Source organism: Neoarius graeffei, chromosome 1 (genome assembly GCF_027579695.1).
Source record: "Neoarius graeffei isolate fNeoGra1 chromosome 1, fNeoGra1.pri, whole genome shotgun sequence".
Taxonomy (NCBI): Eukaryota; Metazoa; Chordata; class Actinopteri; order Siluriformes; family Ariidae; genus Neoarius; species Neoarius graeffei.
This window is the reverse complement of record NC_083569.1, coordinates 97,434,715-97,578,893: the sequence shown is the minus strand read 5'-3', so window position 1 is coordinate 97,578,893 and position 144,179 is coordinate 97,434,715. Positions and strand designations below refer to the sequence as shown.

Below are 144,179 nucleotides of genomic sequence, written 5' to 3'. Positions count from 1 at the left end.
TCGAGTGTAGACACAAAGCCTACTACGCCTGAATCTCAGAGAAGTTCCTACCATCCTGGTTGAGACCTTTCGATCGTGGGAAAACCGTTCCCCGTTGTGTATCACATTAGGACACCCCGACCTAATCAAACGCTCTCATATCGATGGGTCCATAATAATCGAAGCAAACTTTTTGAACAGTCCTCACTCCAAAAGGGGGGTGGATGATAGCTAGGCCCATCCTGTCTACTTAGCTTGTATGCATCACTTATCTTTAAGCGTATACTAACACTCCCAATCATATTTATCAACCCAATAAAAAAAAAAAAATCCTTCTGTATGTTACAGAATGGACTCCCTCGGAATCCTGTGCATCCTCCTCACCCTACAACTGAGTCAGTCAAGTGAGGTGGTGGAGCCTGGCCCCCCAGCTGGCATCATCCTGCAGGAGGCTCCTGGGCTCCTTCTTACAAACTGTCGCATCCACACTCAACGAGTATACGCCCGACTAGACCCATGGGCCGTATACCGCAAACACTTCAGGTCACGGATACCTTCGAGTGACGATAACGGACCAAATGGCGAGATATCTAATGTAGTTGTACACGCTAAACGCACCACTACCCACATGCTATGACAGTTACAAAAATTCATAGTCACCGAGGAAGAACTGGGTGGTAAAACACGTCAGAAAAGGTTCCTCGGGGGTTTAATTATCGGTGCATCTGCCATTGGATCCTTGTTTTCTATTGGTCTCTCTGCAGCCAACACAGTCAGTTTGACTATGCTAAAAAAAGAAGTTAGCATTCTGCAAAAGGAAATGCCAGAGATCCGAGAGAAACTGCTTATCCAACAAGACAAGCTGCAGGGCTTAGGCAAATCCCTGCAGGGAACTATACTAACCGTTAACATGCATACTGATCTAATCTATAACACTATGCAGACTGTAGACAAATTGGCTGAAAGAATCAAGAACGAGATCAAATATGTCAGAGAAATAAGGGATTTAATGCAAGACCTGCTTAGAGAAGTAGGTGACTCAATCAGTTCCCTGAGTAGTGGCAAGGTCCCATCGTATCTCACACCCCTTAGCTTGGTGGAGAATATACTACAATCCACTACTACTACTAGAGACGTGCATTCCTCGCAAATACACCTGGCATATAGTCTCGGTAGTGCTATCCCCATTTTTGTGAGTCCACAAGATTTTGAGATAGGTTTCATACTAAATCTACCCATCATTGAGAGAAACAACATATATAGACTCAAGTCTGTCCTCAGTGTAGGTTTCTGGAAGGACAATGTCCGTATACACATACAAACACCACCCATGGTAGCATACCATGACGACAACCCCTCTGTCTATTTTATTCCCAACCTAGAGATGTGCACCTCCACTAAAGACATCCACTGGGTCTGCCCAAGCAACCCATTTATTAGAGACACTATGGATCGCCTGTGCGGTCTGAGGGTGAAAGCGCCTGAACAAAAGTGTGCAGGTCAAATATCCGCAAAGGACGAGGATATGGAAACTAGAGTAGAGAGAGCTGGTAGTCAGTGGGTTGTTAACACTCCAAAAAGTGAAATCTTGATGTCATACAACCAGCACCACACAGCCACAAGAATGAAAATCCCAAACCAAACCGTGTTCCTTAGTGTATCACAGGGAGCCACCATTCACATAGGTGACATCACCCTACACCATCTTAGTACTGACAGGTACGATTCGGAGATTGAGATGATAGACGCCTTCGAAGGTTATGATCTTGAGATAAGTAACACCCTCCAACAGCAATTGCTGGTTGAAGGGACCAAAACAGTGAAATTTAGTGTAGATCAGAATGGAATTTCGACCATAGTCTCCCAAAACCGGGTCAGAGGGTCACTTGACCTCGAATCTGCCCTAAGTCTGATTGTTTTGGGACTTCTTCTCTGTGGCTGGGTCTTTTCTGCTGGTATCGCATGCATGCTACACAAACGAATAGCGACGCTATACGCCAAGCTGGATAAAGGGGTCTGCATTCCTGACAGCTTCGGCCATAGTAGCGCACGCTTTCTGGCCAAACCACCTGTTGCCATTACTGTGCCAGAAGATTAGGTTAACCCCTAACCACTAACACTTCTTTTCTCTACTCCACTTCCTCTCTTTCCTTGTTTTATTATTTTCTTTGAGTAGGAAATGAAGTACATATGTAGTGTTCACTGAAATGAAGTATACAGTTGAAACCGTATATTTACATACACTTTAGGAAAAGACACAATCTTTTTTTTTCTCATAGTCAGACATGAAATCAGACATTCACTTTAACTTTTTCATGTCTGTCTGAATATTTAAAATTATTTCAATGTACTTAATGCCAAATTAATCAGAGAAGGAGTTTTTTATTCAATATTTTAATTGCTTTTATCAAATCAGAAGTTTACATACACTGCAGTTTGTGTGCCTTTAAACAATGTAGGAATGCCCAGATGATGATGTCATGTCTTTGGAAGCTTCTGATAGGTTAATTGGCAACATTTGAATTAATTGGAGACACACCTGAGACACACACCTGTGATTGTATTTTAAGGAACACCTCAAACACAGTGCTTCCTTGTACACAACATGGGTAAATCTAAAGAAATTGATCAAGATCTCAGACTAAGAATGGTTAACTTACACAAGTCTGGCTCATCTTTGGGGGAAATTTCAAGAAGCCTGAAGGTGCCACGGTCTTCAGTTCAAACCATTATACGAAAGTATAAACAATGTGGGAATGTCGAGCCATCATACCGCACAGGAAGGAGACGGATTCTGAGTCCCAGAGATGAGCGGGTTCTGGTCAGTGCTGTGCGTAAGAACCCAAGAATGAATGCAAAGGACCTCATGAAGATGATGACTGAAGCTGGTAAGAGTGTGTCACTGTCCATGGTGAAACGTGTTCGGCACCAACATGGGCTGAAAGGCCACTCTGCCAGGAGAAAGCCATTACTCCAACACAAACATAAACAGGCCAGATTACAGTTTGCAAATGAACACAGGGGAAAGGATCTCAATTTTTGGAGACATGCCTTGTGGTTGGATGAAATTAAAATTGAGCTGTTTGGCCATAATCAACAACGATATGTTTGGAGAAAAAAAGGAGACGCTTACAATCCTAACAATACCATACCAACAGTGAAACATGGCAGAGGCAGCATCATGTTGTGGGGTTGTTTTGCTGCAGGAGGTACTGGTGCACTTCACAAAATCAATGGAGTAATGAAGAAGGAACAGTATGTGGAGATACTGAACCAACACCTGAAAGCATCTGCCAGGAAGTTAAAGCTTGGCCGCAAATGGGTCTTCCAAATGGACAATGACCCGAAGCACACCGCCAAACTGGTCAAAAAATGGCTTGATGACAACAAAGTCAATGTTTTGGAGTGGCCATCACAAAGCCCCGACCTCAACCCTATTGAGCATTTGTGGGCAGAGCTGAAACGACATGTGCATGCAAAGCAGCCAAAAAATATGGCCCAGTTATACCAGTTCTGTCAAGAGGAATGGGCCAAAATTCCTGTCAAGTATTGTGCAAAGCTTGTTGAAGGTTATCCAAAACGTTTGACCCAAGTCAGACAGTTTAAGGGCAATTGTACCAAGTACTGATGAAGTGTATGTAAACTTCTGATTTGATAAAAGCAATTAAAATATTGAATAAAAAACTCCTTCTCTGATTAATTTCGCATTAAGTAAATTGAAATAATTTTAAATATTCAGACAGACATGAAAAAGTTAAAGTGAATGTCTGATTTCATGTCTGACTATGAGAAAAAAAAAGATTGTGTCTTTTCCTAAAGTGTATGTAAATATACGGTTTCAACTGTATATATGTAGCCTGCACGGAAATGAAGTATATATGTAGTCTTCACTGGAAAAATATGTAACGTTCACTGTTTGAACTTTGGGGTAACCCTAATCTAGTTAGATAGTGATTATCTGCCCAAGTGCCTATGGTGATTGTATGCTCAAATGCCTCTACCTCCAACTGTCTCACTGGAACTCACAAGTTTACACAGTCTTCACAGGACACCATGAACTATGCAGAACAAGTCTACCTCAAGGACTATGGACATGGCGATGATACGGTATGGTGCTCTCAGTGCTATGACTCTGTCATACCCCTGAGACCAAAAGGGGGAATGTAGGTATCATGCGCCATCTTGTGTCTAAGAACTACAACTCCCAGCCAACGTCCGCGTTGACTACGTCACGCCTGGGCGGGAGCATGTGCATCATTCCTCAGGTTTCACATAAGAGACTTGGAAAACTCCATTTTTCCTTTGTCTCTAAGTCTGATCCCGAGCGGAATGGACCTAAGAAGAGACACTCACCATCAGACGTCTAAACAGCGCGTTTCCTTCTTTAATCTGCTCCTGATCAAAGTAGATATCGGAAACACGTGATCATCAACTCAAGCGAGTTATTAAACCGGTTTTTGCAAGTATTATTTTCTTTTAAAAGCGTACGCAACGGCAAGTGAAAGCAATTTTATTTTTGCTTAGAAAAGTGGCTGGCCCCCCCTTTTCTCTTCTTAAATCCGCGCGCGTGGCACTGCTGAAAAGACTTTCGTCATCATCCACGAAGATCTTCAAAGCAATCTCTCTCTCCCTCACCGAAGACTTCCGACCTCAGGAAGCGCGCGCAACTTCCTCGAGCTTCCAACTTCAGACAGAAGACGAACTTCCTTTGCAGTAAGAAGGCATTGGGTAGAAGTTTAAGTCTTAGGAATTAGTTATTCACTTAATGTGAAGGTATATGAAGTTAAATGAAGTGTATACACTGAATTTTGGTTCTCTATCATTTGTTTGTTGATTTAAAATTGGTTAATCCATAAGTTTGTGCATGTCTCTCTCTCTCTCTTATTCTTTTACTAATATCCTCAATCTCCTTAACACACATTTTGACCTTATTAAGATTTCAGGGGGTTTGATAATGTTATGAGTGTGGAATTTCTTTGTTACTTAGAAAACACGTGCTCACTAAATCATGAGGATTCCCCTCCTCCAAGATTGCAGATAAGACACCCTGGCTCGTCCTTGCATGGACACATTCCAACTTCAAGAGAGATCCAAGGTGTCTCTCTCTCTCCCTTCCCACACACACACACACACACACATACCAAGATTGCAGATAACAAAATTCCTGTGTCTCACATAGCTCACAAGCTAAAACTGCTTATACACACACACCACACACACACACACTGTTTACAGAAGATTTCAATTCTGCTGCTATTAAATTGTTCAATTTTTCTTTTTATTAAAATATTTATTATCTTTGTTATAATAAACTCCATTATTATTGAAATTGTGTGGTGTCTATCTGCTGTTCTAATACTTTGAAGTGGCCCAATCACAAAGAATTCAAAGGTGTAGACAATTTTATGTAATATGGTAAGTGATCAATAATGATATACCATAATTTAGCTGTTTGGTAATTTAACCAGGATTAATGGTATGATTCACTAAATGATTTACTGATTCGATTCACTGAATGATTCACATCAAACGATTCAAATGAGACTGATTCTATGGTATGATTCAATTCAAATGAGTCAAATTAAATGATTCAATAGGATTGATTCATTTTAATTATTAACCTTCAAATTTAATGAGACTGATTTCATGTAATTATTAAATATTGATCACTTATCCAATCCTAAATACACAAAATCATTAATTACACCTACACAGAGGAATAAAATTGATGAGCCACACCATGAAGCTATGGGAAAGGGTATTGGAGGCGAGATTGAGAAGAGAGGTAGCAATCTGTGAACAGCAGTATGGGTTTATGCCAAGGAAGAGCACGTCGGATACAATTTTTGCTTTAAGAATGTTAATGGAGAAGTACAGAGAAGGCCAGAGAAAGCTACATTGTGTGTTTGTAGACCTGGAGAAGGCATACGATAGAGTGCTGAGAGATGAGTTATGGTATTGTATGAGAAAGAGTGGAGTGAATGAGAAGTATATCAGAGTGGTGCAAGACATGTATGAGAACAGTGAAACAGCAGTGAGGTGTGCAGTCGGAACAACTGAATGGTTCAAGGTGAAGGTGGGACTCCATCAAGGATCTGCTTTGAGCCCTTTTTTGTTTGCCATAGTGATGGATAGCTTGATGGATGAAGTGAGGCAAGAGTCACCATGGAACATGATGTTTGCGGATGATATTGTGATATGTGGTGAAAGTAGAAAGGAGGTTGAGTTGGGTTTGGAGAGATGGAGGTATGCATTGGAATGAAGAGGAATGAAGGTGAGCAGTAGCAAGACAGAATACATGTGCATCAATGAGAATGGGGATGAGAGTGTAGTGAAGATGCAAGGAGTAGATGTAAAGAAAGTTGGTGAATTCAAGTACCTGGGGTCAACTGTGCAGGAAAATGGGGGCTGCAATAGTGAGGTGAGAGAGTGCAGGAAGGGTGGAGCAGTTGGAGAAGGATTTTGGGAGTCATTTGTGATAGGAAAGTCCCAGCAAAAGTGAAAGGTAAGATGTATAAGACAGTAGTGAAACCAGCTGTGATGTATGGATTGGAGACTGTACCCTTAATGAAGAAACAGGAGACAAAGTTGGAGGTGGCGGAGTTGAGGATGTTAAGGTTTGCGATGGGAGTGACAAGGTTGGACAGGATAAGGAACAAGCACATCAGAGGGACAGCACATGTGGAGAGCTTGGGAATTAAGCTAAGAGAGAGGAGACTGAGATGGTATGGACACATCCTGAGAAGAGATGCAGAGCATGTGGGAAGGAAAATGTTGAGGATGGAGCTGCCAGGCAAACGAAAACGAGGAAGGCCAAAGAGGAGATACATGGATGTGATGAGAGAGGACATGAAAGTGGCAGACATGGTAGAGAAGGATGCGGAAGACAGGGAGCAATGGAAACGAAAGATCCGCTGTGGTGACCCCTAATCAGGAGCAGCCAAAAGAAGAAGAAGAAGATACTCATCAGGAGCTCCAGTTTTAGGCAATGCCTAAATATCATTATTACTAAAAAGGTAATCCCCTTGCTTGGGATCACCACCTTAATGTGGTAGGGTGGTTTGCATGTCCCAGTGACCCCTAGAGCTATGTCAGCTGGAGCTCCATGCTCCTGGCAGGGCCACCCATGCCGTATTGGTCAAAGGGTGATTCCCCCCTGGCTGCCTTGTCATAGTAAAGGCTAAGAAGTAAACCTGAAAAAATCTGGAGTGGAGCCCCTAAGGCGGTTGGACAATGTACTGCATCCCCTTCTGACAACTCCTGCAGCCGAGCTGGTACCAAACTCTATTGGTTCACCCTTTCCTTTGGATTATATCAGCAACACCAAGAGGGGAATCTTGACATGTGGGCAGCCCAAGATTTCCATAAAATTGCCCAGGCAACGTAGCACACATGGAGAGGACACTCCATCGATGTCGCAAGATAGCAGCAAAACACAAGATGTGGCAGTTACTGGTGATAAGCTTCTATCCAACTGGTGTAGGAACAAAGCACCAGGGGTCACTTCTGACAGTGGGAGAGATCATCGCATCTCATTGAACAGCTACTGCCTGCCTCAAGCTGGGCAGTCCCCAGCCAGTCAAGTGCTGTTCCGCCACAGCCTGCCTGCTCCACTGGGTGCATGGGGCTTAGAACAACTCTTGACAAGCAGGCTGCAAATCCGCACCAGACAACAATGAAAGATATAAGAAGACTCCAGCTCTTCACTTCACAAGCTGAAATGTTCATACTATGTCCCAGAAGCTGGCTGAAGACATTCAGCACATAAATGATGCACACAAGCCTGCTGTCATCGACAGGGAGCTAGCACGACTGAACATCAACATGGTGTGCCTGCAAGAAACCCACCTCCCCGATAGCGGTTCCATCAGAGAGTCCAGCTACACCTTCTTTTGGCAAGGTCTGCCACCAGATTAGCCAAGGCATCATGGTGTTGGCTTCACTGTGAACAACCCATTTACTGCCTCTACTGAAAGTCCATCCGGTGGTACAGAGAGAATCCTCACACTTTGCATGTCCACATTGTCAGCAGGGCTTTCAACCAGAATTTTTTTTCCTATTGGTTCGTTCCGAACAGAAACGGAATTTTAACGTTTCCGGTTCCACCATTAAATAGACGTTCCCGAACCGGTTAGAACAAAAAAATTTCATTCCCGGAACGGTTAATGACGTTCCCTGTCAGCTGTTTAACAAATGGCTATAAAATTATGTCTCTGTCTCATCCAGCTTAAGCCAAATGTAGGCTAATTCTATTACAACCTTCATTAAATAAGACAAGAAATAATTCAAAACAATTATTATTTCAAATGTTGGCGATTTGGATTCTCAGTATGTCTTCCCATCTACACAAACAGAAAAAGTGCCAAAAATGAAAGATAATTCATTTAGTGTGTTACCAAAGGCTAGTCAGGCCCTATAGAGGGCTACCGCATGACGTCACCGCGCCGCGAGATTTTGTTAGGCGCCATATTGGAAGACCAAGTACACATCTATGCAAGTACATACATACATAAAACAAACTACACCTGAAATGTAGCCAGGGCCAGTTCTGCCCTAATCTGGACCCGGGTGCAACGTCGCGCAAACCCCCCCCCCCCCAAAAAAAAAACAGTCTAAATCAGGACAACCATCACATAACTATAAACATTTTATATCAACTATTTTAACTAAATGGGCTATAATAAATAAGCCTGCAGGCAGCCACGGCGGGCTGCCTCAGAAAAGCAACCATTCAATGACAACTGAAAGCCTGCAGCCACGGCGGGCTGCCTCAGAAAAGTAACCATTTGTCCTACCTTAAAACTCGTTTTGCATTTTCTGCCTCCTTTTTTGTATTTTCGACCCTCCGTTTATTTTCTTTCCTTTTCTGAAAACCCGATTTGTGTCCAGGCATTTTGTTCTGCTACCAACGAACTAACTCGTCAGGTCTCGTCTCTCGAGCCCGCGATGATTCCCGTGGGAAGGGCAACAACTGATACATTTTTACAAACAGCCAATAGGGAGGTTGCAACGTTCAGGCTCTTCTTTGCTCAGACACTCAGTAATTCACTTATTATCACATGGAGACGTGATAGTAGTCCACCTTCCCGCTCTCTCCATTCAGTCAGCGACCGTCACACAGGAAGTGAACCCCAGCAGGTCATAGAAACTTGCGCAGGAGAAGAATGACTTTTATTTGTAGGCTACGGAAACTTTGAGAAACGAAATAAAAACCGGTATTAACTGGTTACCATTATTTTTAATAAGCATTTCTGTTCCGGAACATAAAAAATAATAAAGTTTCTGGTTTCGTTTCTGTTCCATGTGAAATAGAAAAAGTTCCCGGTTTTCGTTTTCGTTCCTTGAACCGGTTCAAAGCCCTGATTGTCAGGCCCTGTAACCATCATCAGTGCTTATGCGCCGACCCTCTACTCAACTCCAGAGGCCAAAGATCAGTTTTATGAAGCAATAGATGCTGCCATACCCAGAATACCCACTGCTGAAAGCCTGTTTCTCCTAGGCGACTTCAATGCCGGGGTGGGAGTTGACAGTCAATCGTGGCCTGTGTGCTTAGGTGTCCATGGCATTGGCAAGATGAATGAAAATGGGCAGCGATTACTTGAACTGTGCTCCTTCCATAGCCTGTGTCACCAACACATATTTCAAGTGCAAGGAGATCCACAAGGCTTCCTGGTGCCATCCCTGGTCCCGCCATTGGCACCAGCTAGACCTTGTCATCACTAGGCAGTACGACCTATGCAGTGTCCTCCTCACCTGCACTTATCACAGCAGCGATTGCAACACAGACCATTTCCTTGTTGCCAGCAAAGTGAAGTTGAGGCCAAAGAAGAGCCATCATATAAAAATCAAGGGCCTAGCTCACATCAACACTTGCTGCACCGACGATCCCATGAAAAACCAGAAGTTCATAGATTCTTTCAACATGACATGGAGAACACCATGGTCAGCGATGTTGCTGTTGATTCTAAGTGGTCCAAGCTCTGTGATGCCATCTATAGCTCGGCTCTTACAGCATATGGGCAAAAGGAGTGCAGAAATGCGGACTGGTATGCAGCTTCTTGGCAAGTCATGCAACCAGTAACTGAAGCGAAAAGGAAGTCACTGCTGGCCTATAAACAAAACCCCTGCCCCACCACATGTGATGCTCTCAGGGCTGCACGGAGTGTTGCACAGCAGATTGCACGCCACTGCGCAAATGACTACTGGCTTAGGTTGTGTTGTAAAATTGAGACAGCAGCTGCAAACAGGAATGTACAAGGGCATCAAAGCAGCAACAGGTCCTACACCTGCTAACCCCCCCCAGTCTAAAACGGGGAATATTATCACAGACCCACGCAAGTAACTTCAACGTTGGGTTGAGCACTACCTTGAACTGTACAGCACACATAATGTGGTCACTGATTCCGCCCTATCTTCCCTACCAAACTTCACCATCATGGAGGAGCTTGACCAACTGTCAACTATGGATGAGCTCAGTAAAGCTATCTCACTACCAGGAAGGCTGATGGCATTCCAGCTGAAGTACTGAAGTCTGGTATGCCGACCCTATTGCCATACCTCTACGAGCTGCTATGTTTTTGCTGGGAGGAGGGCTGCATCCCACAAGACATGCATGAGTCACTTCTTGTCACCCTGTACAAGAACAAAGGTGACTGCAGCGACTACAACAGCTTCCACAGAATCTCACTCCTTGTCATCATCAGGAAAGTATTTGCTTCTGTCATCTTGGGATGCCTGCAATCTTGCTATGCATGTCTATCCAGAGTCACAATGAGAAATTAGAGGTGGTAGATCTACAGTGGATATGATCTCATGACACCAGCTTCAGGAGAAGTGCTGGGAACAGCAGCAGTCTCTCTACATCGCCTTCATTGACCTTATGAAGGCCTTCGATCTAGTCAGTAGAAGTGGTCTTTTTGCAATCCTCAAGAAAATCAGCTGTTCCCCGAAACTTTACAACATGGTTACATCTTTCCACGATGGCATGCGAAGCACAGTCCGATTCAATGGAGCAACTTCTGATTCATTCCCAGTGAGCAGCAGAGTAAAGCAGGGCTGCGTTCTGGCACCAACTCTCTATGGGATATTCTTCTCCAAGCTCCTCGATTTCACATTTGGTTACTGTGGCAAGGGCGTCTATCTCCGCAACAGAACAGATGGTAGGCTTTTTAACCTTGCCAGGCTCCATGCTAAGATGAAAGTTAAGGAGATCCTCATTCATGAGCTGTTGTTTGCTGACAACCCGGCACTGTTGTCTCACACTGAGGCTGGCCTCCAATGACTGGTCGATCGCTTCTCCTATGCCTGTAAACTAGAGATCGGGCAAATGATTAGTATCAAGAAGACTAACATTCTTGTGCAGGGTGCTGACTCCCCTCCAGCCATTGTCATTGATGACAGCTATATAGAGGCAGTTGAGAGCTTTACATATCTGGGTTCAATGATCACTAGTTCCCTCTCCTTGGATGCTGAAGTCGGTGCAAGAATCAATAAAGCTGCAGGTGTCATGGCAAGACTGTACAAGAGAGTTTGGTTCAACTGCCAGTTATCTTCAAACATCAAACTTCGCATGTACCAAGCCTGTCTTCTTTCCACTCTACTGTATGGCAGCGAGTCTTGGGCACCATATGCCAGACAAGAAAAATGGCTTAACAGCTTCCATCTCTGCTGCCTCAGGTGCATCCAGAACATCTCTTGGCAGGAAAGACTGACCAACATGGAGGTCCTTGAACGTGCTGGCATTCCAAGCATCCATACTCTGCTGATCCAAAGGCATCTCAGGTGGCTACGACACATGCACCGTATGGACTCAGGGTGCATTCCCAAGGATATCTTGTATGGGGAATTGCACTAAGGGTCTCATCCTGTTGGAAGATCTCCCTTCCACTTCAAAGATGTGTGCAAAAGGGACCTAAAATTGGCGGGTATCAACCCTAACACATGGGAGAACATCGCGGCCTCATGAGAGTCTTCGAGGGCTTGTGTGAGAAATGGTTTGCAGAAAGTTGAAAGGGACAGGAACAAGCATCTCGAAGTGGCAGTCTCTCGCGCATCTGGCAGAAATTCAGATGGAGCTCTTGAGGATGTTACTCTCGCTTTATGATCGGTGAAAAGAGCCGATTGTAAAGCGAGAGTAACATTCTCAAGCACTCCATCTGAATTTGTTTGTGCCAGATGTGTGAGAGACTGCCACTCCAGAGTCATCCTATTCAACCACTCTAGAAAGTGTAACAGCACCTAGTGCTACACCATCATCTTCTAAGACAAACGGATGTCTATAAAATGGTAATATTTGAATACATAGCATCACACGCTGTTTGCGCACATTTGACAATAATACTTGTTATGGAATCATATATGTCTTGTTTTGGTTGACGACGTGCATCAGCATCGCAGACTTGGGTTTGATTGGCTATTAATTTTCTGCAGCTGCAATAATCAAAATTGGCATCCTGGACAATTTTTTTGAGTCATATCCAGTGATGTAATTGTTATGCCCAAATTCTGAATGTTTAATTACCTAATTAACATACATTATGCAATTATCAAAATTACCCTTATGAAAGGAAAAACAGGTATCCGAGTACCCTCACCCAGACCAGAGATACCGGGGCCCCACCCTGGAGCCAGGCCTGGGGGAGGGGTTTGTCAGTGAACGCCTGGTGGCTGCGCCTATGTCTGTGGGGCCTGGCCAGGCCCAGCCAGAATGAGCAACATGGAACCACTCTCCTGTGGACCCACCACCTGCAGGAGGTGTCGTAAGGGTCTGGTGCATTGTGGATTGGGTGGCAGCCAAAGGCAGAGGCTCTGGTGTACTGATCCCTGGCTGACAAATCTGGCTTTTGGGACATGGACTGTCACTTCTCTGGTGGGAAAGGAGCCTGAGTTTGTGCGTGAGGTTGAGCGGTACCGACTAGATATAGTTGGGCTCACCTCAATGCATAGCTTGGGCTCTGGAACCAATTTCCTGGAGAGGGGTTGGACTCTCTTCTATACTGGAGCTGCCAAGGGTGAGCAGTGCTGGGCAGGGGTGGGGCTATTGGTAACCCCCAGTTTGGTGCGCTAACATCGTAGTTCTCCCCAGTGAATGAGAGGGTCATTTCCCTGCACCTTCGGGTCGGGAAATGGACTCTGACTGTCATTTGCACTTATGCGCCAAATGGTAGTTCAGAGTACCCGGCTTTCTTGGAGTCCTTGAGTGGGGTGCTAGACAGTGCACCATGAGGGGACTCCATTGTTTTACTGAGGGACTTCAACGCTTACGTGGGCAATGACAGTGAGACCTGGAGGGGTGTGATTGGGAGGAATGGCCTGCCCGATCTGAACCCGAGTGGTGTTCAGTTGTTGGACTTCTGTGCTATGCACAGTTTGGCCATAATGAACACCATGTTTGAGCATAAGGGTGTCCATAAGTGCACTTGGTATGAGGACACCCTAGGCCATAGATCGATGATTGACTTTGTAATCGTTTCATCTGATCTATGACTGTATGTCTTGGACACTCAGGTGAAGAGAGGAGCAGAGCTGTCAACTGATCACTGGGGTGGTGAGCTGGATCAGATGGTGGGGTGGAGGCTGGACAGACCCAAATGTGTAGTGAGGGTACAGTATGCTGGGAACATCTGGTGGAGGCTCCCATTCGTCGGATCTTCAACTGCCACATCCGGCAGAGCTTCAACTGCATGCTGGGGGAGGATGGGGATATTGAGTCCGAGTGGACCATGTTCCGCACCTCCATTGCTGAGGTGGCCATGCAGCACTGCGGCTGCAAGGTTGTTGGTGCCTGTCGTGGTGGTAATCCCCGAACCTGGTGGTGGACACCTACGGTGAGGGGATCCATCAAGCTGAAGAAGGAGTCCTATCTGGCTTGGTTAGCTTCTGGGTCTCCAGAGGCAGCTGACAGCTGACAGGCTAAGTGGAACGTGGCTCTGGTGGTCACTGAAGCAAAAACTCAGGTGTGGGAGGAGTTCGGTGAGGCCATGGAAAGTGACTTTCAGTCAGCCTCGAAGAGATTCTGGCAAACCATCCGGCAGCTCAGGAAGGGGAAGTAGTGCTCTATCCCTACTGTTTACAGTGAGGATGGAGTGCTGTTGACCTCAACTGGGGACATCTTCTGATGGTGGAAGGAATACTTTGAGGATCTCCTCAATCCCACTTTCATGTTGTCCGAGGAGGACACAGAGTCTGAGGGTGCTTGGGAGGACTCACCTATCACAGGGTCTGAGGTTGCCGAGGTGGTTAAAAAGCTCCTCAGTGGCCAGGCTCCAGGGGTGGATGAGATTTGTCCTGAGTTCCTGAAGGCACTGGATGTTGTTGGGCTGTCTTGGCTGACACGCCTCTTCAACCTTGTGTGGAGGTTGGGGACAGTGCCTCTGGATTGGCAAACTGGGGTGGTGGTCCCCCTTTTTAAAAAGGGGGACCGGAGAGTGTGTTCCAACTATAGGGGGATCACACTTCTCAGCTTCCCTGGGAAAGCGTATGCTGGGGTGCTGGAGAGGAAAGTCCGGTTGATAGTTGAACCTCAGATTCAGGAGGAACAATGTGGTTTTCATCCTGGTCATGGAACACTGGACCAGCTTTTTACCCTTGCAAGGGTACTGGAGGGTGCATGGGAGTTTGCCCAACCAGTCTACATGTGTTTTGTGGACCTGGAGAAGGCTTATGACCATGTCCCTCATGGTGCCCTGTCGGAGGTGCTTCGGGAGTATGGGGTTCAGGGCCCACTACTGCAGGCCATTCAGTCCCAGTATGACCAGAACAGGAGTTTGGTTCGCATTGCCGGCAGTAAGTCGGACTTGTTCCCGGTAAGGCAAGGCAAGGCAAGTTTATTTATGTAGCACATTTCATACACAGTGGCAGTTCAATGTGCTTTACAGAAATAAAAGCAAAACAGTAAACAATAGAAAATAAAATTGCATAAAATAAATGGGGAAGAAGAGAAAAATAATAATAAAAATTAAACAATAGTAGAAATAAAATAATAAAATGAAGTAAAAGTTCAGTAAAAAAACCCCCAAAAAACAGCAGAATAAAATAGAACAAAAGTTAAGTAAAGTTTAAAATATGCAGAGACTGTAAAAGTTAAGTAAACTTTAAAACATGTAAAGATGACAATATTAATCAGTTAGCAGAAAGCATCTGAAAACAACTTGGTCTGTAGTCTAGATTTGAAGCTGCCAACAGCAAGAGCATTTTTGATGTCCTCTGGGAGTTGGTTCCATAGCTGTACTGCATAGTAGCTAAAAGCTGCTTCACCACACTTTAACAACAGGTTTTACCAGTAAATTTTGCTGCTGCAATCTGGTAGATCTGATTGGGTTAGGCCGCTGCAACATATCAGAGAGGTAATTGGGCCCTGTACCATTTAGAGATTTGTACACCAGCAGCAATACTTTAAAGTTAATTCTGTAGCTTACTGGAAGCCAGTGAAGGGACCTTAGAATTGGAGTAATGTGCTCTGTTCTTTTTGTTCGTGTGAGAACCCTAGCCGCTGCATTTTGAACCAGCTGAAGTCGTTTGATGGTCTTTTTTGGCAGGCCTGTGAAAAGGCCATTGCAGTAATCAACCCTACTAGAGATGAAGGCATGTATAAGTTTTTCCAGATCATTTTTTGACATAAGTCCTCTTAGTTTGGAAATGTTTTTTAGGTGATAAAATGCCGATTTAGTGATTGCTTTCACGTGACTGTCAAAGTTTAGCTCGCAGTCAATGAAAACACCAAGATTCTTAACCATATCTTTTGTTTTAATCCCCTTTGTGTCAAGAATCCCGGTGCATGTGGGATTCTGCCAGGGCTGCCCTTTGTCACCAGTTCTGTTCATAACTTTTATGGACAGGATTTCTAGGTGCAGCCAAGGGGCAGAGGGTGTCTGGTTTGGTGGCAGCAGGATCACGTCTCTGCTTTTTGCAGATGATGTGGTCCTGTTGGTTTCATCAATCTGTGACTTACAGCATGCGCTGGGATGGTTTGCAGCTGAGTGTGAAGCGGCTGGGATGAGGATCAGCACCTCCAAGTCCATGGCCATGGCGTTCAGCCGGAAACAGGTGGAGTGCCTACTCCGGGTCAGGGGGGAGTTGCTACCTAAAGTGGAGGAGTTTAAGTATCTCGGGGTTTTGTTTACAAGTGAGGGTAAGGGGGAGCGAGAGTTGGACAGATGGATCGGGGTAGCGTCAGCAGTGATGCAGACGCTAAACTGGTCTGTTGCCATGAAAAGAGAGCTGAGCCAAAAGGCAAAGCTCTCAATTTATGGTCCATCTTTGTTCCCACTCTCATCTATGGTCACGAGCTATGGGTAGTGACCAAAAGAACGAGATTGTGGATACAAGTAGTAGAAATGTGTTTTCTCCGCAGGGTGGCTGGGCTTTCCCTTAGAGACAGGGTGAGAAGCTCTGTCATTCGGGAGGGACTCAGAGTAGAACTGCTGCTCCTTTACATTGAAAGGAGTCAGTTGAGGTGGTTCGGGCACCTTGTTAGGATGCCCCCTGGACGCCTCCCAAGGGAGCTTTTCTGGGCATGCCCCACTGAAAGGAGACTCTGGGGCAGACCCAGGACATTCTGGAGAGATTACATCTCTCAGCTGGCCTGGGAACACCTCAGAATTCCCCCGGAAGAGCTGGTGGAGGTGGCCGGGGAGAGGGAAGTCTGGGCTGCTCTGCTTAGGCTGCTACTCCCACAACCCGGATCTGGATAAGTGGTAAAAGATGGATGGATGTGCAATTATCTATAATATCTATAATTATCATATCACCGGTATGAGGAAAAATAACTAATTTGTCCTTGTTATCCATCTATATTGGGAAGTCTTAGTCAGGCTTAAACAGAAAACAACTATCTCCATTTGCTTCTCTTTTCTTTTGCTTTCTGCAGTCTTTCCCATTTTACATTTGCTTTTTGTGTTTTTGCAGTATTCAAGCTGTGTTACTTCCACCTCCAGTGATGTAATGTGCATTCCTTCTATTGTACATTATTTTGCCCTCTGCTATCTAAACAATGCAATTATATCTTGGAAAAATTAAGATATTACACAGCCTAATAATAATAATAATAATAATAATAATAATAATAATAATAATAATCACAGTTCATTATTTATTTCGATGATTTGAATTGTCATAAATTTGGTCTGTTGGTCACATTTCTAAATAATAAAGATATTCGGAATCTACTAATAATTATATATTAATAAATTTTTACCCATGCAAAGATGTTAGAAATGATGCATGCTGACTATATCCCCAGTTGTATCTTGTGCACATTTTTTAATGAGGGCTTTTTTAACGAGGGCAGTTGAATTGTGAACTTTTAAATTGGTGCATGGATGTGAATTGATGAATCTTACCATCCATACTCTGTAGGGACAGGGGTGCACACATATTATTTACATTCTTGAAATGTACACAAAAAGATTTCCTTACTTTCCAAAGTACATTTCTTTTGTTTACTGAGTTCACTTACTGCATTCCATCATTTATTTCTCTACATCTGCTTATATGGAGGCAAACAAATAGCTGTTTGAAAATGTTCCCGCATATTTGGCTTTGTTTTCGAATTTAAAAACAGCACAGGAAACTTGTTAGCTAACTACAGAGGCTCCAACTTGGGAAATTGCAAAGAGGGAGATTCTCCCTCTCTGCGAGTAGCTCAGAGTGAGACAAGTTTGAGCGCTGTAGGCGTGAAGGCGAGTTATATACAACCCCAATTCCAAAAAAGTTGGGACAAAGTACAAATTGTAAATAAAAACGGAATGCAATAATTTACAAATCTCAAAAACTGATATTGTATTCACAATAGAACATAGACAACATATCAAATGTCGAAAGTGAGGCATTTTGAAATTTCATGCCAAATATTGGCTCATTTGAAATTTCATGACAGCAACACATCTCAAAAAAGTTGGGACAGGGGCAATAAGAGGCTGGAAAAGCTAAAGGTACAAAAAAAAGGAACAGCTGGAGGACCAAATTGCAACTCATTACAGTAGGTTAATTGACAATAGGTCATTAACATGACTGGGTATAAAAAGAGCATCTTGGAGTGGCAGCGGCTCTCAGAAGTAAAGATGGGAAGAGGATCACCAATCCCCCTAATTCTGCGCCGACAAATAGTGGAGCAATATCAGAAAGGAGTTTGACAGTGTAAAATTGCAAAGAGTTTGAACATATCATCATCTACAGTGCATAATATCATCAAAAGATTCAGAGAATCTGGAAGAATCTCTGTGTGTAAGGGTCAAGGCTGGAAAACCATACTGCGTGCCCGTGATCTTCGGGCCCTTAGACGGCACTGCATCACATACAGGCATGCTTCTGTATTGGAAATCACAATATGGGCTCAGGAATATTTCCAGAGAACATTATTTGTGAACACAATTCACCATGCCATCCGCCGTTGCCAGCTAAAACTCTATAGTTCAAAGAAGAAGCCATATCTAAACACGATCCAGAAGCGCAGACGTCTTCTCTGGGCCAAGGCTCATTTAAAATGGACTGTGGCAAAGTGGAAAACTGTTCTGTGGTCAGACAAATCAAAATTTGAAGTTCTTTATGGAAATCAGGGACGCTGTGTCATTCGGACTAAAGAGGAGAAGGACGACCCAAGTTGTTATCAGTGCTTAGTTCAGAAGCCTGCATCTCTGATGGTATGGGGTTGCATTAGTGCATGTGGCATGGGCAGCTTACACATCTGGAAAGACACCATCAATGCTGAAAGGTATATCCAGGTTCTAGAGCAACATATGCTCCCATTCAGACGACGTCTCTTTCAGGGAAGACCTTGCATTTTCCAACATGACAATGCCAAACCACATACTGCATCAATTACAGCATCATGGCTGTGTAGAAGCAGGGTCCGGGTACTGAACTGGCCAGCCTGCAGTCCAGATCTTTCACCCATAGAAAACATTTGGCGCATCATAAAACGGAAGATACGACAGAAAAGACCTAAGACAGTTGAGCAACTAGAATCCTACATGAGACAAGAATGGGTTAACATTCCTATCCCTAAACTTGAGCAACTTGTCTCCTCAGTCCCCAGACGTTTACAGACGGTTGTAAAGAGAAAAGGGATTGTCTCACAGTGGTAAACATGGCCTTGTCCCAACTTTTTTGAGATGTGTTGTTGTCATGAAATTTAAAATCACCTAATTTTTCACTTTAAATGATACATTTTCTCAGTTTAAACATTTGATATGTCATCTATGTTCAATTCTGAATAAAATATGGAATTTTGAAACTTCCACATCATTGCATTCTGTTTTTATTTACAATTTGTACTTTGTCCCAACTTTTTTGGAATCGGGGTTGTATATTAAATGTGTGTGTGTATATATATAATGATGTGTATATATGAATGATTCACCACATTTCGTGTCATTTCGTGTCAATTAAATCTTATTAATAGTAACAGATCTAGATAAATGCAGTGACTATAGACCAAACTTTAATATGCCTAAAGTCAATGTTAATGTCAATAATGACTGTTATAAATTGCCAGTGGTAGACCCTCTGATGATAATGTTCTTCTAATAATATTCTATTTCTAAGTTAGTAAAAGTCAGACAAATAAAAGTCAGACAAGTTCGTTAGAATCTAATGTCTGGTCTGGTGATCTAACCTTGTCAGATATAGAGTCGTCTTGCTGCCGTACAAAATAGTCCGCCATTCGTCCCTGGCGACCATCGCGACGGGCGATCCAAACTTTATCTTGGTGATTTTCTGATATTTTTTCTTCGTAGTTTAGCTTTTGCCATTTCCACCAACGGAACGTCGTTTCATTATCTCATTCAAGTGAACATAAAGTTAAAGACGAGCAGGTGAGAAATGCAGACCCAAAAAAACAAAAAATGGTTGAGTGTTGCAGGTTTTCTCATTCTCTCACGCGTATCATTAATAGCGCCATCTGTATGCTTTATCGGTAACTGCTAAGACATTGGGTGGGCTCAAGTGTGTACCCCGCGGCATACCGAATTCCGCTCGATTCATATGCATGCGTACAAGACAGCGATTAGAGATGATCCAATGAGCTTTAGAGCTGATCACACTCCTGGCGTGTAATCAGGGCATGTAATTGCAATGATATAATGCAAAAGATGTAATGTCTCCTTTTTATCTAGTAAAGAGTATATATAGATTTGAGAACAAAGGGACAGTGTGAGGGGTGTACCGAACCCTCATCACTTGTCCGTTTCTGCAATAAACCTTCTTTCTCTTGCAAAAGGACAAGACTGGTGTTGGTGTTTGTCATTTTTCCACAACAAATCTTGGCATCCCTGGGTGGACTGCACGACTTCTGCAGTCTTCTGGGCAGCAAGCGGGCCAGAGGACGCTCGTGGAGAAACAAACATCCATCCTCAAACCTCGTATTCTTCAGAGAAGAGGCGGTACGCTCTTTGCTGCCCAGGGGCGGGAAACGCTGCAGTCCACCATTAAATAAGTAGGAACCACTAATTCTGTTTGACCTTATTTAAAGTTTACAAAATTAAAGGAGTACTGAAATTAATGATCAGTGAAGTTTTATGTCTGTGTCATGGCAAAGATGTATCAGTGAGGAGTCAATAATCTAAAAACTGGGTTTCTAAGATAGAAGTTCTGGGAACTTCGACCTCCGCGATGGCCGAGGATTAAAAGTTTACCTTAGTTCTTGAGAAAAACTAAGGATTTATACTGACGGGTATATCTTATGGAACTATGGCAAGTTTGTTAAACTAATGAAAGCAAGTTGGTTAAGAGGTAGTTTGGTTGAATGGCATAACTTGTGATGGGTAGTTGCCAGCAAAAGACGGATCCGCCATTGATTCTCAATCATTGAACAATCGCCCATGACACAAATTGTTCCTACATAGATAATAAGAACACCAGGCTCATCCTATATACACCGGTGTGCTCTCTCTTTGCTTTCTTCTCACACACAATTGCAAAGTGCTGTGTGTGTGTGTGTGTGAGAGAGAGAGAGATCTCCTATGTGTGTGCATGCGTGTGTGTGTGTGAGAAAGACAGACAGAGATCTCGTATGTGTGTGTGTATTTCTATTTTTAACGCAGTGTGGGTGGTGCAAGTTTTATATACTGTGAATGCAAGTTTTATTTCATTATTCTATGCATACAGTTGTAATAAGAGTTTCCCCTCTGTAACAAAGAGTTAAGAAATTTGAAGTAAAATGAGTTCGTGCCATAACAAAGGCACCGAAGACACAACATGGCACACGATAAGGCACTCTGGTTGTTCATATGATCATCCTAACACAACATTTATGAGAGTTAACTATAGGGAAGGCTCTCTAGCACAGTTTGATATCTGGGTAAAAGAATGCAGGTTTCCCAAAAAGGGAAGTTTTAGTATGAAGCAGGTGGAAGGCTTAAAAAATGCTTTAGACAAGAAAGAGAAGGATGAATTAGACAAAAATAAAAAAAAAAAGAATGAGGCATTTTTAGTGAACTGGAAAGCATTTGGAGAGTGGCAGAGTGAGGCACATAAGAGAGAAAAATGACAGGCAGAACCTTCATCTGTTCCTCAGTGTTTTAAGTTGCAGGCTGATCCTGACCTCAACTATGCCCCACCGAGACGACAACTACCACAGCCAGATGAGAATGACCCAACACTTCCTGTTACAACACCACCAGTAGCAGAGCCCCAGTCCTCACATCCTGTTACAACAACACCAGTAGCAGAGCCCCAGTCCTCGCGTTGCCTACGCCCAGTGCACCTCCCCCATAGGCCTCAATGCAGCACCCACTCTACCCAGACCTGGCAGAGGCCACAGGTCCACCACCCAGATACGAGGACTGCACCAGAACACCTTGTCAGAATGAGCCATTGCCACTGATGAGAAGTAAACAGAGACTTATGGCCAAGATGGGCCTAGACTGGAGACCTGGTAGAAGAAGAGGCACAAGAAGAGTCAACAGATTTGATCTGGTGTGTTACAACTGTGGGAAGATAGGACACTTTGCAAGAGAGTGTATGGCAGAGCAACCCAAAGCTGACTGATGGGTGGGGGAGAGGGACGGAGTAACAACTGAGAACAGAGGAGGTAACACACAACACAAAACCAATCAGGTAGTTCACATTATACAGGAACATACACCTCAGCCTAATTTCACAGACAACATTAGACAGCTACATGGTCTCCAAAAGTAGCAAGGTGATGAAAATTTATCTTTCCTTAAATATTCAGCCTTCCCATTCACCGAACTTCCATGCATACCATTGACAATACAGGGAATGAAGTTTAATTTCGTGGTAGATTCAGAAGCTACCCATTCAGTCATTAAACAGGGAGAATTGCATTTACCATTTGAACTAAGTTCTCGATCAATTTGCACAATTGGGGCAACAGGCCATTCAGTTGTAGAAAAGTTCTAAAGTTCTCAAAACCTGTGTCATATCAGGATGAAAATGGACAGGAAGTGGAGCACTCATTCCTGATTTCTTCTTCCTGCCCAGTTAATTTACTAGGGCGAGATTTAATGTGCAAGTTTGGCTTGGTTCTTACATTATCCCCAGAGGGCATTACAGTGACAAATATCACTTTGATGTGTGTTTTACATGAACAAAAGCTCCCTGTTTATGTATATGAGTGGAAGCTCTGTACAGACACTTTAACTAATGTAACTCAATACCTTGTGCAGCAAGCACATGACAGAATTGTAGCACATGATGTTGACTATATGGAGCATACGGACCTTCACTGCATGGCCCACGTGCATGATGGAAAGGATGCTGCATATGAGAGTGTATGGTTTAAAGACACCTGCAAGCGAGAACGTATTTGCCTTAGAGATTTATACTGGTCAAAAGAATATTGTGCCTGTTCTGTTGAATTACAGCGCTGCACAGACATTTGTGCCAAGATTCAATTGGAGGGCATAACCAAATTCCCTAGGTGCTGCCAAAAGGAGCTGTTTGATGTCCTATCATCCACACACCACATTTCTTTAGCCAAACCAAAGGTAGTGCCATGGAAGGAGGTGGGACGTTGGCTTCGAGGGTGTGTGAGTAAGAAAGCTTCTGATTGGGTTAGTACAATGGATCTGTCTGTATTTTATCGTCCAGAAAAGGATGTCTTTAAACAATCTCTCTCTATGCTAGTATATGTACAGCGCAGCACAGAACTCTCCACATGCTTAGTAGGGGCTTTTGCAAGCGTTTCAGGAGACGTCTCCCCAGCCCAAGTCCATCCTAGGCTGGTAGAGGTTCCACCAGAGCTCTGGGCCACAGGTAAACACGATGTGGGTTTAATGAAGCATGCTGAACCGGTTGTGATAACTCCCAAGTCAGATTTTAGACCTAGACAGACACAGTACCCACTAAAGCCAGAGACCATAGAAGGTGTTAGACCTGTCTTTGAGTCTCTGTTGCAGGCAGGAGTAATTGTCCCTTGCCCGGACTCGCCAGTGTGCAGTCCTATATTTCCTGTAAAGAAAGTCAGAAAACCTCCCCAACCTGATGAGTGGCATTTTGTACAAGACTTACAAGCAGTGAACGCAGCTGTCAGACAATGTGCACCAGATGTTCCGAACCCTTACACTATTCTAGGTCAAGTGCCACCTGATAGCAGATGGTTTTCAGTAGTGGACCTAGTGAATGCATTCTTCAGCATTCCAGTACACAAAGACAGTCAATACTGATTTGCATTTACATTTGATGGCAAGGCTTACACCTTCACACATTTGTGACATGCCGAACATAACAGTAAAACGTTGTACTGTCCTTAACCCTGCTACTTTGCTCCCTACAGAGGAGGATGGTGAACCACATGACTGCATGGCACTTACTAACCAATTATGTTCCTCTAGGTTGGACCTCAAGGATGAACCACTCATGAATCCAGACATGATTCTGTATGTGGATGGGTCAGCATCACGACACTCAGAAACAGGTAAAAATCAAGTGGGCTATGCTGTAGTTTCAGACAAATAATTAATCACAGTGGGAGCATTACCTAATCATTTGTCAGCTCAAGCAGCAGAGCTATATACCTTGACAGAAGCATGTAAACATGCAACAGGTAAATCAACCACTATCTACACAGACAGCAGATATGCCTTTGGTGTAGTACATGACTTTGGCACAATCTGGAAACACAGAAATTTCCTGACCAGCTCAGGCACACAAATAGCCCACCACAAGCTTGTTTCTGACCTGCTGGATGCTGTTCTACTCCCATCTGCTCTTGCTATATGCAAGTGTGATGCATACAGTATACCAGGGTGTGGCAGCAGGGGCATGGTCAAGCGCCGGTCTGTGACAGGAGGGCGGAGCCAGGGAAGGTGAGTGGCAGAATCGCTACACCTGACGGTGATTAACCTGTGTTTTGTGTGTTTTCCCAGTAACCGCTCTCTATTTAAGGAGGCAGAGGGAGAGCAGAGGGAGTGCAACCCGGTACCAGAACACCGAGTGTGTGTGTGTGTGTGTGTGTGTGTGTGTGTGTGTGTGTGTGTTTACGGCGCTTCCTGGAAACCGGCGATTAGACTGAAAAGTTGAGAAATAAAAGCCATGTCTATATTTAAAGCGTTGTCCTGCCATCCTCTGTGCTTCACCCACACGCTGAAAGCGCTACAGTGGTGCCGAAACCCGGGAGAAAGGTGGAGCACCCAGCTTGCAGTCCCATGGAATCCTCCCCGTTCGCGGACTTGGTCCACGCCCTCGCCACGGCTCAGCAGAGCCAGCACCAGGCACTCGTCACGCTCCGAAAGGAGCAGGAGTGCCGCTTCGAAGCCCTGGTGCTGGCCCAGCAGGAAGATCGTGAGGCATTCCGGCATCTCCTCGCATCAGCGGGGTCCACCAGCGCCCCGGCCACGGGCCCGTCTCCCCTCACCATGACTAAGATGGGCCCGCAGGATGACCCCGAGGTGTTTATCGCCTTGTTCGAGCAGGTCGCCGAAGCCTCGGGGTGGCCGATGGAGCAGCGCGCGGCGCGCCTCCTCCCCCTCCTGACGGGAGAGACGCAGCTGGCCACACTACAGCTCCCCGCTGACCGCCGGCTGGCCTACGCGGACCTTCGCCGGGCCGTCCTCCAGCGCGTGGGGCGCACGCCCGAACAACAGCGCCAGCGCTTCCGCACGCTGCGGATGGAGGAAGTTGGCCGGCCATTTGCGTTCGGCCAGCAGCTCCGGGATGCCTGCTGGCGGTGGCTGAGGGCCGATGATCGCGACGCCGAGGGAATCATCGATCAGGTGGTGTTGGAGCAATTCATCGCCCGCTTACCAGCCGGAACCGCGGAGTGGGTCCAGTGTCACCGGCCTGCGTCACTGGATCAGGCCGTAGGACTGGCGGAGGATCATTTGGCGGCTGTTCCGGTGGCAGGACGACCGATGTCGTCTCTTCTCTCCTCTTCTCTCTCTCTTCCTCCCCCCCTTCTGTGTCCCGTCCTCGCCCCATTCCCCCACCACGGAGGCGGGGGCCGGCTCCACCCCAGCCGGCCCGCCGCACCCGTGGTGCCTTCCCGTTTCTCCCTTCTGTGTCTGTCTCTCCCCCCCTCAGGTGAGTGAGCCCCAGAGCACAGCTGCAGAGGGAAGGCCCGGGCCGGTTTGCTGGCGCTGCGAGGAACCGGGCCACCTGCAGCAACAGTGCGCAGCAATGGAGGTGGGCGCGGTGGTGCGGATCCCCGATGTGCCAGAGGCTGCCCTCGATCGGGTCGGAGCGTATCACATACCGGTGAGTGTACAAGGGGCTACATATCAGGCGTTGGTGGATTCGGGTTGCAATCAGACCTCGATCCGCCAAAGCCTGGTGCAAGACGAGGCATTGGGGGGAGCACAGGGGGTGAAGGTGTTGTGTGTGCACGGGGATGTTCACAGGTACCCTTTGGTGTCGGTCCACATATATTTCAGAGGGGAAAAATCTATAGTAAAGGCGGCGGTTAATCCTCGCCTTACCCACTCTTTAATTTTGGGGACTGATTGGCCGGGATTTCAGGGTTTGGTGATGCGCCTAGTAAAGAGTGGGTCCTGCCGTTTGACAGGGGGAGGTCCCGGTGTCGCTTTGGCTGGAGCTGCGGTCGCAGAGCCGTCTACGTCATCTCCGCGACAGAGCGAGGAGCTGCCAGCTCCTCCTCTTTCTGTTGGGGAATCCCTCGCGGATTTCCCACTAGAACAATCGCGAGACGAGACTCTGCGACACGCATTTGACCAAGTGAGAGTAATCGATGGTCAAACGCTCCAGCCGAACGCCACCCCGTCCTTCCCCTATTTTTCCATTTTGAAGGATAGATTATACCGAGTGACGCAGGACACTCAGACAAAAGAGCGAGTCACACAGTTATTAATTCCAAAGAGCCGCCGGAAATTGGTATTCTAGGCGGCTCACTTTAATCCCATGGCTGGACACCTAGGGCAGGATAAGACACTAGCCCGGATAATGGCCCGCTTTTATTGGCCGGGGATTCGCGGCGACGTCCGTAAGTGGTGTACGGCGTGCCGCGAATGCCAGTTAGTAAATCCAGCGGCCATTCCAAAAGCGCCCTTGCGCCCCCTACCATTAATCGAGACCCCGTTCGAAAGAATTGGGATGGATCTCGTCGGGCCATTAGATCGGTCAACATGAGGGTACCGCTTTATATTGGTTCTGGTGGACTATGCAACGCGATACCCGGAAGTGGTGCCTCTTCGCAATATCTCAGCATGCAGTATTGCAGAGGCCCTCTTCCACGTCATCTCCCGGGTTGGAATCCCGAAAGAGATTCTGACTGACCAAGGCACCTCGTTTATGTCATGAACACTGAGCGAACTGTATGGGCTACTGGGTATTAAGCCGATCCGCAACAGCGTTTATCACCCACAAACGGACGGCTTAGTCGAACGGTTCAATCGCACCCTCAAAAATATAATCAAAAAATACGTAAGTGAGGATGCACGTAACTGGGATAAGTGGCACGAATCCTTGTTGTTTGCAGTGCGAGAGGTCCCCCAAGCCTCCACGGGGTTCTCCCCGTTTGAATTATTATATGGGCGTAAGCCGTGCAGCATCTTAGATGTACTGCGGGAAAATTGGGAGGAGGGACCTTCACAGAGTAAGAACGAAATTCAATACGTTATGGACCTGCGCGCAAAACTCCACACGCTCACCCACCTAACTCAGGAGAATTTGCGGCAGGCCCAGGAACGGCAAGCCCGCCTGTACAACAAGGGCACGCGCCTTAGAGAGTTCACTCCGGGAGATAAGGTACTCATCCTGTTGCCCACGCCGAGCTCCAAATTAATTGCCAAGTGGCAAGGACCCTTTGAGGTCACACGGCGAGTCGGGGACGTCGACTATGAGGTTAGGCGAACAGACAGGGAGGGGGCACCACAGATCTACCACCTCAATCTACTTAAACTCTGGAACGAGGAGGTCCCCGTGGCGTTGGTGTCGGTAGTTCCAGAGAAGGCGGAGCTGGGGCCGGAGGTTCAAAAAGGGACATTGGCATCACGTACCTCTCCGGTCCCCTGTGGAGACCACCTCTCCCCGACCCAACTCACGGAGGTCGCCCGGTTGCAGGCCGAGTTTTCAGATGTGTTCTCGCCCCTGCCCGGTCGCACTAACCTCATAGAACACCACATAGAGACGCCCCCGGGGGTGGTAGTGCGTAGCCGCCCTTATAGGTTACCTGAACACAAAAAAAAGGTGGTTCGGGAAGAACTTAAGGCCATGCTCGAAATGGGCATCATCGAGGAGTCCCACAGTGACTGGAGCAGCCCGGTGGTCTTGGTTCCCAAGGCCGATGGGTCGGTCCGGTTCTGTGTGGACTATAGAAAAGTCAACGTGGTGTCTAAATTCGACGCGTACCCAATGCCTCGTATTGATGAGCTGCTCGATCGACTAGGCACGGCTCGCTTTTACTCGACACTGGATTTGACGAAGGGATATTGTCAAATCCCCTTGACTCCATTATCCCGGGAGAAAACGGCCTTTTCCACACCGTTCGGCTTACACCAGTTCGTCACACTTCCGTTTGGGCTGTTTGGGGCGCCCGCTACGTTTCAGTGGCTGATGGACAGGGTCCTCCGGCCCCACGCCACCTATGCGGCCGCTTATCTCGACGATATTATCATTTATAGTAATGACTGGCAGCGGCACCTGCAACACCTGAGGGCCGTCCTTAGGTCACTGAGGCAGGTGGGCCTCACTGCCAACCCGAAGAAGTGTGCGATTGGGCGGGTGGACGTACGGTATCTGGGCTTCCACTTGGGCAACGGGCAGGTGCATCCCCAAATTAATAAGACGGCAGCGATTGCGGCCTGACCGAGGCCCAAGACCAAAAAGGGGGTGAGACAGTTCCTGGGGCTGGCTGGCTACTATCGTAGGTTTATACCTAATTATTCGGACGTCACCAGCCCGCTGACTGACCTCACTAAAAAGGGGGCGCCAGATCCGGTCCAGTGGACGGAGCAGTGCCAGCGGGCTTTCTCTGAGGTAAAGGCTGCACTGTGTGGGGGGCCACTTTTACACTCCCCTGACTTCTCTCTCCCTTTTATATTGCAGACGGATGCGTCGAACAGAGGGCTGGGGGCCGTTTTGTCCCAGCAGGTGGAGGGAGAGGATTGGCCCATCCTGTATATCAGTCGGAAGCTGTCGGTGCGTGAGGGGCGCTACAGCATGATTGAGAAGGAATGCCTGGCGATCAAGTAGGCGGTCCTCGCCCTCCGTTATTACCTGCTGGGGCACCCTTTCACCCTCTGTTCGGACCACGCGCCCCTCCAGTGTCTCCACCGCATGAAGGATGCCAACGCGCGGATCACCCGTTGGTATCTGGCACTCCAACCCTTCAACTTCAAGGTGGTCCACAGGCTGGGAGCACAGATGGTCGTGGCGGACTTCCTCTCCCGTCAAGGGGGGGGGGGGGGAGTCGGCTGCAGGCCGGACGGGCGCCCGGCCTGAGTCGGGCGGTGGGGGTATGTGGCAGCGGGGGCGTGGTCAAGCGCCGGTCTGTGACAGGAGGGCGGAGCCAGGGAAGGTGAGTGGCAGAATCGCTACACCTGACGGTGATTAACCTGTGTTTTGTGTGTTTTCCCAGTAACCGCTCTCTATTTAAGGAGGCAGAGGGAAAGCAGAGGGAGCGCAACCCGGGACCAGAACACCGAGTGTGTATGTGTGTGTGTGTGTGTGTGTGTGTGTGTTTACGGCACTTCCTGAAAACCGGCGATTAGACTGAAAAGTTGAGAAATAAAAGCCGTGTCTATATTTAAAGCGTTGTCCTGCCATCCTCTGTGCTCCACCCACACGCCGAAAGCGCTACACAGGGGTCTTCAATTAAAAGTCACTGAGGTCCAGTTTTTAAATTTTGTCCAAGTAGAAGGTCCGAACCGAAGTCCAGCTTGTGTCTTATAGCCTTCCCCTATGGCCACATTTTCATATGGTTTCAACAATATTTATTGTTAATTTCCAATGCAGGATATGAACTGAGTGCACAACTATCTCTTTTACCATAAATAAAAGTAGTCCCAGGAAAATAAATTCAAGGCCTTTATTTCAGATTAAAGAAAACAGAAACCTCAGAATAAAATAAATAAAAAAAGTTAAAACAGAGTGGAATAACTCCTTTTTCTCTTAAATTCAAGAGGTCCCAACCTGAAGAATTGAAGGCCTACACTTCAAGTAAAAAAGTCAACTCAGAAAACATTAACTAAAAAGTGCAAACAGAGCGTTGACTTAACATTTTCTCTTCTTTGTTCTTAAAATAAGGAGGTCCCAGCCTAAAAAAATGAGGGCCTACTTTTCAAGAAAAAAAAAGTCCACATCTTCAGAAAACGAGTGGCTTTTTAGGAGGGGAAATGCAAACAGAACGTTTTTCTTTGAACTTTTCTCTTTTAATTCTTCTTCTTTTACTTTTCTTACTGAGAAAAATGACCTGCCAGTAATTTAAAGCTTGGTTGGAATGGAGTTAGTGCCATTCTCATGCAGATATGTAGGTGTTCATTGTTGAGCCTCAAATAATGTCTCAGCATCGGCGTTTAAGCACTCCTTCACAACTGTCCCATCACTAAATGTTTTTTTATGTTGCCCCAAAATCTACGCTACTTTTAAGGAACATTTGTTTGCACGTTGCTGGGCTGTAAATGTATGTGTGATGAGTCGGGTAGACCTATCATACTGTGCTTGCAGTTCGGTTATTTTGCGTGCCCTTAGCTCGGACTTCAGGGGATAACTTTGCTTAAAAGAGCTGTGCTTTGTTTTGTAGTGGCGGTTCACGTTGCCGCTTTTAATTAATGCCACGTTTTCGGAGCATATGAGACACACTGGTTTTGAACTGCTCACCGGAAGAATGAACATATATTTCTCCGTCCATTCATCTTTAAAACAATTTTCCTTGTCTACTTTCCACCGCCTTTTGGAGCAAGCCATGTTGTCTCGGTCAGTTGTCTCTGAACTTAACTCTCTTCCTCTCTGCTTGTTGCTCTGCTGTGGCGTGCTGGGTAAACTAACGATTTTATTGGCTCAACTGAGTGAAGCTATTGTCGTATTAACTGGAGTAGCAGCGCCCGCTGTCAATAGCCACGACCGTCCAAAATAATGCTCCATGAAAATTACTTAATCTCGCGAATTTACCATTGGTCACGGGTCTGGACAGAACCATCACTGGGTCCGGATCCGGACCGAGGTCCGCCATTTGGTGATGCCTGCAGTATACTAACAAATCCGATCCAGTCTCTCTAGGTAACACACAAGCCGATGCAGCGGCAAAAGCCACAAGGACCCCAACTTCATTAATGTTTTCAACTAACCCTTCTACACCTCCTTTACAGGTTTCTGACCTTCAGCAGCGGGCCACAGCAGAGGAAAAGGCTGTGTGGCGGAAAGAAGGGTGTAGTATTAAAGATGGGGTCTCGGCAAGCCCAGATGGTCAACCTTGTCTCCCAAAATACATGTTTCCATATTATGCTAAGTTGACACATGGGAAAGACCATGTGTCAAAAGGGGGGAATGATAGCAGCAATAACAAAGGATTCTCTAATTACTCTCAATTTTTTTTGTCAAAAATGTCTTGTATATGTACAACTCTCTCTTCTGCTCTGAATAATATTCACAAACAGGCGAGATCAGCCTTACCAGTCCTGGCACTGGGACCAGTGCATGACCTGAAACCTGGTGACTGGTTAGTGATAAAGGACTTCAGAAGGACAAAGTGGAACAAGCCCAGGTGGACGGGACCATCCCAAGTGCTGCTCACCACACAATCGGCTGTAAAGGTGGACAACAGAGCCACGTAGGTACACGCCAGCCACTGCAGAAGAGTACCTGAACCAATGGACAAGCAGCACAAGGAAGCCCTGGTACAGGAAGGAGATTAAGACAGCATGCAAGAAGCCCTCAGGCGGCCTTGTCGCACCGTGAGTGGACAGTCTGCTATCAAGAGGCCCTTAGGGGGACCAACGAACACAAGCAATGACATACACAGCCACATGACAGACTGTGCATTCCAACACATTCTTCATTCTGTATCTAATTGTGAACTTCATACATGGTATAAGTAGTATTTGGTAGTTTGTCCAGTGACAGAGATTAATACACATATTACAAGAGCAGTGTCTGACACCACAGGTCAGGGCCGTTGACAGCTTTGGCTGGGCCCGGGACAAAATAATCTGAGTGGGCCCCCCCCCAAAATAATCTGAGTGCCCCCCCCCCCACACACACACACACATACGCGCGCACGCACGCACATCGCCACACAGCAACCACCCACATCTGACCTGGGGGCTGACACGTTTATTACGGATAAACCAAAAGGATTACAACGTTCCCTGGATATAGAACTGGACCGAGAAGATTTCAAAATCTTAACGTGTAAGCAACAACAATAAAACAGAGGGTGTTTATTCATTTAGGGCTTATTAGGCTACTTTCATTAATTGCGCTTTTCATACAGGCCTATCATTTTTCACTTGAGCAAGGGAATTGTTTGAAGAGTATCCAGTCTAAGCAAAAGTTTAATGTTTTGCAACAGACTAACTTCAAAACACCCCATTTATAGCCCATTTGTTACATTAAACTCTATCTAGCTGGCAATTTCACATGCCGTCGTATCTACACGGGATGATTTCCAACAAAATAAGGTTTAATTAACAAGAGGCAGCGTTCCACGGGCTTTCAGCTAACCGGAGTCCAGCTCAGCGCAGCTCAGCAAGCGTGCCTAAAACATTTGGATATGATTGCGGGCCAATGTGCTATTCTTTGCTTCATTGAGATATATGCAACACAGTGTTATTAAACCGATATGTTTATGAAATAATTCAATGCCCTGTGCATTTCAGTGTTCACTCAGTGTACCCTGCTATCCCCTACTTTATAATTATGAATGGTGCGTCGTGCGTGCTGGGGTTACATTACGGGGCTGGAAAAAAGTTATCTGTGTCTTACCTGGCTCAGCTGCCCCACTGCCTTCACCACCTGCTGCATCATCTGAATCTTTTCTAAAATATCTATGCAGTGAGCCCCTGAGGCTCTTGGCTTCTTCATCTCTTTTTCTCTTTTCTTTTCTTTGCTCCTGACTTGTACATGTTGGCAAACGGGCTCGCACGCTTATTGTCGAAGCGTTATGATGGAATAGTGCCGTGTTATTTGGCACCTTAATCAAAGACCAAACCATTTCTGCATTAGGGGTGGTAGGTGGGTTCTTGAATCTATTTTCGAAGACAATAAAGGCAGTGGCGGCTCCTGAATTTTTTTTCAGGGGGGGGCAATTTCCCCCCGTTATGTCTACACGGACCGTAAATGTTCACAGGACTGAAGTAAATTGACCTAGGTAGCAAATCAATTGGCCGAACTTGTTTTTGCCTGGTAAATTCAGATATCAATATAGACTATCTCTTCTCTCCACTAGGTGGCAACACTAAACAAGTTAAAGGTGGCAAACTAAGGTAGCCTAGTAAACTAGACCCACCCACCTAGCGGCCAAAAATATTTTTGCCTACGAGTGGCAAATATTCACATTTAGTCTGGCTTGCCAGGCTAAAACTAAGGAAGATTCATTGTGAAGCCTTCAAAGCAAAACATTTGGCATCACAATCAATTAATATTACATTACTCATTTATTTTCTCATATTATTCCAGTATTCTATAATAAGTAGACACAAATTCTTAATTATAAACATATTCTAATTTCTTCATTCTAAAGAATGCAATTAAAGTGGCAGGATATAAATCCAAAACAAGTGTTTATTTAAGTTTTGAAAAAGATGAAGAAAAGCATAACCATCAAACAAACATGTGCAGCTTAATTATATGGGTTTTTTTTTATATGGAATTGCACCATTTTAACAACAAATAATAATTCTAAATAAATTCTGCAGTTTTTTTCCCAAGAATTCCTCCAGAAAGCCATGCCTTAAAAGGAAATTTAAAGTATTACAAGCATGTCAATGAACACAAAAGGCTTTAGTTATTTAGCTATACACACACAAGGTTACACAAGGTTTTGTAGTCAGTGCAACTTGGCTTAACAAGTTGGAAAAAAGGTAAGGTGCTGCTGGCTCCAATGAACACATACTGTACAATATATAAAAACTGAAAATATGCTTAATTTACACCAAGTCAGAGAGAACTTGAGGCTACTGAAATATTCCAAGCATGGCAATGTTAAACTGCCATTGGTAAAACACACACACACACACACACACACACACACACACACACACACACACACACACACACACAAAAACAACTTCTGCCTAGTAAATTCAAATATCAGATATCACTGTACCGTCTGCTGTGCTGCTTCCAGGGTGGAAGAGAACGCAAGGTTAGCAAAAAAGAGCATTGACTACATCACAGCCAGCTAGCCAAGTTTTCCGGTGGTACCAGTTCTTGTTAAAACCTCTTGAGTAGGTCTTCTCCCCCTTCGTAGACACTTGCTTGATGTTTAAATTCGGTCTAGGAGGTCCTAGCTGTTTGATTGCCGTTTTCTCCTCATTGGTACGACGACTAAAGGGAACTTCTTTCAGAGACGCTATCGTATTGCTGCACTCAACACTCGCCGCCATCTTCATAGAATGTTCACACATTTCCCGCGCAAGTTGCGTTTTCCAGCCCAAAATTATGTTCAAAACCCGCCAAAATGCACTTAAAACCAATCTGGCAACACTTGCGCGGCGCAACAGGCGTATGACGTAAGCACGCTGCTTGTGCGAGCACATAAAACCCAATAGAAAATGCACTGGGAGCAGGATTTTCAAAAAAAATGTACGTACCATTAGTGTCAATGGGAGATTTTGGGGCAAATCTGAACCTGACAGAAATCGCCCCAAAAGGGCGTGGCTACACCAGGCGCGACCTTAGCCTGATTGGACAATGACATTACTGTTGCCGTGGTAGTAGGAGTAGATAAGAAAAAAAAAATCTCCCTCCCTGTTTGGGAGTGCGTCGCCCAAATCGCCCCTATTAACGAGCCGCCAGTGAATAAAGGCAAAAGAACCAGAAATCATTTATTGAATGCAAATATAGCACATTTTTCTCCCCCAAATCGACACATTTTGAAATGAAACAGAATGATTAATGGCATCTTCATGAGGGACCAGTTCTGGGCCCCCCCCTCATGCCTGGGCCCGGGACAAAATACCCGGTTGTCCCCCCCTGTCGACGGCCCTGCCACAGGTACTCCAGGTGGCAGACTTCTCAGCTGGAAAGATAAGATAGAAAGAGATCAAACTATTAATTGGGTTCATGACATATTGACTGATAATACCAATCACATGGTGGCAGCCAAAAGAATACATTCTGACTACACATACACTAGCATACAATACCTAGCTGATTTAGGTGATGGGACTAAGCGCCTTAGGCATAGAGACTTCGATAGAACACACCCAATACCATGTAGTTTGTTGACTGACTATTGCCATAGACTGGACAGTAACCAGTAGGTGAACTCTGTATGACAGTATTATAGATTTAATGTTGTGTTATCATTTACATGATAAGAGGGGGAATTGTAGAGTACATTTTAGTGTCATACTGTTTTGTAATTTTCCTCTTTTCTGAGTGTGTCTCTTCAAGGACTAATGACAGAACATTCTGCACTGAAACATTTTTCATCTTATCATGTTTCTTACGTGCGTAGTACATGTACATAGCAGATGTGCATACAAGACAGCGATTAGAGACAATCCAATCAGCTTTAGAGCTGATCATGCTCCCGGCATGTGATCAAGGTATGTAATTGCAATGATGTAATGCAAAAGATGTAATGTCTCCTTTTTATCTAGTAAAGAGGATATATATATATTTGAGAACAAAGGGATCGTGTGAGGGGTGTGCTGAACCCTCATCACTTGTCCATTTCTGCAATAAACCTTATTTCTCTTGCAAAAGGACAAGACTGGTGTTGGTGTTTGTCATTTTTCCATGACAGCCCCCACACAAAACTGCTTTTACCTGACAGAAAGCCCACTTGCACAGCTCTATCCACTGCATTGGATCTGTCATTCCCTTTTTAGTGAGGTCATTCAGCGGGCTGGTGACATCTGAAAAATTAGGTACAAACCTCTGATGATAGCCAGCCAGCCCCACAAACTGCCTTACCCCCTTTTTGGTCTTGGGCCTTGGACAGGCTGCAGTTACTGCTGACTTATCAATTTGGGGATGCACATGACCATGGTCCAAGTGGAAGGCCAGGTACCATACTTCCACCTGTCCAGTTGCATGCTTCTTTGGGTTTGCTGTGAGTACTGCCTATCTCAAGGATTTTATAAATGTCACTGTCAATTATTACTATAAATGATTGTCATCTAAATTAGCAGTGGCAAATGCATTGTGCAGGTGGAGGATTCTGTCCATGAGATGTTGAAACATTACTGTGGCTTCAAACAACTTCAAACTCTTGTGGTTACCAGAGGACTAGCTCCCACTGTAACTCTAGCTGTATAGGCAAGAGGCTGAGGGCTATGGAAACAGAGATTGGCGCTGCACCCATGCACCTCAAAGTGCTGGTTAGTACTGGGACAGGAGACTGCCTGGGAAGACCAGATGCTGGTGTGGAAGGGACTTTGATGTCACATCAATGTGAGGCATCAGATATGTATCAAATTTAGACACTGCAATGACCATTCTACACTTACTTAAGCCTTACTCACAACCCGCCGTAAGTTAGTTGCCGGAGTCCCTGCTTGTACTCGGTGCAATATGTATACTGTTCCTACTTATTCAGGTGACATTGGGCATACCTAACCACCTGTGTTTTCTTTCTCTTCCCCCCACCCCAAATCTGTCCCTCTGAGTTACATGGAGTCAACAGGAAATCTTTTGGTGGAGACGGTGGGGACCTCGACTGGCTATCGTAGCCTGCAGGGAATCGGCCGTCAGACATTCTGTCGCATTTCCCAGACCTGGTGAAATGTAACTGAATTGTCTTGGCCAGGCCTAAGGGTCCCATCTGCATCTCATCATTGCTGAGGAGTGTGCTCCCATCACCCAATCAAGCATCCAGCCAGAGCAGGTCATGATATATTTTTTACCATATTAACATGCCATTGTGTGTTATGCCTGATGTAAAGACTCTCGTCTCTGCGAGCCTACCACACAGATTTAATACTTGTCATTCTTAGGGCATACCTAACAACGTGTTTTCTTTCTCTCTCTCCCCCCCCCCCCATCTGTCCCTCTGAGTTACATGTTGATCCTGGGATTGAGATGCTGGCCTCTTCTGCCCCTCGGACCTGCTTGATCCATCCTGGTGCCCTGTGTCTGGTCGGAGTTTTATCGCCCCACTCCTGTGAAGGACGGCCCCATGAGGACAGTTGAGGGTTATATCTGTTAAAACTGTTAATATTATAGTCAGGCTATCTGTTGTTGCCCAAATGAGGATGGGTTCCCTTTTGAGTCTGGTTCCTCTCGAGGTTTCTTCCTCATGTCATCTGAGGGAGTTTTTCCTTGCCACCGTCGCCACAGGCTTGCTCATTGGGGATAGATTAGAGATAAAATTAGCTCATGTTTTAAGTCGTTCAAATTCTGTAAAGCTGCTTTGCGACAATGTTTATTGTTAAAAGCGCTGTACAAATAAACTTGACTTGACTTGAAACTTGACTTGTTTTGGACATGCACGGGTAGTACAGTTTGGTAGCTCGCAGCCGTGCTGCAGGGTCACGGTGAACCCGGAGGAAAGTTTGGGGGAGGAGTACGGGCAAAGTACTTGTCAAGTACAGGTTGCACACCTGACTTTCTTGAGGCGTGGGAAAAATTGCTCCATTAGCCCGTGGAAAGCATATATCTGACGCACGTGATCAGTGCGTGTTCAGTGAGTGTGGAGTGTGAGAGACTTGCATTTTACCAGTTTCCTGTGCTACGAGTTCGGCCCGCATTTGTGAATTATGTGTGACTCATGTGATTAGCACGTTACAATCACTCATAACTTGCATGTGACACAAGTAGGGTTGCCAACTTTCAGATCTGAAAATAAGGAACGTGGTGGGGGGGGCTTGGCGCAGACAGGCGGTGGGAGGTCATTGAGGGGGTGGGGGGCGTACATGAATAAAAGCAAATAGTAATAGCAAATGTGTTTTTTTTATTAACATCAAGGCTGAACACATTCCATTACATATCAGAGAATGAGGTACTTGCATCCATTCCATGTCCCCTGAGAACACTGAGCAGTATACTAAATTGTGAACTCAATTGCAGTATACCAAATTTTGAAATTAAATTGCACAGTGTAGATTTGTCTTGGCCATATGAAATGAAATAAAATCAAAAAGTTTTGAGCTTATTTTTTTTTAACATAAAGGATGAACACATTCCATTACCTATCAGAGAATAAGGTACAATACTTGGACCCATTCCATGTCCCCTTAAACAGCAAACTGACAACACTTCATGCTGAGCAGTATACTGCATTGTGAACTAAATGGCAGTATACCAAATTGTGGAATTAAATTGCAAAGTGTAGATCTGTGTTGGCCATATGAAATGAAATAAAATCAGAAAGTTGCTTTTGAGCTTATATATTTTTTAACATCAAGGCTGAACACATTGCATTACATATCAGAGAATAAGGTACAATACTAGCACCCATTCCATGTCCCCTTAAAGAGCAAACTGACAACACAACTGACAGATAATGCATTCTGCAAAGGTAAACTAAATGAACAGTGCAGTTTTGTGTTGACCATATGACATGAAATAAAAGCAAAACAATGCATTTGAGCTTGACTTTTTTAACATCAATGTTGGACACATTCCATTGGTTTTTTGGACACTTAATTACTGCACAATTGGTAGGCTATTTGCCATTTGATTACCACTGCATATGTACTTCCATAAAGCCTATTTTTTCCACTTGTACTTTTTTTGATCTCTTGCTGTAGCAAGTAGTTGTTTATCCTTCACCACTGCAGTGTAAAAATCAGTGCAAGACAATTCATAATTCAGAGTGATCATCAGCTCACTCTTCATTAGTTCAACTGAACATCTGTTACGCACGTCTGACCATTTATTCTTCATTGAGGAGAAGACCCTCTCCACATAGCCAGTTGAAGATGGGATGCTTAGGACAAAGGACACAACTGCCAGGATGTTTGGAATTTCAGCGTGCTGGAGAACTGCCATCCATCTCTCAGCTGTTCCCTTGGACACCCAGTCCTCATGCTTCGTGATATGCTCAAGAACAGAGTTGGCAGTAACACACTCATCATAGAGTGCATCCATGTTGAGCCTGCCAATCAGGTGAAGCCGTTCAGAGACCTTAACCATGTCATCATAGGAGATCCTGCCAGATGACAGAGAGAGGGGTTGAATGTGAAAGAGCCAGTTATCCTGTGAAAAATCAAACCACTTGTCTATGTAAGATATGGCTATGTTGAGGAAGGCTGTGAACTCCTCTCTGGCCACATCTGCATCGGATGGTAGGAGCTGCTGCAGCTTTTGTCTTGTCAGGTAGCCATAGAATTCATCATCTCTTCTCTTAGCCAGCTGTCTCAGAAAAGACAACATGATGGCATAGAGCTCAACTGATGTGGTATCGTTACTCTCCAGCTTTTTAACCACCTCCTCAAAGACAGAGAGGATGTTGTTGCAGAAGAGGAGATACACCTCCACGATGTCAGGGTCATCCTCTTCAACTTCATCAGCATCTTCTGCTAATCTCAGCAATGTTCTGAGATGTCTTGGACAATCTCCACCAATACTGACGAGATAGGACTTGAGAGGAACCCAGTTCTGGAGAAGACGGGTGACTGCAGGGTTGAGTGACAGCCATCTAGTCACCACATGTCGCAAGATATCATGAAACTCAACATCACAGAATTCACAAAAGCCCTTCAGTGAATCTCTCCTCTTTGCCGATTGGGAAAAAAAGCTATACACTTTAAGGACAATGTTTTCTATGTCAATGGAGAGCTTATCCAAGGCATGCTTTACTGTGTTGTGCACAATGTGGGCATGGCAGTTGCCTCGTAGAATGTTAGCATTGCACTGTTTCAGTTTGGAATATACAGAATTGTGGATGCCATAATTGACATTTGTATTGTCTGCACTAAATGCAGAGACATTGTCTAATGAAAGACCCAAATTTTCAAGTGAACGTTGAATTGTGGACAGTATTCCTTCAGCAGATTCGTCTGCACTTTCAACAAAGTCAATCAATTTGTGGGTGATCCCAGTGTCTGCCCTGAAAAATTGCACAGCCAAGGGAAACATCTTGCGATTGCCTTTATTAGAGGCATCAGTTTGTATAGAGAATGGCAGAGGATTCTGAGGCATTTTTAGTTTCTTGATCACCTCCTCTACTGCCTTTGGAGCAAGGACATCAGTGACCAGCGCCTCAGCTTTTGTCCTCCCACAAGACATCTTCTTGACAATGTTGGAATTGTTCAGTGTTCGGTGAGAGAGCTTAAGTGCACAGTCAGCGCTGTTGTAACTTACACTGTGCTTCACTGTACGATAGACGTGTGCTACCTCAGCAGCAGTCACCTCATCTCATCATCTCTAGCCGCTTTATCCTTCTACAGGGTCGCAGGCAAGCTGGAGCCTATCCCAGCTGACTACGGGCGAAAGGCGGGGTACACCCTGGACAAGTCGCCAGGTCATCACAGGGCTGACACATAGACAACCATTCACACTCACACCTACGGTCAATTTAGAGTCACCAGTTAACCTAACCTGCATGTCTTTGGACTGTGGGGGAAACCGGAGCACCCGGAGGAAACCCACGCGGACATGGGGAGAACATGCAAACTCTGCACAGAAAGGCCCTCGCCAGCCCCGGGGCTCGAACCCAGGACCTTCTTGCTGTGAGGCGACAGTGCTAACCACTACACCACCGTGCCGCCGCAGTCACCTGCAGAAATAAAAAATATATATATAAATAAATTGAATATGTGTACTTTATTATTAGACTCTGAATTATCTGTGACTAATTGAGTTATTTGGATGTTAGTGTGTGCCTGTGTGATTTAATAGGACTAATGGGAAAAAAATCAAATGAACAAATAAAATCCTATTCTCAAACCTCTACTTATTAGAAGCTGTTAACAAAGCATTTCAAGTAGCTCACATAGTCACAACTTCACTTCTTTCAAATAGGGCCGCCTGAAATTATGTGAGCAGTGAGCCCCTGGGCCTAATGTTTGACATCCCTGCGCATCCATCCAGTCTTGGTCTAGGCTACTGCACTGACAGGGCACTCCCATACACTTTCACTTTCAAAAGAAGTTTTCCATGTCGATGTATAGGCTACTACTTTCTATCATTGGAAGGAACAATTATTATACATACCAAATCTGCTTCTGGAGATGTCTGATGGACAATAAACTTTGAGAGGGCTCGATCTGCCTGCATTCTCCGCGCCCTCTCATTCCTCTTGTGAGTTACTCCGGATGCATGCTGCTTTAGGTCACAAACTCCGCCGTGTCCAATGGTGAACACACGACGGCAGACAGTGCAATTAGCCTTATAATCGTTTCCCCTTACATACTCCACCCACGAAAATTCCCTTTCCCATTCTTTTCTATATTTCTGCAATCTTCGTTTCTTCGCCTGCACATCTTGTGGTTCTTCGTTTGCTGCCATGCTTGCGAATCTTCTTCATAGCTTCTCCGTTGCTATGATACAGAGGACTCAAGGTAAATGACGGCCAATTAAAATAGCGCATTTTTAGTTTGATGGTGTGACCAGAGAAATTTTAATGGAATTAATTTATTTTAATTTCTGTAAAGCGGCTGTGGTGTGACAGTAGACAGATATGAAGGCCTGGCTGGCTGACACAGAGGAGGGCTTTATTTGACCAGATAAATGTGTAATTTTAATGTCATGGTATTTGTAATGACTCCATTGGCAGAAACAAAGATAGCCCCGTCTATGCCAGAAATACGGAACAAAGTGCGTTCCGTGAGTACTTAATACGGAATACGGATTTTATCTTCCAAATACGTAACAAATCCATATTTTACGGAACAATTGGCAACCCTAGACACAAGCCAGGAGTGGGTATAAAACCAGCATGTCTGCAGCATTCTGCATCTGTCTTTCGACTGAAGAACATTGGATATTTTGTGGGAAAAATTAAAAAATTTTCAGTTTAAAGTTTAGAAAATGGAACTCAAGAAGAAGTGAGCAAAAGTGAAGTAATGCAGCCTGAAACAGTGGAGGGGGAGGAGGAGATAGAATTTGATGATGATGGTAGCAGCACCAGCAAGCCCTGCACGGACAGGGAAAAGTATGCCTTCAAGCCGGCAGAAGGCACAGCACCCCACCAGAGGTATTTTCACAGGTAAATACATGCTTTACACATTCATTTCAGTGTCTATATGCTTATGTAATTAATATTATATATGCTGATTTTCACGTAGGGCGGCACGGTGGTGTAGTGGTTAGCGCTGTCACCTCACAGCAAGAAGGTCCGGGTTCGTGCCCCGTGGCCGGCAAGGGCCTTTCTGTGTGGAGTTTGCGTGTTCTCCCCCTGTCCGCGTGGGTTTCCTCCGGGTGCTCCGGTTTCCCCCACAGTCCAAAGACATGCAGGTTAGGTTAACTGGTGACTCTAAATTGACCGTAGGTGTGAATGTGAGTGTGAATGGTTGTCTGTGTCTATGTGTCAGCCCTGTGATGACCTGATGACTTGTCCAGGGTGTACCCTGCCTTTCACCCATAGTCAGCTGGGATAGGCTCCAGCTTGCCTGCGACCCTGTAGAAGGATAAAGCGGCTAGAGATAATGAGATGAGATGAGATTTTCATGTATGTTTCAGCTAACGATGCCCAGAAGTGAGGACATTGCAATCTCATCATCACTGTCAGGCCATTGAGCCATGCTCAGTGATAAGGACAAGGACATCCCAACACCCCCTCCCACCACTCAGCAGGAGTAGGAGCAGGACAGCAGCTCAAAGTGTGTTTCAGTGCTCAAACTGTTAGGCTATTTAGATGGGATTTTTTACAATGTAATAAAATGCATTATTCCCTTATACTCATGTTTTATTATTTGACATTTGCATGGTAAATTAACATATACTCAAATAAAAACAGCAAATGAGGTGGTCTTCTTCCTTTCTACAATGCTAGACGCTACATGATTGGCTCCTTGGTTCCTCCCCAATATATATATACCAAGAGTCTTGCCCCTCGTGTTGTGTGCAGGTCACGTGCACTGCGTGCAGGTCACGTGCACTGCGTGCACACTACACATAGGGGTAGAAAGTGAGATGCACTTCTGTTTTGCGGGCCGCACAAATAGCAAGTGTGGAATACTTGTGTGGGTGCAATCAGTTAATTATTGATATTAAGTGATCAATCTCGTTAAATCAGTCTCATTAAAGTTTGAAGGTCAATAATTAAAATGAATCAATCCCATTGAATCATTTAATTTGACTCGTTTGAATTGAATCATACCATAGAATCACTCTCATTTGAAGTGAATCGTTCAGTGAATCGTTCAGTGAATCGTTCAATGAATCATTTAGGGAATCGTTCAATGAATCATTTAGGGAATCGTTCAGTGAATCGTTCAATGAATCATTTAGGGAATCGTTCAATGAATCATACCATTAATCCTGGTGCTTAATAATAAATTACCAAACAGCTAAATTATGGTACATTTCCAAATTATTAAGATCACTTACCATATTATATAACATTTGCACCCTTTTTGAATTCTTTGAGAAAATTGGGGACTTCAGATGTTGTTCACACAAATAAACACAGTTTGTTTAATAAATGAATTTATTATACAAAGATAAAAAGATAAATCAATATATACAAGCAGTGAGGTGTGTGTGTGTGTGTGAGAGAGAGAGAGAGAGAGAGGGAGTGTGAAGGACTTGACCATGTGTTTAGCCTCGTGTGGCTAACTACACGTGGTGGAGGCCTAGCTTGTTGGTAGCTAAACAAAAGAATGTTATCTAAACAGAACAAAGGATTAGCTCTGTGTTTAGCCTCGTGTAGCTAACTACACGTGGTGGAGGCCTAGATTAGCCTTGTGTTGCTAGTATGTGTTTGTGAAAGGCCCTATAGCCTAGCTAAAGTGTGTTTGTTAGGCCTGATGGCTTGCTGAGCACATGGTAGGCCTTGATTAGCTTTGTGTTGCTAAGCAGACAAAAGCGAAGCTGTAGCTAACCCACTAGCTCATAACCATACTGAATCCACTGAAATCTTAATGACATCAAGATGTATAATAATGAGAACTATATGTTAGTGGTAAAGAATAAAAGAGAGAAGCATGCGCAGCCTATCTATTAAACAATTGAGAGAACATAGAACTAAAATAAATCAACACGCTGCGTGTCTAACAGTGTAACAGATAAACCTGGGTTTAAATTCACACCATTTCAAACAAAAAGCAAATTCCTAAGACTATCCTAATTATGCCCAAATGCCAAAATCTTACTTAATCCTGCCTTTAGCAAGATATGAAGAACTATTCGCCGGTGTAGTCTCGGGCCTCGCCGTGGGAGCACGTGAGCCGCTCGTGATGGAGGCGGAGAAAACTTTCGGGTCCGGCGGAGCACTTGGGAGGTTCCCGTGGAAAGCAGAGGGTTCTTGGTCCGAACCTCAGCGTTCGTGAGGAAAAGTCTCTGATCAGAATAAGATGCACAGCGCTTTTGAGTTAAAAAGGATTCAATCGCTTCTTAACTTCTGACTGCCTGGGCTGCAGTCGTGACGTCACTTCTAATGCAAGTAAACCGGTTGTAACTCAGGTTGAGTTTAAAGATCGCGCGACTCTAGAGTTTACCTTTGCCAAGGGTAAGAAGGAAAATCGCGCTGAGTGATGGATCTTGCAAGAAAGAAGACGTCTTTTTGGGGTGGAGAGCGCGCCTCTTTATACATCCAGATCCATCGGAAGCCAGACGTGAGAGAGCAAAGATGGAAGCGTTGTCCCATTGTTTTATGTTTCCTTGTATGATGACGTAGATGATCCCGCCCACGCGTGACGTAGGTCACACGGAAGTGGACTGGGAATTGTAGTTCTGACACAAGATGGCGGTATGATACCTACAGTCCCCCTTTTGGTCTCAGGGGTATGACGGAGTCGTAGCACTGAGAGCACCGTATCGTATCATCGCCGTGTCCATAGTCCTTGAGGTAGACTTGTCCTGTGCAGTCCATGGTGTCCTGTGAAGACTGTAAACTTGTGAGTTCCAGTAAGACAGTTGGAGACAGAGGCATTTTGGGCATAATATAATCACTATGGGCATTTTGGGCATATAATCACTAACTAACTAACTAGATCAAAACCACATCAAAAAAACATTAAACATTGAACATGAAACATGTTCAATTTCTTAGGCATAAAAAAAAAAACAAGAAAAGAGAAGAAATGAAGGAAGGAAAGAAGTATTAGTGTTTGGGTTGGCAAACCTAATCTTCTAGAATGGTGTAATAGCAGTGGGTGGTCTGGCTAGAAAGCGTGCGCTACTGCGGCTAGCTGTCGGGGACACAGACCATCTTATCTAGCTAGGTGTGTAGTGTTATGTATGGGTTGCCTGGGCAGACCCAGTGGATGTCTTTCGTGAAGGTGCACATCTCCAAGTTTTGTGGATTCACAAAAGTGAGGATAGCACTGCCAAGACTATATGCCAGGTGTATTTGTGATGAATACACACTAGTAATAATAGCGGATTTTAGTATTTTATCTACCATGTTATACTGAAGGGTTACTTCATTGTGTTGGTGAAGTCTGACCGGGAATGTTAGTGTACGCTTATGGTTGAGTGATGCGTACAAGCTAGGTGGACAGGATGGGCCTAGCTGTCGTCCACCCCCTTTTGGAGTGAGGACTGTTCAAAAGGTTTGATTCGATTATCGTGGAAATCGATATGAAAGCGTTTAATTAGGCCTAGATGTCCTAATGTGATACGCGACGGGGAACGGTTTTCCCACGATCGAAAGGTCTCGACCAGGGTGGTAGGAACTTCTCTGAGATTCGAGCGTAGTAGGCTTTGTGTCCTTCTACTCTCGAATCGAGATTCTTTTGGGCACCTGTAAAGGTTGACGGTAGGTGGCATCGTAGGACGGCGACATATTGATGTGCGGTGTATGCAATCGCGATGCTCATGGCCTCTGGTTTGTATAGGAGATGCGGGGGAAGAACCGACTCTCGCCCAGTCATCATCCCAAAGGGTGTGACTTCAGTGGCGCAATGAGGGGTGGACCGAATGGCCCTTAGCACCAAGGGGAAGTTTCACATCACAAATTTTACCATGGTTTGTGATGTACTTTTGCAGCATGCTCACAATGGTTTGAATGGCTCGTTCAGCCTGACCAGAGAATTGAGGGTGGTACGCGATATGGAATTTCACCTCGACGCCTAACATGTTCCACAGCGCAGCCATTACACCAGCGGTGAAATGGGTGTCTGAGTCGATGGACAGAGGGAGATTTTTGCCACTAGGGGGAATCGCGATGTCGGGTGTTTCGACACCGGACTCGGTGCGCAAAGACATGAACTGAAGTTCATCAGAAATTTGATCTCGCGTGGCGCTTGGTTGATCGGTGTTCGCACTAATCTCGTCGCAACGGGTTTGTGCATGTTTTGTGGGATCCAACGACTGTGGGGTTTTGTTTTGTGAAGTTGACTAAGTTTATGTTGCAGGGCTTGGTTGGGATTGGGTCGCCTTGTGAGAGCCATGTGTCTGAGAAATGGTGGTGAAGACTTTAGCGCACATGAGAAGTGCGTTTTGTGTGTTTGCCTTCGCCACCAGGGGGGGCCCTACATCCTGACCCTCGCCTGCTGTTTCAGAGGGATCTCCTTCCCCCTTTTACGAGATATACCCGTGGTTCCTGGCCTAGTCATGCCAGTGACTGGTCTTTTGTCATTTTTCTTGGGCTCTTGTGTTTTATCTGTTGAGGGGTCTGACGTCTCCTGTAACAGTTCTTTAATCTCAGCCAACTGGGCTTTTAAAGAGTCCAGCTCTGAGTGGAACTCACCAGGTTGGTCTGAGTCACTGTGTTGGTCGTCTCTACCCTTGCGTTTAGAGCTACGGTCGGAACGCTTCTGCCGTTTCTGGTCAGAGCGGGGATGACGGTTTTGCTGCCAACCGTTTTGTTCCCTACGACCCTTTTCATGTGATGGGCGATTGCCATCGTCACTGTGGACTCGCCCTCGGTCCCTCCTGGCCTTACCTTGTCGATTTTTCCACTCACCATTGTGATGGTTCGGCAAGGATCGGGCTGGACCGGAATTCTTCCAGGTGGGTCCCCCTTTCGGTGCTTCACCTCCTAAGGTTAGCGGGGGCTTGTCCTCACCCTGGAGACTAAGGACTCTGGGTTCATCATCATTTCCGTTTGCGGTTTTGACAATGGTCTCCCAGGTCATTTGGGCTAGTCGCCTAATTTCCCTCATCGAATAGCGACCTTGTCGACACGTCAGTGTGACATGGGTCCGCACGCTTGGGTGGAGGTTATGCAAGAAGAGAGATATGAAACCTCTATCTTCTTCCAACCCTGGTGCACTACTACCTTGGAAATAGGCAGTACGTAGCCGTCTGTAATATTCACGAGGCGCCTCAGACCGTTTTTGTTTGACTTGTAATGCACACAATATCGCGGAGGTTTCGTCCGTGTATGGCGCATATTCTTCCCTCATGTAATTGCGAAGTTTCGAATAACTATCGCGAATGTTTGGGGGTAGTGTCTCTAAAAAGGCACGAACGCTACTACTGGAGGTCTTCCAGATTAGTTTAAGTTTTTCACGTGTTGTGGCGTTCGGCAGGTCCATCAGGCATCGATCAATTTCTCGTAAATAGTTATTTACATTTGTTCTTTGATTGTCGGGATCGAATTGTTCGACATCTTTGGCAAGTAGGTCAATTTGCCGTAAACGAAGGGTTTGGTGCACGTCCTTGTGCGACCTTCTTGGCTCTTCTGAGTACTCACTGTCTGAGCTACTCTGGAATCGCTCCCGCTTCGCACGAGATGCGTGGTCTGATTCGTCTGGAGATGGATCAGGGAGACTGAAGCGCACTGACCTAGGTGTGCTACGGGCCTGGGCTCGGGATGAGCGCAGGGCGGCTCCATCCTGGCTAGACGACGACGGAGTCGTGTAGCGAGTTGATGGAGTTTGGCGGGATGTCTGGTTCTCGACCAGATCATTTACGGTGTCCGGTTCGGACGCCTCTTCCCGCTCTGAGCTTTGGCGCATTGTTGGGGGTCTTTCACGCCCCTCGCACTGCTCATGGGGGGTCTGCTCCTGGGCAGCCCTCTTAGCAACCATTTCGGCTTTCTCTAGCCGTTTGGTGCAATTATCAAGGGAGGTCTTCAAGAGCTCACACTCCCTATGTAAATCATTATTATCGGCTGTCAGCTTGGCGTTGCTGGTGGTCAGCCTTTCAACCTCTCCGCGAAGGCATCTGATTTCTGAATCAGCATTTTGGAAGTATGATAAGAATAGCTTACCTAGTGCCGCTTGGACACTAATAGTTGTTCTTTTTGGATCTCTCATATGTTTGTTTGAATTATCTAAGTTGTTTTGGCATTCACTCTCACTCGTGCTCTTAATGTTTGCCTTTCCGGAGGCAGAGCAGTGAATGAGGTCTGCGATGACCTCAAGGAGGCACACATCTTGAGCGTTGTCTTCCATTTTTGAGACATGAGGGGATGCCATTTTACTTAGGCTGGATGCTAGATAATTAATCAAGTTAATTATTATTTTAATCATTATTAATTAACTATGTAATTAATTAATAAGATTTATTTGGAAATGCTCTCTTATCCTAAGTTGAATAGGTTATGAGTATTGGTGATATGGTTATCACACTACTGTTAACCGTTTTAACACACCTGGGGATATACCTTAGCAGTTGCTGAATCAAACCGAGTTTATTTGTTGTTGAACAATATTTCAGAAGTCAACAAACCAATCGCCTCACACGGGGCACCATTTTAACTGTGGGTGCAATCAGTTAATTATTGATATTAAGTGATCAATCTCGTTAAATCAGTCTCATTAAATTTTGAAGGTCAATAATTAAAATGAATCAATCCCATTGAATCATTTAATTTGACTCGTTTGAATTGAATCATACCATAGAATCACTCTCATTTGAAGTGAATCGTTCAGTGAATCGTTCAGTGAATCGTTCAATGAATCATTTAGGGAATCGTTCAATGAATCATTTAGGGAATCGTTCAGTGAATCGTTCAATGAATCATTTAGGGAATCGTTCAATGAATCATACCATTAATCCTGGTGCTTAATAATAAATTACCAAACAGCTAAATTATGGTACATTTCCAAATTATTAAGATCACTTACCATATTATATAACATTTGCACCCTTTTTGAATTCTTTGAGAAAATTGGGGACTTCAGATGTTGTTCACACAAATAAACACAGTTTGTTTAATAAATGAATTTATTATACAAAGATAAAAAGATAAATCAATATATACAAGCAGTGAGGTGTGTGTGTGTGTGTGAGAGAGAGAGAGAGAGAGAGAGGGTGTGAAGGACTTGACCATGTGTTTAGCCTCGTGTGGCTAACTACACGTGGTGGAGGCCTAGCTTGTTGGTAGCTAAACAAAAGAATGTTATCTAAACAGAACAAAGGATTAGCTCTGTGTTTAGCCTCGTGTAGCTAACTACACGTGGTGGAGGCCTAGATTAGCCTTGTGTTGCTAGTATGTGTTTGTGAAAGGCCCTATAGCCTAGCTAAAGTGTGTTTGTTAGGCCTGATGGCTTGCTGAGCACATGGTAGGCCTTGATTAGCTTTGTGTTGCTAAGCAGACAAAAGCGAAGCTGTAGCTAACCCACTAGCTCATAACCATACTGAATCCACTGAAATCTTAATGACATCAAGATGTATAATAATGAGAACTATATGTTAGTGGTAAAGAATAAAAGAGAGAAGCATGCGCAGCCTATCTATTAAACAATTGAGAGAACATAGAACTAAAATAAATCAACACGCTGCGTGTCTAACAGTGTAACAGATAAACCTGGGTTTAAATTCACACCATTTCAAACAAAAAGCAAATTCCTAAGACTATCCTAATTATGCCCAAATGCCAAAATCTTACTTAATCCTGCCTTTAGCAAGATATGAAGAACTATTCGCCGGTGTAGTCTCGGGCCTCGCCGTGGGAGCACGTGAGCCGCTCGTGATGGAGGCGGAGAAAACTTTCGGGTCCGGCGGAGCACTTGGGAGGTTCCCGTGGAAAGCAGAGGGTTCTTGGTCCGAACCTCAGCGTTCGTGAGGAAAAGTCTCTGATCAGAATAAGATGCACAGCGCTTTTGAGTTAAAAAGGATTCAATCGCTTCTTAACTTCTGACTGCCTGGGCTGCAGTCGTGACGTCACTTCTAATGCAAGTAAACCGGTTGTAACTCAGGTTGAGTTTAAAGATCGCGCGACTCTAGAGTTTACCTTTGCCAAGGGTAAGAAGGAAAATCGCGCTGAGTGATGGATCTTGCAAGAAAGAAGACGTCTTTTTGGGGTGGAGAGCGCGCCTCTTTATACATCCAGATCCATCGGAAGCCAGACGTGAGAGAGCAAAGATGGAAGCGTTGTCCCATTGTTTTATGTTTCCTTGTATGATGACGTAGATGATCCCGCCCACGCGTGACGTAGGTCACACGGAAGTGGACTGGGAATTGTAGTTCTGACACAAGATGGCGGTATGATACCTACACTTGTGTAGTACTTCTGAGGCACGTCACTCATACAATGACCATGCGTCACTCATGCATGTTACTGTCATCACAAAAAGCCCCTACTAGCTGTGCTGCTGACTTGGTTCAGGTGTACAAAAGGAGTACGGGTCCCGTATGTAGTGTATGTATTCTTGATCTGTCGCAAGACCCGTAGAAGTTGCATGTGCAGGACCAAAAGTCTCCACAGGCAGTCTGCAACCTTCTATGGCGCTGAACACACGCAAGTGTCGCACAAGTCTCAAGCATGGTTTTGCCAAATTTTTTTACTGTAGACCGCCCGTAGCAGCACATATGGCGGGTTGTGAGTGAGGCTTTACTTAGGCCCTTAGCTACTCTTGGAGTATAGGCCATTGACAATCTCCCTCCTCCATCTCATCTTGTCTTGGGCTAGCTAGCCTTTCAAGTGTGCTCCAGGTGTGGCCCCAGCTCTTCATCACAGCCTCAACATCATGCCTCCAGGTGTTTTTGGGGCATCCTCTTTCCCGCTTGCCCTGGGGATTCCATTTTAAAGCTTGGCTTGTAACACTGTCTGGATGTTTCCTCAAGGTGTGCCAATCCATTTCCATTTACACTGAATGATTTGTATTTGAATGGGTTCCTGACCTGATCGTTCCCAAAGATCTTTGTTTGTTACTCTGTCTGTCCATCTTATCTTCAGAATCCTTCTCAAACAGTTGTTGATAAAGGTTTTGTAGCTTGTTGCTAGATGTCTTCATCGTTCTCCATGTCTCTGATCCATACAATGACCATTCTATGCTCCAAACAGACTGAGCCATTGGTCTTGGGCACTAAGACCACCAGGCTGTTCCAACCACTGTAGGACTCTTGCATTACTCCCATATTGAGCATAGAGTTTAGTTCATGCTGAAACTTTTTTTTGTGTGTGTTCAGGTGTAACTGATCAACCTGTGCTCTTTGGGATGGTGAGAGGTTGTCTCCATAGGGACCCAGAGCAAATTGGGCTGCGCTTTTTAGACTTACTTTTGGTCTCAGCTCCTCCCTCCCAGGAACCACCATTGCCAGGGTCATAGGAACTAGCGCTCTTCATGGTTTTAGGAGATTGAGGTGGTATATTTGGAGTGTATCACCTCTGTCCATTTGCCTGACCTCATAGTTGACTTCTCCAAATCACTGTGTGACCTCAAAGGGTCCTTGCCACTACTACTACATTCAATTACTATTTGCAAGTAATTTAGAGCTCAACTTGGGTAACAAAATGAGTGCTGCATGTCCTGGTACAAATTTCCAGTCAAGTACCCCTGTCATACAGTTGGGACTGTCATTCTTGCACTTGTAGCAAATTCTCCTGTGTTAGATGACTTAAAATGTGGAGTTTTGCTCTTATGTCCTGAAAGTACTGAAATGTGATTTCAGTGTTAGAAGGTCCATCCATCCATCCATCCATCCATTATCTGTAGCCGCTTATCCTGTACAGGGTTGCAGGCAAGCTGGAGCCTATCCCAGCTCACTATGGGCGAGAGGCAGGGTACACCCTGGACAAGTCGCCAGATCATCACAGGGCTGACACATGGAGACAAACAACCATTCACACTCACAGTCACACCTACGGTCAATTTAGAGCCACCAATTAGCCTAATCTGCATGTCTTTGGACTGTAAGGGGGAAACCAGCGCACCTGGAGGAAACCCACACAAACACAGGGAGAACATGCAAACTCCACACAGAAAGGCCCTTGTCGGCCTCTGGGCTCAAACGCAGGATCTTCTTGCTGTGAGGCAACAGTGCTAACCACTACACCACCATGCCGCCCTGTGTTAGAAGGTCCATCCTTCCAATTTTCTCTAATGACATAAGATGCTCCATGGCTTGCACCCATACAATAACTCAAATGGGGAAAACTCCTTGGAGGCTTGTGAGACCTCTCGTACTGCAAATATCTTGGGTTTGAGCCACTTATCCTAGTTTCACTCATCCTTGTTAATGAATTTACAAATCATGTTTTTTAACATCTGATTAAACTGCTATAAGGCTGTCTGTTTGTGGATGGTAAATGAATTCATTTAATTCCTAATAATTCATAGAGCTCGTGTCGTGTCCATGACAAAGTACAATTCAAAATTTCGGACACGCCTTCTAATTAAATGTTTTTTCTTTATTTTTATTAATTAAAAGTCACTTCATGTCTTAAAGTAATGATGGACTGTCATTTCTCTTTACTTCACTGAGTGGTTCTTGACATAATATGGATTACTACAGTTGTGGAATAGGGCTATTTACTGTATTTTTATTATTTACTATTTACTGTTTGATATCAAATGCATTAAGAAGGCAAGAAACTAGTCCACTAATTAACTTTTGACGAGGCACAGCTGTTAATTGAAAAGCATTCTAGGTGACTACGTCATGAAGCTGGTTAAGATAATGCCAATAGTGTGCAAAGTGTCATCAAGGTAAAAGGTAGCTACTTTGAAGAATCTAAAATATGAAACATATTTTTTTACAAGGATGTTTCCCACATAATTCCATATGTGGGAAACACATATGGAATTATACATACACAGTGTATAATTCACATACACAGTGCTCGTGAGTAATGGAGTACGGTACATGTAATGGTGTTATGTATTTAGAATACAAAATATGAGTAACTGTATTCAGATACAGTTACAGTATAAATAGCTGGTAATCAGAATACAGTTGCATTCTTGAAATTAATGGATTACCTGAAAGAACTGATTTCTTTCTTCACATATTCACTCTCAACTTAAATTATGGAAATCCAGAGCATTGCCAAGAAGCCCTTGACTGAAAAAATTGCAACATGCCTTCATATTACACCATGACACCTGCCCACAAACCACGAAATGAGCTAATGGAGCTGAGACACAGCCAAGACAGAAACGTGTTTCTGTCATGGAAATTCAAACTGCATTTCACTTTTAAAGAAGGAAAAGGAGATTGCAACATCACTATGTAGTGCAAGCAACCGAGTTGAGGCTGGAACAGATCCGCTGTTGCGACCCCTAATGGGAGCAGCTGAAAGGAGGAGAGGAGGTGTTGTGATATTGTGATGTTGCTGCATTGTCAGGCATTGCTGTTCAGTATAGACAGTTTCTTTTCTTTTCTTTTTAAACCACAACATTTAGTGATCTGGTTTATACATTCCAGTGTTCAGAAACTAAACTAATTCAATCTTGTTTTATATATATATATATATATATATATATATATATATATATATATATATATATATATATATATTTTTTTTTTTTTTACACTCGCAGAAGCAGTGATTACATGAATGGGATTAAGATGCTGTGGGCTATAATACAGCCAGTTCACCAGAGAGGAAATTAAACTGAAGTTGTTCAATGTTTAATAAATTTCAAATAAAGCTGGATTTATATTTCATTGTTTGTTTATTGTGCTTCTTTTATTGTAAATAATTAAAAACGTTATATTTCGGATCTATGGAAACGTCGACATAAATTATCAAGACTGACATCAGCTTGTCCCCCATCCCAACCCCATAAAAATGCTTGCAAAAATACTTTAAACTAAATGAAGAATACTGTACAGATTTAACAATCCATAGTTATTGTGTAACATTATGATATTATGATTAAGATTATTTCTGTAATATAGATAAAAATAAAGCAATGCTAACCATGGACTATTCAATCACTTGAATAAAAAAAAAAATGGTTACATCAGTTAAGACAAAAATCCATATAGTTACAATATATACAATTTGACATTTTACATAGGCATTAGCAAGGCAAAAATAGTCATATGCACTCATGTCACACCAAACTATAGAAAAAAAATATTTCTAAGTCTTAAAAACAACAACAAAACTGGTATATGAACATAGTCCAAAGGGCCAAGTCCAAGAATTAGCATGACATTAAACACACTCTCTATGGACACAAGTGTCCCATTCACACATAAGTCCTTTTTTGCGTGCTTCCACTTGTGCACATTTCAGTTATGTGCATTCTCCCCTACATTCTCTGATCACACCCAAAGGGCTTAACTTCAGAATGAAGGCAACCTCATGAAAGAGATGTGATGTATTTAAAATAGAAATAGACTGAGTCCCAACCTTGTGCATTTCAGCTGTCTGGAAAACATGGACTGTGGACTTCTGCATTTACCATGTGAATGCTAAGCCCTCCTTTTGCATTCATTGTCAAAATCAAAGTCTAGTTTATGACTTTAATGGATTTCAGTGACATTCATATGGTCAATGCGGAAGCCCACATTCCACATTTTCCTGAAAGCCAAAATGTGGCTCAATTTTAAATAAATCACGCCTCTTTCATGAGACCACCTCCATTCTGCAGTTAAGTGCTATGGGTGTGATCGAAGTGCAGAGGGGAGAATAATTGACGTGCATAACTGGAGGTGCACAAAAAACAGGATTTGTGCAAAAATGGGAGGAAAACATACAAAAAGAGGAAAGTAAGGTTTCTTAATGTCTTTACATTTTAAAGAACTTTCTGATAAGGTGAGGATGAAGTAGCGCTGACCTTTGTCTGTTGGGGAAGTGTCACTTTAGCATAAATAGTCTGTGACAGAAAATGGGGACCAACAATTTTTTATTACCACAATACATCAAGAATACAATTAACACCCTTAATCAGCATTATTATTTGCTCAAAATATTACAACAACAACAATAATAATAATAATAATAATAATAATAATAATAATAATAATAATAATAATCAATGTTTAACAGCACCTACCATTTCCGGGTTCACTCTGAGATCATCCACAGTTTCATAAACTGTCATTCCATTTACAAAGCTGTCAGATCGCTTCTGCAATGCAGATGAAACTTAAATTACACTGACACCATATTAAGCCAATTTGTATTCAATTTCACTAAACTTCAACTTTTACCTAAATTAATTTCGAAGGACCTTCAAATAACAAAATAACTTTGCTACTCAGTAACTAAACAGGTTCAGTTCAGAAGTCTAATTTATAACTAAATGATTTTTATTTAGATTGGACCCTGCCAATATATAGAAATCTAACTATAAAGCAAGATACCCAGAAGCATAAATGCAGACTTACATCTTTGTGTGCAGTGGGTCCTGCATTGACATCAGCATACAGTGTATTACCAACTTCAAGAGTGCTGCTATCTGTCAAACAAACACACACACACATTATATATTATATTTAATGGACATTAGTGTTTTACTGGAAAATACACCACCCATATTTTTCATACAAACTACATCCAGGACATTGAGTCACATATTTTTCAATATGTCACTCATGAAGATATCAATGAATTGTTTTGATAAATTTGGGTACTTTTTGCTTGTGAATGTGTCTATATAATAAAAAGAAAATCGCATGTTGGCTTGAAGATATGAAGTTTGTCTTCTCGTGTTGAAAAACCCACATTTGGCATACGAAATACATCACGGATTTGAGTGACATAATTAAATAATATTGGCTGGCTTTTTACTGTCATATCAGATATATTCCATTCAGCTAGAATGATATTGAGCGAGTCAAAGACGAGTAGCTGAATGGAATATATCCGATATACCACGAAAAAAAGCCAGCCAATATTATTATTATTATAGATACACATTCGATGGAACAATTATAGATACATTTCAGGTGTTCAACGTGTCTTTCTCTTTCAAAATTCTCTCAAAATCTTCAGTATTTAATGAAGCAAACCTGGTGGCCATGTTTGTTTACAAGTTGTCACAGTTGCTCTCTAGTGCAGAAGTTTTATGTGTAATGCATATCTTATGGCATTTTCAGTTCACTGTGACAGTTTACTGTGGATGGCGTCGGCGAACACAGAAATGCTTCTGCACATGCACAGCAGAAAACTCTCTCACTGGATATTTGCATCAGCTCCGACATGTGACATCATACTGTCTTGACAACTATGCAATATCTTTAACCATATTGAATGCTCATTCTTCATTGGGTTGAATGATGTAATACACGTAGGATAAGTGATATGCTAACTATATTGCATGCTATCAAACCAAATTAATGAAACCCACTAGAAGGAATAAAACACGTTTTTATTCCATTGAAAAAGTGTTCTGTACGTATAATAATTCCTGATATTTCACTCCGATGACGTCACTCCCAGTGTTTTCCCACTGACTAGATGTGTGTTGTCAAAACGGCGAACCAGTTCAAAATTAAAATTCCTTTGATCAACTTGCATATTTTTTTGTGGATGTGTCCATATAATATAAAGAACATTACACGGTGGTGTGAAGATATGAAGTTTATCTTCTTGTGTTGAAAAATATTTCACTCATTCTCTTCACCACTGTGTAATAATCTATCTATCTATCTATCTATCTATCTATCTATCTATCTATCTATCTATCTATCTATCTATCTATCTATCTATCTATCTATCTATCTATCTATCTATCTATCTATACACTGTATATCAGTGCTTAATTTGTGAAGTGGGAGGTCCCGGAACGCAGGAGGTGGGTGGGTCCGGCGACTCAAAAAAAAAAAGTCGGGGGGTGGTTTACTATAACTTTACGCACACATGCCTATTGTGTGTGTAAAAAAAAAAAATAATATCAGACATTATGATCTTAGAAAACGCTTTAGTGACGAACAGTTACAGACAGTAATATGTCGTGATATTATGTTATAAAATATTATTTTTTATTAGGCTATATATTAAATTATATTGTGATAACCTGTGTTGTGTTCTGTTACCTGTTGAGTTTCTTATGTTTTTATATGCCTTTTAGGGGAACTGGGGGGTGGAGTTTAGGTGTGGGGGCGTGAGAGTGAGCGCGGGGGTTGAGACAGGAAGTTGAGTTGGCGCTGTTTTATGGGCTGTTAGGAAGCGTGAGTTGTGGCTAAAACAGCAACTCCTTGTTAAATACTTGTTAATAAAAATAAAGGACACAGTGTGTGTTAAGAAGTGTCCTAGTGGTCTTACATTGGTGTCAGAAGCTTTGAGATTCGACCCCTGCTCCTATCAAAGTTCCTGACTACTAAGCGCAAGCGTTATGGATGGCTATGCGAGCATTCGCCCAAAGGTGAAGGTGGAAGCAGATGATTCGAGCCTCCCGGAGTTCCATGGCCTGTCGCGTTGGACTGATGAACATTTTGATTCTGTGAGACCTGATGCTGCTGCCGCCCGCCTCTGGCAGCCAGAGAGGGCTTCCTCAGACTCTCGTCACAGGTGTGAGTCCACCTCGGAGGTAAACAAAAATGGCGGCGCCCTGCAGTTTGCTCTGGCTTGCCCTAAAACACCGAAGTTCAATGGCAAAGGAAGCTGGGAAGCCTATCAGGCTCAGTTTGAACTTTTAGCTTCGGCGGCTTGCTGGTTGGAAGCAACAAAAGCTCTTCAGCTGGCTCTGTCGCTGACGGAGGATGCGTCTGCCTGCTTGCTGCTCTTGAATCCGGAGGAGAGAGGTGACTATACGACGTTTGTCGGAGCGCTGCAGAGACGTTTTGGGGAATCTAATCTAAGAGACTCTTTATGCTGTGAGTTCAAGCATCATGCCAGACAGCCAGGTGAGTCTCTCCGCACCTTAGCCTATGAGATTGAGAGTCTCAGCAGACGTGCGTATGCTGATATGCCACCTGCCATTCAGTGTGAGCTGGCTCGAGACCAGTTTGTCCAAGCCCTTACCCCAGACAAGCTACGTTTGCATGTGCAGTTCGCTCATCCAGCGACCTTAGGTGAAGCGCTTGACCTCGCCATAGAGAGGGAGACTGCAGTTTGTGCTGCAAAGCAATCAACATCTTCTGCAGTCATGGTTGCTGCTGTGACAGAGGTGCCAGACCAGAGGCCTGGGTGGGTGGATGAGCTGGTGCGTGCTGTGCGAGCTCCGGGGACACACCCCCCTGAGGAGGATACCAAACGCCGCCCAACTGTCTGCTGGGGGTGCGGCCAGCGCGGCCACCTGCTTCGCCGCTGTCCTGCAGTGAGGAGTCAGCAGGGAAATGGGAATGGGTCCGGGTAGCCCCGACACCACGGACCCCTTCAGCCACTCACGGGGGACTGCAGTGTTCATTGGGGGGAAGGGAATACATGGACATGTTCAAACAGACTGACCCTGTCGTAACAGTGGGCTGGACAGAGGTGGGTAACTTGTGCCACGTTCCAGTGCTAGTGGGAAATGTGTAATGCTCAGCCCTGGTGGATACAGGGTCCACTGCCACATTAGTAAGACCTGACGTTGTTCCAGATGGGGCAGTCATAGAACAGACTGCTGTAAAATTGCAAACAGTTACTGGACAGACAGCCCCCATGAGAGGTAGAGGGACGTTTGTCTTCACATTGGGGACGTTAGCAGTGACTTTTACGGCATGGGTGGCAGAGGTGCGTGACCCATGCATCCTTGGCCTTGATTTCCTGAGATTCACAGAGTGCTCACTAAACCTAGAGACTGGAGTGCTAGTACTACCAGATGGACAATGTGTTCAGCTGACATCCCCCTCACAGCAAGTGACACAAGTTGTGCCCACCTACAGCTTAACGGCACATCCTGAAGTAATGGGTTCTCATGTTCAAACGGCACAGCCTAGCTCACTTGTGCTACCTAAGGGTCATACAATCTTGACTCCATCTCAACAGACAAGGGGCCTAGAGGATCATACCGAGGCAATCAGAGACATTTGGAGAGGAAACTGTGCTGGTCTGGATGACCAACAGCAAAAGAACCTGTGGCAACTGCTATGGGAATTTAAAGACATTTTTGCCCTCAGTGATGATGAGGTGGGCCTCACACATCTAGTACAGCACCACATTGACACTGGCGAGGCATGGCCCATCAAAGTGCGCCCCCGCCGCCTGCCCTTGGTGCAACAGGAGGCAGCGGATCAGGAGGTCTGTGCCATGCTCAAGTCAGGTATCATCAAACCCTCTGAGAGTCCATGGTCATCAGCTGTGGTCATGGTCCTGAAGAAAAAGAGCTCAAGATGGAGATTTTGTGTGGATTATAGACCGCTGAACAAGGTGACACGGAAAGACTGCTACCCCATCCCGCGAGTTGATGAAACCCTGGACCTGGTGTCTGGGTCCTCATGGTTTTCGTCACTCGACCTATGGAGTGGGTACTGGCAAGTCCCTCTCACTCCTGAGTCAAGACCTAAAACTGCATTCAGCACTGGTAGGGGGCACTGGCAGTTCAAAGTCCTCAGTTTTGGACTGTGCAATGCTCCAGGGACATTTGAAAGACTTATGGACAATGTACTAGCTGGTGTACCCTGGCAAGAGTGCCTAGTGTATTTAGATGATGTTCTAGCCCATGGAAAATCCTTCCAGGCTGCGCTAGATTCCCTGAGGCTGGTGCTAGAGAGAATAGCTGGAGCAGGGCTTAAACTGCATCCTGAAAAGTGCCATTTTATTCAGAGGGAAGTGGAGTTTCTAGGTCATAGAGTGAGCAGTGAGCACACTTCAGGAGAAAATCCGGGCTATCAGAGACTGGCCAACCCCCAACAACCAGAGACAGCTGAAAAGTTTCTTGGGGCTAGCCTCTTACTATAGGAGGTTTGTTAAAGGATTTTCCTGCATTGGTGCACCTCTTTTCTGGCTGCTGCAGAAAAATCAGCCCTTCACATGGTCTCCAGACTGTCAGCAGGCATTTACCACACTACAACAAGCTCTTACCCACACCCCAGTTCTCACCCCCCCCAGACCTCGCCTTACCCATTTTGCTGGATACGGATGCCAGCAACATTGGTATGGGCGCCGTGTTGTCTCAAGCAGGGCCTGAAGGAGAAAGAGTGGTGGCATACTTCAGCTGCATCTTCAATAAAAGCGAGCAGTGCTACTGTGTGACAAGGTGTGAGCTGTTGGCCGTTGTAATGGCTGCCTGGCACTTCAAGTATTATTTATGCGGGGTGCCCTTTACCATCAGGACGGACCATGCTTCCCTCCAGTGGCTTATGTCCTTCCGTGAGCCAGAGGGACAGGTAGCGCGCTGGCTTGAGGAGCTGCAGTCCTTCCACTTCACAGTGGTGCACAGGCCTGGGTCTCAGCACGCCAATGCTGATGCCCTGTCCTGGCACCCATGTGCTGTGGATGGCTGTAGCTACTGCGACAGAAGAGACGCCAGAGAGAGAGAGAGCTGCGAGGTGAGGAGATAGCTGCTGAACCTACATGCGGTGCACTACAGGTGGTGGACACAGATGAGTGGGTGGCCCATCAAGAAGAGGATGAAGACCTGGGGCCGGTGAGACAGTGGGTCCTCAGCAGGCAGAGACCACCCTGGGAGGCTGTGTCAGGACTGTCGGTGGCCGCAAAAGGTCTGTGGAGCAAATTTAGTGTGCTGCGTCTGTCTGATGGCGTGCTGCAGCGTGCTTGGAAGGAGCCGGCCATGGGAGAGGAGAGGTGGCAAGTCGTTGTGCCAAAATGCCTCAGAGGAGCTGTGCTGGAGGCCTGCCATGGAGGCTCTGGCTCTGGTCACTTCGGGAGCTCCAAAACTCTCCAGCGGTTATGGCGGGGGTTCTACTGGGGCCAGCACCATCGGGATGTTGAGGATTTTTGTCGGCGGTGTGACGCATGTGCAGCACACAAAGGGCCCCTGGACCAGGCCCGTGCCCCTTTGCAACAACAAGTATCAGGGGCACCGATGGAAAGGGTGGGTATGGACATAATGGGCCCGTTTCCTGAAACAGACAGAGGGAATAAATACGTGCTGTGTGCAATGGACTATTTTACAAAATGGCTGGAGGCTTATGCTCTACCGGACCAGGAAGCTGAAACAGTGGCAGATGCACTGATAGAGGGCATGTTCAGCCGGTTCGGGACAGCAGAGGTCATCCACAGCGACCAAGGTCGTAATTTTGAGTCCAGGGTTTTTGCTGCCATGTGTGAGCGTTTAGGCATGGAGAAAACACACACAACTCCATTACACCCGCAAAGTGATGGTTTAGTGGAGCGGTTTAATTTAACTATGCAACAGCAACTAGCCATTCTCACAGCAGACCACCAACGTGATTGGGACAGACACATTCCTCTTGTTTTAATGGCCTATCGTTCGGCTGTCCAAAGCTCCACCAACTGCACCCCTGGTTTACTAATGCTAGCCAGAGAGATTCGGACGCCCGCTGAGCTGGCATTTGGTAGGCCACCAGACACTGAACATCCACCTGGACCGGAGTATGCTCGGAAGCTTCAGGATCGTCTAGAAAAGGCCCATGCCTTTGCCAGAGACCAGCTGAAGCAGGCCGGCATGAGGCAAAAGCGGAACTATGATGTGAGGAGTAAGGGCAGAGATTTCCAGGCCGGGGAGTTGGTTTGGGTTTATACTCCCAAGCGGAAGAAGGGGCGGTGTCCCAAACTGGACTGCCACTGGGATGGGCCTTGTAGGGTCATTGAGCGTGTGGGCGAGGTGGTCTATAGAATCCAGGTTCCACCTAGGGGAAGGAAAGTAGTTCTCCACTGGGATAGATTAGCATCATACAGGGGAAATGCTGTTCCATTATTTGAGTTGGGGTCTAGTTCACAGACAAACCCCGGGCCCTCTGCAGGTTCAAACTCCTTGGCCTCCCCTGCATGGATGTCCCCCAGCCTCAATGTCCCTGACACCCCCTCAGCATTCCCTGCTCACTCCCCTGTGTCACCGCAAGCCAGACCGGGACCAGATCCAAGCAGGCCACAGAGACAGAGGCGGAGACCACCATGGTTTAATGACTTTTACATGACCCCTCGAGGGCGAGGGGCTTCATAAGGGGGGGGGGGCAGTGTGATAACCTGTGTTGTGTTCTGTTACCTGTTGAGTTTCTTATGTTGTTATATGCCTTTTAGGGGAACTGAGGGGTGGAGTTTAGGTGTGGGGGCGCGAGAGTGAGCGCAGGGGTTGAGACAGGAAGTTGAGTTGGCGCTGTTTTATGGGCTGTTAGGACGCGTGAGTTGTGGCTAAAACAGCAACTCCTTGTTAAATACTTGTTAATAAAAATAAAGGACGCAGTGTGTGTTAAGAAGTGTCCCTAGCATTCTTACAATATATTAAATTTATCTTCTAAAATAACAGACTGCACTCATATCACAACCGGTTTATTTCACCATTGGAGATCAGATCACACAAAACATGAGTTAAATGACTCATTTTAAGGATTTAAGTAGCATATTTAAAAGCAGTGCCAGCAGGACTTTGTGGCTCAGGTGGATAAGGCGTCATACCATAAATCCGGAGACCTGGGTTTGATTCCGACATGCGGTCATTTTCCGAGCCCTCCCTGTTTTTCTCCTGCTCATTTCCTGTCTCTACACTGTCCTATCCAATAAAGGTGGAAAAAGCCCAAAAAAGAAAATAATTTAAAAGCAGTGCCAGCAAACATAAGGGCAATCAATTCAAGTAATGGTTAAGAAAAAAGGGTTTACAAAACAAGTTGGAGAATTCATTTAAAAAATTTTAGTAAGCTTTCTTGTTTTTTTTTTTGCCATTTTTTCCACAGCGCAAGCTAACGGCTACAAAAAACCCGGTGTTCTATTGAGCGGAAGTATACACTCCATGTCCCCCCCCCGTATAGATTTTGTGGATGTCATAGGAGAGAAATCAACAACAGATATCAAAACCGAACACTAAACAAATTTTTATTTACTTATTTATTTAATTTATTGTTTGATTTTTTTTTTCCCTTTGTGATGGTCACGGAGGTGATCTGATCCATTTTAGCTACCGGAACACCGAATGAAATGAAAATAGCTGCCGGATCCGACGACGGAGGTTCCGGATCTTGTTCCGTCATGTTCCGGCTCAAATTAAGCCCTGCTGTATATATATTTGACTTGTATTTCATTGCAGGCAGTATAACCCCAAGATGTTTTTTCTGGTCAACTTTGTTTCATTTGTTAATACGTTCCTGTGTTTCAGGCCTGGAACACATTCCAAAAAAAGTTATGGTGGGTGCAATTTATAATAAATAATAATAAGTTAGATTTATAGAGTGCTTTTCTCAAACTCAAGGTTGCTTTACAGAGGTCAGAGAAAACAACACACACACACACACACACACAAAGGAGTTGCTAAAGAGTAGTGAGTTTATGCACTGGTGGAGAAATGTTCATGAAACAGAAAGGTTTTGAGATGGGATTTGAAGAAAGGAAGAGAAAAGCAGTCACAGAGGGGTTGAGGAAGGGCTCAGAGCTTGGAAGCCATGGCACTGAAGGACCTGCCACCCAGGGTAGAGTCTCTAGTGCGAGGAACAGCAAGGAGATTATAGCTAGAGGATCTGAGAGAGCGGGATGGAGTATAAGGGGTCATAAGATCACAGATGTAAGAAGGAGTGAGGTTATCGAGAGCTTTGAAGGTGAGTAGTATGATTTTATATTTAATTCTGGACAGAACAGGTAGCCAGTGAAGCTGAGAAAGAATGGGGGTGATATGAGCAGATGGTTTGCTACAGTATGGGTGAGGAGTCTTGCAGCAGAGTTCTGAATGTATTGTAGTCTTTGAAGGGATTTAGTAGGGAGGCCAATAAGAAGGGAGTTACAATAATCTAGGCAGGACATAATGAAGGAGTGGACCAACATTTGAGCATCACTAGTGGAAAGAAAGCAGTGAAAGGGGGCAATGTTCCAGAGGTGGAAGAAAGCAGTCTTGGTGAGGAATTTAATGTGGGGATCAAAGTTGAGTGTGAGGGGTCAAGCAATATTCCAAGGTTTCTAACAACAGGTGAAGATTTAACAAGTGCACCATCGATGTTAAGACTGAAACTGGAGGATTTAGACAATGAAGATTTGGGGCTGATATGCATGATTTCTGTTTTATCTGTGTTAAGTTTTAGAAAATTATTCTGCATCCACAACTTTAGGTCTGATAGACAGTCACTGAGGGAACTAGGAGGGGGGTCAGTGGGGGAGGATGTAGTGAGGTATAATTGGATGTCATCAGTGTAGCAATGGAAGTTAAGACCATGGTTACGAATAATTTGGCCAAGGAGGAGGATGTGTATAAGGAAAAGGAGGGACCCAAGAACAGACCCCTGGGGGACACCACAAGTAATAGGGGACATGGAGGACTTATGTAGACCCAGTGTGACAAACTGTTGTCTGTTGGTGAGGTAGGACTGAAACCATTGGAGGGCTAGGTCTGTGAAACCAATATCTGACAGACGGGAGATGAGTGTGTCATGACTGATGGTGTCAAATGCAGCAGATAAGTCAAGGAGAATAAGAATGTTAAGTGAACCACTATCAGCAGATAGGAGGGGGTCATTTACCACTCGCAGGAGAGCAGTCTCTGTACTGCGATGTGTGTGGAAACCAGATTGAAAAACCCTGATTAAAAAACCTGACCTTGATCCCTGTCGGCTGTCCAATTATCGGCCAATATCAAACCTCCCCTTTATCTCCAAGATCCTTGAAAAAGCTGTGGCACAGCAGTTATGCTTATATTTACATAGGAATAACATCCATGAAATGTATCAGTCAGGATTTAGACCTCATCATAGCACAGAGACAGCTCTGGTTAAAATAGTAAATGACCTACTGTTGGCGTCTGATCAGGGCTGTGTCTAGCTGCTTGTGTTGCTTGACCTTAGTGCAGCATTTGATACCACTGATCATTCCATTCTTCTGGATAGACTAGAAAATGTTGTGGGAGTTAAGGGAACGGCCCTCTCCTGGCTCAGGTCTTATTTAACTGATCGCTATCAGTATGTTGATATAAATGGTGATATTTCTAGACGTACTGAGGTAAAGTTTGGTGTTCCACAAGGTTCTGTCTTGGGTCCACTGCTTTTTTCTTTATATATGTTACAACCCCGATTCCAAAAAAGTTGGGACAAAGTACAAATTGTAAATAAAAATGGAATGCAATGATGTGGAAGTTTCAAAATTCCATATTTTATTCAGAATAGAACATAGATGACATATCAAATGTTTAAACTGAGAAAATGTATAATTTAAAGAGAAATATTAGGTGATTTTAAATTTCATGACAACAACACATCTCAAAAAAGTTGGAACAAGGCCATGTTTACCACTGTGAGACATCCCCTTTTCTCTTTACAACAGTCTGTAAGTGTCTGGGGACTGAGGAGACAAGTTGCTCAAGTTTAGGGATAGGAATGTTAACCCATTCTTGTCTAATGTAGGATTCTAGTTGCTCAACTGTCTTAGGTCTTTTTTGTCGTATCTTCCGTTTTATGATGCGCCAAATGTTTTCTATGGGTGAAAGATCTGGACTGCAGGCTGACCAGTTCAGTACCTGGACCCTTCTTCTAAGCAGCCATGATGCTGTAATTGATGCAGGATGTGGTTTGGCATTGTCATGTTGGAAAATGCAAGGTCTTCCCTGAAAGAGACATCGTCTGGATGGGAGCATATGTTGCTCTAGAACCTGGATATACCTTTCAGCACTGATGGTGTCTTTCCAGATGTGTAGGCTGCCCATGCCACACGGACTAATGCAACCCCATACCATCAGAGATGCAGGCTTCTGAACTGAGCGCTGATAACAACTTGGGTCGTCCTTCTCCTCTTTAGTCCGAATGACACGGCGTCCCTGATTTCCATAAAGAACTTCAAATTTTGATGCGTCTGACCGTAGAACAGTTTTCCACTTTGCCACAGTCCATTTTAAATGAGCCTTGGCCCAGAGAAGACGTCTGCGCTTCTGGATCATGTTTAGATACGGCTTCTTCTTTGAACTATAGAGTTTTAGCTGGCAACGGCGGATGGCACGGTGAATTGTGTTCACAGATAATGTTCTCTGGAAATATTCCTGAGCCCATTTTGTGATTTCCAATACAGAAGCATGCCTGTATGTGATGCAGTGCCGTCTAAGGGCCTGAAGATCACGGGCACCCAGTATGGTTTTCCGGCCTTGACCCTTACGCACAGAGATTCTTCCAGATTCTCTGAATCTTTTGATGATATTATGCACTGTATATGATGATATGTTCAAACTCTTTGCAATTTTACACTGTCGAACTCCTTTATGATATTGCTCCACTATTTGTCGGCGCAGAATTAGGGGGATTGGTGATCCTCTTCCCATCTTTACTTCTGAGAGCCGCTGCCACTCCAAGATGCTCTTTTTATACCCAGTCATGTTAATGACCTATTGCCAATTGACCTAATGAGTTGCAATTTGGTCCTCCAGCTGTTCCTTTTTTGTACCTTTAACTTTTCCAGCCTCTTATTGCCCCTGTCCCAACTTTTTTGAGATGTGTTGCTGCCATGAAATTTCAAATGAGCCAATATTTGGCATGAAATTTCAAAATGTCTCACTTTCGACATTTGATATGTTGTCTATGTTCTATTCTGAATACAATATCAGTTTTTGAGATTTGTAAATTAGTGCATTCCGTTTTTATTTACAATTTGTACTTTGTCCCAATTTTTTTTGGAATCAGGGTGGTACCTCTGGGTGATATTATTCGTAAGCATTGTATTAGTTTCCACTGTTATGCTGATGACACACAGTTGTATGTTTCTGTAAAACCTGATGAGAGACACCAGCTTAATAGAATTGAGGAATGTGTAAAGGACATTAGACACTGGATGCTTATTAATTTCCTTCTGCTTAACTCTGACAAGACTGAAGTACTTGTACTAGGAGAACATGCAGCTAGAAGTAAGTTTTCTGATTACACAGTAACTCTGGATGGCCTTTCTGTTTCTTCACATGCAGCAGTAAAAGATCTCAGAGTGATTATTGACCCCAGTCTTTCATTCGAAACTCACATTGATAACATTACCCAGATAGCTTTCTTTCATCTCAGAAATATTGCTAAGATAAGAAATTTAATGTTACTACATGACACGGAAAAACTAATTCATGCTTTTGTTACCTCCAGGTTGGATTATTGTAATGCCTTACTGTCTGGATGTTCCAATAAGTGCATAATCAAGCTCCAGTTAGTTCAAAATGAAGCAGCAAGAGTCCTTACTAGAACTAGAAAATATGACCACATCACCCCTGTCTTATCCACACTACATTGGCTCCCAATCAAATTTCGTATTGATTATAAAGTACTACTATTGACCTTTAAAGCACTGAATGGTCTCGCACCACAGTACCTGAGTGAACTTCTGCTCCTCTATGACCCGTCACACCTACAGTACTTAGATCAAAAGGTGCAGGCTATCTGCTGGTACCTCATATAGTGAAGGCTACATCAGGGGGCAGAGCCTTTTCTTACAAAGCCCCAAAGTTATGGAACAGCCTTCCAAGTAGTGTTCGGGAATCAGACACAGTCTCAGTATTTATGTCTAGGCTGAAAACATCTGTTTAGTCAAGCCTTTTGTTAATGGTATTTATGAGGTAAAGGTGTAGATCTGGAGGGTCCTCAGACATAGAGTGTTTTGGTAAACTGGGATGTATGGATGCTGTCGGTCCCCACTCGCTTGCTCACTCAAGTTTGTTGATGGTGTAGTGGCTGGCTGCTTTATGTCCCGGGACTCCCTCATGCCTGGAGGATGCTCTGGACTCTTGCAGTGGTGCTTTTGTGGCTGGGGACTGCAGTTGACTTGCTGACTTTAGGACTGCAGTTGACTTGCTGACTTTAGGACTGCAGTTGACTTGCTAACTTTGGGACTACGGTTGTCGTGAACAGTTTTGCGCTCGGGTTTCCATCGGTGGGGGGTTTATAGCATCAATGAAGCTGACTTTACATTAGGACTGTTAATGTTATAGTCATGTTGTCTGTTGTTGCCTGGATGGGGATGGGTTCCCTTTTGAGTCTGGTTCCTCTCAAGGTTTCTTCCTCATGTCGTCTGAGGGAGTTTTTCCTTGCCACCGTCACCACAGGTGTGCTCATTGGGGATAGATTAGGGATAAAATTAGCTCATATTTTAAGTCGTTCAAATTCTGTAAAGCTGCTTTGCGACAATGTTTATTGTTAAAAGCGCTATACAAATAAACTTGACTTGACTTGAATTGAAAGAGTTCATACAGATTGTTTTCAATGAGAAAGGAATGAAGTTGCAAAGGAACCACTCTTTCAGACCCATTGCAACAAGGTAGGCAGACTTGGCAATTGCCTAGGGCCCCAGCCCTCGAAGGGCCCCCGCTGCTGAACGACTGGTTATGTATTCAATAGCAATGACAACTTTTTGAGCGTGGCAGCGCGGCGCCTAATGACACTTGTTGAAATACCCTAGTTCCAAAGGGGGCCCTCTAATGCACAACAGCGCCTCCCTACATGCTTTGGCCAAAAAGTGCAATGACAGTCTGTTGTCAACCCCTCAATGCCCATCTCCGTCCAGTCAAGTGGTTGCAGAGCTCCGCGGCAAAAAAAACCCCCAAAATCAAATATGAAGCGAAATTACCCCTCAGGGAGCCAGAAGAGAAAGAAGAAAAGGGAAGAGGAAGACAGAAAAAAACAAGACACTGGTAAGTGAGAATGTACACACTCATTAATACCAAGCGGGTCGACAAGCAAATTTGGTAGCTAGCTTACGTTAATGGTAGTTATCTTGTAGACAGTGTTTATAACAGTGATGTAAACGTTGTCATGCACAACAGGCTTACAAACTTGCAAGGACTGGCTAAAAATTCTAATATGTGCCACACAAATAGGTGAAAGACTGTCAACTTCTCCCAGATTAACTTATTGTGTTTATCAAAATGTCATAGTCAGAGTTAGTTTCAGCAAGCTGCATGGCTTTCATCAGAAGTAGCTAGTGTGTCGTGAGCATGAATGGAGTAGGACAGGGGATGGCTCACAAGAAAGCTCTTTTTTACATAAATAGCCTATTTATGTAAAAAAGTGGCACTGATGTCAATTGAATGTGATGTCCGCAGGTCGTTGGACATGGAGGGTATTGTGGCTGCCTTTGCTGAAGCCAAGGCCCGCAAGCAGGAGTTTTAGACATTTTGCCCATGATTCTAGTTGTGTATTCTTAAATTTTTATGTGTTTTTCTATACCTTTTGCACTTTTCTGTGTGTGCTGGTTCTTATTAAGATTCTTATTCATGTTTGTAATCATTTAATCACCATTTGAAGTGATTTCTACTTGTGTATATACTGTAAATATTTAGTGTTGTGTTATTTGCACATTTTATATTACTTTGTCTTATTTTCATATTTGATATATATATATATATATATATATATATATATATATATATATATATATATATATATATATATGTGTGTGTGTGTGTGTGTGTATACTTTGTCTATTCTTGTGTTTAATTGGGTTTGATAATTATTTATAATAATGTAAAGTAAAAATTGCAAGAATGATTACAATATGTGTGATGTTTATTTATTAAGTCTTCAGTGGGTAGGCGGCCATAAGGCCTTTCGTCGAGGGGGGGATAATTATGGGCCCCAGATCCCCCTTTGCCTAGGGCCCCCAAATAGCTTGAAACGGGCCTGCACTCTTTCCAGTATTTTTGCTAAAAAAGGGAGGTTGGATCAGTCGATAATTAGACAGAAACGTTGGATCTAAATCAGGCTTCTTTAAAATGGGCGTAACTGCAGCCGTTTTGAGGGCAGTGGGAACAACATCAGAGTTGAGGCATGAATTAACCAACAATGCAATTGGTTCACAGACGATTGTGGAGCATGCCTTGAGTACAGGAGTTGGGGCAGGGTCAAGCTGGCATGAGGAGAAGTTTGACTTAGCAATGCTATTATAAACAGAAAGGGAGTCAACAGTTGTGAAGAGGGTGAGTTTAAGGCCCAGAGGAGGAGAATAGGGGGAGAGAAATAAAGCAGTAGGTTGAAATCACTGGTAAATTTGGTTAATTTTATCTTCAAAGAAATTTAAGAAAGCCTGACACTGTTTAGCTGTCTTGGGGCAAGCTGCCACAGGAGGTTTGAGAAGTTTATCAACAGTCCTAAACAGTGTTTTCGGCTAAGACTTAGAGCCACTTATGATTAATGAGTAGTTGTTAGAATGGGCAGCATTTAAGGCATTCCTATACTTAGGAATGTGCTCAGTGTAGAGCAACGAGTAGATAGTAAGACTGGTTTTCTTATGCAAGCGCTCAAGACGTTGGTCAGTGGCCTTCATTACTCTGAGCTCAGGGGTGAACCAGGGACAGGTGTGGCTGGTAGGGACAAGCCTGTTCTTTACAGGGGCTAATTCATCCAATGAGCTAGAAAAAGTGTCATTGTAAATGGTAACCAGATTGTCAGGGGAGAAGAGCTCATCACGTAGGTCAAACAAGGATGATGCCTGTATAGAAACTGCTCCCCAGGCGCTCTGGTGTGGCTGCCCACTGCTCTGAGTGTGTGCGTGTGTTCACTGCTTCAGATGGGTTAAATGCAGAGGATGAATTTCACTGTGCTTGAAGTGTGCATGTGATGAATAAAGGTTTCTTCTTTCTTCAAAGAGTTTGTGGTTAATAGACCTAATATTCTGGTAGGTGACAGACGGTTTCTTAAAGGCAATTAATGAGGTAAAACAATTAAATAATGACCTGATTTGAAACAGGTGATGTCAACAAGTGATTGTAATCATGATTTGGCACAAAATCAGTATCCAGGAAAGGCCTAGTCTTTGAGGAGAAAAGATGGGCCGAGGAGCTCTAGAGTGTCAACAAATGTGTGGAAAACTTATTGAAATATTGACATCTTGACCACACGTTGACATTCGTGTGTGTATACAGTATTAGTTGAGCAGTTCCTGACATAATATGGATTACAGTTGTGAAATAGGGCTATTTACTTTATTTTTATTATTTACTGTTTGATCTCAAATGCATTAAGAAGGCAAAAAATTAGTCCGCTAATTAACTTTTGACAAGGCACCTCATGAAGCTCATCTCATCTCATCTCATCTCATCTCATCTCATCTCATCTCATCTCATCTCATCTCATTATCTCTAGCCGCTTTATCCTTCTACAGGGTCGCAGGCAAGCTGGAGCCTATTCCAGCTGACTACGGGCGAAAGGCGGGGTACACCCTGGACAAGTCACCAGGTCATCACAGGGCCCTCATGAAGCTGGTTAAGATAATGCCAATAGTGTGCAAAGCGTCATCAAGGTAAACGATGGCTACTTTAGAAGAATCTAAAATATCAAACATATTTTGTTTTTTAACACTTTTTTGCTTACCACATAATTCCACATATGTTCCAGATGATATTTTATAGTTTTGATGTATTCAGTATTGTTCTACAATATAGAAAATAGTCAAAATACAGAAAACCTTATGAATAGTAGGGGTGTACAAACTTTTGACTGGTACTGTAAATCTAATGCTGTTTCATAGAAATAAATACATGAAGAGATTATTTCTATCAATTCCTCTGTAATGCCTTTGAATGGTACTGTATATACTCTGTGTGTGTGTGTGTGTGTGTGTGTGTGTGTGTGTGTGTGTGTGTGTGTGTGTGTGTGTTAGAACTTAACATACTTTTGCGGGATCTCCAGCAACAAATCAGTGCAACAACCAAAATCAAGAGTAAAAGAAGAGCTCCTCCTGCTACTGCAATCCACACATACTGTTGTATGGCACCTGCAAACACATCATAAATAGTATACTTTTTTTTACAACATTCAAAGTAAATCATGGCGTGATAACTGGAAAAGCAACTTAAACTTATTGCACAAATCATTTGGGGAATAGAGGTCTGTCGTTTATATAAGCTTAGGTCACCTTGATACCTTCCCCAGTATGTTTTCTTTTTGATAAATATTTTTATAGGAGTTATGTGATGATAATGTCAGAGGTGTGGTTAATGAGGTTATTGACAGTTTTGGGCGGAAATAACAAGCTTCATTTAATACCTTTCAGACTTTATGCAAAAAGATTTATAGTGTTGACAATTTGAGTTCTGTAGGAAAACCATGTCTTGTTTTGCTGTAAACCATTCTAACAGACCCTCTGGAAGAAGTTCTTTGCATTTTTTTTTTTTTGCAGCATGTAACTCATTTTGATGCCTAAACTAGCTCATTAACTCTCTAGCTAGCTGTGAGATAACATTAGCAAACTGAAACAACTTTAAGAGAAGATGAAATATTACCTCACGACCATGAGTGTCTAGCTAGAAGTCCTAATATTAATTTGGGTTGGATATTAAAATTGCCCAAGTCATGTCATATTGAAATTAATCATGTTATCTTCCTGTTCATTTAGGAGGTTAGCCACTCACTCCTTTTTAAACATACTCAACCAACCAAATAAGTAGAGTACAAAAGTGTTTTTTTTTTGCGGTCTGGTTTCCATCAACTCCTACACTCTGATTGGCTGGCGAGCGGGTTTGTATTTATTGCTCAGTACTTTCAAGACCTCAGTCATGATATTTCATGATATGGACCTCCCAGCTGGTAAATAACATATATTTATTTTTTTCGCGGTCCAAATCCTGCGCTCTGATTGGCTGGCGAGTGGGTCCGTATCCTATGGTACGGACCCCGGTTATGGACCTCTGGCGACTCGCTCATTCACAACAACAAACATAGTAGCAATTTTTGTCAACATTTATTTTCGCATTTCTCAGGAGAATAGCATTAATTTTACATCATGGATAGTGATAACGACAGTCTTCACAGCGAAAGCGAGTTTTACTCCCCTGAGGAAGAAGAAATAAAAGAAAACATTTCAGGAGAATGCTAAAAACCTATAACTGTTGCTAACGCTGAGCAAAAACATGGCTGAATCCTGAATGACTCAATTTTGTATAAATAGGGGACTACATACAGTGGGGCAAAAACGTATTTAGTCAGTCACCAATTGTGCAAGTTCTTCCACTTAAAAAGATGAGAGAGGCCTGTAATTTTCATCATAGGTACACTTCAACTATGAGAGACGGAATGGGGGGGGGAAAGAATCCAGGAAATCACATTGTAGGATTTTTAATGAATTAATTGGTAAATTCCTCAGTAAAATAAGTATTTGGTCACCTACAAACAAGCAAGATTTCTGGCTCTCACAGACCTGTAACAACTTCTTTAAGAGGCTCCTCTGTCCTCCACTTATTACCTGTATTAATGGCACCTGTTTGAACTCGTTAACAGCATAAAAGACACCTGTCCACAACCTCAAACAGTCACACTCCAAACTCCACTATGGCCAAGACCAAAGAGCTGTCAAAGGACACCAGAAACAAAGTTGTAGACCTGCACCAGGCTGGGAAGACTGAATCTGCAATAGGTAAGCAGCTTGGTGTGAAGAAATCAACTGTGGGAGCAATTATTAGAAAATGGAAGACATACAAGACCACTGATAATCTCCCTCGATCTGGGGCTCCACGCAAGATCTCACCCTGTGGGGTCAAAATGATCACAAGAACGGTGAGCAAAAATCCCAGAACCACACGGGGGGACCTAGTGAATGACCTGCAGAGAACTGGGACCAAAGTAACAAAGGCTACCATCAGTAACACACTACGCCGCCAGGGACTCAAATCCTGCAGTGCCAGACGTGTCCCCCTGCTTAAGCCAGTACATGTCCAGGCCTGTCTGAAGTTTGCTAGAGAGCATTTGGATGATCCAGAAGAGGATTGGGAGAATGTCATATGGTCAGATGAAACCAAAATAGAACTTTTTGGTAAAAACTCAACTTGTCGTGTTTGGAGGAGAAAGAATGCTGAGTTGCATCCAAAGAACACCATACCTACTGTGAAGCATGGGGGTGGAAAACATCATGCTTTGGGGCTGTTTTTCTGCAAAGGGACCAGGACGACTGATCCATGTAAAGGAAAGAATGAATGGGGCCATGTATCGTGAGATTTTGAGTGAAAACCTCCTTCCATCAGCAAGGGCATTGAAGATGAAAGGTGGCTGGGTCTTTCAGCATGACAATGATCCCAAACACACCGCCCGGGCAACGAAGGAGTGGCTTCGTAAGAAGCATTTCAAGGTCCTGGAGTGGCCTAGACAGTCTCCAGATCTCAACCCCACAGAAAATCTTTGGAGCAAGTTCAAAGTCCATGTTGCCCAGCGACAGCCCCAAAACATCACTGCTCTAGAGGAGATCTGCCTGGAGGAATGCGCCAAAATACCAGCAACAGTGTGTGAAAACCTTGTGAAGACTTACAGAAAACATTTGACCTCTGTCATTGCCAACAAAGGGTATATAACAAAGTATTGAGATGAACTTTTGTTATTGACCAAATACTTATTTTCCACCATAATTTGCAAATAAATTCTTTAAAAATCAGACAATGTGATTTTCTGGATTTTTTTTCTCATTTTGTCTCTCATAGTCGAGGTATACCTATGATGAAAATTACAGGCCTCTCATCTTTTTAAGTGGGAGAACTTGCACAATTGGTGACTGACTAAATACTTTTTTGCCCCACTGTAGGTGGCAAAATGTAGTTTTTTCCTGCCATGGAAGTGCACTTGTATACTGAGGAGGAAGCCATTTGCATGACAGCCGTGAATGAGGATTCAAAATGGCGCCTTGCCTCGGTTTTCCCTTTCGGGCGCACTTGTTTTCTGTTCGAATTTGGTAAAGAAAAAAAATTATTTACCAGCTTAAGGTCGGTCCATATGGTGAAATACCGTGACCTCGGCCTTGAATACTGACCTCGGCCCAGAGGGCCTCGCTCAGTACTTTCAAGACCTCGGTCATGATATTTCATGATATGGACCTCCCAGCTGGTAAATAACATATATTTATTTTTTTCGCAGTCCAAATCCTGCGCTCTGATTGGCTGGTGAGTGGGTCCGTATCCTATGGTACGGACCCCAGTTACAGACCTCTGGCGACTCACTCATTCACAACAACAGCAAACATAGTCACGTTTTTTGTCAACATTTATATTTTCTTTTATAAGATTTATTTATAAGATTATCAAAAATCTTATACATTTTTGCCAGCATTTCTCAGGAGAATAGCATTAATTTTACAGCATGGATAGCGATAACGACAGTGTTCACAGCAAAAGCGAGTTTTACTACCCTGAGGAAGAAGAAATAAACATAAAGGTCATAATACTGTATAACGTTGGTTGAGCAAAAACATGGCTGAATCCTGAATGACTCCTATTTGTATAAATAGGGTACTACATAGCAAAATGTAGTTTTTTTCCTGCCATGGAAGTGCACTTGTATACCGAGGAGGAAGCCATTTGCATTACAGCCGTGAATGAGGATTCAAAATGGCAGTTCGGCTCGGTTTTCCCTTTTGGGTGCTCTCGTTTTCTGTTAGAATTTGGTAAAGAAAAAAATCAATATATTATTTACCAGCTTAAGGTCGGTCTGTATGGTGAAATACCGTGACCTCGGCCTTGAATACTGACCTCGGCCCAGAGGGCCTCGCTCAGTACTTTCAAGACCTCTGTCACGGTATTTCACAATACAGACCTCCCAGCTGGTAAATAACATATATGTATTTTACCACCATTACTTGGGTAATGTATTGCTCTAAATGTCTCTGAAAAGGTCTACTCTAAAACATTTGTGGCAACAGTAAGCTCAACCCAATACAATTATATGCACAAATTATGCACCTGCAATTTTTATAGTTTTGAACCAAAATTCTTTGTCATCTTACATTTTTGCACTTGATATATGCCTGTCACTGTGTATACTCCTCACATGACCAGTATGGGTTGGTGAAAGGAAGACACACTGTCCAAATGGCCATATCTACAGTACCAGGACTGATCAACAGTTACCGGAAACGTTTAGTTGCAGTTATTGCTGCACATGGGGGTCACACCAGATACTGAAAGCAAAGGTTCACATACTTTTGCCACTGACATATGTAATATTGGATCATTTTCCTCAATAAATAAATGACCAAGTATAATATTTTTGTCTCATTTGTTTAACTGGGTTCTCTTTATCTACTCTTAGGACTTGTGTGAAAATCTGATGATGTTTTAGGTCATATTTATGCAGAAATAATACTGCATAAATATTCCGCAATATTGCACATCTCCACCCTTTTCTCTTGGAAACTGATGCCAAAAGATTGGTCAATGCATTTATTTTTTCTCATCTTGACTACTGCAATTCTCTCTTTTATGGTCTCCCTGCCACATTGCTCAATCGCCTGCAGTACATCCAAAACTCAGCAGCAAGAGTCCTCACACTCACCAAGCGCATTGCTCACATCACTCCTGTTTTACAGCAACTGCATTGGTTGCCAGTTATCTCTCGGATCAAATACAAAATCTTGCTTTTAACCTATAAAGCTCTTCACGGTCTTGCCCCTTCCTATCTCTGTGAGCTAATTCATTTGTACTGTCCCTCCTGCTCCCTCAGATCTTCTGTCTGTGGACTTCTGACTGTTCCACGTTTTAAACTGGCATCTATGGGTGGCAGATCATTTAGTGTTGCTGCTCCTAAACTTTGGAACTCGTTACCACAATCGCTTCGTGACTGTTCCACTCTCTCTTCCTTCAAAGCTAACTTGAAAACTTTTCTCTTTACCTCACACTATTCTTCCTAGGTTTTTTTTTTTTTGTAACTCCTGTGTAAAGCGTCCTTGGGTTTGTGAAAGGCGCTATATAACTTGAACTTATTATTATTATTATTATTATTATTATTATTATTAAAAATTCTAAAGGGTTCACAAACTTTCAAGCACCACTGTATGGACTGATATATTACATAGCATATTTCAAACACTCAAAACTTGCTATAGCAGTGACAAAATAGCTATCAAAAATGCATTCCTATATTTAATAAAATGAGATAAATAGAATTATGATAATAAAAAACTTTGCCTTCAGTTCCCCTTTAATGGATTACTTGAAATAACTGATTTCTTCACATATTAATTCACTCTCAAATTAAATGATGGAAATTCAATGCATTGTCCAGAAGCCTTGACTGAAAAAATTGCAGTATGCCTTCATATTACACCATGACACCTGCCCACAAACCACAAAATGAGCTAATGGAGCTGGGACACAGCCAGGACAGAAATGTGTTTCTGTCATGGACATTCAAACATGTTCAGTTTAAAGGAAGGAAAAGGAGATTGCAACATCACTGTGGAGTACAAACTCTGCTTCCTAGCAGGCAAGTTGCCTTCAGCGTTAAAAGACTCCACTTCTAACTTAAAGAAGCATCTCAAATTAGGTTTTTTTTTTTTTTCATCTGGCAAAAGTTGTCTGATAACTTACTGGTTAGCTTGACGATCTTAACTAGCTAGCAATTAGATCACTACCTAATTAGCCAAACTGACAACTGATTATCTGCAAATTTGCATTTGCAAACCACTTGGCATAACTGTGGGTGGTAAAAGAGAGCAACTGGACTTGCTTGAAGATTCTTGAAGACGTTTCACCTCTCATCCGAAAGGCTTCTTCAGTTCTGTCTGACTAGTAGGGAGTATCAGGTATTTATCCTCTCATGGATGAAAAGCTCATCTAAGGTGTCGTTGAAGTGCTTTCTTGATGTGATTCTGCTCCTTCTCTTTTCCCTCTACCGTTGTGGGGATGTTCTGAGCCCTGTGTTGAAAGGTCCTAATGACCCCCAATTTGTGTTCCAGTGGGTGGTGAGAGTCGAAGAGTAGGTACTGGTCTGTGTGTGTGGGTTTCCGGTAGACCTCGATGCTAAGGCTTCTGTCTTGTCTAATGTGTACATCACAATCCAAGAAGGCTAGATTATTCCCACTGATGTCCTCCCGAGTGAAATTGATGTTGATATCCACTGCATTGATGTGCTTACAGAAGGCTTCCACTTCATGGGTTTTGATTTTAACCCAGGTGTCATCCACAACAAATCCAACAAATCAAAACCCATGAAGTGGAAGCCTTCTTTAAGCACATCAATGCAGTGGATATCAACATCAATTTCACTTGGGAGGACGTCAGTGGGAATAATCTAGCCTTCTTGGATTGTGATGTACACATTAGACAAAACAGAAGCCTTAGCATCGAGGTCTACCGGAAACCCACACACACAGACCAGTACCTACTCTTCGACTCTCACCACCCACTGGAACACAAATTGGGGGTCATTAGGACCTTGCAACACAGGACTCAGAACATCCCTACAACGGTAGAGGGAAAAGAGAAGGAGCAGAATCACATCAAGAAAGCACTTCAGAGCTGCGGGTATCCCAACTGGTCTTTCTTCAAGAGTAGAAAAAGGAACATGACGGACAAGGAGGATAACAGGAACAAACGCAAGAACATTGTCATTCCCTACATTTCCGGTCTATCTGAGAAACTCAGGAGGATCTTCTACAAACACAACATTCCAGTACATTTCAGACCCAGTAACACCCTGAAGCAGAAACTGGTCCACCCTAAGGACAGAATACCCAGACACAAACAGGACAACGTAGTGTATGCAATTCAGTGCAGTGAGGAATGCACGGATTCGTATATTGGAGAAATTAAACAACCGCTCCACAGGCATATGGCTCAACACAGGAGAGCCAGTTCCTCAGGCCAGGACTCTGCTGTCTACCTTCATCTTAACAACAAAGGACACTCATTTCAGGATTGCAACATATACATTTTAGCTAGAGAGGATCGTTGGTATGAGCGAGGAGTTAAAGAAGCCATTTTTGTCAACCTGGAACGGCCATCACTGAACAGAGGTGGGGGTCTAAGGCCCTGTCCACACGGCAACGGATTCAGGTGACTCCGATGCAATTGCTTATCATTTAGGCCTGGCGTCCACACGGCACCGCCGTTTTGGGTGCCCAAAACGCAATCTTTTTGAGAACGGGTTCCAGAGTGGAAAGATCTGGCAACGTTGCCGTTGCGAAGTCGTCTGGATGAGCAGAACGGATTTGTTTATGATGACGTCACAACCACATGACTGTGAGTGCTTCATGCCGGGTAGAAGTGTAACGAACTCGAATCGAGTTGTCAACAAATCCTATAACTTGGTTCATGAAACGCGCTTACAAAATATTTTCACTGTGAATATTTATTGTGTAATGGTGCAAAGTGAGAGAGAGAGAGAGAGAGAGAGACTCTGCCCTTAGGGCAGAGTCAATCCCGCCAGCAAAAATAGGGAAAAAAAGGAGCGATCTCACCTCTTCAGATGTTGGTTTAAGTCCAACAATACATTCCTCAAAAAGGGCGTAGAAGAGCAAATTAATCCATCAACGTGTAGCATTCAATTTATTCCGGACCATTAAAGACGCCACCTTCCGCGTAGAATCATACGTCATCCTCGCCGCCATATTGGATAGGTCAAAGCGGAGAATAAAGATTCATGTGCTGCATTTAACTGTACCAACAGGTTTACCATCCAAACGAGATCACATGGGATTACCTTTCACAGGTGAGAAACAACAAATTAATCCATCAACGTGTAGCATTCAATTTATTCTGGACCATTAAAGACGCCGCCTTCCGTGTAGAATCATACGTCATCCTCGCCGCCATATTGGATAGGTCAAAGCGGAGAATAAAGATTAGCTGCGTTTAACTGTACCAACAGGTTTGCCATCCAAATGAGATCACATGGGATTACCTTTCACAGGTGAGAAACAACAAATTAATCCATCAACGTGTAGCATTCAATTTATTCCGGACCATTAAAGACGCCGCCTTCCGCGTAGAATCATACGTCATCCTCGCCACCATATTGGATAGGTCAAAGCGGAGAATAAAGATTAGCTGCGTTTAACTGTACTAACAGGTTTGCCGTCCAAACGAGATCACATGGGATTACCTTTCACAGGTGAGACTGGAAAAATACTTTTCATTGTATTTGGTCATTATAATGTAATTTTACGAACAGATTTTTCTGACTTTGTGGCTAATATGAAGTCTCACGCATAATAGTTTATGCGCATGTGTCCTTACTTCTTCTATTGTTCTGGTGTCTCCGAAGGGACCGTCTTACAGCGCCCCTAGAGGTGTGGCATGTGTATTGCATCGTTTTCAGCAAGCGTTGCATTGCCATATGGACCTGATATTTTACTGATCGTTGCCCATTTGGACGCGATATATTTTTAAATAACATCTCGTTGCCGTTGTCGTGTGGATGTAGCTTAAGACATCATTTATCAGCCACCTACAATGCAGTCCTTGGCACACTTCCCAGACAACTGAATGCACACCAAAACCCAGCTGTTTTCAGTGACTCACAAGAGGACAGAGAAAATCAGCAATCCATTGATCACCTTAACGGGCAATCCATTGATCACCCAAACGACTCTCGAGGCCATTCACATCCAGCCCCCATTGACCCACACCAACAGGATGACTCAACGACACCTTAGATGAGCTTTTCATCCATGAGAGGATAAATACCTGATACTCCCTACTAGTCAGACAGAACTGAAGAAGCCTTTCGGATGAGAGGTGAAACATCTTCAAGAATCTTCAAGCAAGTCCGGTTGCTCTCTTTTACCACCCACAGTTACTATGATCTGGATGGCTGAGGCCCTGTCCACACGGCAACGGATTCAGGTGGCTCCGATGCAATTGCTTATCATTTAGGCCTGGCGTCCACACGGCACCGGCATTTTGGGAGCCCAAAACGCAATCTTTTTGAGAACGGGTTCCAGAGTGGAAAGATCTGGCAACGTTGCCGTTGTGAAGCCGTCTGGATGAGTAGAACGGATTTGTTTACGATGACGTCACAACCACATGACTGTGAGTGCTTCACGCCGGGTAGAAGTGTAACAAATATCACCAGGAAAAAGCCTTACAGAGCACTAGTGAGAGTGAAACACGAGCTTGGATATTATTATTATTATTATTATTATTATTATGTTCAGTGTTAGTTCACAGTAGTAATGCAAGAAGCAGAATAGTGACAGTAATAGTGAAACAAAAACATGCAATTGTACAAACACTGCAGCTCTACAGCAAAATATTCATTTATGAAATGGTCTGATTCTTAACACCAGTAGTGCCAATGATCTTCTCATTGTGATGCGATGCGAGTTGTCAACAAATCCTATAACTTGGTTCATGAAACGCGCTTACAAAATATTTTCACTGTGAATATTTATTGTGTAATGGTGCAAAGTGAGAGAGAGAGAGAGAGAGAGAGAGAGACTCTGCCCTTAGGGCAGAGTCAATCCCGCCAGCAAAAACAGGGAAAAAAAGGAGCGATCTCACCTCTTCAGATGCTGGTTTAAGTCCGACAATACATTCCTCAAAAAGGGCGTAGAGGAGCAAATTAATCCATGAACGTGTATCATTCAATTTATTCCGGACCATTAAAGACGCCACCTTCCGCGTAGAATCATACGTCATCCTCGCCGCCATTTTGGATAGGTCAAAGCGGAGAATAAAGATTCATGCGCTGCCTTTAACTGTACCAACAGGTTTACCGTCCAAACGAGATCACATGGGATTACCTTTCACAGGTGAGAAACAACAAATTAATCCATCAACGTGTAGTATTCAATTTATTCCGGACCATTAAAGACGCCGCCTTCCGCGTAGAATCATACGTCATCCTCGCCGCCATATTGGATAGGTCAAAGCGGAGAATAAAGATTAGCTGCGTTTAACTGTACCAACAGGTTTGCCGTCCAAACGAGATCACATGGGATTACCTTTCACAGGTGAGACTGGAAAAATACTTTTCATTGTATTTGGTCATTATAATGTAATTTTACGAACAGATTTTCCTGACTTTGTGGCTAACAGAGGTGGAAAGAGTACTAAAATATTATACTCAAGTACAAGTACTGTTACTCTGATGAAATTTTACTTAAGTACAAGTAAAGTTACCGAACAAAAAATCTACTCAAGTAAAAGTAAAAAGTAGATCATTTAAAATGTACTTTGAGTAAAAGTAAAACGTTACTTTTAACAATGGGTGTTTTCTGCCTCCATTGTGTTGTGCAAAAATGAAAAAGAAGAGGAAACAAGGATATATGTACATCTCAACCCAGATGTTTTATTTAAAGGAAGTGTATCAAATTGAATGCTTAGGATAATGCTGCATTAAAACTGAGACAAACAAAAAAGGTCAATACACACAGTCATGTCGTTTACATCGCCCTGACCACACACAAAGCATTGTACACGAAATATGAAAGTGAAATGTTGCACCGAAATCTCGTAGCTTGCCTGTGTGCACTGTGTTATTGAACAATTCAATTCAAACATTATTTGTTTTGTTTAGTATTCCTTTCTGGCCTGTTGGATGTAGAATGGTAGGAGGACTGATCACGTCAGGTTGGCGAGCTAACTTGCTTGCATGATTAGCCAACCGAATAACAGACTAGTTACCGTTATGTTACAGTACCAACAGTTTGCTACTTCAACATTAGCAATGCCATCCACTATTTTTGGAATATAACCAGCCTATTGTCGGTTTTATTATGGAAAGGAAACATTATGATCAGGGGCGCAGGTACGTTTTTTGAACTGGGGGGGACAAAAAACTGGGGGGGACAAAGCTGCCAGCAAACCAACCCCAACCCCAATATGCCTGTCAAACTTGTTGTGGGTAACCATAGCAACCAAGCTCGAGCTCGCAACCTGTGCAGTCTGCGCAGCTCAACCAACCGAATATCAGTCTTTGTTTTGTTTTATGTGAGTTGTTGCAACTATGTATACACTGCTGTGCACCTCAATAAACCGAATGGTAATTAGTCTTTTGATTTTTCCGTGAGGTTTGCCTTATGCAAACAAAGACAGCATAGACGTTTTTTCCTCCCTATAAGTGGGGGGGACCGAACGAGGTGAACTTAAATCTGAGTGGGACGAATCCCACCCGTCCCACCCTCTATCTGCGCCCGTGATTATGATGCCAATGACAATACTTACCTCAACATGCTTGCACAGATTAGATGTCGAATTTTTGTATGCCGCAATGGTTGTCTTCTTGGGCACACATAATCTGCATTGCATAATGAAACTGTCACCCCCTTTTCTCTACGAAGCTGAAGTGATCATGTATGTAGGGCCAGGGGTGCACTTCATTACTGGAAGAAATTGCGTTTTCTGCAGGGTCGTCCACCACAGGTTCCTCGGTCTCCTCTATGTCTGCAGGGGCGCTTTATCAACCCCCGTGGCCCAGGGGCTAGGCCCCTCATAGGCTACCTGTCAACCCTACCCTTACTGTTGGCCAGGAAAACACTCTTATTTTATTTGCAATACGTGTCAAGCATTTACAGTGTAAGCGCGTAATTAGCCTAGAAGCCTACGATAGGTTATGTTTGGCTCAGCGTCGCTGCGCAAGGCCCACGCTCACATCGCTCAACACATCCGACCACAGAGGGAGAGAAGAACACGCGCATTATCATTACAGAGCTGGTTCTGATTATTACCACGGACAGGACAGTGATATTGCGTAACTTTCACGCAGGGGCATGGCCAGAGATAACCACACAAGCCTGCGTGCGCTATAATGTAGACCTATGTGTTGTAAACATAAAACACACACACCTACAGACAAGTCCTTTTAAAAAATAAAATACATAAAAATAGCTCGGCGGCATGAAAACAAACATTCACTGCAAGTCAAGGTACTTGGCTCGGCGGTCACATGAAACATAAACACCATGGACAGCAGCCAAACTCATAACTCTACAGACCGAAATACACGAAACCAAGTCCTACTAGGGTCTATTTTACTGATCTATGTTCAAGCATCATGCAAGTCTTCCTTCTCCTTGAATAAGACCGTGCATTCAACTGCCTTTTTGACATGACTGCATTGAAAAACCACTTGCAACAATATTTCACGCACTCCATCAAGAAAAAAGTTAAACATGATGAACACGGGCATACTGTTTTGAGCATACGATTTTTTAAAAAGAAACTAGCTACATCAAAGTCCTTCAATAAACCCATCCTTTAGCGCAAATGAGCTTAACCTATAGTTCAAAGCATGACGCTAGCAGTAGCTGCATAAGGCAAAATCATGTGGGCCTTTCGTCAACAAGAAGCCACGGCGGGCAAACAATAATAATCAAGTGTCCTTACCTTAAAACATTGTCTTGACCACAGAACTTCTCAAGTATTTCACTTAAATCCACACGGGTTAACAACACACCCAACACAGCTAGCGAGAAATGTGGATCTGCGCTAGCTTTGTATTGCTGTTCCCCTCAGTATGCTTACTCTGTCTGCTGCCCGAACTGTGACAATTATAGAGTGCTTCGAGATCAGCGTGAACCCGGCGGCGGCCATATTGGAAGTCAAACGTCGCTGTGTCAGTGCATTGTTGTTGCTCAGCGAAGCAAAATGCCGAATACGTGTGTCATTGTTGGCTGTAGTAGCCGGGGGGAAAGGGTGGCAAAAGCTTCCACAGACTCCCTAAAGTCCTGACAAACCAGGGAATTGCAGCACAGGAGAAAAGCGAGCGGAGGAGACGACAGTGGCTGGCTGCCATCAACCGATCAAATTTAGGACAACTAGACTTTCTGATCACTTTGTGACAGGTAGGTTAAATTGTCTTGAATTTCATAGTTACTAAAATAAATGTGATACAAACTATTATCTTTTCTATGTACTTTCAGCAATGATTAATGGATATATTTGTCACATTAGGTAGCTTATGTCTACTGCAGTGCATTGTTGCATCAAATGGCATTTAAGATCTAGGCCTAGTAATGTTTATGTACACATGCTGTTAGTACAAGTTACATACTAGGCCTACATTTTATTCACTGACTAAAATAATTGATAATTATGCGGCAACAAGCTGGGGTCAGCTTTCCATTCCTTCTCACTAACAGTGTATGGATCTACATTCCCAATGAAACGTACCTTCTCAGCATAACGCTCCCGTGCCTGCTTATCCAAACTTTCACAGTAGTGCTCCATCACTTCAGATGTCTAAATTATTAAAAAATCAAAGCTTCTAAGCCCTCTAACGCGGAAACGAAGCGGTGAATGTTTACTCTATGATGTGTACTCTATGAGCGCTCTGGAGCGAGTGACTTCCAAGTTGGCCGCGCCGACCGCATGGTTACTATTTTTAGCATCATCTCGGAGCACTCTATAGGCTACAATCTTTTCATCAATTTCTTCAGTAGATGCCATTTTAGAAATTTTATTATCCCCATCGAAATATGCTATTATACTAACAGGATTATAACTCAAATCACACGACACGTATTCAAATCACAACTGATTTATTTTACTGTTGGACAGATCATAGCATATCTAGCCTAGCTGCACATAGCCTAGCTGCTGGTAGGCTGATAACTGATAAGTAGCTGATATTCTGAACAGATTGGTGATCCTTACCTTAAAAAAGTCTGTGACTTTAGGCAACGATTCTATCATTACCTGCATCTCTCTTTTTTTCCTTTTATGCGCCCCGCTAACATGTGAACGCTTCATCTTTCAAAGCCTCTAAATTTGTGTCTCTGTAGTCTGCAGTCTTTGGCGCGCTTTCGTGTGTGACGTTACATTTTGTTACATTTTATTCTGGTACAGTTGTGGGTGTTCGTTTCGCGAACCACATCCACCATGTCTCTTACAGCAGGCTACTGTGCGCTCATTTATTTCTAACCTTATTTCTATCCGTACATTAATGTAGGCCCACGATTCCGACAGTTTATTATTTTATTAATATTACAAGGCCCCTGATTGGCTGTGGCTCAGGGGCTTGAGCCCCCCCCCCCCCCCCCCCCCCTTAAAGCGCCGGTGCATGTCCGTCATCGTCTGTGTGAGACTCGCGCGCGCGACAATTGTCCTTCCCGTGATTCATTTCCAGAACGCATTTCCCCTTCTCTGTTTTAGCCTTTTTTATTTTTTATTTATTTATTTTTTTTACTCAGTAACGGTTGTGATGTAAAATGTACCGAAGTACACTACTTAAAAGAAAACATACTTAAGTAAAAGTAAAAGTACACTCTTTAAAAATTACTTGAAAAAGTATAAGTACACAAAAAAGCTACTCAAGTACAGTAATGTGAGTAATGTAATTCGCTACTTTCCACCTCTGGTGGCTAATATGAAGTCTCGCGCATAATAGTTTATGCGCATGCGTCCTTACTTCTTCTATTGTTCTGGTGTCTCCGAAGGGACCGTCTTACAGCGCCCCTAGAGGTGTGGCATGTGTATTGCATTGTTTTCAGCAAGCGTTGCGTTGCCATATGGACCTGATATTTTACTGATCGTTGCCCATTTGGACGCGATATATTTTTAAATAACATCTCGTTGCCATTTGTCGTGTGGATGTAGCCTGAGAATCTTCACAGACACCACTTGGCATATTATCTATCTTACCTAGCTATTGTTAGCTACGTCGCTCGGTACAGCATTGCAGCTTTGAGACACGTTATTTAGCCTATTCATGTGCAGTGCTGTTTATGTTGGGTAGCAAAACTGTTTCAGAATATGGTTGTCGACGCAGGGCTTTCACTGATTGTTGAACAGGGCATGTCTGTATTATAGGCCTACTTATTATATTTTATGTTTTTATCATTTTAAATCAAGAAAAGCTAAAGTACCAATTTTCTTTCTCTTGTGTCATTTTTAAGATTTGCTGAAACACAAAATGCACTTCAGAATACTGAGTGATAACTAAATGTTAATTTGATAAAACCAGAATATTTTCATGTTTGTAGTGTTTTATATTCTGACAGTTCTGGAAATAAAGAAAAGATCAAGGAAAATTTGGGCCTTCTTTCTCGTTTTTTTTTTAACCAGCCATAACTTCAAATGGCTTTTGTGAGCCTACTCATAGCATTTGCTAAGTGTTAGTCTATATATGAGAGAGAGAGAGAGAGAGAGAGAGACTAACAAAAAGCCGGTTTCCAATAGCAAATTTTTTATCCCACACAGGGATCTTCTTCGAGCACTGTATTGGGGCTTTTCCACTACCAACATGGCTGAGTTGGGCTGAGCCGTGCGGTGCTGAGTTGGGCTGAGTGGAGCTGAGTGGGGCTGTAAATGTACAAACAGCAGTACATGGAGTGACTGAGAAAAGACAGGAAATGAGGAGTATACACACAGTATATATACTGTACAGTATACACACACACACACACATATATACATATATATTCCAGAAAGCCATTAGTGTCAAAACATGAGCGAAGTGGCATGAATTACATTAATTAAGCAAATAATTATGAAAGTCCAATCAAAAATAGCTAAAAGTTTACAATGGTAAACCGACCAATAAAGAACAGCGACCCAAAGGCCAATCAGAAAAGGGTTAGGAATGAGTGGCACGTGGGCCTCTAAGCTGACTACAGTAACCGTCATTAACATTCAGACCTGAAGGGTGCACTGTTTTTAGTTTCCAGATCCAATCTCTTTCTGCTTCCAGTAGATCCTGAGTTTTGGAACACACCTGTACAATGATGAAGGACAAGTTAGATTGAGAATGTTCGTTCGTAGTAAAATGTTCATACAACTGCGTACAATTGTTACCCGAGTTTACCCTAGTGTTTCTAATAGCACTTTTATGATTATTAACATTAAGTCTAAACATTTTTGCCTGGCCAACATACTGGTCTTTACACAGGGTACAGGTGATAATGTAGATACAGTTGGTAGAGGTGCAGTTGGCCCCACTACTGGCAAGGGCAAAAGTAGCCCAAGTAGTTGTACTCGTGATTGAAGTTTGTGAAGGAAGAATACTACAAATCTGACAGTGTGACTTTCCACATGGCCCACAAGAACCTTGTGTAGCCGAGTTAGTGTCTGGGTTGGGCAGCTTCGCCCGTACCAGCAAATTATGTAAATTAAGGGGACGTCAGAAGCAGACCAAAGGCTTAGAAAATTAACTCCAACAGGAGAATAATCCACAGTAAACCTGATAGACGGGTGGATCTGGTTTACAAAATCAAGGAAGGCTAAAAGGGCCTCCTCACCATGAGTCCAAACACAAACAATGTCATCAATAAAACGCCACCAAATGAATGGGGAAACAGGATTCTGGAGAATAAGTGTCTCAATTGGATGCATAAAGATAATCGCATAGGAGGGTGCCATCCTCGTACCAATGGCAGTACCTGAAATCTGTAAAAAATAACTGGTTGTTAAACTCAAAAAAATTATTAGTAAGAACAAAACAAGCAAGTTCTACAATGTCAGCGTATCTAGAATCAGGTTTAGTCAAATGACTTCAGCCAGTTGATACAACAACAGAATAGTCAAATAAGAAGTAAAGCAGTATCTTGTGAATGCCACATATTGTTACATGAACTGTAAGACAATTTGAAAGTAATCCAAAGTATTTAGAATGCATTACTCATATTGAGTAATCTAATGTAATATGTTACAAATTACATTTTAGCACGTGTTCTGTCATCTATAGTGCAATGCATTTTAAAAGTAACCCTCCCAAAACTGTCCATATGTTACTTCATAGTTCTGATGTCTTCAGTGTTGTTCTACAATGTAGAAAATAGTCCAAATACAGAAAAAACGGTGAATGAATAGGGGTGTACAAACTTTTGACTGGTACTGTACTTTGCAGACTCCAATTTTGACCTTCTGAGCAATCTCAAGCTCATGACCAAAAAAATTCCACAAAACGACTCACAAAAGTGTCCACTCATATATCTAATAATTGTTTCAGACACGATAGGCTCTATTTTAATACCAGAACAAGTGCGATTTGTCTGCAAATGCTGGACCTTTGTTATATTGTTTGGGATAAAACTCCAATTGTAGCCATAAAATCATATTCCATTTTGAGAACTAGGTTATTGATGTACATTACCTGTCACCCCACATCAACAGAAATACTTCTGAAATACCAAATACAACAGATAATTAATTCCACATAAGTGCCATGAATGCCAAGACTGTTTTGTCTACACATGTGATTATATTTACTTACAAACTCCATAGAATGCCACTCAAATCTCATCTCATTATCTCTAGCCGCTTTCGGGGCTTGAACCCAGACCTTCTTGCTGTGAGGTGACAGCGCTAACCACTACACCACCGTGCCACCCTCCACCCAAATCTATTAAAAATAATATTCAATTTAAAATAATTCAAAATAATCAACTTGCATTCTGAGTCAAATGCACACTTCACCACAAGTCCATTGTGCCCCACTTTCATTTTCTTTTATACACGTCATATTCCAGATCAGGGGCGGCACGGTGGTGTAGTGGTTAGCGCTGTCGCCTCACAGCAAGAAGGTCCTGGGTTCGAGCCCCGGGGCCGGCGAGGGCCTTTCTGTGCGGAGTTTGCATGTTCTCCCCGTGTCCGCGTGGGTTTCCTCCGGGTGCTCCGGTTTCCCCCACAGTCCAAAGACATGCAGGTTAGGTTAACTGGTGACTCTAAATTGACCGTAGGTGTGAATGTGAGTGTGAATGGTTGTCTGTGTCTATGTGTCAGCCCTGTGATGACCTGGCGACTTGTCCAGGGTGTACCCCGCCTTTTGCCCGTAGTCAGCTGGGATAGGCTCCAGCTTGCCTGCGACCCTGTAGAAGGATAAAGCGGCTAGAGATAATGAGATGAGATGAGATATTCCAGATCAGAGACATTTCATTTTACCATGCTCTAACTGTTCTATTGTTAGTCTGCAATAGCATTTTTATCATAATCTCTCTCTCTCTCTCTCTCTCTCTCTCTCTCTCTCTCTCACTCACACACACACACACACACACAAATAATATTATAAACAATATTTGGCCATAGTAATTGGAATATTATAATTTTAAATTTTATATTCTTTTGTTATGAGGTTTTTAGAATATATTTTAATTCATGGTATCCACAAGCATGTTTCTGTGAGATGAATATTTTTTAGGCTTCTGCTGAATGGGCTTTTGAATATCAATTAAGTAAAGATTATTATTATTTAGTTTTATTTATATTTTTTGTGATGTGATGATGTATTTATATTCATTATTTAGTTCTATTTATATGTATATTCATCCCCCCCCTTTTAATTATTATAGGGCACACTGTTATTGGAGCCTAGCTGTGTTGTGTGACCCCCACCATTTTTTTAAAATTATGTGTTTATTTATTGTATCTGAGGTGGAAGCTTAATAAAATAAAAAATAATATAAACACACACGCAAAACTCCCACAAAAATATTGATATAAAATCTAGCGACAAACAAGCTGTCTATTTCGTCAACCAGCTTATTAATCTCTGAATAAAATCTAACTTTAGCCTCAAAAAATAATTATACAAATGTCCCTATTCTTAAAACCACACACTCAGGAGTGAATGAAGGAATAAGAAAAGTGGATTTGATTGGATATCTCAGCAGCAGACCTAACTAAGTTGCTTAATGGTCATGAAAACACCAACAAATATGAATCCTGCAATCTTGTCCCCCCCCCCTTTTAAAACCAGAAGGTAAGGTGCAAATATACTTGTTTTGTTCTGCTCACAGCTCAGTGTCTCTGTAGCAGAACCGTAGCTGATGCTGTTAGCTGCAGTACAGTTCAGTGTAACAGCTCCTTCTGCTGGTGAGAGACTGAACTGCAGCTGAGCTTCACTTGCAATCTGATAGCCGCTCCATGAGTAGGAGACCCTCTCAGCTCCGGGTGCTGCACACTTCACAACAACTTCACAACTGTTTGTGGATGTCAGCCATGTTTGAGACTTCTCAATCTGCACAGCTGTTATAGGACCTATGCATACATTCACACACACACACACACACACACACACACACACAAGCATCCCATGAAACTGCAACTACAATGTTTTACTGTAACAAAACATTCACAAAGCTACAAGTTTGCGATGGTCAGACTAAAAACACTTATTTAAAATATATGGACAAGGAGAGGTGAAACAATTAACAATAAATATGTAAATAAATATGTTTATGTAATTAATCTTTATAAGTTTAAAATTTTCATTTCGCCCGTAGTCAGCTGGGATACTGGTCCAGCTTGCCTGCGACCCTGTAGAACAGGATAAAGCGGCTAGAGATAATGAGATGAGATGAAAATTAAATCATACTCACTCTGAATATAAACTTTAAATATCTGTGTTGGATACTGTGTATTAATGCTATTTGCAGTCACCACAAAGGTTCCAGAGTCTTGAGGTCGAAGATCTTGTACAGTTACTCCAACTTTATCATCATCCCCCTTTAACCGTCCAGTGAACTGTGAGTCCAGAAATGTGTAATTTTGGTCTGCACTGTATTCGGCAAAAGCGCTCTTATTGAAGGCCCACTGAACTAATAACCCTGATTCGACTGGATATTTTAATGGAAGATCCAGGGAGCTCCCAGCTTTGAGCACCATCACTGTGTCGGCCAAAACAACACACACACCTGCAGCAGAGGAAAACATAACACATCAGTATGTGCAAAAAATCTCCCCCACTGAGTGTCCACATGTGTTTTTTTTTCATTTTACATTCATGAAACATACTACTTATATGCAAATTTGAGTGTACTTTGTCACTTCTACACAACACAGTTACACAATGTCACAACCAAAAGCACACAAAAGTGAGCAAGCTTCCATTCATACTCATAAAATATTGCAGCAATCACTGGTTGCAAATTTAGACCAACGCCAACATTATTTCCAAATGTATTTTAGATTCTTTGATTTTACGTTTATAGATGTGCGAGCTATTAACTTGATATTGGTAGGTAGTGTAATGGCTGAGTCACACATATAGTGGCCCTGAAGGGCAAATCACAACCACAAATTGGAAAACACAACAAATGCAAATAACAAAACAAAAAGCATAACCAAAAAACAACATTAACTTCTACTAGAAATAGTAGGAACGTGCTATCAATAAGGATTGGATATCACTGATTGGATGACCACACTGCCCTTTTTTTTTTTACTGGAAGGAAATGCACCACACATGCCATTTGGTCCCAGGTCTCAGAAACAGTGAAGCAATCAGGATATGGGAAGAAGGACCATTGACGGGCAGTGTGTTTGTCTAATCAGCGACGATCCTTGTTGATAGCACGTCCCTACTATTTCTGGTAAGAATTTTATGTCATTGGATTTTCTGCTTTGTGGATGTGTTTTCAGTTTTGCGATTTGTTGTGTTTTCCCATTGTGGTTGTGATTTGCCATTCAGGGCCACCATTCCAATCAGTCTCATAAGTTGCATTCTATCAATGGTTGTTGCCCCCCAGTAACAAAGGTCATTGGGCACATGCCCAATACACCTGATTGGCTATCTATCACTTTCCATAAATTAAGCAGTATATTTGAGGCCTGTGAGATTTTCATGGCACAAACAACACACCAAATAGGGGACAGCGGGGAGACTTGGGATGGGGGAGACTTGGGCCAGTTTATACTCCCATAAATTAATTTCAACCAATCAGGCTTTAGATTGCATCAGAAGTTATATGTTGCCCCTTAGAGTAACCTACTTCCTTTGGAGCCACAAAGCTGGACACTGCAGTGAGGTCCATGCAGTTCAATATTTTTATCAACCAAAACTTGTATTTTGTACTTCGCCTTCACCTCCATTTTATAGTGTAATGTGCACTGGTGAATTGGGGATTTGTTAGAAATTAAAGTATGTAGCCTAGAGTTACCATATATAATATTATTTAATCAACTTAAATTCTGGGGGGAGGGGGTGATTTTTTTCAAAATGGCCAGATGGGGAGAGAAAGAAAGCACAACTTTATTCATCACACACTTATGAACTTTCCTCTCTGCATTTAACCCATGTGAACACACATGCACAATGAGCACACACACACCCAGAGCAGTAGGCAGCCATGCTAACAGCTCCCCAGTTGGGAGTTCGGTGCCTCGCTCAAGGACACCTCAGCCCAAGGCCGTCCCATATTAACCTAACCACATGTCTTTAGACTGTGGGGGAAACTGGAGCACCCAGAGGAAACCCACACAGACAACATGCCAACTCCACACAGAAAGGCCCTTGCTGGCTGCTGGGTTCGAACCCAGAACCTTTTTGCTGTGAGGCAACCGTGCAAACCACTACACCACCATGCCGCCCAAGAATTGGGACAGTTCATTAAGTTACAGGTTTTTTCTTGTGGTTTACAAATATAAAATTGTTTAAAAAATTTTTGTTAAAAATGTGGGCATGTACCTGCATGAGGATTAAACTTCCTGATCCTGTATTGTTTATCATTTATGCATTCAAGCTTTTTGAGACTGTAAACTCACATCTACCTAGCGTTCATTGTTATGCAGATGACTCCCAGCTTTATCTTTCATTTAAACCTGATTCGTAAGCAAGTCAAGATGAAGCAGTTACAGCAATGCAGCATTGTATAGAGGACATACTGTACATCAATGGATGCTGACTGACCGGCTCAAGCTTAATGATGATAAAACTGAATATTTACTTATAGGAACAAGACAACGATTGTCTAAGGTCATCACAGGCTCTCTTGCTGTTGGTGATCATTAGATTATTCCAGCTCAAGAGGCCAAGAATCTGGGCTGCTGGTTTGATCAGCAACTTTGTATGGGGACACATAAGATTTGTAGTGTGTCTTATTTTCATTTGCACAACATTAGATGCATTAGAAAGTTTCTATCAACTGAATCAACTAAGAAGTTAGTGCATGCTCTAGTCATTAGTAGAATTGACTACTGTGTTTATTATATGGTTTGCTGCAAACACAGTTCTCGAGGTTACAGCATGTCCAGAACGCAGCTGTGCACCTTAGTTGCAATGTTTCATGTTTTGATCAGATATCGCCTGTGCTTTTTAAGCTTCACTGGCTGCCAGTGCAATTTAGAATTAAATTTAAGATACTAGTAATTACATTTAAGGCTATTCACAGGCTAGTCCCAGAATATATTAATTCCTTAATTATCACAAAGGGTACATCATGCTATTCTTTGAGAGCAAATAATGGGGTTCTTCTTGAGTTTCTAAGACAGCGAACAAAGAGGACATTGGGGGACAAGACTTTTTGTGCTGCTGCCCCAAAACTATGGAACTCGTTACCAAGTAGTATTCGTAACTATAGAACTTTGGACAATTTTAAGAATATGTCAAAGACGCATTTCTTTAAGTTAGCTTTTATAAGTAAGATTTAATAAGACTTATTCTATCTTTTTTCTATATTATATTTTTATCATAGTTTTAGCTCATTTTTATATTATTGCATATTTTTAGCTTTTAATAAGTAGATATTGTTTTATAGTTAATCTTTGTGCTGTGCAGATGATCATATATTCATGCAGCCTGCACACTATAAATGTAAATTATTCTTCTCCTTCTTCTTATTATTATTATTATTACTATTAAACTTATTTCATTCCTTCTTGAGAATGAAACTGTTTTGTTTCATCAGGTTTTGGGTAAACTGACATTTTTTCTATAGCTGTACCAGCATTGTGGGTTCATACAGTTCATGTGGTACAAATTTTGATAATAAATAAAAATTAAACATTTAAGCTTAGATATTTTATTTTTGTGCCATATCTCCCCACTATGTCCCAAGTCTCCCAACATATTGTCCCATATCTCCCCTCAATGTCTCATGTCTCCCTGCAAACAATAATAACAGAAAAAGTGAAGCCTGAAGGCCAGTATATGTGACAAGCTGACAAACTAATGTGGTAAGAGGGTACAGTAAATACTCTCTAATGCAATATGAATGTGACGCTATCTGCAAATCATTTCACACAATTTACAAAAGCTGAAAGTGTATCGCAAGTCTCACCGCTCTCCCCTACATCACTGCACTATTCTGTGGTTCTCAAATTTTCTCAAAATGGCCCACATTTTTTTTTAGCTCTATCTCAACTCACAACACAGGAATAGAGGTAGAATGTGGACCATTTGGGTGGTTCCAAATGAGGACAGTTGAGGGTTATACCTGGAGGACGCTCTGGACTCTTACAGTAATGCTTTTATGGCTGAGGACTACAGTTGACTTGCTAACTTTAGGACTGCAGTTGTCATGAACAGTTTTGCACTCAAGTTTCCATCAATGAAGAGTTACAACGTCAACAAAACTGACTTCATGTTAAAACTGTTAATGTTATAGTCAGGCTGTCTGTTGTTGCCCAAATGAGGATGTGTTCCCATTTGAGTCTGCTTCCTCTCGAGGTTTCTTCCTCATGTCGTCTGAGGGAGTTTTTCCTTGCCACCGTCACCACAGGCTTGCTCATTGGGGATAGATTAGGGATAAAATTAGCTCATATTTTAAGTTGTTCAAATTCTGTAAAGCTGCTTTGCGACAATGTTTATTGTTAAAAGCACTATACAAATGACTTGACTTGACTTCCAAGGACTGGTTGGAGAACCACGAAGTTTATTTCAATGCCATAACTGTATGGAGGTTTTTGCCAGGTGAACCTCATTTCAGTTTCCAAAAGACATAAAGTATTTGGTGTCTAACAGTATAAACTGAGGCGGCACAGTGGTGTAGTGGTTAGCACTCAGTGCGTTTACATGCACATAAAGAAAATCGAATTTCTGCCGTTGCTCGACTGAAATCGAAGTTCTAAATGGCATGGAAACACCTTAGCTAGGCTGAAATTGAACTGAACTTGATTTCTCGTAATCAACCTACATGACCTAGATTATGCGATTTTTGCCGAGCTACTTAGTGCATGTACCCTATCGAGCTACGTAGTCGAGCTACTTACTTCAGCACTGCCCCTTCCAGAAGTGACGAGTGACGAGAGCACAAGTGGGAAACACAACAGCCTCAGTTGAAAAAAAAAAAAACAGCCTCGGTCGGCATGACACTTCACCTTAGCCGCTATTATTAGGAACACTTCTGTTCGTACATACAAACTACAAACACTCTTCTTGTGAACACGGAACTGATAACTTTGTTTATACTCTTGAATAGCTCTTCTTCATGACGACAACCGGAAGTGTACCAACACGATGGGGTGTGTAGCGCCACCTGTGGCTCGGGTGCACAATGTACCTCACACAATAGCTCGATTTCCTTGTGTGCATGTAGGATTGGATTTCTCTGGAACCCTTAGCTCGATTACCGACAGCAGCTCGATTTGGATGTGCATGTAAACGTACTGACTGAGAACCTTCACAGACAAGCTAGTTGTGAAATTTGCAGAATAGCCTCCTGGATTGCTGACCCTCAACTCTGAGGATGGCAACAGACAGACAGTGTAAACCACCTCTTTCTCATTTGCGTCAATACAATCACACAAACACATATGAGAAGTACACATAAACGTCAACTATAGAGCACAATGTTGCTGTGTTTTGTCAGCGTGAAAATTCTCACACTGTTAATCGGAATTTATGTCAGTATAGATTTGCTCAGTGAAACACACAGTGATGAATGATTACTAAGACATTCCAAAGACATTTGTTGGTCTTACAGAGCAAACTCACCAAGAACTTGGTAACACAATGTGCTCCACAATCAGGTTCCTTCAAGATTACAGAATAGTTTTGGTACAATTTTTGAATTGTAGGCAATTTTCTAGTTCACTTCTATTAGGAGTCTAATCTAATGTCATACGTGTAGGTTCTCATTCCAGCTAAATAAGAGCCATACTGGAGGAAAAAAAAATAACAGTTGACCAAATGATAGGACTAAGGCTGTAATAAACACATGCACAAACACCTGCTATTTGTGGATATGCCAGAATAGCTCTGGAACATTTACCTAAGCTCAGGCTGAAAATAATTGTCATTATACACGAACTATATGACGTGTCAGTTTACTTTGCATGCAGTGGTGTAGCCAGGATTTTTTACATGGGGTGGCCAAAGGGGGGCCAAGGATATACAAGGGGTGGCCATGCTGTGACTAAATTAAGGGGGGGGGGGTTCCGGAGGTCCTCCCCTGGGAAATTTTGAATTAGCTAGATTTGATTTCCTGTATTCTGATGTATCTGGTGGCATATCTGGTGCCTAACTCATGAACAAAACCCATGTGAGCCAAGAGGTCAGAAATTAATGTATTAATTTATTTATGTAACATAAAGCATCTGCAAAACAAAGAAACTATCCAACTTGTTTACTCCAGTTAAGCATCAGGATTTTAACGATCACTACTAAAATGCAAAAGTAAAAACTAAAAGATCACCTGTCCCAGGCACCTGGGAAGTAGTAAGGATATTAGTCAGGCTTGAATAAAGAGTGCTTTGCTCAGGAAAAGGAAAATACTTGTATACTTAACTCATACATACAACATATGTAAACACTTACAACATGTTGTGATATTGTCCATTGTAAGTACTGTACAAACTAAATGTGTTGAGTTACAAAATGTGTTTGTGTGTGTGCGTGTGTGTGAGAGAAAGTGTTAGGGGCTCTGCATGCTCTTGCGACAAGGCTTTCGCAGATAGCTTTTCGCAGACAGTTGTAATTTATCGTTGAGCGGGGAGTAATAGGCGTGCGCGATGTTATTCACTGCCACAATGCAAGGGGGCGCGAAGTCGCGAAATCGCTAGGAGTAGTTGGTGGGTGTGGTTAGTGGAGTGTTTATCCTCCGCTGTCCTTACAATGACTAGAACTGGAGTCGTATAGATGTACGTACTTCCTCACTTCCTCGATCAACCGCTCTTCGTGCTGCTCCATCTTCGCTCGTGTTTTTAAAAATGGCGGTCGTGAAAACAAACCAAACCGGGAAAGTAGGGAAGCGGAAGTGCGTGTACAGCGGATGTAGAGTGGACCAATCAGAGCCCTCTTGTCTGCGACGCTGTCTGCGGTGGTCACAATTTTTGGGAGGTGCGCGCAGAGCGTCTGTGAAGGGGGGGCTTTGCAGACGCCATCTGCGATGCCATCTGCGAGGTTGTCAGCATAAATTGGCCTTTACACTGATGTAACACATGGCATAGATGAGGTGTAGTGCATGAGTGGTGTGTGTGTGTGTGTGTGTGTGTGTGAGAGAGAGGGGGAAAGTATGTGCACTGCATGTAGATATAGATGAGCTGTAGTATACGAATTGTGTGTGTGCACTGAAAAAAAATGGCCTGTTAAATTAACACAAAAAAATCTTGTACATCGGTTGCACTTATTAAAATCATATCCACTAAGACCAATTAAGTCATGTTTATTTGACTGAACATGACTTAATTGGTCTTAGTGGATATGATTTTAATAAGTGCAACCGATGTACAAGATTTTTTTGTGTTAATTTAACAGGCCATTTTTTTAAGTGTGTGTGAAGATATGTTACATGTAAATACAAAAATGAAGTGCATAAGTTGTGTGTGTGTGAGAGAGAGTGTATGTTCAGAGTGCATAAGTGTTGTGTGTGTTATATGTGAATATAGAAATGTAGTGCATGGGTGGTGTGTGGGTGAGTGTGTGTTCAGAGTGCATGAGTGTTGTGTATACCAGTGAGTGTGTTTCATGTAAATATAGAAATGTAGTGCATCATGCATGAGTGGTGTGTGTGTCTAAGAGAGGGTGTGTGTCGAGAGTGCATGAGTTGTATCTTACAGTGAGTGAGAGAAAGACATAGTGTGTATTAAGAGAGTGAAGTATGTGTTCATATATGAGTGAGAGAGAGTGAAGACAGTACATGAGTGTTACATTTAAATATAAAAATTTAGTGCATGAGTTGTGTGTCTGTGTTGAGAGTGTATGAATGTTACATGTAAATATAGAAATGTAGTGCACAAATTGTGTGCATGTGTGTGAGAGTGAGATAGACAGTGTGTTAAGAGAGTGCATAAGTGTTGTGTATGAGTGAGTGTGTTACATGTAAATATAGAAATGTGGCACATTTCTATGTACATGAAAAAATACATGAAATACATACATGAAAAAATATTTATAATTATAATATTCTTATAATTTGCAGTAACCAAGTAGCTAGTACAAAATGCATGTACTATACAATTACACCCATTTTTTTTCTTTCATAGATAAGGCCTGAGGTTTTCTGAACCTAACCATATTTTTTTTCTAAAAGATAGAGTGGTAAGACAGCTACACGAGAAACATGTTAAACAGCAGTAGTGTCCTGTTACTGTAGTGACAAATGACAAATACCAGTAAATGTTATTAAAGGTAATAGAATGACATTTTAAAAATGTACTGAATGTAAAATGAAAAGCATAATGTTTAGCAATCCTAACAGTCCAGGATGGTTTCGCAATATAACTTCAAACCTCACGCATTTTAGAAAATATATTCACAGCACAACTTTTTCTATTCAACTTTTTTTTTTAATTAATGCTTATATTTGGACAATTCAGTGTAATACAATATGCAAACATAAAAAAAAAAACTTTATGCAGTCATTCATGCTGTGTATTGTTCATTTCTGGACATTTTCCTAAGTCTGTGTAAAAATTTTTGCCCCTGACTTACGACATTATGAAGAAGAAAGCTCATTGAATAATCAACAGTTTATACCTCAATGTGCATTAAAAAATGCCCCATATTTATCTTTGTACATACCCTGGAGATTCCCAAAGATTAGTATGACAAAGATGTAAAGACAGTATCCATTAAAGGTCCACATTGCTGTATTACTTAAAGACTCTTCCGTCCTGCTGCAGCTCGACTGAGACTGTTGACTCAACACTAGATGAAGTCCAAGTCACCAAAAACACTTCCTCACTCACAGCGTGTCTGAGGTCTCTTAATCTATAAAAAAATTGCTGTGAATGCAAGGCCAAAGAGAGTGGTCTATATAATGTCTTTTCACACAGTGAATTGTATGAAAGTGGTTTAGCTGCTTTCTCACTTCTCATGAACTGTGTCACGGACACTCACCACGGCTCTGTTAAAACACGCAGAGCTTCATAAAGTGTATAAAGCTAAAGTTCACTGAAACAAGGGAACAGATTTGACACGTTTACTCTGTTGTTATATGTGTCTCTTATGAATTCTCTTTTATGAGCACGTCATCATTTTTCCTGCATAGGCTTTCACTGCTGTCTTCTGATGAGCTGGGTAAAATTCCAGGTAAGTCTTTTAAAAGACTTCCACATCCTTCTTCCTTTCTGAGTGCCAGTAACTCACTTCATTATCAGAGAATAAGTGAGCAGATGAACAGAAACGTTGTCAAGTTTAGACATAAGGAAGTGTCGCTGTTTCTTGTGGGCAAAAGTGGTCCTGATCTGACACCAGTCCTTTTGCTTGATCTGAAAATGTTGGTGAATGGAAAGTTAAGCTCCTGAAACTGACCTGAAGTCAGCGGAGTGGGCTCCAGGCAATGTGCTGTCTCACTTCCTGTTCAGAGGTCTGTGTACATATCGAGTGTATACGCCATTGGTGACCACAAGGCTACACACAATCTACTTCAAATATGTTGGGTATGTGCAACGAGCATTTATATTTTTTACTGCATGTATCATTCTGAAGTTACAGACATGTAAGGGTTAATATACTTTAACTGAACAGGATCCTGTTTATTTAACATGGCCACTTGTAGGATGGAAGTACTGATGTCATGACATGTACATAGAAACAATTTTGTAATTATTCTTGGTAAATATTTTATCATGTCTAAAAAAAGGTGGAAGTGGGGTGTGTTTGTGTAATATACAGACTTATAAATACACACTTACACATCTTAATTGCTGGTTGTCCAAACCTAAATCAGAAAAAGTTGAGACAGTATAGAAAATGCAAATAAAAAAATAAAAATAAAATAGTGATGACTAAATTTACTTTGACTTGTATTTCATTGCAGACAGTATGAGCCCAAGATATTTCATGTTTTGTCAAGTCAACTTCATTTGATTTATTAATATACATCCATTCCAGAGTTTAAGGCCTGCAACACATTCCAAAAAAGTTCAGATTGGGCAATTTAGGGCAAGTAATGAGGTAAAACAATTAAATAATGATATGACTTGAAACAGGTGATGTCAACAAGTGATTATAATCATGATTTGGTACAAAAATCAGTATTCAAGAAAGGCCTAGCCTTGATGAGCAAAGATGGGCCGAGGATCTCCAGTTTGTGAACCAATGTGTGAGAAGATAATTGAAGTGTTTAAAAACCATGTTCCTCAAAGAACGATAGGAAGGGATTTGGATATTTTACCCTCTACGGTGCATAATATCATAAAACAATTCAAGGAATCTGGAGGAATTTTGATGCATAAAGGGCAAGGGCACAAGCCTAAGCTGAACACCCATGATCTCTGATCCCTCAGACGGCACTGTGTCAAGAACCGTCATTCATCAATAGCTGATAAAACCACATGGACTTGGGATTACTTTGGCAAACCTTTCACAAGAACTACAATATGGACCAAAGATGAAAAGGACCATCCAGACAGTCACTAACCAAGCAATATATCCCATCATGAATTTCGATTGCACTGAAAGAAATCAAATCAAAAGCCTCAAATTTGATTTAATAAAAGGAAGCGGCAAAGAAGAAAGTATTCAACCTTGATTTAAAAGAACTGAAAGATGCAGCAGACTCAAAGTACTTTGTATTTATTAATATGGGAAATACACTCAGTATAATATGCATTTATTACAAAAATACAGGCATGTATTATTATTTTGAAGACCCACCAGCCAACTGATCTGGCACATTTTAATCGTGTGGTAATGATGTTAATAACAGCACGACGGACTAGTGTCCGAAAGCGTTTTTCATTTTACCAATGAGCTACTATATAGGCCTCTATATAGTAGTTCCCAGTTGAAGAGATGGAAAGATGGACTGAGTGAGAGACTGGAAGAACTAGGGTTGAACGAACAGGACACCGAGGACAGGCAGAAATGGAGGAGGGGGATCATGACCACCGACCCCCAACCTGCGAAATAATAAGGTGTTGGCAAAGAAGAAAGAAGAAGCTAGTAGTTCCCTATATAGTGAGTAGGGAGTAGTGAACAAGTGAGTGATTTCAGACACAAGGGAACATGTCTTCAGTCCGTAAGCATATTATAAGTGTTGTGAGAAGGAATGACAACATTATAAAGTGGTAAATGCTTTACTATCCCAGCTGTTTTGAAATGTGTTGCAAGACTCAAAATTGAAATAAGGTTTTTTTTTTTGAAAAACAATAAAATTCATAAGATAAAATATCAAATAATGTGCTGTATTGTTGTGAGTGCAATACAGGCCAAATATTATTTACATTTTGGAAATTGTTTGCATGGGCACTGCCAGGGGGGGAAAGATTAGAACAATTCTAGGGGCCCAGCACTGCCATGGGGCCCTTTAAGGGGCTGATAATATGCTTTTAATGATTTTAATAAGACTTTTGAAATAAGAACAATGCAATATTCCATCTGGTAAAATGAGCTAATTGAACAAGGTTGTCTATTTCTTGAGTTCTTCAACATATTGTCATTTAACCCTCCCCCTTTTGCGAAATGGTACGGTCCAGTTCTGGTAGAAGCGTGATGCGTTAAATCTGTGTGCTGATCAGTGCAACGCTACTTGCTGCTGTGTCGCGGTGCAGCAGCCAGCCAGCAGTGGAGTGCGTACAGTCTATGATCGCTAAATACAGTATGAAGAGTGGCTGTCAAAAACGTAAAGAAAGGCAGCTGAAAGCTGAGAGGGACCGGAGAGGCAGGCAACTGGTCACTCAGTTTTTCCCAAAGAAAGGTAGCTATCGCTCACATGTGTGTTCAAAATATTAGCAAATCGTAAATGAACAGTATGAACGTGGTTGGATTAGCCTATCAAGAGAACACTTTTACAGTTTGTACAGTGACATTTTTTCCATTTTAATAACTGAACTGACTTGTGTGATAAACAAGATGAAATATTACGTTATGCTGGTGCTAATAACTAGTGCTAATAACCAGTTTCATAACTAATGGGGTGCCCTAAATATGCACAGATTCAGCCTCAGGGGGACCTCCACCCTACCAAACCACTGAACCCCCCTTTGGAGAAGGAGGTAAACAGCAATACAACCCATAAATGCTTTAGGATTGAAGTTTTTAATGAGCGAGCGCCATATACAGTTTGCTAGATTAAAGTGTTGCTAATAACAGACACCAGTCAAGTGTTTGACTTTTTCTATGATTTATTAGCAGTCACATCACACATTTCACTACCAACTGTCCTAGCACAAGAAGGCATGTGGCAAAATCTTGAATTTTCATTTGTGATTGTAAATGCACCAGAATTCGTCACTGACCAGTTTTCATCTAGTCCCTGGTAGGTTAATACATAAAATGTAATAACAAAGTCACAAACTCAAGGTCCATGGGCTATCAAAAGTCAAATAATGGCAATAGTGCAATTGTGACGAGGGTGGGCAAAGTTGGGGGGCCCAAAATTCTAATCTATCATGGGGCCCAAAATTTCTGGCGGTGCCCCTGATTGTTTGTGTTCATTGAGATATTGTTTAAAATGTTACTTTTCAAAGGGGGTGTACTAATTTACGCTGAGCACTGTACCGTCCCAACGTTTTCTCATTTGGGGTTGCGTGATGCAACTGAATGTGTACATCAGATGCACAGTGGAAAGTGAGGTTTATTACAAAAGAGTGACATGGTTATTTCTCCATCTTCTGGTTGAACTGGGTTACTGTTTCCCAGAGAACAGAGCATTAAGGCTTTCTAGGCCCTTAAAAAAGGCCTAATGATCTCTGTGAAATTATGTTTGCAAATAATTTCAATATTCTAAACCAGGTAACAACAATCTTTTCTGTGCCGATCTACAATGAAAAAAAGATAGATGTAAAAGAGCTAGGAGAGATAAAAATCAGTCAGACCATCCTTTGCGGCTGTAACAGCGGTGGTTTGAAACACAGCAGTGTATTGCAAAGAAGGACAGAATATTTTTACATGCACTAAGGAGGTGCACGCTTGATTAATGCGGGTTTATCTATCATTTCACTTGATATCCTTGTGCTTCATTTCAAAATGATACTGTATATTATGTAATGCTCTGTCCTTTCTTTATGGCCTGAAATAAAGGCTACAAATGGTGAGGAGTAGAAGTTAACTTGTGCTAAAGACATTTACCTCCTTGAAGTAGATCCTAAGCATCAAGTATGACTGTTGCATTGTTGGTGAAACCATCTTCCATAATTCTGTACCAACAACTGCACAGTATTATTACAGAAAAAGCCAACGGCCAATACAACTTATACTAAATTTCATGCTTGTGTTTAAAAAATAAGCCTATATTAATTAACTCAAGTAACATTGGTATATTTTCATAATTGACCTTTTTAAAAAGGTGTAATGTCACAACAGTGCCATCTTTCACCAGTCTTTGTTTCCATTTATGGTTTAAGAAAGCTTTTAATTAATTACAATATTATTTAGCATTTCAGATCTTCAACCCACCCAATGTTGGGGTTGGAAGGAACTGGTGAAGGTGAAGTGGGACTCACAGAGAAAAAAAAGTTCATCATCTGGCTTAATACAGAAACAATGTGACCAATACAGTAGACACAGTAGATAACATTTGAGCTTCTAAACGGAAATGTTGGACAGATCTTCCACCTTCTCTGAATGCTTCAACCCGAATACACTGTACACACCTTTGCAGGGCTCGTTTGTGAGATGTAAAAAAAAAAAAAAAGTACATTCATCCTATGAGTTATGAGTCACATTCTTAAAAAGCACAAATTGCAGTATTTATACTTATTGCCAGAGTTAGGACAATAATTAACTTTACATCTTAACTTTCATTTCTTGTTTCCACGGGTGTACCGTAGTTTGTCACTTATGAGTCATCTCTCAAAAAGTCACATTACCAAGATTCTATAAGTAGTTTCAGGATAAAACGAGGTGTGTTTTGACTGAGTTTATACAGCAAATGTGACACTTGCTAAATTTCAGTTGTGCTTTATCTGCTCTAAAAAGGATGGTCTTAACTTCCACTTTTTGCTATCTAAGCCAAAACTGCTGAAAGGGAGTGGATTTGTAAGAAATACAAGAAGGAAGTGAAAGCTGTGAGCTGTGAGTTGAAGAGTCAGAGTCAAAATCTGTGAATACACAGTAGATGCAAAAAACTGTTTGTGGTAGCATGTAAATATTACTGTGCAAACATATTAAATGCATTCACCAGTAAAATTTAGTTCATTTATCTTACACTTAACAGATCTTTTATTTCTTAAATTCAAAAGAGAAAACATGGACTGTGTTCAAAATTGCATTTTCATACAACAAACGTTTACAAAACGTTGCCTGTATTTGTGTTGTATGAAGTATGGCCTAGTTCACACTAACATGGGTAAACATGGAAACTGACATTTTCATATCTATTTTGCCTTTCCATTCACACCTAAACTGGATGTGAACTGCAAGCTTATAAATCTTCACTGAAGCTGTAAGAAACACCAGAGCCACAACCAGTGTCTCATTCAAGAACAAAAAAATTTAAGCTACAAAAATCAAGCATGGAAATCTCTTTTTTTCCCTTGAATAATATTCTGCTCCTGTATTTAAAGAAATTTCACAGAGGACGAATATGAGATTACCAGAGATACAATGAAAGACACAATAGTTAAGTTTAAAAAATATTATTTTGGGGAAAAGAAATTGCCGAAGCCATCGGCATCCTTTATATTGGGGACACTAAACACACATCTCCATCACTCTTTGTCATGCCCCGTTTCATTTCCAACACTTTTAGAAAGCCTTAGTTGAACTTCTCATCTCATCTCATTATCTCTAGCCACTTTATCCTGTTCTACAGGGTCTCAGGCAAGCTGGAGCCTATCCCAGCTGACTACGGGCGAAAGGCGGGGTACACCCTGGACAAGTTGCCAGGTCATCACAGGGCTGACATAGACATGACAACCATTCACGCTCACATTTACACCTATGGTCAATTTAGAGTCACCAGTTAACCTAACCTGCATGTCTTTGGACTGTGGGGGAATCCAGAGTACCCGGAGGAAACCCATGCGGACACGGGGAGAACATGCAAACTCCGCACAGAAAGGCCCTCGCCAGCCATGGGGCTCGAACCCGGACCTTCTTGCTGTGAGGCGACAGCGCTAACCACTACACTACTGTGCTGCCCCTTAGTTGAACTTCTCATCTCATCTTATTATCTCTAGCCGCTTTATCCTTCTACAGGGTCGCAGGCAAGCTGGAGCCTATCCCAGCTGACTACGGGCGAAAGGCGGGGTACACCCTGGACAAGTCGCCAGGTCATCACAGGGCTGACACATAGACACAGAAAACCATTCACACTCACACCTACGGTCAATTTAGAGTCACCAGTTAACCTAACCTGCATGTCTTTGGACTGTGGGGGAAACCGGAGCACCCGGAGGAAATCCACACGGACATGGGGAGAACATGCAAACTCCACACAGAAAGGCCCTCGCTGGCCCCGGGGCTCGAACCCAGGACCTTCTTGCTGTGAGGCGACAGCGCTAACCACTACACCACTGTGCCGCCCCTTAGTTGAACTTAATAATGAATAAAATTATATTGGTACATGTCATTAAGAGAGACCCATAGATCGATAAATCTAAATCAAAACACTTACATTGCTGTTGTGCAGTCTTTTACATATGATGTAACAATATAGCTTTTTTTGATGACCATAACACACACACACACACACACACACACACACACACACACTAGTCAGCCACTAGAAACTGCATTGCTTTCTGAAAATAATCAAGCAACTTACTATAAAAATAACTATGGACACAAAATAACACAATACTACATGGAGCATTTTTAGTGGACCATATAAAGGTAAGACTGGTTTATTCATAAGCCTTCCTCTTGTTAGCTAAGTTAGATCTGTATTTGCCCATGACTACTTGGGCTATTTTAATGCCAGCTATCTATCCTAGCTAAACTTGGGCAGAAGGTGGCAGCAGGGAGTAGCTGGTGCTGGATAGCTAATGTTAGCTAAACTGACTGTATATTACAGGCAGCAATTAGATAAATATTGGACTATTTTGTGTACAGTCACAGACTGATGCAAATAGCAAGGCCAGCCAGTTTTCATATTGGCATATACAGTACCAGTCAAAAGTTTGTACACCCCTACTGATTCATCGGGTTTTCTGTATTTTGACTATTTTGTACATTGTAGAACAATACTGAAGACATCAAAACTATGAAGTAACATATGGAACGTATCTGGAATTATGCAGGAAAGAAAAAGTGTGAAAAACAAAATATGCTTCATATTTTAGATTCTTCAAAGTAGCCAGTGTTTACTGTGATGATACTTTGCACACATTTTCTTAACCAGGTTCATGAGGTAGTCACCTGGAATGCTTTTCTCGTCAAAAGTTTATTAGCGCAATTTCTTAATGCATTTGAGATCGAACAGTAAATAATAATACAGTAAATAGCCCTATTCCACACCACAACTGTAGTAATCCATATTATATCAAGAATGGCTCAACTAAGTAAAGAGAAATGACATCCATCATTACTTTAAGACATGAAATGTCTTTTAATTCATAAAAATAAAGAAACATTGAATTAAAAGGTGTCCAAACTTTTGACTGGTTCTGTAGCTGGGATAGCATAAATAAAAACATCAGTGATTTTAGGACCCCAAATCTTTAATCTGTCCTTTGCTTGTGTTCATCTCTGGGATATCCTTCATCTATTCTAGGGATTGTGTTGCACTTGGCTATCAGTGTTTAATGTCAGTGTGTTTGGGGGCTGATAATCAATGCCAGTTCTACCAGTGAGGAGCTTGTTGATGTTGGCACTGATGTCAACATTACCTGTTCCTAATGTGCTGCAGTATGGCTTGGAGTAGTGATACCCATGGGTCTAACATGGTCTCAGTATTTGGGACAACATGCATATGCAGTGGGCTTGACAGACGTACCTTAGACATGTTGATTATGTGACTTCCATACATTTTTTACTGTTTTACATGACGGTGACTTTCAAAACACTAGAATATAAGTTGCAAATGCCTCTACCCTACCATGATGTGTTATGTCATAACATTAACCTGCTTACATGGATATCATTGTAACACTCATAGAAAGCACAAGCAGCTTTTAAACTTTATCATTAAAAGGATGGATGCTGTTTACATCTATCAGCAGGTTTCTGATAAATGGAGTATTGTGATTTTGAATTATAGTTCGATTCATGACTAATTTCAATCATTTCACACTTCAGTACTCATTTCAATCATTTCAATACTTCTTGTGGCAATATTTTCATTTTGTTAACACAACCTTAATTTATAATTTTAAAAATGTTACTTTACTTGGTGTATTTTTTGTAAATGTTTAACAATTCAATATAGCATTTCACATAAGTACAAAAGCTTCCCCTCATGATTATTCTAAAACTAAACATAGTCCACAAATGCAATGAATTATTTTTATATAAAGATAATCTGATTTCAAAACATACTTCACAAGTATTCAATCAGATTATACAAACCAGATTACATGCAGTCTGTTACAACACAATATGATACGCACTCTCACTGGCCACTTTATGAGGAACTTGTTCTTGATTCTAAGATTCCTGCTCTTGGCTGCAGGAGCAGAACCCAATGTGGTCTTCTGCTGTTGCATGCTGAGATGCGTTTCTGCTCACCACGGTTGTAAAGAGTTGCTATGAGTTGCTACAGTGGTGCTTGAAAGTTTGTGAACCCTTTAGAATTTTCTATATTTCTGCATAAATATGACCTAAAACATCATCAGATTTTCACACAAGTCCTAAAAGTTGATAAAGAGAACCCAGTTAAAGAAATGAGACAAAAATATTATCCTTGGTCATTTATTTATTGAGGAAAATGATCCAATATTACATATCTGTGAGTGGCAAAAGTATGTGAACCTTTGCTTTCAGTATCTGGTGTGACCCCCTTGTGCAGCAATAACTGCAACTAAACATTTCCAGTAACTGTTGATCAGTCCTGCACACCGGCTTGGAGGAATTTTAGCCCATTCCTCCATACAGAACAGCTTCAACTGGGATGTTGGTGGGTTTCCTCACATGAACTGCTCACTTCAGGTCCTCCCACAACATTTCCATTGGATTAAGGTCAGGACTTTGACTTGGCCATTCCAAAACATTAACTTTATCCCTCTTTAACGATTCTTTGGTAGAACGACTTGTGTGCTTAGGGTTGTTGTCTTGCTGCATGATCCACCTTCTCTTGAGATTCACTTCATGGACAGATGTCATGACAGTTTCCTTTAGAATTCGCTGGTATAATTCAGAATTCATTGTTCCATCAATGATGGCAAACCGTCCTGGCCCAGATGCAGTAAAACAGGCCCAAACCATGATACTGCCACCACCATGTTTCACAAATGGGATAAGGTTCTGATGCTAGAATGCAGTGCTTTCCTTTCTCCAAACATAACGCTTCTCATTTAAACCAAAAAGTTCTATTTCGGTCTCATCCGTCCACAAAATATTTTTCCAATAACCTTCTGGCTTGTCCACGTGATCTTTTGCAAACTGCAGACGAGCAGCAATGTTCTTTTTGGAGAGCAGTGGCTTTCCCCTTGCAACCCTGCCATGCACACCATTGTTGTTCAGTGTTCTCCTGATGGTGGACTCATGAACCTTAACATTAGTCAATGTGAGAGAGGCCTTCAGTTGCTTAGAAGTTACCCTGGGGTCTTTTGTGACCTCGCCAACTATTACACGCCTTGCTCTTGGAGTGATCTTTGCTGGTCGACCACTCCTGGGGAGGGTAACAATGGTCTTGTATTTCCTCCATTTGTACACAATCTGTCTGACTGTAGATTTGTGGAGTCCAAACTCTTTAGAGATGGTTTTGTAACCTTTTCCAGCCTGATGAGCATCAACAATGCTTTTTCTGAGGTCCTCAGAAATCTCCTTTGTTCGTGCCATGATACACTTCCACAAACATGTGTTGTGAAGATCAGACTTTGATAGATCCCTGTTCTTTAAATAAAGCAGGGTGCCCACTCACACCTGATTGTCATCCCATTGATTGAAAACACCTGACTCTAATTTCACCTTTAAATTTACTACTAATCCTAGAGGTTCACATACTTTTGCCACTCACAGATATGTAATATTGGATCATTTTCCTCAATAAATAAATGACCAAGTAGAATATTTTTTGTCTCATTTGTTTAACTGGGTTCTCTTTATCTACTTTTAGGACTTGTGTGAAAATCTGATGATGTTTTAGGCCATATTTATGCAGAAATAGAGAAAATTCTAAAGGGTTCACAAACTTTCAAGCACCACTGTATATCCTTCCTGGAAAAAAAAAGCTCGCACCAATCTGTCCATTTTCCTCTGACCTCTCTTATCAACAAGATGTTTCCATCCACAGAACTGTTGCTCACTCAGTGTTTTTTGTTTTTCCACACCATTGTGTGTAATCTCTAAAGACTGTTGTATGTGAAAACTCCAGGAGATCAACAGTTTCTGAAATACTCAAACCAGTCCATCTGGCACCAACACCCATGCCAGAGTGAAAGTCACAAAGATCACAATTTTCTGATGTTTGAACATTAACTGAAGTTCTTTGTATCTGCATGATTTTATGCATTGTGTTGCTGTCAAGGGATTGGTTGATTAGAGAACTGCATAAAACAGCAGGTGTATGGGTAAACTTAAAGCATATACGCAGAGCCATGGCCTCACTTTCGTTTATAAATGCCTTAAGACCTCAAGAATGGCAGAGGAATAGTTTTAAGCGTTAACAAATATAATATAGTAATTTTTTATGATTAAAGTGATTCATATAGGTAGTGGTCTGAGTGAACGACCTTGACGTCTGTAACATCACAGCAGGAAGTCTATCGGTCTCATTTCTGCTATACTAAAACACAGAGCTGACTACAACTCTGATCCTCCATTTTGAGCTAATTTATTGCCATGCCATGTAGATGCGTTTTTGGCCAGTGCAGCAACATGGCAGAAGGTGGATTTACGTTGCATTCATGGCCCAAGAATGTTCAAACTGCAAAGATTTGGACGCATTTTGCGAGAAGTTCACGGGCACATTGGGCACCTACAAAGTGGTTTTTCCTCTGCTCTGCACATTTTACTGAAGACTCGTACAAAACCTCTGATCTTTGCATTGGCTATAAGCCCGTATTGAAAGAGGGTGCAGTATCGGCAATTAAATAAAACTACATGAAAAGGAAAGTATTTCATCTCATCTCATTATCTCTAGCCGCTTTATCCTTCTACAGGGTCGCAGGCAAGCTGGAGCCTATCCCAGCTGACTACAGGCGAAAGGCGGGGTACACCCTGGACAAGTCGCCAGGTCATCACAGGGCTGACACATAGACACAGACAACCATTCACACTCACATTCACACCTACGGTCAATTTAGAGTCACCAGTTAACCTAACCTGCATGTCTTTGGACTGTGGGGGAAACCGGAGCACCCGGAGGAAACCCACGCGGACACGGGGAGAACATGCAAACTCCACACAGAAAGGCCCTCGCCGGCCCCGGGGCTCGAACCCAGGACCTTCTTGCTGTGAGGCGACAGCACTAACCACTACACCACCGTGCCGCCCAGGAAAGTATTTATTTTATTTATTTATTTTTAAAAGGAAAGTGAGTTTAGTTGCACCAGTTTTCCCGAAGTGAGCCGAGGGTTGTTGGTAAAACCCGGGACGGAACAGGACGTGACATATCGCTCAGGCAGTGACCTCCCTGCAGTTGTTGCTAAAACCAGTGACATCCAGTTCCGTCCTGGGTTTTAGTAATTGCCTGAGCCGAGCAGTAATGGCGGAGTACTCAGTAATGGAGAGAATGGAGAAAGAGTGGAGCAGCCGTCTTATTTCTAAACTGGTTATTGCTGCCATCTCGCCCTTACATGGAAGAAGTGAATGAATGGAGAACTGAACAAACAACTGAAAGTCAGATTGTTTCAAAACATTCAGCCACAAGATAGGCCTTCAAGAAGTGAGAACACAGACAGGTAAGCTCAGACTCTCATTTGGATAAAAAAAGAACAAAAACAACACATTGTTTATCTGCATTTAGATTAATACATGTAACTTGTATTGTGTGTTTAAGTTACCGGTATAAGATTATTTAATTTGCTTCAGAATGTGATTGTCTCAGTTCATCTGATTATTTAATTCGCCTTTTCCGTTTTATCAGTGAAAATGCATGCATGTACATGTATGTTGCATAAGTTATAACACCTATCCTGTTTTAGTGAGAGTCACCCCACAATCAATGAAGTCAAATCAGTCTTAATTGAGCAAGTCGGTAATGGTATTTCTTACTTTCACCATAAATTTTTATTGATATGACTTTGGTCTATAGCTGAGCGTCATGGTGGTGTAGCGGTTAGCGCTGTCGCCTCACAGCAAGAAGGTCTGGGTTCGAGCCCTGTGGCCAACGAGGGCCTTTCTGTGCGGAGTTTGCATGTTCTCCTCGTGTCCGCGTGGGTTTCCTCTGGGTGCTCCGGTTTCCCCCACAGTCCAAAGACATGCAGGTTAGGCTAACTGGTGACTCTAAATTGACCGTAGGTGTGAATATAAGTGTGAATGGTTGTCTGTGGCTATGTGTCTGTGTGATGACCTGGCGACTTGTCCAGGGTGTACCCCGCCTTTCGCCCGTAGTCAGCTGGGATAGGCTCCAGCTTGCCTGTGACCCTGTAGAACAGGATAAAGCAGCTAGAGATAATGAGATGAGATGGTCTATAGCTGTCAGAGGGATCGGCCTTAAAACCGGTTCCTGCTGTGACGTCACATCCTCAGGGCTGGCTGGCTCAGCGGGGCAGCTCAAATGTCAACTTTTTGGTTGATTTTAACTCTCAAAAATATATATATTTTTTAAATTCCCATTTATGCAGCATACAAGAGTCAAGGATGGCAATACTATCCATTCAGAAATGTATTTAAAAATAAAGGTTCTGCATATAAGGGCAGCACGGTGGTGTAGTGGTTAGCACTGTCGCCTCACAGCAAGAAGGTCTTGGGTTCGAGCCCAGCAGCCGGCGAGGGCCTTTCTGTGTGGAGTTTGCATGTTCTCCTCATGTCTGCGTGGGTTTCCTCCTGGTGCGCCTGTTTTCCCCACAGTCCAAAGACATGCAGGTTAGGCTAATTGGTGGCTCTAAATTGATTATAAGTGTGAATGTGAGTGTGGATGGTTGTTTGTCTCTGTCGGCCCTGCAATAACCTGGTGACTTGTCCAGGGTGTACCCCACCTTTCACCCATAGTCAGCTGGGATAGGCTCCAGCTTGCCTGCAACCCTGTAGAACAGGATAAGTGGCTACAGATAATGGATGGATGGGGTTCTGCATACAGTGGTGCTTGAAAGTTTGTGAACCCTTTAGAATTTTCTCTATTTCTGCATAAATATGGCCTAAAACATCATCAGATTTTCACACAAGTCCTAAAAGTAGATAAAGAGAACCCAGTTAAACAAATGAGACAAAAAATATTCTACTTGGTCATTTATTTATTGAGGAAAATGATCCAATATTACATATCTGTGAGTGGCAAAAGTATGTGAACCTCTAGGATTAGTAGTAAATTTAAAGGTGAAATTAGAGTCAGGTGTTTTCAATCAATGGGATGACAATCAGGTGTGAGTGGGCACCCTGCTTTATTTAAAGAACAGGGATCTATCAAAGTCTGATCTTCACAACACATGTTTGTGGAAGTGTATCATGGCACGAACAAAGGAGATTTCTGAGGACCTCAGAAAAAGCATTGTTGATGCTCATCAGGCTGGAAAAGGTTACAAAACCATCTCTAAAGAGTTTGGACTCCACAAATCTACAGTCAGACAGATTGTGTACAAATGGAGGAAATACAAGACCATTGTTACCCTCCCCAGGAGTGGTCGACCAGCAAAGATCACTCCAAGAGCAAGGCGTGTAATAGTTGGCGAGGTCACAAAAGACCCCAGGGTAACTTCTAAGCAACTGAAGGCCTCTCTCACATTGACTAATGTTAAGGTTCATGAGTCCACCATCAGGAGAACACTGAACAACAATGGTGTGCATGGCAGGGTTGCAAGGGGAAAGCCACTGCTCTCCAAAAAGAACATTGCTGCTCGTCTGCAGTTTGCAAAAGATCACGTGGACAAGCCAGAAGGTTATTGGAAAAATATTTTGTGGACGGATGAGACCGAAATAGAACTTTTTGGTTTAAATGAGAAGCGTTATGTTTGGAGAAAGGAAAGCACTGCATTCTAGCATCAGAACCTTATCCCATCTGTGAAACATGGTGGTGGCAGTATCATGGTTTGGGCCTGTTTTACTGCATCTGGGCCAGGACGGTTTGCCATCATTGATGGAACAATGAATTCTGAATTATACCAGCGAATTCTAAAGGAAACTGTCATGACATCTGTCCATGAAGTGAATCTCAAGAGAAGGTGGATCATGCAGCAAGACAACAACCCTAAGCACACAAGTCGTTCTACCAAAGAATCGTTAAAGAGGGATAAAGTTAATGTTTTGGAATGGCCAAGTCAAAGTCCTGACCTTAATCCAATGGAAATGTTGTGGGAGGACCTGAAGTGAGCAGTTCATGTGAGGAAACCCACCAACATCCCAGTTGAAGCTGTTCTGTATGGAGGAATGGGCTAAAATTCCTCCAAGCCGGTGTGCAGGACTGATCAACAGTTACTGGAAATGTTTAGTTGCAGTTATTGCTGCACAAGGGGGTCACACCAGATACTGAAAGCAAAGGTTCACATACTTTTGCCACTCACAGATATGTAATATTGGATCATTTTCCTCAATAAATAAATGACCAAGGATAATATTTTTGTCTCATTTCTTTAACTGGGTTCTCTTTATCAACTTTTAGGACTTGTGTGAAAATCTGATGATGTTTTAGGTCATATTTATGCAGAAATATAGAAAATTCTAAAGGGTTCACAAACTTTCAAGCACCACTGTATATCCTTTAATAAAGTGGCCAGTGAATGTATATATCAACAGTACAGCAAAACAAACAGACTTCATGAAAAGGAGCAGAATGCTGCAGTGCTGATAGATGTGGTAATCGTGTGTCAGTGTTAACAGGTAGGCTTATTTCTTCTGCCTACCTTGCACTGCGGAATAATAATTCTAATGAATAAACAGACGTTCAGACGTTTGTCTCTTCAGCCATCAAACCCAACATAGTTTATTGAACTGTGTACGACATGCTGCTCTCCGTGAGAGTTAAATACCGAGAGAGAGAGGATGGTAACGTCCCCTTTTTTATAAACTAGCCACACATAATTCCATGTCATATTTGGCACAACAGCGCCTCCTCCTGGACAAATACAGTTACATGCATTCATACACTTATCCACTCTCAACACTCCCACTTATGAATGACATGTATACAGTACAACTTTTACCTAACCAAATAAACAAACAAACAAACAAACAAAAAGGCGTAGTCAAATGTCAACATGTTACACACCAAACATGACTTCAGCAAATTTCTGCAGCTTAAGCCTGGAGGCAGGTTTTGTCATAACATCTGCCACCATGTCGTCTGTGGGACAGTAAACAAGTGACATTTTATCTTCTCTTATGATAGACCTAATGAAGTGATATTTAACATCCACATGCTTACATCTTTGCCTACACACAGGGTTCTTCATGAGTGCAATTGCCCCCTGGTTATCCTCACAGACAACAGTTTTCTTGTACACATAGGTATCTACACCTCCCAGTAGTTGTTCCAAATGAATACTGTCAAGTGTATATGAGCATCATGGGTTTCCCACACTTGAAAGGGAAGGACTCGGACACAGGATTCCACTCGTCTTGTATTTTATTGGTTTTCAGTGGACCTGACGTTATAGTAGAATTGGTTGGGTTGTGGCACGAGTGGAGTCTTGCTTCTTGGTCACTGGTTTCGGTATGATGCACTGGTCAGGCGGTGGTCCACTGGCAGTTGTCTGGCAGTCGTCAGTTTCCACTGGTGCATCGGTTTTGCGGATGTCCCCTAAAGCTGCGAAGACACCAGCGTGGAACCTCAGGTGGTACCCCAGAAGGTTCGTTCCATCAGTGACTTGGTGCTCTGGGATGGCCCGCTTGGCAAAACCATTGGAGGCACACACCCAGACCTCTGTGCAACTGCTGAGCAGGCAACCAATCAGAACACTAATTAGCAGGGCAGCGGTCATTCTAGAACGATAGGCAGAATTGACATTCAGTTTGTAACGAAGCAGCAGCACAGCAGTTGCAAAGAGAATTCGCTACTAACACAAACCTTACAGCACATCGGGGAAAAAAGGACAAAAAAGGCTACCGCGCCATTGAAAAACAATAAAATACAAGACGAGTGGAATCCTGTGTCTGAGTCCTTCCCTTTCAAGTGTGGGAAACCCATGATGCTCATATACACTTGACAGTGAAAAACTGGTAGCCTTTTTCGTCCTTTTTTCCCCGATGTGCTGTAAAGTTTGTGTTAGTAGTGAATTCTCTTTGCAACTGCTGTGCTGCTGCTTCGTTACAAACTGAATGTCAATTCTGCCTATCGTTCTAGAACGACCGCTGCCCTGCTAATTAGTGTTCTGATTGGCTGCCTGTTCAGCACAGCGTGCTGTCAAGCTGTGCGCTGGTAGCGCAGCACTGCGATTCAGCGTAGCAGGGAGTGGCGGAGGCAGCTGTCAATCATGTGAGCCTGCGTTCAGACACTCCTTGCGGCAGGTCGCCGCGACACCTCCCACTCGATCTTGGCGTGGCGTGACACGGGAAGATCGCACCCATCAGGCGAGCTGGTCTCTGCTGACTTGTTCCTCCACTGGGAGGAGGACGATGAGGCGTCGCACATCCTGATGCAGTGTGGTACCCTGTGGGTCCCAGGACTTTTTGGTTGGCTTTGGATTCTTCACCTGAGCACGTCCACCTAGGGGGACTTTCACATGGACATCCCAGACAATGCCTTTGGAGTCTGCATTCACGCTGACCACTCTTGCAAGCTTTCACCAGTGTGGACTTCGAGACGTTGGTGCTGAAGGCAAAAGAAGCACACCGTGACTGGAACCGCTGGGCTCCCGCTGCAGAGCAAAGAGACTTTGATCACCGCATGGCAGAGCTCGAAGTGCAACTTCCCCAGCTGGTGTCACGCACTTTCTATAACGAAGTATGCATGACACACCATGACACAGAAGATACAGAGATCAAATAATTTGCCATAACAAGAGTCAACATTGGAGACAAACCTGCTGGTTGCATAGCCCAAGTTGCCATGCGAGAGACCGCCAGCCTGCCTTCATTCAACCACTTCAAAGAGGAGAGACGTGTCCTCGAAGAGGATGCCTATGTTGATGACATATTGACTTCCCACAACAACCTCGACCACCTGAAACGCCTTACATCCAACATTGAGCAGATCCTTCAAGCAGGATGGTTCTTCATGAAGCCCTGGATCTACTCGGATCAAAGTGGGAGGAGCGAGTCGAGAGGTGAGAAGATCGAGTCAAACACCATGATTCTGCCAAACTAACTCACTGAAGAGGATAACAAAGCCCTGGGCCTCAGCTACACCGTCGACGATGACAAGTTACATGTCATGGTTGCAGTGAACTTCTCCAAGAAGAAGAATAAAATGCGCCTCGGCCAGGACTTGTTGAAAGAAGAAGTGAGAGAACAAACCCCTGACCCACTAACCAGAAGAGAGCTGTTAAGCCAAGTCTCTGGTCTCTATGACCCTCTCGGCCTTGTGGCCCCAGCAAAACAGAAGGGAGCCATCCTGATCCACAGGGCCTTCCAAGAGGCAAAAGTCATGTACTGCGTAGAAGACACCTGGGATGCCGCCTTGTCCAGAGAGCTCAGAGACGATGCCATAAAGCTCCTCGAAGAGTACGCTGAGCTGAGCCAAGTTAGATTTCCCAGAGCTCTCACACCGCCAGATCCAGCTGAAAGACCATGTGCAATCATCTTCTCTGATGGCAGTGAGTGTGCATATGGTGCCGTGCTGTACCTGCGTTGGAACTGCAGCCATGGTGTCGTCGTAAGGCTAGTTGAGGCCAAGGCTAAGCTAACCCCCCTCGACCATAAAGTTGACCCTGTGAAAGCAGAAATGTGCGGAGCAGTCTTTGCAGCACGGCTGAAGAACTACTTCCAAAAGCACTGCCGAATCGAGGTCAAGAGGTGGTATCATCTAGTCGACAGCCAGACCATCTTGGGTGCCATACAGTGTGAAAGTTATGGATACCAAACCTTCTACGCAAACAGAATTGGTGAGCTCCAGAGCAGCACTGACACCTGAGATTGGTGGTGGATTCCAGGTGCCGAGAACATTGCAGACATTATCACCCGAGGGGCCAGTCCTGATGACCAGTTGGTGGATCTCACCAACTCTGTTTGCATAGAAGGTTTGGTACCCATAACTTTGTCGTAGTAAGGCTAGTTGAGGCCAAGGCTAAGCTAGCCTTGGGCTTTGTTGTAGAAAAACAGGCATTTATTCATGCATACTTCGTTATAGAAAAACAGGCATTTATTCATACATGCTTTGTTGTAGAAAAATAGGCATTTATTCATACATTTATTTTTATGTTTGTATGTTTAAAGGTTTTTCACCTTCTACTTCTACTTCTGATTCTACTTCTACTTCTGGTTCTACTTCCACCTTTTCTTCTGGAAAAACTACTAGATTTTACTACTACCACAATTCTACTATAACGTCAGCTCCACTGAAAACCAATAAAATACAAGACGAGTGGAATCCTGTGTCCGAGTCCTTCCCTTTCAAGTGTGGGAAACCCATGATGCTCATATACACTTGACAGTGAAAAACCGATGCACCAGTGGAAACTGACGACTGCCAGACAACTGTCAGTGAATCACCGCCTAACCAGTGCATCATACTGCTGACCAGTGACCAAGAAGCAAGACTCCACTCGTGCCACAACCCAATAGAGAGGGAAGACACTTCACCTGGGGGCCTGGAGGATAAAGCTTGAAGTCATCTGGAAACAAGAAACAAAATGGCGAAGTCATTAGAAGAACTGAAAACAGAGCAAACCACAGCCAAAAGACTTTTCTCCCATCTTGCTAACTGCATTGCAAGAACACACTCAGAGATGACTGTGGAGGAGCTAAAGCAAAACTTCAACAAGCTTACAGCAGAAAGCTCGAGACTCATGGAGGCGAATGAAGAGATTGAGGCTGCCTACATGGCAGAAGCAGACGCAGCCACTGCAGAGGACCTGGGCGCCAAGAAAAAAGACGATCTGGAGAAGATAGAGGCATACTGTAAGCAGAGGACTAAAGAAGCAAAGCTCCTAATTCAACAAACACTCTGGGAATCGTATGGGAAGAAAGAGCTGCCCCTTGCCCTATACATCACTGAAGCTGACTGCAAGAACGTCTCCTCTGCCCAGCTTGACATGACTCTGGAGGCATATGAGTTCATGCTGAAGCACTTCTAGACGTTGGTGCTGAAGGCAAAAGAAGCGCACCATGACTGGAACCGCTGGGCTCCAGCTGTAGAGCAAAGAGACTTTGATCACCGCATGACAGAGCTCGAAGTGCAACTTCCCCAGCTGGTATCGCGCAAGGCTGCCTTCATCAAAGCTGCAAAAATCAAGACAGACTCTGAAGAGCCCACTGTCCACCATACAGCTCCAGTGCCAGCAATAAAGCTGAAAGCCACAGCCCTCTCAAAGTTTGCTGGCAACCAGCGAAGTTACTACAGGTGGAAGAAGGAATGGGAAGCTCTACAGAAGCAGGGTGAACCGACAGGGTCTAGAGAGGTCAAGAAATTCCAGCTGCTCAACAGCATCGATGAGAAGGTGGCCGGAAACCTACACCTGTCGACCTACAGCTCCTCAAACGAAATCTTCAGAGTCCTGGATAACTGATTTGGGAACCAAGCCAACATTGCGCTCGAGATCATTGAAGATCTGCAAGCAACTCCTCCAGTCAAAGCCGGCCAGCCAAGAAGAGTCATTGAGCTCATCCAAACAGTGGAAAAAGCTCTCTACGACTTAAATGAACTGGACAATGCCGAGGCCATAAAGAACCCCATTGTGACCAAATCCATTGAGGGCAAGCTTCCAGAAACTTTAAAGGCTCACCTATGCTGCTGACGTGAGTAATGCTGTGGACTGCCATAACCGCTTTGACAAGCTGCTGGCTTACCTAAAGTCACAGGAAGCTATATATGAGCAACTTGACCAGCTGAAAGATGGCATTGAACCTGTCAAGGACAAGACCAAGTTCCTGAAGCAAGCCAGAACAAAAGCAACCAGCAGTCCGGCAGTGTCATCCAACAGTGACGCAGCAGGCTGCATTGTCTGTGGTGACCCAAAGCACAGAAGAAAACTGTACTTCTGCAGAAAGTTCAGAACCAACTTAAAGCCATCGGAGAAGAGGGATGCAGCACAAACAACTCGGTGCCTGCAAAAGATGCCTCGAAGTCCACACTGGTGAAAGCTGCAAGAAAACCACTTACCTGTGCAGGTATCCAGAATGCAAAGATCAACACCACTACCTCCTCTGTCCAGTTGCCAGACCCCAGTCCCAAAGAACACCCACGTCCAGTCCAGTGAGGGCTGAGGGCAGAAGACTCACTGAAACCCAGGAGCAGTTCCTCTTCAAACTCACACCAGAGCTGGCACAACAGTGTCGAGGTGCCTTCTGCAACATAGCCTCCAGGGCGTTCAACTCCAGTGCTGCTGAGAGAGGTCTTCTAGATGAACACTGCCTCACTGAGTACCCAGTTATCCTAATGCTCCTCAATGTCACTGCTAATGACGGACAGAGTGTCGGGACCCTCATCGACCTGGCATCAGACACAAACTACATAACACACAAAGCTGCAAGCAAGTTGAACCTGAGAAGTGAAGACGTTACACTGGTGGTTCATGGCATTGGAGGGATGAAGGTGTCTGTTGCAACCAAGCGCTACTTGCTTAAGATACGAGTCAGCACCCCAAGAGGGACACTCAAAGCACACCAACTCATCTGCTATGGACTTGACAAAATAGCAGAAGTCCACAGACATGTCCTGGCAGAAAAACTGCAGAAAATCTTCTCAGACATCTCCCTGGAAGATCTGGCAAGACCAAAGGAGATCCAACTCTTCATCAGCCACAAAGAAGGGCAGCTGGTACCCCAGAAGGTTCGTTCCGTCGGTGACTTGGTGCTCTGGGATGGCCTGCTTGGCAAAACCATTGGAGGCACACACCCGGACCTCTTTGAAGAAGTCACCTTAACGGCCCACACCTCCAAGACTCACTTCGCAAGATCCATGCGCACTGCAGCTGTCAGATACACCGAACTCACCTGCAAAGTCCCAGTCTTCTGCCGGTTTCCCAGACATCCCAGCTCCCAGTCCAACACAGCCACTAGCAACAGAGACTTCCTGAAGTGGTGGAAATGGGAAAGCATTGGAGCAGCTTGCGAACCGAGATGTGGAGGATGTCGCTGCGGGAACTGTCAGCCTGGTGGGAAAGAAATGACACTGACCAAAGAAAGGGAGATGGAGATGGTGAGGGATGGCTTGACTTATGTGGCCGGAGACCACCACAGCCCTGACCCACATTGGCACGCCAAGTACCCATGGAAAGAAGACCCAGCATCTCTTCCCAACAACAAGAAAGCAGTTGAAGCCACGTTCCGCAGAACTGAGAGGCAGCTGGCGAAGGAACCAGAATGGAAAGTGGCCTACGCCTCACAAGTCCACGAAATGGTGAGCCGCAGAGCTGCAGTGAAGCTGTCCAAAGAGGTTCTGCAAAGCTGGACCGGGCCAGTGTGGTATATAAGTCACCTGATGGCCCCGGGTCCGCATTCAGTTTCCACCCCGGTGAGACTGGTGTGGAACAGCAGCCAGAGGTACAGTGGCCTCAGTCTAAATGACATCCTGATCAAAGGCCCTGAAGTCCTGAACCCAATCAGAGGTGTCCTGCTGAGGTTCCGCGCTGGTGTCTTCGCAGCTTTAGGGGACATCCGCAAAATGTATAACTCTGTCTGGCTTGAGGAAAGAGAAGTCCACCTGCACAGATTTCTGTGGCATGACACAGAAGATACAGAGATCAAAAAATTCGCCATAACAAGAGTCAACATTGGAGACAAACCTGCTGGTTGCATAGCCCAAGTTGCCATGCGAGAGACCACCAGCCTGCCTTCATTCAACCACTTCAAAGAGGAGAGACGTGTCCTCGAAGAGGATGCCTATGTCGATGACATATTGACTTCCCACAACAACCTCGACCACCTGAAATGCCTTACATCCAACATTGAGCAGATCCTTCAAGCAGGAGGGTTCTTCATGAAGCCCTGGATCTACTCGGATCAAAGTGGGAGGAGCGAGTCTAGAGGTGAGAAGATCGAGTCAAACACCATGATCCTGCCAAACCAACTCACTGAAGAGGATAACAAAGCCCTGGGCCTCGGCTACACCGTCGACGATGACAAGTTACATGTCATGGTTGTGGTGAACTTCTCCAAGAAGAGGAAGAAAACGCGCCTCGGCCAGGACTTGTTGAAAGAACAAGTGAGAGAACAAACCCCCGACTCACTCACCAGAAGAGAGCTGTTAAGCCAAGTCTCTGGTCTCTATGACCCTCTCGGCCTTGTGGCCCCAGCAAAACAGAAGGGAGCCATCCTGATCCGCAGAGCCTTCCAAGAGGCAAAAGTCATGTACTGCATAGAAGACACCTGGGATGCCGCCTTGTCCAGAGAGCTCAGAGACGATGCCATAAAGCTCCTCGAAGAGTACGCTGAGCTGAGCCAAGTTAGATTCCCCAGAGCTCTCACACCGCCAGATCCAGCTGAAAGACCATGTGCAATCACCTTCTCTGATGGCAGTGAGTGTGCATATGGTGCCGCGCTGTACCTGCGTTGGAGCTGCAGCCATGGTGTCGTCGTAAGGCTAGTTGAGGCCAAGGCTAAGCTGACCCCCCTCGACCATAAAGTTGACCGTGTGAAGGCAGAAATGTGCGGAGCAGTCTTTGCAGCACGGCTGAAGAATTACTTCCAAAAGCACTGCCGAATCGAGGTCAAGAGGTGGTATCATCTAGTCGACAGCCAGACCATCTTGGGTGCCATACAGCGTGAAAGTTATGGATACCAAACCTTCTACGCAAACAGAATTGTTGAGCTCCAGAGCAGCACTGTGTCATGCATACTTGGTTATAGATCTGCTCAATGTTGGATGTAAGGCGTTTCAGGTGGTCGAAGTTGTTGGGGGAAGTCAGTATGTCATCGACATAGGCATCCTCTTCGAGGACACGTCTCTCCTCTTTGAAGTGGTTGAATGAAGGCAGGCTGGCGGTCTCTCGCATGGCAACTTGGGCTATGCAACCAGCAGGTTTGTCTCCAATGTTGACTCTTGTTATGGCGAATTCTTCGATCTCTGTATCTTCTGTGTCATGCTGTGTCATGCATACTTCGTTATACTTGGGCTTTGTTGTAGAAAAATAGGCATTTATTCATACATTTATTTTTATGTTTGTATGTTTAAAGGTTTTTCACCTTCTAGCTTACTTCTACTTCTCGAGCTTTCTGCTGTAAGCTTGTTGAAGTTTTGCTTTGGCTCCTCCACAGTCATCTCTGAGTGTGTTCTTGCAATGCAGTTAGCAAGACAGGAGAAAAGCCTTTTGGCTGTGGTTCGCTCTGTTTTCAGTTCTTCTAATGACTTCGCCATTTTATTTCTTTTTTTTCAGGTGACTTCAAGTTTTATCCTCCAGGCCCCCAGGTGAAGTGTCTTCCCTCTCTATTGGGTTGTGGCACGAGTGGAGTCTTGCTTCTTGGTCACTGGTCAGTACAACGCTGTAGGGCCATGTACTCGGCCTCGCATGTGGATAGCGCTACCGTGGGTTGCTTCTTGGCTCTCCAAGAGACTAAGGCACTGTCTTTGCCCATACTCACACAATACCCGGAGGTACTGCATCTGTCGCTAATGTCTCCAGCCCAGTCTGCATCACTATATGCCCGTAGGCGTAGACCCTCTTCGCTCTTTCTGAAACAGAGCTGTTTGTCTGCAGTTCCTCTAAGATAACGCAAAACATGTTTCACTGTAACCCAATGTTCATCTGTAGGGTCAGCAAAATGCTGTGATAACTTGCTCACTATGAAGCATAGGTCAGGATGCATACAGGTTGTCAAGTAAATTAAGCTGCCGACAGCCTCCCTGTACTTCTTCACATCAGACATTTTGGGCGCATCTTCAGAGCAGTCTAACTTTTGGTCACATGGTGTTTCTCTAATTCTACACTCCTGCATGTCAAAACATTCCAGTATCTTTTCAACATACCTCTTTTGCGACACTTTCACACAGCCGCCAGACTGGCTGAAGTTCATGCCCAGAAAATACTTCAAACTACCTAGGTCTTTCATCTTAAATCTGGTAGAAAGCATGTTTTTCACTTTCTCTAGACTCCCTTTGTTGCTGGCTGCGATGATAAGATCATCCACCCAGATAACTACTATTACCTTCCCTGCTTCCTTAGACTCTTTGGTGTAGATGCAGTGGTCTGTTGGATTCTGAGTTGTCATCTACTAGACATGTGTGGAGCATCTCATTCCAATTATGCCCCGACTGCTTCAGGCCGTAAATTGACTTCTCTAGTTTACACACTAGCTTCTCTCCCTCTTTTTCGTAAGCTTCAGGTTGTTCCATGTAGATATCTCGATCAATGGATGCGTGCAGATAGGCTGTTTTCACATCCATTTGATGCAAGATCAGATCGTCTCAGGCTGCCTTCTGCATCACTACACATATACTTGTAAGATTGGCTGTTGGAGAGAACATCTCGCCATAATCTATCCCTGCTCTCTGACTATACCCCTTTGCTACAAATCAAGTTTGGACTGGTCGTGTCCGTCAATGTCACCCTTGATCGAGTACACCCATCTCCCTCCCACTGTCTTCCTGCCCTCTGGTAACTTAGTCAGGGTAAAGGTCTGGCTGTCCTCTAGGGACTTCATCTCCTCGTCCATCGCTTTCCTCCACTTTCCTGACTCAGTTGATGCCATGGCCTCTTTAAAGGTCAGAGGTACACCACAAACTGCTCGTTAGCAATAGTCTACACTAGTGAGTGTAGTCATCATCAGTATTTTCTGAAGTATAATCCCTCAGATACCCCGGGGGTTTATGCTCTCTGGTGGGGTATCTCCCACTGTCTGATGCATGTGACATCACCCTAGGGTGATTCTCGTCATCATTCTCTGATGCTGACTGTGGGCTATCAGTCTGTACATCTGTGCTCAGTATTCTAGGCTGTGTAGTCTCTACTCTCTCGTCACAACCTACTTTGGGGTCCAGTCCTAGCTCCTATGTCTGGGTCTCGTTCTCACAGGTTGTCTTGCTGACAAACTTTACAAGTCTGTGCTTCTGCACTTTTCCTTTACTGGGGTATTAGACTAGGTAGGCGGGACTGCCTTTGTCATGTCCTACAAAGAGTCCTCTCTCACATCTAGAATCTAGTTTTCTTCTGTCTTGATGGTAGGCATAGCACACTGACCCGAATTTATGCATCCTGGATAGATCGCACTTCTTACCTGTCAGTGCTGTATATGGGGTAGTGCCTGTGTGCTTGTTAAAGCATCGGTTCCTGGTATAGGCTGCTTCCTGGATGGCATAGTGCCAAAGACTCTTAAGTAGGCCACTGTCAATAAGTTTACACCTGGCCATCTCGAAAAGAGTGCACCCTTCCCTTTCAGCTATCCTGTTCTGGAGCGGGGAGTAAGGACAGGAAGTGTCGTGTCTGATTTTGTTCTTTCTCAGTAGTGTCTGAAACTCTCTGCTAGTGAACTCAGTCCCATTATCTGATCGAATGCATTTTACAGTGCTATAAGGCGCTACATCTGCCAGATACTTCTCAGTGGCCTGGACTGCATCACTTTTTGCTTTCAGGAAGTAAACAAATGCTGCCCCCATGTATACATCTGTGAAAGACTGCATATACTTGTAACCGTCTATGGACTCATTGTTTACTGGACCAACTAGATCTGTGTTCACCAGCTCAAGTGGTGTCTTTACCTTACCAGTCGGATCTCTGTTTCTTGTTTGAGTGAACTTTCCCTCTATGCATACTACACATTCTTTATCAGGCCTACGCTTTGCACCTTTAATATGCATGCCTTCTGTTACATCCTGCAGCTTCAAGATATCCTCGTAATTGCAGTGACCCATTACCTCATGCCATGTCTGGATTTCGTAACTAACATGACACACATCTACATCACACTCAGTTTGCAAGTAGTACATTCTCTTATATACATAAATATCGAACCTTGTGCCATCTGGCAACACTATGGCATCTCTACCTTCGTCAAAGAACACTTTGGCGCCATGATCGGTGGCAGACTTCACTGAAAAGAGTTCTTGAGGGTAGGAGGGGATGTAGAGAGCGTTCTTTAAAGTCACTGCACACCGGCACCCCTCGCTGTTTATGAGACATACCTGTGCATCTCCCTTGCCTTGCGCCACCCCGATGGTACACTTCCCGTCTGCTAGCTCCATGCAGTGTCTCTCGGGCTTGAAGGTGCTGTCGAAGCTTTTGAACTTGCTCCTGTCATTGATGATGTGGGACGTCGCTCCCGTGTCCACAATCAGTCCCTTTCTCTGGATCTGCAGCCATTGTCCTGAGAGGCTGGCATCTGTTGTTTGTGCACTGAAGGTGTAGTCTTCTCCTCCCACGACTCCCCGGGTGCCATCCAGTCCACGATCTGCTCTACATCCACCGCCATCGCCATCTTGGACACACGCACACCGGGTGCTCCGTTCACGCTCCTTCTTTGTGCACACCTTGTCTGCGTGCCCCCTGCTTTTGCAAAAACTACACCAAAATTTTTCTGTGCAGTCATCTCTTCTATGGCCCTTTTTTCTGCACCACCAACACACCATCTCTGCTGGACCGGTCTTTCTCCTTGGTGCCGCTTGTGCCCTCCGCACCCTTTCTCCCGCCTCTTCTGCGACTGGGTCAATGTCTTCTGAGGCCTTGAAATTTTGCAACCTTGCCTTGAACTCTCCCAATGACATGTCCACTGAACCATGCGTCACCATCAGTGTGAATGGCTTGTACTTCTCCGGTAACCCCCTCATAATCATTGCCATCATTAGTCCCTCACTTGGTGCTTCACCTGCATTCCTGAGTGCCGTAATGATCTGTTCCGCTCGGATAACGTATTCGGTTACAGTCTCGTTGTCAGCTTTCTTCAGCGCAGTCACTGTTATGTACAGGGAGACAATCCGGGGCCTACCTTTCCTGATGTAGTGTTCTCTTAACACTTTGAGACTCTCTCAGCCATTGTCCTTTGTATCTCTGAATATCAGTCCCAAGCTCGTATTGTCAAGTAGCAGTGCCAATGCACAATAGGTGTCCGCATTCAGTTTGTCGTCGTTAGCCTTTTCTTCCACCGTCAGTGGTCCAGCGGGCTCTGTGAGGATTGTCTGCTTCAGCCCCACTCCATGCATGCAGCACAGCATCCTTTCTTCCCAGAGCTCATACTCCTCTGCTCTCCCGTCGAACTTCGGCCATTCAGTCTTATTTCTGTTCGCCATGGCTTTTTGTGTTTGTAGCTCAGCTTTGCTCCTTTTCAGCCTAGCTTTAGCTTCCTGGTACTCCCGATGCTAAACTAGCTCTTTTTGGGTAGGCTAACTCTACTTCTATGCTAGCACAGTCTTGCTAGCTGCCGACACATGTGTCCGTCAAACTTTAGAATCATTCTCGGTACCTGGGCCCATAACCTGTTAACAGGTAGGCTTATTTCTTCTGCCTACCTTGCACTGCGGAATAATAATTCTAATGAATGAACAGACGTTCAGACGTTTGTCTCTTCAGCCATCAAACTCGACATAGTTTATTGAACTGTGCATGACATGCTGCTCTCCGTGAGAGTCAAATTCTGAGAGAGAGAGGATGGTCACGTCCCTTTTTATTAACTAGCCACACGTAATTCCATGCCATATTTGGCACAACAAGACCTCCTCCTGGACAAATACAGTTACATGCATTCATACACTTATCCATTCTCAACAGTCAGCAACATACAAAGAAAGGAAAAAAAAACAATCTTGTGAAATACAAAGGAACTGAAGAGGAACCAGCGAGATTGAGGAAAGATGAAAACAGAGGTTGTCTCAGCAGTCATAAGGGCATTGCAAGGTTGTGACCCCTAATCTGAATGAGAAGCTCCAACATTGAGTCCATAAGACTGCAAACAAAAGAACAGTGAAAGTATACTGTGCCATGGAGATCTGAGTGTAAATGAAAATATTATGATCATTAATAAAAGCTTAAACTTCAAAATTGTAATCTGGATTTTAAAAAATGTAAAAGCCTGAAATAGGAACCAAAAAAAGACCCAAGAGCTCATTCCTCAGCTACTGTTACAATATGCTGGGTGTTATGATGACCTGTGAATGAAGGAAAGTAAGAAAGAAAGAACAAAAACACTTTCGGTTGTGCTGTTATATGAAAATAATGCAACCCCAATTCCAAAAGAGTTGGGATGCTGTGTAAACTGTAAATAAAAGAGAATGAGAGAATCTGCAAATTGTGGAAACTCAATATTTAATTCAAAATAGTACAAAGACAACATATCAAATGTTGAAACTGAGAAATTCGATTGTTTTTTGAATATACTTATTTTGAATTTGATGTCAGCAACACATTCAAAAAAGTTAGGATAAGGGCATGTTTACCACTGTGTTACATCACCTCTACTTTTAAGCTTCTGACTGTAAACTGTAGACCATTCTATCTGCCCAGGGAGTTTACTTTAGTTTCCATCACTACTGCGTATGTGCCCCCCAGCGCTAACACAAAGGAGGCTATGAGTGTTCTCTACCGGACTACCAGTGAGTTGCAATCCGCTCACACTGAGGGCTTTTTCATTGTGGCTGGGGGTTTTAACCAGGCCAACATGAAGACAGTTCTCCCTCATTTTCACCAGCATGTGGATTGTGCAACCAGGGGAGCGAACACATTAGACATGGCCTATACCAACATGAAGGATGCATTTAAAGCAGCCCCTCGCCCCCACCTTGGCTCTTCTGACCATTTATCCGTTATGCTAATCCCTGCATATAAGCCCCTGCTGATCAGAGGAAAACCTACAGTGAGGCAGGTGATGGTGTGGTCTGAGGGGGCTATTGAGGCACTATAGAGGATGTGCAGTCATGTGACCCGTCCGTGTTTACTCCGCCATATTGGACGGCTTCAGGATTGTTTACCTTGTGCGAGCGTAATGGATCCAGGGAGTAATCCCCAAGAAAATTCGGAAAATACCCCATCTACATCGCGAGATAACTTGTCTAAGTATGTTCAGCATCTTGAAGGTGACTTGAGGCAGCATTACGTGGAAAAGTGTTCCAGGTTGGGGATTGCAGATCCGTACAACTTGCCGCAATCCTTGTTCAGGGAAATTCGGAGCTGCGGTGCCGGCGATTTGCCCGATCTGGCCTACCACGACATTTACAATTTTCTTGTTAATCATGAATCGTGTTACACTGGCAAAGCCCTCAAAGCTTACAAGAGCCTGGAAGCTTATAAATATTTTGTTGTGGGATGGGTATCCCAACTATACCTCTGGAAGGTTCCGAAGAAGAATGTCTACTTGATAACCTCACGGGTAAGTGGCATTAAGACGTTTATCATAAAGAGACTATGCAGGACGTTTTATCGTAAGAATGTTCGAAATCTAAACTCAGTTCCAGATAATGACAGGGTTGTAAATATGTATGTTTTTGTCTGAAAAAAAAAATCACAAATCACCGCTATCTTTATCTGTGCAGAATTATTATTCAATATCAGATATAAATGTATAGGGGTCACAGATATGTCCAGCTTCTATATTCAAACAAATTAAAAAAATATTTTCTTGCACATCTATGTGTCTAAAATAACATACATATTCTTTTTCAGTACTTTACACAATCTGATAGGAAGAACTTTATAAACAAGTTATGCATTTGTATACATATTTTATTAAGAACATTAATATTACTCATCTGCGGGGGATCTATAAAATGACAGGCCCTCCTTTTGGCCCTGTCTATTGGTACAACCAAATGCTGAACAAGATATAACCATTCTCGAAAGATCTACTCCCACACACTTGATAATTAGAACGGGTTCGTCTAAGTTCTATGCGCGGCCATGCCGTCCAAGATGGCAGATAAACAAATATCACGTGACCTCGTGACGTCACGTGCACGCTCTCTATAGGACTGTTTTGAGTGCACGGACTGGGACATGTTCAAGGAGGCTGCCACTTATAATGATCATACCAACAAAGATGAGTATGCCATGTCTGTGTCAGCCTGCATCAACAAATGCATGGAGGACATCAGCGACATAAAGAGCATCACCACCCGGGCCAACCAAAAGCCCTGGATGACAATCCACAGTTGAAATAATTAGTTTTTCTTTTGTTTCAGACATGTAAAAGCTTTTTACCTTTACCTGACATGTTTCGACGGTGTAACTTCCGTCTTCATCAGAGGGTCACCCGGATGTTGGTGTGTGACGTGCTTTTATAATCAGCTGATGTTATGGAGGCGTGACCTCCCTGTCAATATTGACAGGTCAGTCACACCTCCTGCTGTCAGTGTTGCCCCCTCAGGACGGCGCTCCAGGTGTGGGAGAGCATGTATGCCCCCTCATCCCTGTTTATTGTTCTTGGGCTACGCTTTCTGATTTCTATTGACTCCTTGATCCAATGGTGGTATCTGTTGTTCTCTTGCTGTATGATCTGGGCATTGTCCCAGGGAGGTCACGCCTCCATAACATCAGCTGATTATAAAAGCACGTCACACACCAACATCCGGTTGACCCTCTGATGAAGACAGAAGTTACACCATCGAAACATGTCAGGTAAAGGTAAAAAGCTTTTACATGTCTGAAACAAAAGAAAAACTAATTATTTTGATTTAAGAAGAACACATAATGAACGTAATATATTTAATCCACAGTTGAGTCGAGTTGGTGCATGCGCATTCTGTGCTACGCGCTTCCTGGTTTCTGAGTTGTTTGCAACGAGTCTTTTTTTTCCACGAGTGTTGGCATTAATCACGAATCTTTTTTATTTTTTCTACAAATAATTTTCCAGTATCCTCTTCATTTTTTATTGTACTTTCACTTTCGCTTTCCTTTTTTCTGTTTTTTTTCCCCAAAAGAACACCAAGACCTGAAGCTTTCTTTTTTCTCCTCCTGTGTAAAGACCACAAGCAGAGGCCATCCACATTGGATCTGCTTTAATATCAACAGATCTTCGATTAAAGTACGTGAATATTTTCATCATGTCACACCTTCAGCTTGTTCAGTGTGCTGAGTGCAGGATGTTTAGTCATTCTTCCTCCGTCGCTAGCGACAGCTTTATTTGTGATAAGTGCAGATTAGTTAGCTCTCTGACGGAGAAGATTGCAGTTTTAGAAGTGCGTATCCAGGCTTTAGAGAGGGCCAGTGAGAATGAGAACAATGTAGTTTCTGTAGGGGAAAGTCTGGATGCCCTAGGTGGAGTTAGTAATCCCCCAACTCCAGCATTAGAGCTCTTACAGTGGGGCGAATGGGTGACAACTTGGCAGCATAAGCATAGAGCCAAAGTTACCGCTGAGGCTTGCCCATGGGAGCACCACTCCTCTCCGCTTCATGTGTCAAACAGGTTTGCTCTCCTTAGTGATGTACCCACTGAGAAACCTGAAAGAGCTCTGGTTATAGGGTACGCTATCATACGGCACATGAAATTAGCTAGGCCTTTAGGGGCACCAGCAGCTTTAGTCAGGTGTATACCAGGAGCCAGGGCACCAGACATAGCAGGGTGCTAGGCAAGCACAGGTTCTCAAAGATAGTTATCCATGTAGGAGCGAATATGCCTTCGTCAGTCTGAGGTTACTAAGAGTAACTTTGTAGAGGTGTTTAAATTAGCGATGGCGATGTCCGATGTTGTAGTATGCTCTGGCCCCATCCCAATGCGGCGTAGCGATATAGCTTACAGCAGGTTATGGTCGCTGAACTGCTGGTTGTCCAGGTGGTGCTCTGAAATAATAATAATAAAATGATAATTGGGCTAATTTTGAGGGCACTGCTGTCCTGTTATGGCAGGACGGTATCCATCCCACTTGGGAAGGTGTTGCTCTCATTTCTTGCAGCATAGGTCATAGTCTCAGAACAGGTCTAGTTAACTTCTGACAATCCAGAGCCAAGGCCAGGGAGCAGACGAACAGGCTAAACCAACTGTCTGCTGTTCCCCGAGCTAAACAAAAAAGGAGAAATACTCAGAGTTTGTTCAAGTAATCTAATCAATATAAAATTAGGTCATACTAACTGTACAACCGCTGCCAGCACCTTTGATCTAAAGGTGGGGCTATTAAATATTAGATCTCTTATGTCTAAAGTGCGAATGGTTAATGAACTTATTACTGATTGGGAGTTGAATGTGCTTTGTTTAACTGAAACATGGATGAAGCCAAATGAATATATAGCATTAAATGAAACCAGTACTCCTGGATACAGCTATATACACCAGCCTCGTCTAACTGGCAGAGGAGGAGGCGTTGCGGTTATTTATAATGATTATCTAGGTGTAACACACAAACCTGGTTATAAATTTAATACATGTGAAGTTCTTCATACTAATATAATGTATGTAGCCTTTAAAAACAAGTCTAACCAGTTAATTCCATTACTTATTATTTACAGGCCCCCGGGGCCATATTCTGAGTTTCTTTCTGTATTTGCAGATTTTCTCTCAGACCTGGTTATTTCCTGAGACAAAGCTTTAGTTGTCGGAGATTTTAACATTCACTTCGCTAAACCAGAAGACCCTTTGAAAACAGCGTTTGTGCCCATTTTAGATTCAGTAGGGGTTAATCAGAGCGTCACAGGACCAAACCATAATGGTGGTCACACTCTTGATCTAATACTAACATTCAGGTGAAACGTAGAAAATATAGTCATACTTCCAAAGTCTGAAGTTATCTCAGATCATTATCTCATTTCATTCAAGATATGTCTGAGTAATAATATATGCACCACAGCACGCTACTGTATTAAATGTACATTCACGTCAACTACTATACAGAGCTTTATAAATGATCTCCCAGAGTTATCAACTTTGACTGGGTCACTGTCAGCCCCCGGAGAACTTGATGAGGCAACTGAATGCTTAGAGTCAACATTCCGCTATACTTTAGATAATGTAGCTCCTCTTAAAAGGAAAATGATCAGAGAGAAAAAAATTAGCACCCGGGTATAATGATGACACTTGCACTTTAAAACAGACCACTCGAAAATTGGAACATAAATGGCATCAAACAAAATTGGTAGCGTTCAAATTAGCTTGGAAGGAGAGCTTCCTGAAGTATGCTAGATCAACATATCTCTCCTCCCTAATAGAAGATAACAAAAATAATCCAAGATTCCTATTTAATACTGTAGCAAAGTTAACCACGAATAAGTCCACTATAGACACATGCACACCTGCAGTATGTACAGTGGTGCTTGAAAGTTTGTGAATCCTTTAGAATTTTCTATATTTCTGCATAAATATGACCAAAAACATAATCAGATTTTCAAACAAGTCCTAAAAGTAGATAAAGAGAACCCAGTTAAACAAACGAGACAAAAATATTTTTATTGCTCATTTATTTATTCATTCAGGAAAATTATCCAATATTACGTTTCTGTGAGTGACAAAAGTATGTGAACCTCTAGGATTAGCATTTAATTTGAAGGTGAAACTAGAGTCAGGTGTTTTCAATCAATGGGATGGCAATCAGGTGTGAGTGGGTGCCGTATTTTATTGAAAGAACAGGGATCTATCAAAGTCTGATCTTCACAACACATCTTTGTGGAAGTGTATCATAGCACGAACAAAGGAGATTTCTGAGGACCTCAGAAAAAGCGTTGTTGATGCTCATCAGGCTGGAAAAGGTTACAAAACCATCTCTAAAGAGTTTGGACTCCACCAATCCACGGTCAGACAGATTGTATACAAATGGAGGAAATTCAAGATCATTGTTACCCTCCCCAGGAGTGGTCGACCAACAAAGATCACTCCAAGAGAAAGGAGTGTAGTAGTCAGCCAGGTCACAAAAGACCACAGGGTAACTTCTAAGCAACTGAAAGCCTCTCTAACATTGGCTAGTGTTAATGTTCATGAGTCCACCATCAGGGGAACACTGAACAACAATGGTGTGTATGGCAGGGTTGCAAGGAGAAAGCCACTGCTCTCCAAAAAGAACATTGCTGCTCATCTGCAGTTTGCTAAAGATCACGTGGACAAGCCAGAAGGCAATTGAAAAAATGTTTTGTGGATGGATGAGACCAAAATAAGAAGTCTACGAGCTCCTGTGAATTCTCTCCACGTAATCCCCTGTGCTTCACAGAAGATCTTCCCAACGGTGGAAAACTCAAGTCTCAGGACATCTTCTCAATCTCGCATAGAAGTGGGATTTGGAAGTAAGACTAGGTGTATTTTGGGCATAATTAAAGCTAGTCTTAGGAATTTGCTTTTATTGAAATAGTGTGAATTTAAACCCAGGTTTATCTGTTACACTATTAAACACGCAGCGTGTTGAAGTGATCTGTTTTGTTTTTAATCTCTCAATTAGATAGGCTGTGCATGCTTCTCTCTGTCTCTTATTCCCTACTAATATCCTCAATCTCCTTATCACACATTTTGACCTTATCAAGGTTTCAGTGGATTCAGTATTGTTATAAGTTAGTGAAATTAGCCTATGGTTAATTTCTTTTGGCTCATTAGCGTCCAAAGCTAATTCTTTTGTTCCATTAGCCTCTAGGGCTAATTGTATTGTCTCAAGGGATCACAAGGCCTTCACCACGTGTAGTTAGCTACACGAGGCTAATCCAGGCCTACCCAGACACATGGCACACACAAACCCACGTTAGCTAGCTTCCCCTTTGTCGTAGCTTAGCCACACGAGGCTAATCCAGGCCTTCATCATGTGGTAGTCCTTCCCCCACACTCACACACACCTTTCTTTGTTTTAACTCCACGAGGTAGTCCTTGGGCCTTAACTCCTCCCCCACAAACACGTGGAGTTAGCCACAAGAGCCAACCCTCTCAAGAGCCACACCCAAGGTCTCTCTCTCTCTCTCTCTCTCTCTCTCTCACACACACACACACACACACACACATATACACACACCATATCATATTTGTATATAATGATTCCAACTGTTATTATCCATTTTTATCTTTGTTATAATAAATTCATTTATTAAACAAACTGTGTTTTATTTGTGTTCCAATATTTCGGAAGTCCCCAATCTCCCAAAGAATTCAGAAAGGTGCATATCATTTATGTAATATGATAAGTGATCATAATTTGGAATATACCATAATTTGGCTGTTTGGTAATTTACTATTAAGCACCAGGATTAACGTCATGATTCACTTTGAATGATTTACTTTGAATGATTCACTACTTTGAATGATTCACTGATTCACTTTAAATGATTCACTTGAATGATTCACTTTAAACGATTCAAATGAGACTGATTCAATTTAATTATTAACCTTCAAATTTAATGAGACTGATTTAATGAGATCACTTAATAATTACCAAATGCACCTACAACTGCTAGCTTGCTAACATGACAATGGCTAACATGCTCAATGTATGTCTGTGCATGTTTTTCCACAAGTGTCCCTTATAAAGTGGCCACTAACTTGAAGGTGATTTGCAATGGCTACCTGCTAGCATGCTATTGACTAACATTATTACTTGGGTAAAAACATGATACTGATATGTATGCAGTACACATGAGTACAATTTCTGCAAATGCACTCGCGGCAAATTTATGTACATCTTGCAGTATAAATATTTGACATTAGAAGATTGGTCGAACTTTTCATGATATGTATTTGAAGATAAATAGCATAGCCTGGATTTAAAACACTGCTTGTGCATTCTAGATGTAGAACTTGCTTAAGTTTAGTACTGTACTGTATATCTTTGGTGTGTGCGTGTGAAGCAACATTAACTTATGTTTCAAAGATTATATTGTGCCTATTTTATCGGTATGTCTTTTTATTATTAGGTGCAAAAAGCAAATCTCATCTCCTCTAGCTGCTTCATCCTGTTCTACAGGGTCGCAGGCAAGCTGGAGCTTATCCCAGCTGACTACGGACGAAAGGTGGGGTACACCCTGGACAAGTCGCCAGGTCATCACAGGGCTGACACATAGACACAGACAACCATTCACACTCACATTCACACCTACGGTCAATTTAGAGTCACCAGTTAGCCTAACCTGCATGTCTTTGGACTGTGGGGAAAACCGGAGCACCCGGAGGAAACCCACGCGGACACAGGGAGAACATGCAAACTCCGCACAGAAAGGCCCTCACCAGCCACGGGGCTCGAACCCAGGACCTTCTTGCTGTAAGGTGACAGTGCTAACCACTACACCACCGTGTCACCCGCAAAAAGCAAATATAAATGAGTATTTCAATAAAACAACTGAATAATTAACACTTGCATGCATCAATAGACCTGTAGGCTCTCATTGATTCTTTTGTGTATATTGAAGGCGTGTCAATCACATACAGGTAGATATCGCCGAAGGTCAGGTCAGGCCAGGTGCCTGGATTTGGGTCCCATTTGTCCGTATCTGCGTAAGGATCAGGCAAAACTTTGGTGCCACTGTTGTACAGAAGCTTTGCTGCATATCTTTGCTTAGCATCAGTTGGCAATGAATTTGCATACTGCGATAAACCGCTATGAAAACTAGGCGATGATGCAACTTTGTCGGCCATTGTGAACAGTTCTTGCCAACCAATTGTATGCGCATGCGCAATATTACGTCACGCTCTAGTTTGGCGAACTCTCCCATACCAGGACATTTAGTGGGGTTACCCACTGATGCGCACAGGGCCACACACAATCCCTATAATAGAACGTGGATTCGTTTATATTGCTAATATTAATACAAGCATTATACTATTTATAGCCTACTCTAAACAAACATTAATCATGTTAGTCAATAGCATGCTAGCAGGTGGCCACTTTATTAGGAACACTTATGTAAACCCATGCACAGACATACAGTACACTGAGCATGTTAGCAGGCTAGCAGTTAGTATGTTAGCTGTGAATAATCAACTTCAACTTAATGGCCACATTATTAGGAGCACGTGTGTCTGTATAAACATGCACATACATTTAGCATGCAAATGGCATGTGAACCATTAGCATGTTAGCCTGCCCGCAGGTATCATTTTAGCGGTGACAAATTAACTTCAGCTTAGTGGCCACTTTATTAGGAACACTTGCGTTCGGACATACATGCACACACACACACACAGACATTTATCATGTTTGTCAATAGCATGTTAACATGCTAGCAGGTAGCCATGACAAACTATCCCTTTTGTCTCATTTACACAATGATTTTACAGGATCCCTCAGGATTCTTTACTTGAAAAATTGCAAGCAAAGGTAAAAATGTTTATGTCCAATCTTCTCCTTTTTGCTTGAGCATTGCTGGTCCATTTCGTCTTTGACTGCTTGCTTTTGTGCTCGAATTTTGTTGGAACAGCGTCAGGTTTGAGCCTTCTGTGTCCAACACTGACACCTAAACTCTCCAACAGATGGGGATTCTTCAAAAATGAATCCTCCTCGAAGTGATCGGCGCACAGAGCGGCGTATTTACCCAGCTGCCAATCCTCTCACTTCACACGCACAATCCACTCTCTCCGCCTCTTCTCCTCTCTCGGAAAAAGGTAAAAACTTCTTCCTGAACCAGTCCCGTTGTTACAATTCACTGCACAACAATAAGGCATGGTTTTTCTTTGGAAATTCCTGAATGCACGTCTGCACTCAAGCCAAACGGCAATGTAAGTCAACGGAAGTGGACTCAACTCAAGCGACTTGTTTGACTTAAATGACGTCACACGCCGAGTGGTCACAAAAATAGCCGAACAGAAATTCACCACGATCCGTGCTAACTTATTTTAATTATTATTTATTAACAATATTTCTTGGGACCAGAAGAAAATTGCAGAGTTGTTTTTTTAACATATAAAGTTTCAAATGTGCATAAAATTTAAACTGTTGCCTATGAGCTTTAACATTATCTGTAACGTGTTAAATGTGACACTGGAGTGAACAAGGCCTATTTAATCTCATCTCATTCTCATTATCTCTAATCGCTTTATACTGTTCTACAGGGTCGCAGGCAAGCTGGAGCCTATCCCTGCTGACTATGGGCGAAAGGCAGGGTACACCCTGGACAAGTCACCAGGTTATCACAGGGCTGACACAGACAACCATTCACACTCAAATTCACACCTACGGTCAATTTAGAGTCACCAGTTAGCCTAACCTGCATGTCTTTGGACTGTGTGGGAAACTGGAGCAAACCCACGCGGACATGGGGAGAGCATGCAAACTCCACACAGAAAGGCCCTCGCCGGCCACGGGGCTGGAACCCGGACCTTCTTGCTGTGAGAAGGTCCTGTTTAATCTTTATGGACCAAAATCTTCACCCCTTTTTTCTGCTTTTGGACTGAAAACTGAAAGAGCTATGAGTTCAGTGCCATCCCTCATAAATATATTTGACTGATGTTAGATATGTACAGTATATCATGGTTTGAAAATTCAACCTCAGACGCCAGCAGCATTTCTGAATTTATTTCCAGTTCTGTGCCTTTAAACACTGGTGGCTGTTCTCTTAATTATCTGATGCTGTTAGGTGTTGTGAGACTTGCTAACCAATCAGTCTAATCATTTGTTTTATATCTGCCCCACTCGAGTGTCATAATTGGCAATTTCCTAGCTTGTTTATATTATTATTTGTTTATCTGAGGTCACTGGTGTTACTTTCTACTGCTCTTTATCTATTGTCTCATGTCAGGTTTACTGAAGTTAACCACATATTTTTCTGCAGATAGAGAATGATAAGAGACAGTCACATGAGAAATAAGTTGAACTGCAGTGGCGTCCTGTTATTGTAGTGACATTACAAGTGCATAATTTGATATGCACTTGTAATGGAAACCCCCCCCCCACTAATTCAAGCTCTATATCTTGTGCATTTCAGAACATTTTCCAGATTGCCTCTCAACTTAGAAAGCTACAAAGAAGATAACTCATTGATTGTGAATGACTGATTAAAAGAGCTTAATTTGCGATGTTCATTAAAATGATCCCATATTTATCTCAATACATACCCTGGAGAACACCAAGCAGCAGCACTCCAGAGAAGGAAACACAATATCCATTAAAATTCTGCATTTCTGTGTTAACCTACAATTGTTTTTTTCCTGCTGCAGCTCTTCTGAGACCGTAAACTCAACACTAACTGAAGACAGCAAAAACACTTCCGCACTCATTGTGTGTCTGAGGTCACTGAATCTTTAAATGTTTGTGGTGTGCAGCTCTAAAGGCAAAAAGGTACCACACAGTGCTGCACACAAAGATATCATGTGTAGTGTACTTTCCAAAAGTAGTTTAGAGCCTCTCTCACTTCTCATGAACTGCATCACTGTGGTTCTGCTAATATATGTACAGCTAATAAAACAGATCAATGTGCACAAACCCAAGAAAATGTGTTTATTCTGGGCCTTGCAAAAGTATTCTGCCCATTATAAGTCATCATATTCATCTGTATTACACATCCCATTTACACACAATTCTCTGGGCAGTATCTTCTATTGTAAACCATGATCTTCAAGTAAAATCACAAAGCCAAAATGTATTATTTATCGGCATATATAAAAAAAAATGCTGGTATTCAACCGTTTCAGACTAGTACTTGATAGAACCACATTTCCTGCAATTCTACAAGATTCTAGTACAGGGCCGGTTCTAGGCAGGCATATATGAGGGGGCAGTCAGAAATGTGAAGGGGGCATCATGCATACATATCAGGCTCCAGCACTTTTTTTTTCTTTCTGTGCTTATAGTAACAGTGTTTTCTTCATGGAATTAGGTTGTTAGCTATGTGTCCAACCCCAACCTGGAGAAGTGGATTGCACTTTGTCAGGCCTCTACCTTCAGACCTGTCCAACTTGGGTGTCCCACCTGAAGACTAAGCTCCTGCTGGTATAGCTCTTAAGGTCACTGAGGCACGCAAACCCCCTGACCACAATAAGGTGGCAATCCCTCGGAGGGGGGAATCTAAAAAATAAAATAAAATATCCTTCATCCAGATTTTAACAACCAACATAACATTTATCTTAACTGGATGGCCTAATTCTCAAATAAATTTGAACCTAGAATAAGATTTCACACACTATAGTCAGTATTTACAAAACTGAAAGATACCGTCGTCTTATAAATAATTAAAAAATCACTTCTCAAACTAATTTATAAAACACAACAGATATAGAGCAGAACATTTTATAACTGTTTTCTTTCTTTTTTTTCGGCTTGTTTTTTTTTGTGAGCAACTTAGCAGCTCAAAAATCTCCTTTGTCTCCACTCCTCTCTTATTTCTCTCACTCCTCTCCACTCCACTGTCTTTTCTCTCCACTCCACTCTACAACAACAGTCTCCTGTTTCCCTTTGCAAAAACTCTCACAAATTCATCCATGTCCAACTTATTTGTTATGGACTTCTCATGGGCCAAGATCACCAAATTCCTCTTTCTCTTGTGTAACATGGTGCGACGATAAGGGGTTAGGACCTGTGACAATGTGGAGAAGGAACTCTCACATGCTGCTGAAGACACACCAATTACCAGGGCTCTTACATACAATTCATGCAACTCAGGAAAGGCTTCCTTGTACTCCTGCAGGTGTTTACACACAGTGGACAGGTCTGTTTCATTTGAACATTTCTTGAGCAACATCTGTTTTGCCACAAGGATTTCATTTTCCAGACTTGCATTGTCTGCCACCATGCCAGCCAGCACAGCCAGAGGGTGCAACTGGGTTGAATCTAGAAATGCACTAGATTTGGGTGCAAGACTAGATATGGCTTTCATCAGGTCAGCATTCCTCTGTGAAAATCTAGTCTCCATTTCTGAAATGGCCCTGTCAAGGATGTTGAGCAGAGATCTTTTCAGAGACTGATGGGAATTAAGGGTAGGATCATCAGAGTCTGTATGGCCCACAGTTGAGAGCACAACACTTTGACCAAGGTGTTTGCTCATTGTTCTCCTTCTCTTTGGAGGATGTGAATCATCTCCAGCAGCCGTCTGAGGCTACGTTTACATTACATCGAATCAGCGGATCATCAGATTAACGTTCTTAAAACGATTCGCGTTTACACTAAAACCGTTAGCCGTGCACACAGCAACGCCAATACGCGGATACGCTAATCACATGACTTTAGACGGCGCGTAATATGATCCCAGTGCATTTCAGACGGTGCGTAACATGATCCCAGTGCATTTAGGGCATGCGCAAGGCTCACCACTTGCAAGTAGAAGGATGGCAAGCCGTGCAAGGCTCACCACTTGCAAGTAGAAGGATGGCAAGCCTAATACACGGATACGCTCAGCTCCGCAGGCATCCTGCGCTCCAAATCACTCCGCCCCGAACAGCGAGTGCCCTCTGGAGGGTGCGCACTCCGGCCCTGCGCAGCTCACACAGCGCGCGAGTGAAGTGAACAAGCCACGATTCGGGACTGAGCCGCTGTGTGTGTGATCCCAGCGCATATCACTTACTACTTGCAAGTGGAAGGATGGCAAGCCTAAAGACAATCATAACTACACAATGGGTAGTATTTGCATCAGTATTTGCAGTATTTTCATACTTTTATACTCTTTAATGAAAGGTGATACAAGGCGGAAGTCCACGCCGTTTTTCAGCAGTCGCGTCACATGACCAACGCCAGCGAATCAGGAAGGTGGATGTCACAGTGACGTTGTCCAATGAGACACCAGCTAGAGCTCAGCACAGCGTATCCGCGTATTCTGAATGTTTACACAGCACCGGAGCTGACATGATCTGGATTGAATAGGTGGACGCTGGCAGACTCCCGTTTCCTGGCATTTCCAGGGGGTTTAATGTAAACGGACAGTGCATCCGCGAAGAAAACGAGACAGATACGGTCTAATGTAAACGTAGCCTGAGATAACTCTGCCCAATACTCATCTTCACGGATGTTTTTTTAGGGACTCCAGTGATGCACCAACAACCTCAGAAGCACTGTAGAATTGCATTTGCTGGTTTCAAGACACCAAGCACCCGCATTTGAAACTTTCCAGTCTCAAAGAAGTGATGCCTCTTAATTTGACATAGCAGGCCTGATGTCTCGGTGCACAGGTCAACTGCAGCATCAGCATCCTCTGTCATCTCAGATAGAATACTGAGAATATGGTCTTGATTTTCAACAATGCACCTTGTCACCTCATAGTGGCTTGTCCATCGGATTTCAAGCAGTCTTTTAAGATTAGGTGCATCATATTTCTCAGACACATGGTGGTGCTGAAAAAACTTGTCGAGTGAACTAGAGAGGTCAAAAAATCTTTTTGCACAAGGTTCACTCTGCATGGCATGCACAACTACTGGGTGCAGTTGGTGGTTGTAGCAGTGGATATATGGGACATATCTAGCAAGCTTCTTTTGGAGCAGAGCTTGTACACCACCTCTTACCCCACTCATCACAGAAACGCCATCATCACACTGGCTAAGTATGTTGTCAGCACTGTAGCCAGCATCAGAAAGGTGTGTCAATATCTCAGAGGTGATGTACTCTGCATCAAGTTGATTCAAGTCAAGCAACCCAATAAGATGCTCCTCTGGCATGGAATTACTGACAAAGCAAATCATCACAGAAAAATTTTCCACATTGCACCTGTCCCTGGTCCCATCACATAATTTTTTCCTTACCTCTCCAAGCACCATGTCTGCCGGTGTTTCAATAATTTCATTTTGGATATCCTTAGATGTGTATTTTGCATTCTTTGGGATACCCTTAGCAATGCTTGCTAGCTTCTCATCCTTCTCTAAGGTATACTCCATCAGTTTTAGAAAGAGGCCTGAAGCAATGTCATCATTACCAGCTGCATCATGCCTCAAAGTTTCTGCAGTCCCACGGAGCCCCAACTCATTCACACAGAGAAACTTAACAGCACTGCCCACACTATTGACATAGTAATGTTTTTTTTTTTAAGTTGTGTTTTACCAACCAACAGGGAGTCAACAGTTCCCCCTGTAGCCTCTCTGCTTTTGTGCTGATTCCAGATGGTTGAAGCATGCACATGGTTGTGGCTGGACATATGTCTCTGTAGCCCCTTGTCTTGATCAAGTGCTGCTTTCCAGTTGTTAAAACCAGTTAAGGTAAAAACAACATCCCTCTCATGAACAGTGCTGCCATACTTCCGACAAGGGAAACAGAAACAGGCGTCTCGCACAACAGAATACTTTCGCCATGGTCGTGTGTGGTACCAGGCAGGATTGAATGATCTTCATACTGTTGTACCAAATGCATGCTTTGGGTAGCTACCCCCCCAAAAAAATGGAATGCAATAATTTACAAATCTCAAAAACTGATATTGTATTCACAGTAGAACATAGACAACATATCAAATGTCGAACGTGAGACATTTTGAAATTTCATGCCAAATATTGGCTCATTTGAAATTTCATGACAGCAACACATCTCAAAAAAGTTGGGACAGGGGCAATAAGAGGCTGGAAAAGTTAAAGGTACAAAAAAGGAACAGCTAGAGGACCAAATTGCAACTCATTAGGTCAATTGGCAATAGGTCATTAACATGACTGGGTATAAAAAGAGCATCTTGGAGTGGCAGCGGCTCTCAGAAGTAAAGACGGGAAGAGGATCACCAAGCCCCCTAATTCTGCGCCAACAAATAGTGGAGCAATATCAGAAAGGAGTTTGACAGTGTAAAATTGCAAAGAGTTTGAACATATCATCATCTACAGTGCATAATATCATCAAAAGATTCAGAGAATCTGGAAGAATCTCTGTGCGTAAGGGTCAAGGCTGGAAAACCATACTGGGTGCCCGTGATCTTCGGGCCCTTAGATGGCACTGCATCACATACAGGCATGCTTCTGTATTGGAAATCACAAAATGGGCTCAGGAATATTTCCAGAGAACATTATCTGTGAACACAATTCACCGTGCCATCCACCGTTGCCAGCTAAAACTCTATAGTTCAAAGAAGAAGCCGTATCTAAACATGATCCAGAAGCGCAGACGTCTTCTCTGGGCCAAGGCTCATTTAAAATGGACTGTGGCAAAGTGGAAAATTGTTCTGTGGTGAGACAAATCAAAATTTGAAGTTCTTTATGGAAATTAGGGACATTGTGTCATTCGGACTAAAGAGGAGAAGGACGACCCAAGCTGTTATCAGCGCTCTGTTCAGAAGCCTGCATCTCTGATGGTATGGGGTTGCATTAGTGCGTGTGGCATGGGCAGCTTACACATCTGGAAAGACACCATCAATGCTGAAAGGTATATCCAGGTTCTAGAGCAACATATGCTCCCATCCAGACGACGTCTCTTTCAGGGAAGACCTTGCATTTTCCAACATGACAATGTCAAACCACATACTGCATCAATTACAGCATCATGAAGAATTACAGCATCAAGAAGAAGGGTCCGGGTACTGAACTGGCCAGCCTGCAGTCCAGATTTTTCACCCATAGAAAACATTTGCCGCATCATAAAACGGAAGATACGACAAAAAAGACCTAAGACAGTTGAGCAACTAGAATCCTACATGAGACAAGAATGGGTTAACATTCCTATCCCTAAACTTGAGCAACTTGTCTCCTCAATCCACAGAAGTTTACAGACTGTTGTAAAGAGAAAAGGGGATGTCTCACAGTGGTAAACATGGCCTTGTCCCAACTTTTTTGAGTTGTGTTGTTGTCATTAAATTTAAAATCACCTAATTTTCTTTCTTTAATGATACATTTTCTCAGTTTACACA

The 144,179-nt window shown here is 43.2% G+C and overlaps 1 protein-coding gene across 3 annotated transcripts; it reads right to left on the bottom strand.

The window, feature by feature from the left end:
* Window positions 1-53,380: 53,380 nt before the first annotated feature.
* LOC132874253 (CD48 antigen-like) lies at window positions 53,381-99,152 on the bottom strand. 3 transcript variants are annotated; one of them, XM_060910393.1, is made up of 7 exons: window positions 98,986-99,152; window positions 90,626-90,940; window positions 90,042-90,284; window positions 71,285-71,386; window positions 55,066-55,136; window positions 54,732-54,806; window positions 53,381-54,551 (listed from the first exon to the last, which is right to left on the bottom strand). In XM_060910393.1, the coding sequence occupies exons 1-7, from the start codon at window positions 99,047-99,049 to the stop codon at window positions 54,471-54,473; spliced, it is 951 nt and encodes a 316-aa protein (XP_060766376.1). In that variant the 5' UTR covers window positions 99,050-99,152; the 3' UTR covers window positions 53,381-54,470. The 3 variants fall into 3 exon arrangements, with proteins under 3 accessions (XP_060766376.1, XP_060766293.1, XP_060766460.1); XM_060910310.1 differs by having other exon boundaries at window positions 90,024-90,284; window positions 98,986-99,151; XM_060910477.1 differs by lacking the exon at window positions 71,285-71,386 and having other exon boundaries at window positions 90,024-90,284.
* Between the last annotated feature and the right edge of the window lie 45,027 nt (window positions 99,153-144,179).

Excerpts from the sequence above, each read along its gene's own strand:
- LOC132874253 (XM_060910310.1), bottom strand. The coding sequence starts at position 99,049 with ATGTGGACCTTTAATGGATACTGTCTTTACATCTTTGTCATACTAATC. Across the intron at positions 55,137-71,284 it reads TTGCTGGAGATCCCGCAAAA|ATAGCAGCACTCTTGAAGTT; the intron begins GTATGTTAAGTT and ends TTTGTTTGACAG. Across the intron at positions 54,552-54,731 it reads TCAGAGTGAACCCGGAAATG|ACTATTTATGCTAAAGTGAC; the intron begins GTAGGTGCTGTT and ends TTTCTGTCACAG.